At 44.5% G+C, this 144,179-nt stretch overlaps 3 protein-coding genes across 14 annotated transcripts in view; all 3 read left to right on the top strand.

The window, feature by feature from the left end:
- Positions 1-5,740: 5,740 nt before the first annotated feature.
- LOC147252552 (mitogen-activated protein kinase kinase kinase kinase 4-like) lies at positions 5,741-111,085 on the top strand. 8 transcript variants are annotated; one of them, XM_086220886.1, is made up of 32 exons: positions 5,741-6,063; positions 6,314-6,379; positions 52,035-52,091; positions 64,899-65,024; positions 68,036-68,146; positions 68,300-68,390; positions 70,799-70,929; positions 71,441-71,495; positions 74,027-74,105; positions 74,219-74,394; positions 74,583-74,655; positions 74,917-75,127; positions 78,499-78,660; positions 79,237-79,323; positions 80,895-81,179; positions 83,893-84,048; positions 88,895-89,179; positions 90,684-90,793; positions 92,618-92,778; positions 92,979-93,076; positions 93,722-93,900; positions 94,043-94,160; positions 95,517-95,972; positions 97,045-97,159; positions 99,367-99,534; positions 100,011-100,154; positions 102,875-103,009; positions 105,415-105,515; positions 105,805-105,954; positions 106,111-106,270; positions 106,774-106,913; positions 107,853-111,085. In XM_086220886.1, exons 1-32 carry the CDS (start codon positions 6,007-6,009, stop codon positions 107,934-107,936), a joined length of 4,527 nt encoding a protein of 1,508 aa, XP_086077012.1. In that variant the 5' UTR covers positions 5,741-6,006; the 3' UTR covers positions 107,937-111,085. The 8 variants fall into 8 exon arrangements, with proteins under 8 accessions (XP_086077012.1, XP_086077013.1, XP_086077017.1 ...); XM_086220887.1 differs by having other exon boundaries at positions 95,625-95,972; XM_086220891.1 differs by lacking the exon at positions 95,517-95,972 and having other exon boundaries at positions 5,742-6,063.
- A 2,268-nt stretch (positions 111,086-113,353) lies between these two features.
- LOC147252553 (interleukin-1 receptor type 2-like) lies at positions 113,354-121,701 on the top strand. The gene is made up of 10 exons (XM_086219350.1): positions 113,354-113,449; positions 114,344-114,438; positions 114,692-114,944; positions 115,066-115,237; positions 115,805-115,967; positions 116,834-116,926; positions 117,415-117,480; positions 119,697-119,832; positions 120,124-120,269; positions 120,937-121,701. Exons 2-10 carry the CDS (start codon positions 114,351-114,353, stop codon positions 121,080-121,082), a joined length of 1,263 nt encoding a protein of 420 aa, XP_086075476.1. The 5' UTR covers positions 113,354-113,449; positions 114,344-114,350; the 3' UTR covers positions 121,083-121,701.
- A 1,459-nt stretch (positions 121,702-123,160) lies between these two features.
- The window catches only part of LOC147252554 (interleukin-1 receptor-like 2), a 27,101-nt gene continuing 6,082 nt past the window's right edge, over positions 123,161-144,179 (top strand). The window contains exons 1-8 of one of the 5 annotated variants that reach the window (XM_086220898.1): positions 123,161-123,540; positions 131,409-131,486; positions 135,245-135,497; positions 135,785-135,977; positions 136,603-136,774; positions 137,071-137,133; positions 137,989-138,124; positions 138,866-139,011. In XM_086220898.1, the coding sequence (XP_086077024.1) occupies positions 131,411-131,486; positions 135,245-135,497; positions 135,785-135,977; positions 136,603-136,774; positions 137,071-137,133; positions 137,989-138,124; positions 138,866-139,011 (1,039 nt within the window). In that variant the 5' untranslated portion in view covers positions 123,161-123,540; positions 131,409-131,410. Of the gene's footprint in view, positions 123,541-124,636; positions 124,927-130,816; positions 131,326-131,408; positions 131,487-135,244; positions 135,498-135,784; positions 135,978-136,602; positions 136,775-137,070; positions 137,134-137,988; positions 138,125-138,865; positions 139,012-144,179 lie in introns of those variants that run through there. The other 4 variants (XM_086220894.1, XM_086220897.1, XM_086220895.1 and 1 more) reach the window with 4 other exon arrangements.

Here is a 144,179-nt window from a genome sequence, read left to right on the forward strand (position 1 = left end):
TTCTTTGATCTTCAATAATGCGACGAGTGAAATTCATTGATCTTCGATAATGCGATGAGTGAAATTCATTGATCTTCAATAATGTGACGAGTGAAATTCTCTGATCATCACTCAACCCATTGTCAGTCATTTTGCCCTCAGTTAGATCACTAAGATCCAAGTCAGGGATCTTGTAAGAGGGTTGCTGGACATGATGTCACATTACAAAAAGAAGGAGACGTCCCACCAAGCAAACTCAGGATCTGTCTTGTTTCTAGACACAGGTTTTATAAGTATATATCAGCATATTGTGCAGTGTATTCCCCACAGAGATATGAAAAGACAAGACAAGCAAAGATATCAAAAGCTGAATGAGATATCTACTGAAGATGAGGAGAGCGAGGGAAGCCTTCATTCTCCTGTAGACGCAAACAATTGCAATTCTTCACCGAAAGAGAATGAGACAGCAAAATGGGAATCACATTTGAGCAAATCAAGAAATTGCCGACCAAGGACAGACCTGACGGAAGAGTCTGATGTTGACTCGGACCTTTCCACTGATGTCTCTGGATTTGAAGATGTCACAGAATCTTCCACTTATTCTGAGGAGGTGAAGGGAAAAAATCTGTCTTCGTCAACTCTTACATTATGCAGTTCGGACAGCACAGAGGTGAGGACATCTGAGGTAGAGAGGGCAACAGGAGAGCTGGAGACAGACTGTTCAAGAGAATCTTCCAACACTGACAGTGTTCACAGTCTGTCATCAAGCATTTCCAGCCTTAATAATGCTCCCCTCTTCAAACAGAAACTGGACTTAATAGAAAACATGAAAGTTAACCCTGAAACCATGCTGAAGCTGCAGAATATGTTCCAAGAATATGAGCGCTCCATGCAAAAGGCCAAAAGTCATAACAATTCCCTTAAACACAAGGTGAACCAGCTGAAAGAGGAGAGGGCTGAACTGAAGAGCACTCGAAAGGAAGTTAACAAGCAGCAACAAAGAAAGCAGCAGGAGTTGGAATCTGATGTTCAAAACCTCCAACTTGAGCTGAAAGTGGAGCAAGAAAGAGTGCTTGATTCCACCATGAGGTACAAGGCCACCATGGATAAGCTGATGAGGACTGAAAAGCAGCAAGAGTTGGAGGTTCATGAGAGGCACAAGATGGAGTTCACCCTCAGATCCCTGCAGCTGGAGTTTAGACAACTGGCCAACAAAACGCAACAGCTCGAGTTCAGCCACAGTCAGACCCAGAAGCTGCTTGCTCAGGAGCGCGTCTTGCGGGAGGAAGTAGTCGCCGACCTTCAAAGGGAGCAGAACCAAGTGCAGGCGTTGCAGAGTGAGGCTAGTGAGAGGGAGGAGAAGCTGCTCCAGCAGAATTCCTCCTTACAGAAGCAGATTAGCAACCTTAAAACAGACCTTGAAGATTTACAGGTCAAAAGCAGTGCCAAGGAAAGAGGCCTCATGGATCAGAATGAGATCCTCAAGGGTGAACTGGAAGATGCTCACAGAGATCTCAGGATGAATTCTGATATCCTGAAACAAACTGTCTCAGACTGTCATGAAAAAATGACAGCCTTAAAGTCTGAGCTGAATGCTAAATTGGCAAAGGAACTGCAGGCTCATGAGACACTAGAAGCAGAGCTTGATTCTGTTCGCACTCGCCTGGCTGGTGCCACACAGGAAACTGAGCGTTGGGTGGCTGTTCACACAGAAGTAGAGAAAGCTCTGCTCCAGGAGAAGAAGAAACACCAAAGTCTTCAAGATAGATTCACTGAGGAAGCATCCAATCAGATGGTGGCTGCCAAGAGAATGTCCCAGAAGCTGGCAAAGGCAGAGGCACGAGCTAACAGCATGGAGAATGAGGTTGACCAGATGAAAATGCAGCTGACAGACAAGGACGAGCTGCTAAATGTCCTTCAGCGGGACAAGGACCAGCTTGCTGCACATGTTAAAGAGCTGGAAACCTCTCTGCAAGCTAGAGAGGAACTGGTCAGCCATCAAAAGGCCACAGAGAAGCAGTTTGCCCAAAGCCAGATTGCTGGTGTCAAGTTAACACAGCGTGTCGAAGAGCTTGAGAGAGAAAAGGAAGAACTGAACACTAAGATGGAAAAACTAACCAAGAAAGCTAAGAAAATACTGAGGCTGAAGAAGAATTCAGACCTCCTTCTGGATGAGGAGCAAAAGAGAACTGAAGAACTGCAAAAAGAAATAAACAGGCTTCAAACTATCGAGAAGCTATTGAAAAAGAAACTGCACATCCAGGACAAAGGTCACACAAAGCTGGAGAGGGACAACAGGAAACTGAAGGACCAACTGGCCTCCGTCCAGAGGCAAAACGATTATGAAACAGAGATGAATAGGAAGCAAATGGAAGAGATGATAGAATGGAAGAAGCAGGTGACACAGGATATGAGGGAAGCACAGGAAACTCACCGTCAGGAACTTCAACGTAAGCTGGAGCAAGTCAACATCTTCCTGCAGACCCAGCTGGCATTGCAAGAAGAGAAGAGCCAAATTAAAATGGCCAACCTGCAATCCCAGATGAAGCAGAGAATTCAGAAGCTGCAGCATGAACTGGAGCAGAGTCAAGTGGCACAAAAAAACATGCTGAAGCAAACAGACTTAATGTTCACAGAGCGAGAACAAAACTATCGCCAAAAGTGTACAGAAGACAGGAACTTTAGGGAGGACCTGAATTTCAAGTTAGAGAAGGCCAGCCATCAGCTTGTAGTTGCCAATTCCAAGTTTGGAAATAAGTACAGCACTCCGCTCATCACCGGAAGCTTTGCACATGGTGGATGTGCAGGACCATCCAACCTCATGTAGGGCTTTAAAAGTCAACATTAATGTGCAGCAGCTGACATCAGGATGTGATTTAAAGTGCTGTTGATGGTTGGGGGGCTGGAGCCTTTACCTGCTGTCACCGGATGGGGACAGAGGGAGGGGTACATCTGTTCTAGTGACATTTGCCATTTCAACCTGGGATGAGGCTTGTTATTGTTGGCTCAAATTGATTTGTTACCTCTGACAAATAAATGCGAAAGCACTACTTTCATTTGCTCTCTCTCTCTCTCTTCTCCATACGTTATTGCAAACCAAGGGTTGTTTAAAATAACTACAACTGACCACTGTCTTGATACTAGCTAACTTGTAACTGATGTCAGTCAATATTTGATATCCAAATATTCAACGTTGCTCATCAGAAAGGAAATTTATTTTTGCACTGTCACTGTTGCAAATTAGGATTGAGGGAAGTGAAGACGTTCAGCTGACTACTACTCAAAAATATCACTAAAATCAGAGACAGAATAAGAATACATGATTCAGAGAAAACTAGTGAATGGGACCTGAGAGGTTGTCCAAGAATGAGGTTCCTTATTGGTCATGTGACAAAATGAAATTATGCACCATCATAGCGACCAGAACTCCTCTTCCTCTTATCTAAGAGTTTTCTTTTGTTCTTGTCACTGTGTGAATCGCTAGAAATACAACTTCATCATTGTTATTTGCATATTTCTTATTTAATTTATTCCATTTGCTATGCCATTTCCATTCGGGTTGTGGAACGGGTCCTGACTGTGGTCTGCGCTTTTGTGCCAAACACAAGTTCAGAGTACCCATCATTTTTGGAGTCCTTGGGAAGGGTATTGGATGGTGCCCCGACTGGGGACTCCATTGTTCTACTGGAAGACTTCAACGCTCACGTTGACAGCGCGACCTGAAATGGCGTGATTGGAAGGAACGGCAGGCCTGACCTGAACCCGAGTGGTGTGCAGTTATTGGACTTCTGTTCAAGTTGCAGTTTGTCCATAACTAATACCATGTTCGAACATAAGGATGCCCACCGGTGCACGTGGCACCAGGACATCCTAGGTCGCAGTCTATGATCGATTTTATAGTCGTATCATTTGACCTGCAACTGCATGCACACTTGGGTGAAGAGAGGAGCTGAGCTGTCAACTGATCACCATCTGGTGGTGAGTTGGATCAGGTGGCAGGGGATGATGCTGCACAGACCTGGCAGGCCAAAACAAGTAGTGAGGGTTTGTTGGGAACGCCTGGCGGAAGAACCTGTCAGCATGATCTTTAACTCCCACATCCGGCAGAGCTTTGACCACGTTCCGGGGGCGGTAGGGGACATTGAGTCCGAATGTTCCACTCTGCCATTGTCGAGGCGGCTGTTGTGAGCTGTGGCCACAAGGCTGCTGTGGCCGGTCGTGGCAGTAATCCTTGAACCCGCTGGTGGACACCAGAGGTGAGGGGAGCCGTCAGGCTGAAGAAGGAGGCTTACGGGCCTGTAAGGCCTGTGGGTCTCCAGAGGCAGCCAACCGGCTGCACACTGCAGGCCAAACAGTGTGCTTGGCAATCACCACGGCAAAAAACAAGGAGTTCGGTGAGGCCATGGAGAATGGCCTTTGTCGGCTCTGAAAAGGTTCTAGCAAACCGTCCGTCGCCTCGGGGGGGAGGCAGCAACTTGCCCACACTTTTTACAGTGGGGATGAGAGGCTGCTGATGTCAACTGGGGAGATAATTGGGCGGTGGAAGGAATACTTTGAGGAACTCCTCAATCCCACCAACATGTAGTCCATGGAGGAGACAGAGTTTGGGGAGTGCTTGGGGGGGGGGGGGGGTCATCCGATCTCTGGGGCAGAAGTCACCGAGGCAGTTAAGCAACTCGGCGGTGGCAGAGCTCCGGGGTTGGATGAGATCCTCCCTGGGTATCTCAAGGCTCTGGATGTTTGGGGCTGTCTTGGTTGACATGTCTGTTCAACATTGCATGGACATCGTGTGTGGTGTCTTTGGAGTGGCAGACCGGGTTGGTGGTCTCCATCTCTCTCCTCTGGTCTTAGCTCCTGACATTATATTCATTTGTTCATTGATTGTCTTCCGCTTATTCCTCACTAGTAAGGGTCGCCGGGGGGGGGGGGGGGCTGGAGCCTATCCCAGCGTCTACGGGCGAGAGGCGGGGTTCACACTGGACAGGTCGCCAGTCCATCGCAGGGACAACACACAGAGATGAACAACCATTCACACTCACACTCATACCTACGTTCAATTCAGAGTGTCCAATCAGCCAAGTCCCCAATTGCATGTCTTTGGACGGTGGGAAGAAGCCGGAGTACCGGAGAGAACCCACGCAGGCACGGGGAGAACATGGAGACTCCACACAGAAAGATCCCGCGCTCCAGACTCAAACCCGGAACCTTCTTGCTGTGAGGCCACATTGCTGACCACTGCATCACCGTGCAGCCGACACTCTATTCATTTTTGTAAATTATATTGTTTCAGATTTCCTTACTCAAACTCCCAAACAATTTGCTCCAAATGCCTTTGTTGAAAGTGCATAAAGGCAAGGCTAGGCAAATGTATTTGTATCGCCCAATTCATACACAGGGCAATTCATAGTGCTTTACAGAGGTAAAGAGAAACTCAGTGTAGTGGTGAGGAAGCCCTGCAGTATAAATGCTGGTCCGAGGTGTGGGTATTATGACTAAACTACGGTGTTGCTCGCACTGTGCAATTAAAATAATAAAGTTCTCAAATTTTTAATTCAACTTAGCTTTTGGCAGTTTTGCTCAAAATTCTCAGCCTTTCAAATTTACTCTCAACCTGCAAAATAAACAAATTTTTCCTCTCATAATTTACGGGTGCCCCTTTTGGTGGTAGTTAAATCGTGTCCACGGCCCCCAATAGTCTCGGTCTGCCCCTGGTGGAGAGAGAGAGAGGGCGGAGAGTGAGGGGAGAGAGAGACGCAAGGAGGGCGGGGAGTGGGGCCGAGAGACCTACGGAAACAGCCGGAGAGAGAGAGGGATGTAGAGCAGGCAGGTCTCAGCAGTTGGTCGGTATGTTGCAGCGGCGGAGCTTCTCTGTCTGGGATTACAAAAGAGCTAGAAAGGCGCCTTGACTGTAAATACAACACCGGGATTAAGAAATACAACCGGCCAACGATGAGACACACAACATTCGCTTGAGGGACACTAAAAACACGCCGCTATTACGCTTATTTATCACCGTTTTTTACAAAAATGGCGAACGACTCTCCGGCCAAAAGTCTGGTGGATATTGACCTGGCATCCTTGCGGGTGAGTGTCTGTCACAGACGGTTGTCAGAGTGCTGTTTTATGTTTTCATGTTCAGAGAGAAAAGGCTGAGGATGTGGTGGAGATTTCGGTTGCTGACACGGTCCTGCGGTGGCTTTTCTTTGTCTAATATCCGCTGGCATGGGCCGGCGAACCGGGCGCTGTCGGCTGCTGCACCAAGCCTCCCTGCGAGGAATGAAGAGGGGAGCTTCATTAATCCGCATCTTTACATGTCGTTTGTTGTTGCACACAGGATCCTGCTGGGATCTTCGAGTTGGTGGAAGTGGTCGGAAATGGCACATATGGACAAGTCTATAAGGTTGGTTTGAGACACCATCTGTGTGTGTGCGTGTGTGCATGTGTGTGTGTGTGTGTGTGTGTTTGTTTAAACTCCAACCAGCAGAACAAACGGGCGGAAGCTGTCGCACAAACATGTATTTTTCGCTCTCCCGTGGTCTCAGGAGAGAAGAACATGTTTATTTTACCATGTCTACTCCCCTGCTTCACCGGGGACCAATGCGGTCTGGACTGGATAATCTCTCCGATAGTATGCTGGTCTGTCGCTGCTCCACATCCATATATCATTGTTCTTATTCTTATTCTCCATTATTATTTAATCCGAGCTATGCCACCAACTATTTCCGTACGGAGAGGTCCCTCCTTCTCATCCTCTCATCCACACCCCAGTTGAATATTCACTCCAGGCCCTCTCCTGCACAGTGGAGGTGCATGACAGGATTTACCACGCTGACTGACTGACTTGTGCGCCATTGGGTGGGCGGTGTTTCATTGCGCATTTGTGCACACTCCTGCCTAGCATGCCTTTTGCTGGAGTAGCTCTGTGCTGCATCAATGGAGCTAGGCTTGGTGGTCCTCCCAACACACAGCAGAAAATGGTGCTTGTGTTGCCCAGAGATCCACCTTCAGTGACCGAACTGAACACGACAACATCCTCCTGGGAGAATGAGAGAGGCGAGCGGGGTCGGAGCTCCTGGATGCTGAGCTGTATGAATAACACACAGCATTTGCCAATGGTGGAATGTGCATTTCCTTTTTGTCTGATGCTGACAGACCACACAGTTCATCACAGCTGCACAGTTTGCAGTATCACGTTTTGAAGAGATTGATGAAACTGCAGAATTTAAAAACAAATCCAGTTTTGCAAATGTTTTTTGCTCTCTTGAGGTGTTTTTTTTCTTTAAAATAGGGTAAATGCACAACATGGGAGATGGCAACCCCTCTCTCAGATAAGCTTTGACCTGCTGAATTGTTCCGTCAAACTCACGCGTCCCTCTGTTTGCGGTACCATTGCCGTGAGCTTGATTTGTAGTTAGGCTCCATTGTAGGAAATGTGTCATCTCCTTGGAAATATAACTACACTTTGCGCTGATGCAGACTGCAACGGCTGGGGCCGGTCCATCCATAATATCCTCCTACGCACCTCCACACCATTTCCTTCTCTTGTTAGAGCTCTTTTCTGTTCTTAGGGTTTCAGTAAATGAAACTGCTGTTCAGTGTTTATCCGCTCAACCCCTAAAACCATTTGCTCTATAGCTGCAACAGTTGAAGGTGCACGAAAGGGTACCAAGTGGAGTTTTGGCAGTGTAATTGCAGTGCAACCCGGCCAGATGTGCTAATGCTTGTTAATGACTTTGGTCATGTGATGAGGCTGCACCGTGGACCCAACGCACAACTATAAATCAGGCTGAACTTGAAAACCGGCGAGGAAATCATTTTGGGCTGTCTTGTCTTGTAATACCGTGCGTGAGGTGCCTTGAGAGGTGATAGTGAGTCATAACCAAGCACGTCATGTAGCCTTCACTCTCTAGGAACTATTTTGTCCACTAACAATGGCCGTCCTGTTGGCTCTAGTTCTGTTAGTTTTGTTTGCTTTCCTGCACGTAATGCGCTTGATTTGTTTACATTCTTTCAAATATTTTCACGTGTTCATTTAAATTATTGTTGTGGAGTGAGTTGCTGTCATTTTTTTGCACAAAAACCTTTAACATTTACTGCAGCTGAACATCTGCCACAGATGTTGACTTTGTTCCCTTTGACTTATTAATAATCTGTGTCAGTATCAGCCCTACCAAGGATACTAGTCTCACTAGTAGTACACTCTAACTAGTACACTTCTAACCTGTTTTCAGAAACAAGGCTCAATTCTTTTCACAATAACGTAAGCGTGGCAGGCACTGTTAGCTCATCGTCCTACATAGGTTTTCTGTGTATTTCAACGGAGAGTCTACTTTGAGACTTGGTCCTCCTCATGTATAGCAACATTCTCTTGCTATTGCTGATATGAGCATCCAAAGAAAGCAAACGCACAGGGAGAAACCCTCCAGGAAAATCAAATGTGTATGAGGAGCCATTTTGGGTCTTGAATTAGAGAAAGCGCTGTGAGGGCTAGAACACAACAGAATTGCTGCCTTGGAATGAGGGTCAGAGCTGTTGTGTCTGCCTGTGACACGGTAATTGGAATAAATCTTGAGAAGTTTGAATGTGTTGACACCTAAAACTGTTGGCATCGTCACTGTTGCGCGCTTCAGGGTTAACAGGGTTATTTTTACTTGCCCAAAAATGTTGACAGGGTCCCCGACCAATCTCGAGGTCTCCTGCTCTTACCCTGGGGTTTACGCAGGACACCGGGAGTATTCAATAATCCTGCAGCTGAGCGGGGTGTCATCTCAGATACTCATAGGATAGGTTTCATCACCACCCACCAGGTGGCGTTAACGATTACAGGAACCATCTCCTAATTTTCCCCCTCTACCTCTCAATAGGATGTGGACTCATGAGATGATGTTTTGATGTTCCAACAGCTCCACTTGCAATGCACACGTTGCGATTTCCCCGAAACACGTCAAAGCAAGAACCTGCGATTTCTCAGACTTGTTCAGAAGTACCCTGTTCAGAGTGCTGCAGGGTTGACATGTTTATATGCTAACCTGGATGTTAACCGTTCCACGGGTTCCTTCGAAGGCCAAAAATAAGTTGTGTGGCAAAGAAAAGTGTGACACTTCACTGATGCATGACTTAGAAGCGGCCACAGCTAGTTTTGTGCCTCTTCTGCTTTTGTCATGATGATGTTGTTTTTTTTTTTTGTGTCCCCAACAACCTCTGAAGTCGCGTTCAGCCACTTGTTAGCAGCCGCCGTTTTTAAAGGGTACATAAAAACCTTGAGAGTTCATGAGTGTGGTTTTTAACTGAGGCATTTTATAGGAGGGAACCAAACCTTAAAAATGTCACAAGCTTATGTCGGTCACAGACCTCCGTCCCAGTGACTTTGAGACAAGGGAACCAGATATTTAACACTGCTAACTTCTCTCTGGTTTTTGGGATGTAATCCTATTGGCACTCTTTCTCCCTCAAAAATGTCAGTTAAAGAGGGCCTACAGAGGTGATTCCTGTGCTGTGGGTTGCCCAGAAACAGCCTTATGGGCAAAGGGGCCGACTGAGAAATTTCTCTCAGTAGTTACAGAGCCAGAGCCATGCTCATATTCTTCCGTGCTGGCAGAAAACAATAGAACTTGAATTTTTGTGTGTGTGTGTTTTGTTGTTGCCGGAGAGGGCGGCGGCTGCTGTAAATGTTTCATTAAAGCGGGGACAAGTGTTGGTGGAAATACTGGGATGCTTTGGAACATAAATGAGGCTTGACATTTTGAGTTTAGCTCCTCAGGATTGGGTGAATCACAGTCGCGTGTGCCATGTGAGTGTGAGTGAGCTGCTTTTTTGGGTCTGCACCGCTTGGCACTTTGCCTCTCACCCAAAAGTGTGTGTGTGTGTGTGTGTGTGTGTGTGTGTGTGTGTGTGTGTGTGTGCATGCGCATGTACACTTGATCTTAAACACTTAGTCATTGATTGGACAAGCAAACAGTTAGCTTGCGTGTAACTGACTGAGGGTCTGTTGCAGCTGGGTTGACCGACAACAGATTTTGGGCTGGAAAAATAAAATGGAGGTGAAGTTATTGGAGAGAAGACATTGATCAAGCTTCAACCATTAACATCTCTGAATAAAAATATAATGTAGATGCAATAAAGCTGGATTAGGGCTCACAGCTTTTTTGTTGGCAATAATTAGAGGATGTAAATTTAATCACAGCTGAAGAAAGAGGCAGAAAATTTTAGACTCCAGGTTGAGGCCAAACTCTGCATGTGTGGTTGGGATTCCCCCCTCTCTTAGGATATGGTTTAACCCATTTATGACTATCTCAAATTTATACTCCACACACTTTCTACCATAGCTGTCATTATTTCAGCCACGGTGAGACCTGCGGCCTTCAGCTTCATCACAGATGAGCCAACAATCAAAGTGCGATGTCTCGTTGTAATACTTCAGGAGAACAGAGAAGGAGTTTGTTTGCGGCATGGAAAGCTTGTGAGGAAGTAGCCGAATGATGGCAGTCATCAGCACAAAGAGGAGAAGTTTGTGTTAAGGTCAGATTAGAAGCCCACAGCAGGCCTTCACACCCCCGTGAGCTGTCTCGTCAGTTTGGAATGAGGAATGTCGAGCACATCCTGCACGGCTGACATGGGACTGAAACCCACTGAAGATAAGGGCATTGTTACGATGCTGATCAGTTCAGATGACCTTTTAATTTACTTTTATCAGCATTCGTTTTATTTTAAACAATTATGGGGATGCCAGATAAATGTTTCCCCCCGCTGACCCCCAGGGTCCTCCTCTTTAGATCCAGAGCCACTTAGAAGCTGCTTCAGTGGTGTTCTTGATGGTCCTGGAGCGGAACGATTCTCCCGCCGTCTGATTCAATGCACTTCGCTTGCAGCGTTTGTGACTGTCGATGACCAGCTATTCATAGTTGGATCTCTTCCTCTCATGGGCCTCTTCCAGATGGCCCTCCCACAACTTGGTACTCTCTGAGACCAGCAGGATATCTTGCTTCACAGTGGTTCTCACCGTGTGCCAGGGGAATCTCAACTGTCCTTCACTGACTTGATGATGAGATTGATTATAATTGGCCAACCAACTGTCTAAAAGAATTAAAATACAGTAATGAGAAAAACAAGAAAAGCCTGAAATCCTCATCCTTGAGAAGGTGCGAGCAGCAGGATTTAGCATTTTTCCTCTAAAAAAAAATGGTACAATCCTGGTGGACACTGTTTTCCTGTCAATAAAACTTCAATAAATTGCAACTGTAACTGTGGCCTTGAATACACTTCATACAGCGTCTTTATACCAGACACACGTTCACGGTACACGTGGGTGTTTTCTTGTGAAAATCAGAAGAAACTTCAGTTTAGACGTCTGAACTCTGACACAAGAGTGGGAATCTCTACTTTTAAACTCCATGCTCTCTCACTGACGTTGACACACGATGTTTGCAATGCAAGTGCATCTCTCACTGCGATGCCCCGTGTTGTCGGTTTGAGTTCCACACAACACCTCTGTTTACTCATTCACTCTTGAGTGAGGTTTCTTTAGAACAGATCTCTGACACTGAAGATGAAGAACGTCAGCTGAGATGTTCTGTCTAAAGCAAATGTCAGGTCCGGTTCCAGTCATGTTAATGACACAGTTGACTTGGAACACACGCGTTGAGTGTCTTTTACAACAGGAAGCCAGAGAAAGGAAATTAATTGTAGGTGTGATATGATAAAGACTCTCACATTCGATCAACAGCCTGGCAGCCGTGTCTGCTGCACGCAGGAAGTGTGTTTTATCTCTTGTGGTGTTGCAAGAAGGATCGTTAGTGACTCAATTAAATAGACAGGAAGTCTTCTAAAAGTTTCAAATTACAATTGATAAGTGAGTTATGTGAATTAAAAAGTGAGAGAAAAAGCAAACGAATAAATATCGAATCATGAAGATGATGGCGGACAAATGAAGCGGAAACAACGAAAACCAGTTGGCGTCCTCCTGGCTGTCACAGAGAGATGCGTTATTTTGTGTTTCTGATGGAGAGAAGCTGGGTGTGGCTCTCAAGCACCAGCAGCTTGTCATCTTCATTGTCGTCGTCATCATCTTCTTCATTGTCGTCGTCATCATCTTCTTCATTGTCGTCGTCATCATCTTCTTCATCAGCAGCAGGCAGAGCGTTGCGCCGGCTCTGTCCCACTGAGAGTGTGTGCTGGGTGGGGGCGAGGGTTCTAGACAGCCCAGTTTTATGTTCTGATGATCGTAATCGGGCCAAGACTTGTGTAGAGCAAGAAAGCATAGAAAAAAGTGTGTGTGTATACATAGATAAAATGTAAATATGTATACACACATATGTTGACTATAAAATGGTGGATGAATCGATTGTAGTGCAAACCCTGCAAAAAGGGTTAAATATCATCCATTTGGTCTGATAACCCGAAATCTACGAGTGCTGCACAATTCAGTCACTTCAACACATTGAAGTTAGTAGTGGACCAATGTACTGTAAATCCATAGTATTCAAATTACAGGGTTTTATAAAACCGAGAAAAGCAGCAAGAATAAAACAATTTGTCGGCTGCTAATTAATCGTCCGCTCAGCTGATCAAATAATTGATGACTCAGCAAATCATTTTGTCTCTTTTATTTTCCATCTTGATGGCTGCAACGTAGGAATGCGCCATGAGAGTATAGATTTTAAAGTTATCGATCAAAGGCATCAACTACTTAATGTACAAGCTTATGAGAGCATTGGTTACTTTGAAGTTCCATTGTTCTCTTGGCCCAGTTCTTTGAGCAGCTATTTATAGACTAGCCTGCATTCTCTACAGCGGAGAAACTACAAAGCTGTCAGAGGCAATAGACTCATGCAAAGCTAGCTCACCAACCTTCCGGCTATTCAAACTGGAATGTTAGTGGAGACTGCCGTGACCTTTCCCAGCACAGGAAGTGAAGCACGGCAGTGACCGACAACAGCGGCGGTGGTACAGCGAGCTGCGTCTCCGCTGGGAACCTGCCTTTGTTGTCCAAACTTCTGTTATCTGCCGTGACCTTTCCAAAGTGCCGCTGCTGATAGCAGCAACAGGAACTTAACTATGTCACCAGTTACGATGGAGAAGTTGGGCTTCTTTATTCTCTGCTGTAATTTTCAGTGTTGATGAATAAGTGCTTCTCTTTTAGCCTCTACCGGTGCTGAATTCCTACCTGTTTTGGCTGTCTAACGACGTCATTTTTCTCGAGGCTGGGAGTGAGCGGCGCTGGACACCTTTCATCACTGTTGAGCTTGTTTAATGATTAGCAACACATGTCCCTGGATACATTTAGCATGAGGATTAATTGCTAGCAGTATAAATGCGCCATTTTACAGTGCTTATCTGGATAATACTGCAAGATAATTATTAATCCAGTTTACGGTATTAGTCCTGATGAGCTGTGTCTGAAAGGTTTCAGTTTGAGGCTGTAACATATCTGTAGCTTTGGCTGGTTGACAAAGGTACAATTTTAAAGAGAAAGCACTTATGTGAAACTGAAAATACTGCGACTACGGTGACACATTGAGAACGAACGTGTACACATGTTGGTGTAGGAGTTCTAATGAATGCAATTTAAATAACACACATTGGTGACATTCTTCGTACGGCTGTTGCCGTGTCTGCTAGCAGTGACCAGCTCTGCCTGCTAGCTACAGTTAAGCTAAAAATAAGACACAGAGACAGTATCTGGGTCATGTTGTGTGATGCTCGCTGCGGCCCGATGAAGTGGCGGCTGCTGCCGCTGCTGCTGGTGAGATCCACAGATGCATTCAGACAGAGGCAGCAGCCTTGTTTCCTGTTATTAGCATGTCTTTATATCAGGTGCCATCTAGAACCGTTTCTTGCTGCTGCTGCTGCTGCTGTTAGAACTGATCAGAGCAAAATGTGAATGTGACTTGAGTGCTGTTAAGAATCTTGTTACACAGAAAGAAATTTTCATTGGAAGGCAGCTGAAATGAGAAGAAATTAGCTTTTGGTGATTAATCATCAGAACAGATTCCAATTTATTTGAAGGCACTCAACTGATGGAGTAATAGACCTACTCATCATAAGGTTCTCCAAACGGGTTTGAACAAATTTGAATGTTGTCCATAACAATTTGAGCTTTTCAGTGGCATAGGGAATGATTGACCTCTTGAATAGAACGGCTGTGTGAACAGAGGGCACTCAGCCTTCTGATGGCGCCAGTGTGGCGAGAGGTTGATCTGGTAGTTGTACTGCATATCACAGTAACGTGTGAAGAAGGCTTACCGGTGTGAAATCTAGATACCGCCCAAACCACATCTTCATGAACTCTTAGGAGTGTCGACAAGTAATGTGTAAAAGTTGGTCTGGGGGATGATTTTAATTTAACCAGTTCTCATTCTCCTCATCCAATGTCACCTCTGATTGCATGATGTTATGGAGAAAGAAACAGAGTAAATAAAATTGGAACAAACCTACCTTTACTCTCTCCACACATGTAGAAGGGTCTCATTGAGAACAAACGTGGAGTTCTGCTGCGTTCTGTTTCTTAAGTAATGCCAGGATTAGCAACAGGGTGTTTTTGTGGTCATCTGTGGTTCGGGGTGTAAACAGACGCGTCTGTTCTCACAGGATTTGCTGACTTGCAGCGTCACAAACGGTGTGATTTTTGGTTTGGGCGATGTGGACGGCATCACGTATTGCGGTGTCGTATACCAACTGTCTCAATATCATGTCGCTGATGCAAGGGTGAATATCGGTTCTTTCAACAAAACAAAATTAACGCAGTTGAATTTTTTTGGATGAATCATCATCCCTCCTGAGGACGTACTGGCTAATATTAGAACATAACGGGCTACTAAGTTCAGAAAACAGCATTTCAGTGACACACTTGACTGTAACACAACCTGTAAAACCAGACAGACAACACTAACGCTGTCTCGCAGCACAACATTATCCAAAAATTCGAACAATATAGAGTCTAATATATTGCTACCTGTGTATTCCAGCCCCACATCGGGTCTGCGCAGGTCCTGGTAGAGGACAACCTTTTGGTTTTGCTCGCTGTAGTTCATACTTAGGGAGTGTGACTGAATGATGCTAACGTTAGCGGAATCTAAATGCCTGGGTCTTATTGACACTTTCAGCTGTATCAGGCAGCAGCACTGTTTACTGTGTGCTCAAAGTTCACAATAATAGCCTTTAGCTCACTCTGCTGTGAGAAGCTATTCTTCATCCTCTCATGCTACTCTGAGCCGATCCTCCACTTGGAATGCAAGGGTCAGGCAGCATCCATGACACCAGAAAGAAGAGAGGAGTATAATAAGAGGAGGGAGGGGACATTATTTTTGTTAGTATGGTGAGATGAAATCTGGAAGAGGTTGGTATAAGTAAAGATGGAAGCCAGCATGGGAGCTCTTTGTCAGCATGAGACAAGGAAGAAGTTATAAAGACAAGTGATTTTCTCATCTGGTGTCTGACAGCAACAACTTCCATGTGTTGAGGCAATGAACAATATTTTGTAGTGACCCTAAGTATCATTCTATTGTCTGATACTGGTGTTGACGTGTAGGCGGCTGTGGCTGATGAGGTTCAGCCGGCCTTTTCGAAATCGGAAGCCTCCTTGAGCAAGGCACTGTTGCATTCTGTGAAAATGCGAGTGAAGTCGTCGTGAACATCATTTGATGGAGTTTTTAAGGTGGTATACAAACTTGAGATGTCTAAGGTGAGCAACGTTTTATCAGAGATGTTTGTTCTTCCACCACACCCCCAAACAGTCGCTCGGATATACATCCATGCAGCGCCAGGTACCTGAAGTTCATTTCTTTTTTTACTGCCACTAACTTTGCTCACAATGTTTCTGTGACAGTTGAAATATGGCAAGATCGTTCATCCATGACAGATCGCAACATTCGTCTACCTGGAGGAGAAATACCCCGCACTGGGGTGTCAGAGTCACAGAATTTGACATACAATAAGCAACTAAATGGTAAGACAGAGTAACGACACTGGGATGGGTTTGTAACGCCAGCTGTTGGATTAAAAACATCAGTACTTGGTACCAGTCAATCGATACAGTGTCGCAAGTTCTGCAATATACTGCAATATCTACATTTTGACCCATCCGAATCAGTTTTTTTTCTAAGATGTTACAATATCTTATTTTTTGTTGTTGTTTTTTTAGCCATGATGATATAGCCATCCATGCTACCATGGCGTGTAATGTAACCTAGAGAGCAACCGTGTGTTTGCTCCCTTGTATTATAAAAACTCCCTATAATCAACAGAATAGGCCGGGAGACCTCATTGTATTTATTTAGCTGAGTCAGGGTTCGTGTTTGCAGACACACCAGCATGTGTATATTATATCTGGTGACCTCCTGGTCACACACATCTTCTTCACGTCTGCTGAGAACGACGATGGACTCCAGCCAGCATATATTAGAACCAGTTTTTGATGGAAGGAAACTCCCTCTTCCCTTATGAGCCATATCACTACTTTGGTCGCTGCTCAAATTGAATTTCATGTCCTGACCCTCCTCTTGAGGGATTTACTCTCTGCATCCTTTTTCTCTTTTTAATTTTGTCCTTTTTGCCTTCTTGTTCATCCTTCTTCGTCTTCCTTGTGTAGACACTCCTGACAGTCAAATATCAATCTTTTTGTGTGCCACTTTTATCATTTTTTTTTCCCTCTTTTGAAGTCAAATTTGACCTGTGATATTCCTGTTGATGCAGTGAGTAGAGCTTTGACATATCCACCTCCTAATCTTCTGAACCTGTTTGCCGTGGCCCAGATTGCTTGTCAGGGCTCCTATCATGAGCTTTGCTTGTTCTCTAATTGCGCATCTCTGAGATGTCATGTAGAGACTGAGGTTGTCTTGTATCTCTGCAGTTTATTAAGCTGGTAATGTCACTTGTTCTGGACATGCACTTGGTTGTGTTTGCCTAATTAAAATGTCTAAGAGCCAACCTAGCCAGCCAAATAAGAAGAACTGGAATCAGAAGAACTGGAATCAGAAGAACTGGAATAAGAATTACTGGAATAAGAATTACTGGAATCAGAATAACTGGAATAAGAATAACTGGAATCAGAAGAGCTGGAATAAGAAGAACTTGAATAAGAAGAACTGGAATCAGAAGAACTGGAATAAGAAGAACTGGCTGTGTTTTGTTACTCAAAGAAGTGTTCAGATCTGATGCCCTTTAACGCATCATAAGAGGCTGCATTGAAATTGTAAAACCTCATCATGCATCATGCTCCACTCACAAATGTTTAGCGTGCCTGGCCTGACTGGTAACCGTCCGGTCAGTGTCACGTGATTCAGATTCCTAACTGGTTGTTGGCGGTGCACTGCTTTACAATTCTACACTTTGATTTGGCAGATCCTCTTGTCCAAAGTGACGTACAACACTGGCAAGAATTTAGACTGGAGGGAAAGCCTAAGTCAGTACGACAAAGTGCTAAGATTGATTGGCTGCAGGTGCTGCCATCTAGTGGCAGAAGAAGGGCCAGGTTTTTCTTTCTTTCTTTCTTTCTTTCTTTCTTTCTTTCATTCATTCTTTCTTTCTTTCTTTCTTAATATAATTTAACCACAAATGACCACAACCAATAATTCAACATGAACAATATCTTTCAACATTGTCAGGGCTAAGTATTCACTAAGAGCTGGGTCTGAACCTTCTGACTCGTTCTGCCCTGAGGACAAAGAGGAGAGTACCAGCAGGTCTGCCTGTGCTGAACGGCCCATCAATTTGCACAGAGCAGCTTGAGCCAGACAGGAAATCTCCACATGAATGGCAGAGTATGTTTGGTCAAATTACAAAATAATACACCGTGTGCAGGCTCCCGAGGACAAAAGCCGAGCTGAAAAGGCCACAACATAAACACGAACTCCACATGCAGGTGATAGAAACTCATTGGTTAAGAGACAACGACCGAATCAACAGAATCTGAGCAAGTTAACAAAGCCAGTGAGCAGCTGGAGATCAGAGCTGTGTGGAGGACCGACATGATTGGCGTCAACGCCAGAACGTCGCAGCCATGCCCAGTGGAAATTCAAGGTCGAGTTCTCAATTCTTAAAACATCCATCCTTCCCTCAATTTTCTACGTCTTATCCTGTTAAGGGTGGTGGGGGGTGGAGCCTATCCCAGCAGCCTTCGGGTGAGAGGCCGGGTTCACCCTGGACGGGTCACCAGTCCATGGCAGGGCCAACACATAGAGACAGACAACCATTGGCTCTCCCAGTCACACCTACAGTCAATTTAGAGTCTGGATTAACCTGGTCCCCTCTTGATGTCTTTGGACTGTGGAGGAAGCTGGAGTACCAGAGAGAACCCAGCAGGAACAGGGAGAACATGCAGACTCACACAGAAAGACCCCGTGCTGCAGCAGGGGCTCGAACCTGGAACCTTCTTGCTGTGAGGGCGACAGTGGTGACCACTGCTCCACCGTGCCGCCTTTATAAAACATATAAGGCCAAAATATTCTGTGGGAGAGCCAAAATAAAACCTTCCCAAATTACAAACCTGATCAGACTCTTAAAACTCCATCACCCAGATGAGCCTGCCCAGTTTCTGGAAGGTAACAAGGGAAAGCGGCGAAGGCTAGTAGGCAGAGCTTGGAGCCAAGAACAAGCCTGCAGCCCCTCTGGGGAAACTGAGTAATATGTACCTTAATTATGAAAATAAAATTCGTCATTGAAGAAAAGTTTATTTTTTAAGTGTTAAAATCTGTCAAGTATAATTCTTAGGTAGAAAATCGTAATTGGCAAAACGGCGGGTCCCGCTAACAGGAAAAAAAAAAGAAACCAAAATCAGCCAAAGAAAAATGCAGTTGGGGCATCTCAAGTTTTGTCATCTCCACCGACAGTATAATTCCAGTGAATCACATTTCTGACGGGCTCAAGGCGGTTGGCCAATCACAGCAGAGCGGGGTCTTTGGAGGGCACCAACATGTTTCTGAAGTCTTAGCCTGTAGAGCTGTAACAAGGTGGCCTAATGTTGGTAAATACACCAAATGGAAAATATTAAAGTGGGAAAGGAGCATCATGTTGTATGTCTCCTTCAATAATTGATTAAAGGAAATTCCATCCCAGTATTCCCAGTGTTTTGCACATGTTTTATCAGTCACGTTTCCATAAGTTTTCCAGATGGAAAAGCGGAAGGAGAGTCCGGCTCAGTCTTTGTGAAGAGTGGAGCAGACAGAACAGATCATCTTTGTCAGTCACCAAAAGATGATCTGTCTTAATGTGAGGATGCAGGATAAATGCAGTTTGAAAAACGAGTCAGTCAGATCTTGCGTGTTCACGTCCTGTAAACAAAGAGCAACACGATCATGTGACGCGTTTGTGTTCCACCCGACGCCCGTAAACCCAGCGTTCCTGTTTCTTGTTATTCTGTTTTTGTCTCCAGTCTAATAAAAATACATTTCTGGCTCCTCTTGTCAGCGTTTTAATTTTGGTGATTAAAAGGAAACAGCCAAAATGGCTTAACAATGTTGTTATGTTGGGTTTTTTTTTTGTGTGTGTGGCCGTTTGTCATCTGGAGGCACTTGCGCTGAAAACCAGAAGACAGTCGGCGAATCAGAACTGAGCGGCAGCTGCACTCTGACATTATGAAGGAGGAACTATGTGGAACATTAGAGAAGTCCCTTCCCTCATTGACAGTATGTTCTTCTTCATCCAGATTAGAAATGCGACAATTGCATTTTCTTGGCCAATTTCGATTTCCAATTTTTAAAATTTTTTTTATGTGACTTGCAGATAACAATTTTTGCCAATTCTGATTTTCTTTCTAAGAATTACACCTGACAGAATATAAAAACATAAAAATCTACTTGGCTTCAATGGAAAATTTCATTTTCATAATTACAGGAAATAGTACTCTTAAGAGTTTCACTGGGTTAGTGGATATTTTCTAACTTTAACAATCCTAAAATTTACATGAATAGATAAATAAATGAAGCGCTCTTCCTACTGTAAGGTGGAACAAATAAATTCTTCTGAGAAAGAGTTGCTTTATATCGAGTGTCTGATTAGATTTGGGGGGGGGCTCCCCCACAGAATATTCTGATTAGATTTGCTGTTTGTTTGTGGCCTTACATGTTTTACAAACTGTGAGCTTTACATCCTCATTACTCGCTGTGGAGAAACTTCCACGTTTGACCCCAAACTTCTGTGCCACGCCCTGGTTGCGATGCTGATCACCTTGGTCCCTCGCACAGCTGCGATCTTCTGCTGCCCGCCGGCTTTGTTGACTTGTTGGGATTCTTCCGATTTGTTCGTGGTCAGTGCAATCCAGCTGGACCTTCTCCAGAAGTAGGAAAATAACGTACATGACAGTTAATGTTTTACTGTAATAACGGCGTCCAGCAGAAACACTGCGGCCAATGCTAAGAGCATTCAGCTAATCGATCGTTGGAACATGCCAGATTTCTGTGTTTTTAGGAGGGTTTCCTGCTCCACTTTGCCGTCTCTCTGTCCTCACTGATTCTCTGTAGTGCTCGCCTGCGTCTTTTGTTCATGGACCCTTCATTCTGTGGTCTGCAACCTGCGCCTGCCTGGTAAAATCCACTGGAATTCTCCCAGATTAAATCCAAGGTGGTGTCCTCGTGGGCGTTATGAGCCCAGTGGGAGGTGATGGGAGGGGAGGTGTTGGAGGGTCATGAGTGTAACTGCGAAATGATCAACCCAACAACATCACTCTCGAGGGTTAAATGGAGTATGTCTCACTGTGAATGTATATACAGTACATCTGGTTAGATGATTTGACCAAGGTGGCGACATCATCCATTTTCTGTGTCGTCATCAAGTCACAGGAACGCACGGTCATTAATTTGGCTGACGTGCAGTCGAGGCTCATCCTTTGCTTGAAGTGCAGAAAGCCAATTCTCAAAAAACTTCTCCAAAGTCTGGAGCCAGATATTTACAAGCCCTGTTTCCATTAACATGTGGTTGTGTGTGTGTGTGTGTGTGTGTGTGTGTGTGTGTGTGTGTGTGTGTGTGTGTGTGTGTGTGTTGGGGGGGGGGTGTTATTTAGTGGATGGAAACACATTTTCTTGTATTTTTGCTGATTTTCAGTAAATTTAGGTCAAATCTGTGCCACTCTTGGATGGAAACCTGACCGCTGTGGTGCAGTCACCGCTTTTGTTTGCTCTCTTTTTCTTCAGCTGGAAGGTTGAGAAGAATGTCTATCGTTCTGCTCTCTGATATGTCACCGTTATTCTTTATCTCCTCTACCTGGAAGCGTGTAAACAACCTGCTGTCAGTAACTAATGAGTTCCTTAAACAGGTTATCTGCCCATTGTTTTCCTAATCTGAAGACCAGAAAAATGATCACACTGATTACAAGATGACACCATTAACGAAACTAGAACAACAGAATGTTTCTCTGAGGGAGGTGTGATGACATCATCATGTGATTGGCAGATGTTGGTCCTTTTTTTCATGTCGTGGTATCGGCTCAATGAGGAAGCACGTTGTGCACACATTTTTCTTCAGTATACAAAATTGCAATAAAATACACAATTTTACACAGATAACATTAGAATTGGCAAATATCAACTTTCTTTCCCTTTTATTGTGTATATTTCTGATTATTCTAGTTTGTTGTTGCAGTTGTCCTAACCGTTCCAAACGTGAACCAAGTCGCTACAAGAAGGAGCATTAATTTGGGCGGTGTGGTAAAGCCTCCTTACGCTCTGGCCGGTTGTCCAGTTCTACCTTTGTCTTGTCTTGCAGGTTTTTGTTTGTGGGTTTTGGAGTAACTAGCATGACACCAGCTGATAAGAAGTGGACTAACTGGCCTGCCAGATAAGGGCGCTGTCAAGCTTCTCTCCCTATGGCTTATTAGAGCCCCCCCCCCAGAATCTCTGCGTCTGGTCCAGGCTCTTAATGACAGTTGCTGGCCTGTCTGAGCTTCTGTGGTGTAAATGGGTGTGTTTGTGTAGTGGCGGGCCGGCCGGCGGGTGGGTGCGGGGTATTACTGTATGGGTGGCCATCTGGAGAGGAAAACCAAAGCTGCTATTGGGTTGGGGGACCGTTTGTCCTGTTTGCAGGCTCAAAAGACATCTTGCAGAGTTGACAGCTGAAGTGAAGTAGAAGTTTATCTTTTAGTTCAAAGCAATGATGCCTAATTTTCTGCTGCAGATCTAAGGGGGTTTTGGTCGGTGACCAACTCACTTGTCTTTGTTTCTCAAAAAAGGAAAAATACTAATTTGCCTAATGGTTTTTATCAAAAGTGACTTGTGGAGTGACTGGTGACCTGTCCAGGGTGAACCCTGCCTCTCGCCCGAAGGCTGCTGGGATCGGTTCCACCCCTCATGACCCTGAACAGAAGAAGCGGTAGAAAATGGATGGATGGATGGAGTTGCGGAGTATGAAGTTCTCAATCTATGCAGGAGCATAAATGTCAACAACATCAGGTCAAATGTGACAGGGGCAGGACAGTTTCATCTCACAACCCACCAAGTCCACCAAACATAGAATTCTGACTCTGACAGACAAGTCGAGCTAGAATTGTTCTCAAGTTGTTACTTCTGCTGCGTGGCCACCAACGATGTGCTGTGATTGGTCCAGTGTTTGCCTGAGACTTGATCTTGTTGTGAAACCGTGAGCTTCGATGGTGCGGTCTGGCTTTCTGAGGCTGTCCTCCAGTTCCCAGGAGCACATTTATTTAGCTTTTAATTTTAAGACGCACATCGTTGTGAAATTCTGCTCCCACACTGATGTTCCAGTGGCAGTGTGGCTGAAAGCCTTTGCCCATACCAGTGGGGTTTTGTTGGGTTTCGAATTTCATGAGACAGACGTGAAGAAATCCTCCTTGTGAAGAGATGCACAACAGAACTGTTAGAAAATCTTCCGGCCCTCCATCATAGTATCATTGACTTGGTACAAATTTAGTCGTAGGAACAACCTTAAGCTGATTTCTTAACAGACAAACTTCAGGCTCACTAAATGTCATCTTGTTTGCTAATGAGCACACCAGGAGCAGTAAATGGGAGGTGGATCGGCGCACCCCTACTTTGATTAGACGTTCATTTTGTACCCACATTCTGTCGTCATCTTCCAGTTGGTTTTCCGGATGCATTTGAGAGTGAAATAGAGAAAAGCAGAGACTTAACTTGTGCTGTAGATGTGGGTCACAAGTGAATTGTGTATTTTGTTGATGCTGAGAGATGAATTTAGTGATTGGCATGTTGCACTGCAATTGATGGGCAACATTTATGTCATTTTAGCGTGTTGCAGTTCCATGTGGATTTAATGACATCATAGTGGAGTAACAAACTTTGAGAAGGTAGGGATGGGTGTGTCCTCCTTACTGAGGTCAGAGGTCAGCCAATGAAATAGTTTCTCCCTTAGAGGAATGTTTGGGGTAAAAGTTGAGTTTCTTATTCTTTCTTCCTTCCTTCCTAGCTTGTTCACTGTCTGGTATACTTCTTTCTTCAACACACACACACACACACACACACACACACACACACACACACACGCACACTTGTTGTCACAGAGATAATCAATCTTGTTTTTCTTTCATGGAGCCGTCTGTCCTAACCCTTTACACACACACACCACACACACACACAGTGAGGCAGCTGGCTAGGACGACTGACAGCCTCATTAGCTTTTGTTTTCATCTGCTTCAAAACACTGTGAGCCGGTCTGAGCTGTCACCTGACCATAAACCTCGCCACGTAATTGGATGGCAGTGATGAGCCTCAACCAGCTGACCAGACCCCGGGCCTCTCATTGGCTCAGAGTTTCTCAAAGCGCTTCTTCCTGTAGCCAGGCAGAGTCTGTGCAAACTCCCATGAGAATTGAAGGAAACACACACACACACACACACACACACACACACACACACACACACACACTGTAAAAGTAGTATTGTGTGCAAGAATCCTCTTCTTCTCCACTTGATGTTCAGCTGGACAACATCAACGGCTTTAATAAGCTCAGGAGGTTCTATGAGTGGTAAAAACCAGTACAGAACTGAAGGGAACATGTGATGGATCCTATAAACACGGCTGAAACCTCCCTGATGGTGACAGTGAGGCCGTCGTCGTGGCTCCGACATGTTTGTGTTTGCAGGGAGGAGGAAGCTGCTGAAGTTGGACTGTTTTAAGGAGGAGTTGGATGCTTTTTAATTGTTGTTGTTGTTTTTTAAATCGATGTCAGGTTTATTAATGTGCTCCCAGTGTAAAGATGGCCTCAGCCCATATTAAAACTGTATCAGAGGAAACTGCAAGCATTATAAGAAGCACATTTTCAAAGGCTGGTGAGCGATATCGGCCCCCAGCTTGACCCATCTTGACCTTCAACCCTACGTTTTCCCTCAAGGGCAATAAATCAACACACTTGCATTGAATTTAAATGCACTGTACGGACCGGTCACATTCCTCATGACCTAACAGCAGGTTCATGGTCCAGCTCAAGCTATGGGATGGAATTTAAATCAGTTTGTGGGTTGGCACCATTGTTCCGGTACCTGTCAGGATATCATGGCTGGTTATGAAACTTCTCAGCCTCTTGAGTCCCCTTGAAACTCAACAGCTTTTACAGGTCCGAATAGGAATCCCACAAACTCACCTCGCATGAAATGTGATGAGATGTGTCCCCAAGACGAAAGGCGGGACTTGAACCACAAAACACACTGTATTCGATTTTTATGGTCTCGTTATCATCCGTGAAAATACACACACAGACACACAGTATTGTGGCTGTTGGGCTGGTGGGTGCTTGTTGTGCTGCCCAGAGTACGTTGACAGCAGCTGGTACGCGGGTCAGCTTAAGGCCAGACCTGCAATTGATGCCCGCCTACCACTTTGCTTACAAGCCCCTCCCTTTGATCACAGCCTGTCCACCAGGTTGCCTTGGAGACGGGCTTGGACAATGTTTAGCAGGCTGACCACAGACTTTAGAAAGGAAAGGGATCTGGCAAAAAGGAGCTGCAGTGATGATGTGATGTTTTTGTGTGGATCTTTCCGTTTAGGAACATCCCTCCTTTTTTTTTCTTTATTTTGGAAAACTAGTCTTCATTTATTTCTTAGCAAATATGACATGAACCTTGGCAAAGGTCTGCGATCCTGGGGTGCATTTCAGGTTCTTGTTATTATTCATTTATGCCGTTTGTATTTACGCTCAAGTAGTCACAGGAGGTTCTTCTCTGGACATCACCTGGATTATAAAGCTAATAACATTATTTTTTCCCTGTCAGTTCGTCACCCTTGAAGCTGCAGGTGAGCTTTGTGCTTTAAAAAAAAGGAAGAAAAAAACAAACATTTCACGAGGCCGTGGTTAGTGAAAGAGCTGGCTTTGGCCCCTCACTGACACCACGTCAGGAACAAGTCAGAACATGTCCCTGCTGACTGCTGCACCTACTTGTGTGCGCTTCTGTGTGGCCTGCAGGTGTGTAGTCTGCGTTCTCCACGACACACTTATTCTAACCCTGCAGTACAAATGAAAGGGTGCCTTGCATCTCAGAGGACGACCTCTGTTGCTGTTTTACGATGTCCTGCATGACTGTCAACTATTTTATGAATCAAACGTGACTCGTTTGGGTGAGTAGTGAGTCAGTGGAGCGCGACGGAGCGGCTCTGTCAGGGTGTCTGAGCCCCTCACCCTGCAGGAGGCCGAGCCTGGACATCTGTGAAGGAAACTCATCCTTGTGGACACCAGCCAGGGCCCATGACCGTACGCTGTGGATGGTTGCAGCGTTGAACACCAGTGAACGAATAGCTTTGTCTTCCGGCTCATGCCAAGGCAGTTAGCGTCTCCTATTTCCTCTGACATTCTGGTAATGGAGTGACGCATAAATGAAACTTCCCTTTAAACCAGAAAGAAAGTTAGCCGTGTTTAACATCTGGTTCCCTCATCGTAAAGTGAACGGGTTTTTGGTTGAAAATGAAATCATCTACAGCAACGTTTGCTGTTCGTTGATGTGTAACAGTCTCAAACGATAATTTAAGATTAACGTTGTCTCTCTATGAACATAACTAAGCTGAATTCCCAACTTGAACAGAAAGATGAAGGGAGTGACTGGGTGGTGAATGGTAAAAAAAACCTTCTGAGATGTGACCGGCATTAGAATATCATCAGTGCGATGATTAAGTGTGATGTGTGTGTGTGTGTGTGTGTGTGTGTGTCTTTTGCTCACTGCCCTCTCAAAATAACTTTGACCTCCATTTCTTGCTTGTTGGGTTTCTCACACACAGCAATATTGCTCCCTTGGAATTTCTCAGGTTTCATCCTAAAATGTCTTCTACATTTTGTTATGTTTCATTTCAATTGTAAATGGCCTCCATCTCTGGAGATGTGCCTCTCCCCATCCGTCCCAGAAAAGACTTCTGGAATAAATGGAAAGGATTCTGCTGCCCTGCACTGGAACATCGTTGGCAATATTACAGTTTGGATGATAGAAATATGTACTCCAGCCATCCATCGTCATCTTCCGCTTATTCCTTACTAGTAAGGGTCACGGGGGGCTGGAGCCTATCCCAGCATCTACAGGCGAGAGGCGGGGTTCACCCTGGACAGGTCGCCAGTCCATTGCAGGGCCAACATACAGAGACGAACAACCATTCACACTCACATTCATACCTACGGTCAATTTAGAGTATCAATCAGCCTCGTCCCCAAATTGATGTCTTTGGACGGTGGGAGGAAGCCGGAGTACCAGAGAGAACCCAGCAGGAACGGGGAGAACATGGAGACTCCACACAGAAAGATCCCACGCCCGAGCCAGCACTCGAACCCGGAACCTTCTTGCTGTGAGGCCACAGTGCTGACCACTGCACCACCGTGCAGCCCCTGAAATATGTACTCATTTATTAAAATAAAGACACACATAAGCCCTTCCCTCATTGACTGTCCATGCATGTCACCAAAACTACAATAATGCAATGAACCCAAGTCAGTGTTGCTCTGTTTCTTAAGAAGAGGATGAGGCAGAAATGCATCTCAACATTCTCATGATGAAAACTTTTTTTTTCTCTCTTTTTTTATGGCTGCACTTCATGGTAATTTGGACCAAAAAAAATTATAGATGCGATATGTTTAGAATTCCTCTTGTCTCTTCTCAGACATGTATCTTGTAACAAATATCTTTACGACCTACTTTGTACATTCCGTTTTGTTTTAGTTGTTTTTGTGTCATATTTTTTAACACATTTTGAAACGGAGATCTGTACAAAAAAAAAAAGTGTTTCTATTGATAACAGGGAAAATACGTGTTTTTAGTGGACATTAAAGATTCTGTTAAGCTAGCTAAGCTAGCTATGGTTTAGCTTGGTGCCTCGGTCTATGTAGAGGTGAAAACTGCTGTTTGTTAGCCTACTGCACAGTAAGAGGACAGCTACTTATCTCGTAACTCCCTGATTTCCCTCCCAACCATGTAAACTGAGCGTCCATTCAGTTTGACTCCTGACTGGAGGGGAAGTAGAAGCTTCAAGGACGCCACCGTCGATCTTGGGCGGTGAGAAAAGGTCAGAGGTGAAGCAGGTGACCAAAGTAGGAGCCAGGCTTTTTTCCAGCCAAACAATGCTGTTCTCTTCTTGTCAGGAGAGAAGTTCCCCCTCCTCTGTGCCTCCTTGGTTTGTGGCAGTTCTATCATGAAGTGTGCCAGTGGTGGCGGACCTCTGTGGTGTGTGTGTGTGTGCGCGCGCACTTTGACCCACACAGGCTCAGCGTTGGGCACACACAATCGCAGTAAACAGATCAACACTCATTGATGATTGAAGAGCTACACTTCTGATATGTAGCTTCAATTGTGTTTGTGCAAAAAGGAGGATTTGAGCTTTCGAACTTAGTTTCTGAGGGCTGAAGGATACGGGGTGTGTTGTCAGGCCCTCAATGACAAACTTGTGATTTTTGGCTCTCCGTATGAACTCAAGTACAATGTGAGGATTGTGTGTTTTCAGTGAAACTCTGGCAGTCTGACAGCAGTGTACCAGGACATAATGAAAGACATGGATTAATCGAAGAAGATCCGTGGAAACAACACAAGGTCCTACGTTATGAAGGACTCTCCTACTGTCTCTTGTCCTCTATTAACCCCCCCTTCATCCACCTCTATCACCATGGGATTAAATCAAACAAACCCTGCCCCCCCCCACCTTGTGTGACTCCATGGCAACTTAGGGCGCGTTTCCACTGGCTCACTCCGGCCAGTTTCCACTGGCCCCAACACAGTAGTAATCGTGACCATTTTGGGCCCTGCTCTGCTGGGGTTCCAAGCGAGCCGAACGGGGATTAAAATGTGATGTAAACACATACAGTAGCAGGCGCTGATTGGGTAACTTACCTGCTTAGGTCGTCTACGTCGCATCCTCTTGGCCCCAGCAGAATACTGGTCCTCACTTGGTAAAGACTTTTATACTTTCTTGGGCGTTCTGTTATGCTGCTTGGGGCCTTGCCTGTCTGTCGTCCCTCACTTTTAGTTTAAGTAAAAACCACAGACCGAGAAACAGGCATCACACTGCCTCCATGTCATCCGTTGTTGTTGTTGTGCCAGGGAACTCTCGGCCGGTGAGTCCACCCATGCTGACGTGGTACCCAGTGCTAGTGGAAACACACCCGTACCGAGCTGTACCAAGCCGTCCCTACTCGACCCGAGCCAAAGTGAGCCAGTGGAAACGCGCCCTTAGAGGCAAGCTGGGATTCTTCAAATGTGGAAGTGCATCGGCGTGGACTTGGAAAGGTGTTGATGAGAGAGCAGTGCTGTGCTGTTTTCTCTCAGTCCCTTTGGGCGTAAAACTCTGTTTGTCACCGTTCACACAACAAACATCAGCTGCTGAACTCTCTCACCATCTGTGGTGAAAATAGGATATAATTTAGACATAATTCTCTCCTCCAGGTTAGAAGTGAATCACAAATTCTAACACTACCAACATGCAGTTTTTGTTTTTTGGGGATTCTTTGGAGTCAAAATTGGTGCAGAAAGTTTGGCAGTAGCCGACACGACCTGTAGCTCTCATTTACCACCTCGTCAGCGTCACTTGAGCATCAACGCTTCACCCTAGGTGATGCGTGCAGGACCTACGCATGTTTGCCCCCAGCACGGTCGAAAGAGGTGGGTTTCTGCACAGTACCGCTACACTGGCAAGGGCAGACGTGTGTTTCAGCCATAGTAGGCAGAATCTGGCAGATGGTGAATTACGTCCCCATATACAACAAGCAGGGCTGCAGCACGATGGGGGCGTGATAATGTTCTGTACTTGCTCTTGGACCAATAGCAAATCAGGGGGGGGCACAACCGTGCCAAGGTAACAAGACCAAGTGTTCCTGCTTTTTTAATTTAATGTGTAACAGAATTGTGGATGTTGGAATAAGAGGAACGGCCCCTGATCCTGCCGAGGTAGACCTGAACGTGGGCATTCATCCAGACTTTATTTTAAACTGCTCGGTCTGCTTCTTCAAGCAAGCTGGCTCTAAATGACTTTTTCTCCCCCAAAGATTTGAACTTTTGTGGGTGAGGTCATGTTTGAGCAGCGTGATTATCTTCACCACCAGCCAGCAGGTGGGGGACTTGATCGCTTAAGTGAAAATTGAATCTCATGGGCTGATGCAGCATGGGTGATGCAAGCTCACCTGAGTGGAAACATGAGGATGATTTCTCTGTGGCTCGACTGTCCGTCCCTCCGTTCTTCTCCTCGTCTGTTGAAGTCCCTGTCCGAGTCTCTCTGGCTAAATGAAGGCTGCCGTTCGTTTGGCGTAGGGTCGGTGCTGTCTGATTATCAGAAGTCTCCTGCTCTTTTGGCTGTGTTCACACTGAATTATTTCTCTTAATGTGGAATAAACAGAACAAGACAGCAGGTGCAGTTTCTCTGTTGGACAGTACAGAGCAGCAGGGCTGTCAGGACACAAACATGCATGCAAAGAGGAGCCGGCACGAGGATCGGTGTGACTTATGGAGTTTAGCTTGCTGGTCACCGTCTGAGGTTTCCCCCGTAACCACAGAGTTGTCCTTTGAACCTGATCTGGGATCTTTGGTCCTATACGTACTGAAATGGTATTTAATAACGTTTATGTATTTAAAAAAATGTTCTATTTGTGGTTGTAATTAGCTTAGCATCCTGCCTGTGAGAGCCAAAACGTCTCAAATACAGAGCTAATCATCCATAAGGGGATTGAACATGAGGCCAATATTTTGTGTTTTGTGTGTGTGTGTATGTGTATATATACATATGTGTTTACACGTGTGTGTATATATACGTATACGTGTGTGTATGTATATGTGTGTATATATATATATATATAAAAATAAATGTACACTGTATGTGTGTATGTATGTACGTATATGTATATTTACGTATACAGTATATGTGTGTATATATATATATATATTTTGTATATATATATATGTGTGTGTATAAATGATATTGGGGCTGAAACAATTCCTCCTAACTCGAGTAATTTGATTACTAAAAATCTTATTGGTGTTTTTATTACTAAATACAGACACGCAAACTCATGAGAGGGGAAAAAGGTGGTACTTTGGTGAACCGATCCCCTGTAGGACCCTGTTAGTACTTCAGTGGTAGTAGTAGTTAGTACTTTACTTTAGCATTTTATTCTTGTCCATTCAAGAGACTTGTCTTGTTTTCTCCTTGGTATGTACCGTTGCTCCTTAATTAAGCAAAATATATATATATATATATATATATATATATATATATATATATATATATATATATATATGAAAGCAAATGTCCTCCTGAGACTATACAGACAGCATTATTGATTGTTTTTGGCACCATGGTAAACATTCAATGTTTTAAAAGGATAAACTTGTCTTGAATGAATAGAGAATGATTAATAAAAACATTCAATTATGGAGTGTCTTTAGCCTCATCAAATCCAACCTAACCCTTTTCTTTATTTAATTCAATGTGGACTCTCAGATATGTGTGTCACTGTCCTGATGACCCTCTTGGTTTCAACATTTTGCTTCTGTTTTATTGAAAAGAAAAACTAGGAGAGGGGAGGTTTCCTAATCTTCTGGACTTCCATCTTCTCTCCTGTCAGTCGTCTCCTTGCAGCCATCTGCTGCAGCACCGTCTGGAGGACGGATGGATTTGACTTCTCTCTGGTCTCATCTTGTCATCAGATAGCATCGTTCCTTCTCCAGGAACAATATGGACCGTCATCCCAGACAAATCAGATGTGTGTGTGGACGTCATTGTTGTCAGAGTGGAGCTGGAAGACCTGCCTGCTCATGTTTACCCTTGCGCTTCTTTATCTTCTGGCTCTGCTCTGACGTTCTCCCTCCCTCCCTCCCTCACTGTAGGGTAAATCTGTCTATTTATAGTGTGCAGCAGCAGAGCTGAATTATGGGTCAGTATGTTGAGAGGGAGGAGGGCTGCTGCTGCTTCTGGGTGGTGCATCTCAACTCGCTTGGCTTCACGTCTTTAAAGATTAAAAAAAAACTGACCACGACGAGAAGGATGGCTTTCTTTTTCAGTAAAGTGGTCTTTGAAATTAAAATAAATACACTCACCGTTAGCTTAGCAAGGAGATGATGGAATTGTGTTTTGTTTTGGTCATTTGGACGAATTTCTTGTGTTCGTGACTGGAAGGCCAAACTGCCCGTCGCAGTGCCGGAAGAAGGAGGCAGATGAACCCACATCAGCGGGCGACTCTGTCACCTACACGGTCGTCATAACATGGCTCGTCACCAGAGAAGACAAGCGGTTGCACATGTATCAATCAGGAATAAAACTGGATGAATATATTTGATTTATTTACACGGTTATTTTATTAATTTACAGGAGAGAGGGTAACACATAGAATCATGCAGCTCGCAAGAGCTTAAAAGTACATTTGTTTCGTTCTACGACAGAACGGTACTTGACAGTTTTAAACACGCTGTAATCCAGACGCTCTCCAGCTGCTAACGATGCTGCAGAAGTTGTTGTTGTTGTGCTGACACAGGTCACATGATGATCATCGTACGTGTCCCTTTACTCTTCATAGTTTACTGGAAATTTCAAAATTTGCTATCAGTGAACACGCTAAATGTAGGCGCTATAACACAGATGGCCATGATATGACTTTATCGTGCTATATTACTTTGCAGTATAGTATTGATACTAACGGCTGGAATATTGATACAGTGTTGTAAAATAATATTGGACTTTATTGCTGTGTCAATCAACCAAAACTCAGAGGAGGATGGTTGCCTGGCGTCTTACAAACGCGGCTCTTTTTGGTGCGCTAGTAGTGCTTTTATTCTAGTTTGCCAGTCCTCCCTCCTCCAGCGCCCCAGGGGTGAGCCGGTGTTTGTGTGTTTACTGACTAAATTACTCTTCATTCCTCATAATCCCTCAGCTCATTGTGGGGATGCATTATTTTGCTTTAGGAGAGAGTTTTCAACCACAAAACCGAACTCTGCTTTCCCACAGCTTTGCTGGCGGTGTTGTAATTCCTCAAGCCTCAATGCAGCACTGCTCCAGTGTGATATGATTCACAACAGGGTGTCCTTGTCATCGTGGCAGGCGGAAGAATGAGTCCATTTACTGAAAACGGTTTCGGAAGGAATTGGACACTAATTTAAGATGGCTGGATTGTCTTTATCGAAGTGCCGTGTGCACCCTTATAACGGCAGCCATCATTGCCATGGCGACCCCTCTGGAAAGCTATAACAAGGTGGTCCTGCGTGCAGAAAACCCTCTTTGTGTTGGTTTGAAGCGAGCTCCAGTGCAGCCAGCGCTGCGCCCCACGTTTCCAAATTTCAAGGCTCATTCCAGACAGGCAGCTGTTTTTCGAGGAGCTGCCTAAACAAAACTCATAGCCTGAGTTTTCCTCGCTCTCCTCATGATTGTTCACCTGTCATTTTCAGCCTGAGGCTCACCGTGTTACAAGTTTCTCTGATACCTGTGCCGAGTATATAGAATTTGTTCAAGCATATTTTTAAGGTGTTATCAAATTAAGGTACTTAAACTAAGGATACAATTATATATTTTTTTCCTTTTGCGTGAAAATTTGAAATAACACAAGATGATCATCGACGAGAACCTTGACATTCAAACCCAGTGTTTATGAGGTGCTTCACAGTAGATTTCAAAATATGGAGGTACAAATTGTGTGTTGTGACATAACCCATTAATACAGCCCAGTCCGAAGTCGGAGAGCCTCCGAGGAGCTTTGTTTTTCACATTCAGTTTTTTCTGTTTTAAATCGGATGTGTGTTTACAGCCCTAATGCGATACCTTCGAGTTACCTACACTGGTTCCTGTTTTTCTGCCACTCTTGCCAACTCGACAGGCTCTCCTCCGACAGAGCCCCCCAGTGTCATCCTATCCTCTCTCTAAAATTCCCTCTTGCTGCCTCCCACCCACCTCACCGCTTTTCTTGTTGCAGCTGTGTGTTTTCACTGGCAGTTAAAACATCCCCGTCTTAATTAAGTGCACCTCACCCTTCTCTGTGCTGGTAAAAAAAGAGGTCTTTATTACAGCCTGCTGTGAATGTGAAACCTCCTTTAAACCTTCCTCCTCGCCATCGTAGGGCCCTATATTTACCATAGCCCCCCCCCCCCCCGCCCCAAAACCCCCTCATTACCCTCCCATGCCTTTTGAAGAGGTGACAGAAATGCCAGTGTAGAAAGTTCCAGTGGTTTGGATGTCGTCCTGCACTTCTGTCTGAAAATGGAGCAAGTATTTAGCATCTCAGCTTGAACCGCAGAGAAATCTGCGCTACTTAAAAACACAGCGGCGTCCCCCGTACCATCCGGTGACTTTGTCCGTGCGTCTGGCAGCCGCTTCCTGTCTGCAGGAAGGGAGATGAAGCTGAGCATGACTCGGATTCATCCTGTGGGGAAGCTGGAGAAGTGAACACGGTCCAGGCCTTAGCTTTAAATGACAGAGCAGGAAGAGAAGAGGATTCCTGGGCCCGTCTCAGAAAAGCTCTGGCACAGTTTTCAGCTCTTTGAAGATCTCCTCCCTCCTTTCGTCTGTCCTTCCGCTTGTGCGTTCAGAGCATTTTGTTTGTCTGCCAGTTCTTCCAGCGCACAAAATGCTGCAAACCCAACAATACCTATCAAAGGGGCCATCTCTCTTGGTGGCTACATTGATCCAGCGAAACAACCGTTCTGTTCTTGCACAACTCTCCTAGAAATCTCACATTTAATGTCATTCTGATGCGATTTTAAAACTCACATCAAATCAAACTGCGATTGATTCCCTTCCGTCATCTTACTGACACTGAATCATTGGATGCTGATTTGTTTTTTAAGGGTCACATGAGGAAAGGTTGGTGGAAACAGCTAGATTAAAAAAAAACAAAAAAACAACCAACCAAAAAAAAAACAAACCCAATCTCAATTTAACAAAAAAAAGTTCTACTTGCGTTTGGTGGTTTGGGGTAAAGAGTAAACTAGGGGTGTAACGATTAATCGAGGGATGTCACGATACCATAAATTCAGAAATCGGTGCTGTTACCAGTAAAATCACACAATTCTTGATACCAGTTTCAATACCACGGTTAAAAAAAAGAACTTTCCAAGATTCCATGTACATTCAATCTGGTTGAATCTGGGTGTTGGCCTCGCCAGGGCCCCTTAGGGGCCTCTGGCCGGATCTCAGGTAGGAGGGGTCCTGACCTGCCTGCTATCCTGGACTGGGGGTGTGATGTTCTGGTCCCCCACATTAGCTACAGTCAGCGACACACAGCATCCAAGACAAACCGTAGCACACACATACACACACATACATACACACGCGCATACACACATACACACACATGTGGTGCACAACTCATCCATAATCACACACTCAGACATTTATTTGAAAAATTATATTAAACCAAATGGTAAATCTGCACTGGAAAATCTGCAACCAATGTTTTTCCTTTTTTTCCCCTCTCTCTGTTGTTATTGTTTGTACTGTTTGTTTGTTTGTTTGTTTTTCTGCTATTGTTGTTGTTTTTGTGCCTCCCCCTTGTCTTCCCTATCCTGTCCCTGTTCTCTCTTCCTGTCCACTCCTGAGCCTCAGTCCGGTAGCTTTATCAATGAACCAATACCATTCCAAATAAAATTAAACATAAATAGCAATAGGAGGAGTTTATCAGATTCCTCCTTTGCAGAGTAAAACTGCTTCAGTACAACAAGGCACCAGGAACATGGATGCTGCTGCTGAACAGGACAGGTTAAAAAAAAAAGTGTTGAATCTGGTCGCCGCGAGATTTCAGAGGTCCATTGGCATCGCAAACAACGTTTTTGGAGGAGGGGCCATCCTGTTTTGACAAGATACTAGCAAGTCACATGCTGTCTTTCTCTGTCCTTCTAACCGAGGGTTTATTACTACGAGGTACTGCAAAAGTGCTAGGCTAACATTAAAACGACAGCATTAAGCTACGTGACAAAAGCCACTGTAAAAAGTGAAATACATTGAATAAATACACATGGCTCATGTAATAAGAACGTGTTTAAAGTCACAATGGAGGTATTCACAGTGTGATGGGTAGTGCAGATTCAAAAAAACTGTGCATCTGACCTTTGACCATTGTTAAAATCACATTCCTGCTGTCTCTGTATCACTGTTTCCTGTTTCCATGGTGATGCTACTGCTAAAGCTGCAAGTAGTCCGGGATGAAAGCATTAGTTCACTTCGCTTTCTGCTCTGATTGGAAGACAGTGTCCTGGTGTGTACGCTGGGGGGATCTGGGATGCTTGAGCCCCGTGTCTTTTCCTCGCTGTAGCTGTCTGTATCAAGTGCTGGAGGAGTGGCCATCTTGCATCAGTGGCTGGCAAAAGTAGGCCACTGGCCTCTTTCACAAAGCACTGACAAACAGGGCAGAGCAGACACACTGCTGATCCCAGCAGCGCACGCATGCCATCAAAACGAGCCGCGTCTGACATGGCCGACTGCACACACATGCTGCACTTCCACTCGCGACGTGCTTCCCTCCTCAGATGGAGCTGAGCAGCCTGGTGATGCACGATGAGCCGAGCTCTCCGCTACTTCTGCTGTTGATGGATTTCGTTTGGACTCGCCTCCTTTGTTTTAACCTGCTATTGATTCACATGGAACACAGCACAGACCTAATAATGTACAATCGTGTGTGTGTGTGTGTGTGTGTGTGTGTGTGTGTGTGTGATTTCAAGCAGACTCTGCTGTTATGATGCATTGTCAGAATAATCACATGACTAAATAGGTTGAGGAATGACTGAGTGTGAGCCTGGCATGGCAGGGTTAAAAAGGGTGCAGTGCTAATATTTGACTACCAGCTGGCTCTTATTGGTCCGATTGTCCTCTGGTGTGTGTCCGACCAGTCCCCCTTCAAACAAAAGCACTTACCTTTATCAAATGTTTGTTTTTGGACATTTCCATAAAGCATATTATCTCCAATCTCTGGTTTTTGCATTCCTCTTGATTTTCAAATCTAAACATAGACTTAAAAAGACCGAGGTGGCAGTGTGGATTGTGGCTTTGGGTCTTCACTTTTGAAAGACAATTGTTGCACCTTGATTTCCCCCTGTCCCTTTTGTCTGTACTCCTCGTCTCTTGAAGACAAAGATTGTACTCTTGAGGGTACGGAGTGAACTGCGGGTTACAGAGTTGTCTGTACTCCACATCTGTAATTTTTTTTTTTTTTTTTTAAGTACACACTGGCCACTGTAATTTTGAGTGTGTTCGGCATCGGGCTGAAGAGTGACAACTGCACTACTGGTGTTTCTGACTGTGTTTGGCAGGCTGGTCTTTGTCGCTCAAGGTTATCTCCTCACTGTTGACTTTGTCATATATGTTTTAATCCCTAAGAGGAAGAATATACCTTTGTCTTTCAGAGCATTTGTGGTATTTTACTAAATTACCAATCTCTAATAGGTGACAGTTGGGTGGTACAGTAATTTAGCTGGTAGCACTTCCCACTCACTTCATAGGGCAGAGGCTAAAAACTCAAGCTAACGAGCTAATTGAGTTTACACTAGCCTGACGCGGCCCTGCTCCAATTAAGCTCTGCATTGGTTTTCAGCTTGAATTTAAGCAGCTTGTGGCCCCCGTGGATTAGTCAGCCTTTCTTCCTCAGACTAAGATCGTTTCCTCTGTTTCACTTCTTATTTTCACTCTCATCATTTCCAGTGTGGAGAGTGTTTTAAAAATTAGGCTGGGAGCCCGTGGTGGTCAGGAGAGGATTAAAACCCCCAAACGACACTAAAGAAATTAACAGTCTTAGCTGCACAGAACTCCTGCAAGAGACGGCACAAATGCTGTGGCATCCAGCTGTGACTCCGTAGAGATTTAGGTTAGTTAGTTCTCTTCCTGAGTCATGATGAATCAGAGAGCCATCTGCCGTTCCTTATATTCTCATTCACCACATCATGTTGAAATTTAAAAATCCCTTCACAACCATGACAACGCTAGCAAAAGTGCCTCTCATAAAGCGCTGTTAATTCCGAGCGCCCCTTCGATGAACTTCTGCTCCTGTTCTAAAGCAAGAAGTAAACAGTCACATCCCCGTCTGATGTTGAATCGGTGGGTGGAGGTTTAGTTAAGTCAGGCAGGAGATAAGATGGTGTGTGGGAGTTGTGGGTCACTGAGGGAGCAGCAGCGGGCAGTGAGCCAACAAAGGGATAAAAACAGATGCTCTGCAGTTGACATTACCTGCGGCTAGCGCCTGAGCGTTTGAGATATAGGACGCCATCTTTCCTCTTCAACTTTTCCCCTCAACAAGCAGCTTTGAAATTAAATGAAATGGCACTGATGTTACCTATCGACCGACTGTTTTGAGGATAATTCATAGCATTTGCAGAGGAATGGAGCTTATTGATGACTACAACCCTCACGTAAATCTGCCACAGAACTATTAATAATCTGTATTGGTGCCAAGTGAGAGCTTTGCCATTCATCAATAACTGGAGAGACCCATAATGAGGCTGAAAAGCAGCGCTTTCTGCTTTCTGTTGAATGTTTCAAACTTGGGTGCGGTCAGGAATATGGTCTGTAGCGCTGTAACTGTACCCTACTGATGGTCGCGGTCACTGCAGCATGAAACTGAGGCTTGCCTGTAGTTTTTCAGAATGTTAGTGCAGAGCCGTGAGGGAAGCAGACTGGGTAGGATGTTCATGAAAGACGCAAAGAAGCCAGACTCTTACCTGGTTAGACAACCTTAACACGTCATCATCTTATCAAGATTCTTTTGTCAAGTTTGCAAGTTACTGGACACCACAGCAAAACAAATTTCCATACTTTTTTAAAGAATACATCCTCAGAAAACCACATTAAAAACTTCAAAACATGTAGGCCAAGTAACATGTTGTGTTGGGGCAGTTCTATACGGGGCAGCTAGTCCCCATATTGTAATCCTCTCTTAATTATCCATTACAGGTGGGGGTTTTTGTATTAAAATTGATTCTTGTAGGGTTTCCACCAGAGAACGTCCTAGCTCGCGCTCCTTGAATGTTGTGCATGAGCACAAAGACACATTCTAATCCTCAACAAACTACTGTCTTCATGTCACACACCCCCAGGTCACTGTATTGAGATTAGGGTTGCACGATTTCATAAAAAAAAAACTTTAATCCTGATTATTATGACTGATATTATAATTGCAGTGTGATTTGTGATATCTGAGGGAATGTTAAGCTTTACATCATTATTGTCAGTAAAAAAACAACAACAACCTATTCAAATGATCATTTGATTTTTGGGGAGGGTCGGTACGCCTGCAGAATGTGAAGTGTAGGCGGGAAACCACTGAAGATAGATGAGACTTGATTTGAAATGGTATTTTGATACAATTAGGCTTCAAACAAATATTGCACCTTCCTGCGTTTTGAAAATGGCAGAAGGTCCTATTGCCATGTGTGCGATTAATTTTGATTAAATGTGAAACCCTAGACGAGCTCAATTGTGAGCATCTGCAATGGAAACAAAAGTCTTTCGTTTGCTGCTTAAAATGCGCCAGCATCCTGTATTCTACCACTCGATATCGGCAAAGCCACCTGCTGCTGCTCAGCAGAACGACAAAAATGCTGCTTAAAGAAATCCGTTCACTGCCCCATTGCACTGCATCCTCAGATTCATTATTGCATAAACATGCCCATGTCCCTAGAAAGCGTAATTGACCCATGAGGACAGATAACTTCATTCTAGCGTCACGTCGTTCGTCGTAATTGAGCACCGGTACGTCCGTCAGTGGCACCAAACTTTGGCAACATTCAGGAATTGTTCAACCATTAAATGCACTGACGCTGCACTGGCGACTTCACCAACATCTCTATTTACTTCCTTTATGTTGAATTCAATTACCTTGTTAGCATTAGCTCCCTCCCTCCAAAACACGGCGCTATCGGTATATCTAGCCGTGTCTCCTCCAGCCTGCGAGCTGGCCTCGCTAACAGGATTTGTTTAATAGCGTACAACTCCCTGATTCATATCTCTGCAACCCCCTCTCAGCCAAGATCAACACTAATGAGCCTCTGAGAGCGAATAATGAGCTTCCAGCAGCCACTCGACTGCATCTTCTCTGGAGGGAGGACAGAGTGAGGAGGCAGAACAAATTCCATATCTCAGTAACAACGGGGGTAATGGCGTCCGACAGCGAGCTAATTCCTAATGTGTACTCAGCCACTTCATCTGGCCACTGTCCGCCGGGCTTTCGACCCGGAGCTGGTGAAGAAAGGAAGCAGTGGGAGGACAAAGATGGTCCACACTCCCCTCTCTTTTTTTAGTCTGGCGTTTGAAGCCTTTCTTTTTTTCTTTCTCCAAATGTAGAGCCTTGACATCTGGTTAACTTTGCTGAGATTATGTGAACACAAACTCCAAGCTAAGACGACGTTCTCAGACATCACGAGATAGTGGGTGATTCAACAGAAGCTGGGTGTCCATCAATTGATTGTTGATGTGCATTTTGAAGTATTGCTTTAGAGGAGGTGAATGAAAAGGGGAAAAAAATAGACATCCTCCCTAAATTTTCCCAAAAAGAAAGGTATTTGCCTTCTTTTTTTCAAAAGCGAGTCAATGTACAAGGTTATTCTTCAAAACGTTTTCCCTTACAGGCTGCTTGTCGTCCTCTGCTCCATAAAACACTGCCTATAATGCCATCTTCTGACAGGAGTGCTCATCCTATTGTAGCCAGGGAAACATTCAGTCTGATGCCTGAACTTCTAAACCAGATTTCTGTGTGAGGGTGAGGAGTCACTACTCCCTTGCCTCTCTGCACTCCAGCTAGGACCTTTTCTCCTGATAAACCAGAGTCGCCTTCATCTGCTCGTATTCCTGTCCCTCTTATTGTCACTCTACCTCCTCTCCTTCTTGAATGTCTTTCTGCCTGCCTTTGTCTCCAGTGTCTCGTTGTGTTTTCCCTGCTAATCCTCTCGGCTCAGAGGCCTGAGGTAGGAATGTCACGATGAAAGGAACAGTGAGAAGACGTCTGGTTGTCTCGTGTCTAGATGTCCTCCGACCGTAATGCTCAGGGAATGCTTTGGCTCCTTCTGTTGGCTTTGTTGCGTTGAACTTCACCGTAAGCCATGAAGCAGAACCGCAGCCTAAAGCTGTCTTCTTCACAAACACCAGTGTTTCAAGAGCTTCGCGTCATTTTCACTATGCAACATTACAAGGAGCTTTGAGTCAGACCTTTGAGTCTAATTTGGGCTTTATTTCAAAGGGGATCTCTTGGACTGTAACTTTATTTAAAAAGTATCTCACTCCTGTTTAGCATATGTTTCGTCTGTCTTTCGAGGGACTCAGCATTTTCCCCAGCTGCTGCTGCTAGCTTTGGAAAAGCCCTGATGTTGTGGTTTGTCGGTCTGGTCATGAGCAGTATCCACTTACCTGATGGTCAAGTCATCCTTGTGTGTCTAAAAATGGGGTGATAGCCCATTACGTTATGGAAAGTTGTGCGAGTGCCAAGAATGTCACCCCCTCACTACTACTAGATCTATTTATAGCAGCTCTGCAATGCTGCCTGTCGCACTTTCCATCTACCTGGCTCTTCTTTCTGTCACTGTCTCACTCACGCCGTCTTTGTTTGACTCTCTCACCTTTAAACACTTTTTGCACCTTGATCTAGAGAACTGGCTTAAATGCTTCATGCTGACTAAATTACGCCGCGATCACCAAGTACAGATTAGTAGGTGTGACATTTCAGTACTGGGGAGCTCATCTGGATGAGGGGGTAATTTTGAGAAATGAGAGAAGAAGAGAGCAACAGTCGGGGCCAGGATGAGCTGTAAACTGCCTGAAATCCAAATCCCCCACAGCAGCGGCTGGTAACACTGGCATGGCTACAACCAGCGCTGAAGCGGTTAATCCACCCATGAATGACTCCACTCTAAGCGAGACATGGGCAAATTCATCCATCCACAACATGTGAGAGTTACGAACCTTGTCGAAACATACTTTGGGTATCAAATCCCAAATTAGACACAATTCTGTGTAAAATCAGAAACTCTTGGTGATAAGTGGTTGTTAATGTCAAAATTACACTAAAAAATTGCAAATCGATCTCTCTGTTGGTGTCCGTTCTCCTTCTCTCTCTCTGTCTCTCTCTCCCTCAAAGTTGTTCCAGCTCTAAGCTGCTCTTGAGAAAAGCATCTGCTGCAGTGCAACCTAAAAGAATAGTGATCCCTGCATGTCCTTCCCCTTAAAATATTTAGATAATTACAATAAGTAGAATATTTTGCAGGTTTTTCACGGCACACCGTTCTTGGTTTTATGTACATAACATCCGATGAGATGTTGCGGTCACTGTTGTTGTGGTTATGTTTTCCTTTTTTTTTTTTTTTTAACACTCTGAGGCTAATAGAGAAATGAAACTCCGCCATGTTCTGTCTGTAAACACAAACTAGGACAATAAAACAGCTCTTCTTGTGTATTTGTCATTTGTTGCCGCTCTCAGTTCCTCAAAATGTTCATAATGTCTCTCTTTATTGAAAAATAAAAGGCCGCACCACCAGCCTGACTCAACGCTACGAGCTTTTCACGTTACTCTCTTATCAGACAGCAGCACATCAGCACGTAGCGCGTGTGTGGTTTGTCTGCATGGTGCCAAGTCTCACTGTGCAGTGAATGAGCTTATCTGTAGGAGCTGCCCAGAAGATTATGTGATAACTGTATCGTATTATACTGTGGTCAGTGCTCATTTTCTTTCATGGATCTCTGTGGTAGAGAAGCCCATTCCATTTCCACGAAGCTGTCCCACTCACAACCAATGAAACGCCTCCTCAGTTGACATGATGATGCACAATGGAAATTAGCATTAACTGCAGCTCTGGATTTATGCCACAAGTGTTGGAAAATGTGAAGTCCTGCATCGTGATACATGCTTGCATGGCAGTGGCGGGGTGTCCCCTACCATTAGGTACCAAAGCATTTCAGTGCCGTGCCTCAGTTTAGCTGTGCCAGCCTTATCGACCTGTCACACATGGCCCCGTGTTGGCCTACACAGGTAGCCAGTGTTCAAAGATATTTCAGCTGCTGTTCTCCGCCCCTGCCACGTTTGTGTGCTGCCGTCTTCAGAGTCCTCATCAACACGTGAAACAACAACTAACCCTGAGGTCGCTAGTATTAACAAGTATGGATATAGGAACACTGCTCTCAAAAAGAACAGGGTTTACACTCCATGCTGTCTATTTGCAAGGTCACGGTTACTGCATCCTGGGTTTAGCACCGGCCATCTTGATTGGCTTAGAGAAACATAAACAAGCCTGTAGCAAAGTGGTGGAGGGTTGTGCTTGGTGCAGCCCAATGGAAGGACATCTGGCAACGTGACACTACAGCTGAGCGGACAGCGACGGGGATGTGTTGTCTTCATGGCAAAGTTTTAACTGCGAAATACAAACATTGGGAGTGTCAATCTCAGAGCCCATCGGCATGAATGACATCGGGGAGGGAAACCTGAAGTTTCAGGGCTTGGGTTGCAGCCAGCTGCAGATTCTCCTGCTGACTTTTCCTCCATCTTAGCCCACTCTGCTTCCACACATTGAAACATTTGGTCACATAGTAATGTCCCCTGAGCGTCTGCAACAGAGGTGTGCTGATCATACGTCCAACTGAGAAGACTTTGGTAAATCCCAGCACCTTCATGAAAATTTGCGTCTTGGTTCTGTCTGAGTATATTTTGGAAATCTTTAAACATTGAAATGTTCCCTCCCCTGCTATGCTCATGTGTGTCGATCAGAATGTGCAACACCGTGAGGCGCAACCTGATCGAGAAGACTTGCAGGATTTTCTATTGTTGCACTTCTGTATTGCTGTTTCAGTTCCTTAAAAAGCTAGGCTGCTTGTGTGTGTGTGTGTGTGTGTGTGTGTGTGTGTGTGTGTGTGTGTGTGTGTGTGTGTGTGTGTTTACCAGAACTTGCACCTGGTCCCTTGTCTATGCCCCAAAGCCCAGAGGGGTTCAATAAAGAACGCCTTGTCCCAAAAAAATCCTGTACACACACACACACACACACACACACTCACACATGGCCAGGTGTTTGCGTTGGCGTTTGCTGCATGCTACACATAAACGATAGGTTAGGCTTGTTACAGATTATTAGGATGAAATAAATATTACCTGTTAAAAATGGCATATACCATATATGAATCAGAAAACCCGTGTGTGTGTGTGTGTGTGTGTGTGTGTGTGTGTGGTTCATCCAGGATGACTGCATTCCCCTGGCATTTCCTTGGGGGGAAGTCGTGCAGCTCCCTTCTTCCCTCGCTGTCGTCCTATCTTCTACACAAACACACACTCACTTGCACGTATTACCAAGTCCTGTTGTTTTCTTCCCCCACCTTCATAAACCCCTCTAGCTCTCAACCTCCTTCCTCTCCTTGCTCTCGGGCTCATCTTTGCTCATATTTTCCTTTATTCTCCAAACATTCCATGCTTTCTACCAAATCCAGGCCATTAAAAGACAAGTAGCTAAGTAGAGAACTGTTGCAGGTCAGTGGGGAACTGAAGGTGATGATATTCTGTAGTGGCTTTGTCGAAGCTAACTTGAAATAGCAGAACAGGACGATGTTGATGGGAACATAGAAACATGTCAATTTCCTACATTCTCCCCACATTTCCTGTCATCGCTTCACTGGGAACTGTCTCATTAAGCGTGAAGCCCACTGTAATAATAACCTCAAAACAAAAGGTGCTGTTGTCACTGTCGGCAAGATAATTTCCACCAAAGACACTGACCTCAGATCAGTCTTCACCTTCTGCTTCTGTTTTCTTCCCTTTGATGAGAGACCCAGATTGATCCCTTGCCCCCCTTCAAGCTGGAGGTCAAATGTCCCACCAGCTGAGGGACAATGGAGGGGGTTGGGTGTAGCTTTATGAACTCTAGGGGTCAGGTCCCAGTCATCCCAGTAAAGGACCTCATGAAGTGTCCGCTTCATTGATGGGTCCCAATTGCAAGGAGCCGTGTTCACTGCTTGAGAATGTCAATCATGGGGCTTATTCAGACTTCATGAATGCCACTGTAATTACCTGCTTTTGTTTTTTTCAAATTGTTGCAATTGCAAGTTGTCGATTAATTATCAGTATGTAAATTAATGGTCGCAAACTCACAATGTCAATTCATTACATTTTCATTTTGAAATTTGTGTGTGTGTCTGTGTGTTGGGGGGGGGGGGGTGGCAGAATCCCACTAGTTGAGCCAGTGGTCTGTGGGGACCGGCGGCCTGGGCAATGTTGGCAAACACTGGGGGATGGAGTAACTGGTGGACTGTGGGGAGGAAATGCGTGAGTCAGAAATACCCTGAAACAAAAGCAGAGTCTCTGAAGTAAAAAAGCCCTGAGTAAATAAATTCATCAGCCGCTACGCATGTGACCCTGCAGCTCAGAGCTCCCCTTCAGTCTGCTGACTGAGCGTTTGTTCTGTGCTTTGAATTCACTCCACAGCTTGGTTAAAGGAACACGCTAACTTTTTGAGGGACGTGCTCCGTCGTGTTTTAGCGCCTCTCTCTTCTCCTTGTGCATGATAGACCTCCAGACTCCCACCAGACAGCTGACCGCTAGTTAGCTTAGCTGCAGTCAATAACATGGGTGTGGCATGCTGTCCGAAATGTCAAAGGCATTCATAGAATAATACGACAAAGGCTGCGCTTAGAATTCACTGTAAACAAGCTGTTGAGAATGAGGAGTTGCTGTTGCTTTGTCAGGTACATCCGAACCAATAACCAGTCAGGATTCTTCCAGTGAACCTCCGTGTTTCGAGCTTTAAATACACAGCATGTATTTGGTTCTGTCTGAGGGAGGAGACACAAACTCAGCACCTCACTTGACTCCCAATAGTCAGACAGCAGTTGTGTGTGGACACAACTTCACCTTTGCATCCTCTCGAGCTCATTTCCTGGAAATTTGATCAAAATGTACATGTTCAGATTTGTGATCTGTTTAGATGGGAATCAGACTCCTTCTCACTGAAGTTTTTCAGGTTCACTTTAACTTTTTTTGATATAGCTTCACTGGGCAGATGATGGACTAAATGCTGTTTTCACTCAAAAAAGTTAAATTCGTATAAATGTTCTTGAAAGCAGACTAATCCATGAGCGTGGGGGGGGGGGGGGGGTTGATGGTCTTTTCAGATAAGGTGTAGATCAAAGCATTTTCCCCGCTAACACCAACGTCTTCAGAGGATGAAAAACATGAGCATGTGAGCTGAAAAGTCCCCTCACCTATGGGACCCTCGGGGCTTTTTCAGAATGAGGGAAACCGTGGTCCCACATGGAGACGCAGAGACCAAGGACTGTGGGGATCAATCATGGTGCCGGTCATGGGAGAGTTGGACGTCAGGATGATTACATCCCGTCATTTTCAGTAACTGAAAATGGTGACGCTGCAACACCATAGTCAGTATCACTTCAGTACACACAGTAGTAAGTATAATCGCTGCTGTAATGTTACAGCTGATTTACATCTCTCACCTGCACGCTTTGTAATGATATACAAGCACCTTAACATGAACCTCCAGGCTGCCAGGACCACAGTGACGGCTGAGCAGTCAGGTGCTTTGGACTGAGCCTCCAGGGGGAGAATTTTGCATGGAAGAGTTTTAGTAATCGAGTTACTCGAGGAATCTTTCAGCCCAAACTCGATGGTGAACCATTAAAACAAAGAAACATCTGTTTGCAGGCCTCGTACAGGTTACCCACTTGTCCACAGATGGTGACTTGTTCAACCAGAGTTTTATCACTGCTGTATTTGAATGATATTAAAGGCCTGAGATTATAAAATACCCAGTAATCACAGGGCAAAGGATGTAACGCTTCCATTTTTGTGTTGTGGTTTTTGTATTCTGGGTGGCACGGTGGTGCAGTGGGTTCTCTCTGGTACTCCAGCTCCCTCCCACAGTCTAAAGACATCAAGAGGGGACCAGGTTAATCCAGACTCTAAATTGACCGTAGGCGTGGCTGGGAGAGCCAATGGTTGTCTGTCTCTATGTGTTGGCCCTGCCATGGACTGGTGACCTGTGCAGGGTGAACCCCGCCTCTCTCCTGAAGGCTGCTGGGATAGGCTCCACCCCTGGTTTTTGTACTCTGTTCATAATCTTGGCACTCCTCAGAACTATCACATGACCTCTTGAAGGTTCCTAAACTTCATGTTTGCAACCACTGCTTCAAATAAGGTTTGTTTACCACGCATGGTAGTCCGAACACCAGCACTGCTGCCGTGTCCCCAGATCGCGGTCACTTACTCTGTGGGTTGAACCTAATCATAATTGAAAGGACAGATGTGCTAAACAATGAAATTAAAAACCAGTTTTAAAAGCCAGGCTTAAGTTCCTCCCCTGACAGCATGTGGCTTGTCTTTCTTTCATGTGTCCGTATTGGCTGTGTGTGTGTGTGTGTGTTTGTGTCTGAACAAAGAAACCAGAGACGATGATGATGTCACCGTTAAATCATTGTGTGTGTGTCGGTTGGTCGAGGGGATTTTTTTAATTATTACAGTCTAGCGTTCTGAGGTCACCTTTCTCACATGGAGTGGAGATGCGTGCACACACACACACGCACACACACACGCGCGCGCACACACACACACGCGCACACACACACACATTCTGTGTGCGCTAACCTGAACAGTTCATAATTCTGACAGCAAATTGTGTTTTGTTTCATTTAGAAATGACCTAAACGCAGGAAAACCAGCAAATGACCTCGTAGGTTCCTAAACCCCAAAGTGTGATGCGGCAAAACTGTAATTAGCCTGAAGCTTTCTGAATAAGTCAAACACAAAGTCAAAACTATCAGAACGCACACGCGCACACGCACGCGCACACACACACACACACACACACACACGTCTGTACAGACAGACTTGTTCAAGGACACTCTCAAACTAAACCTCAGGAAGGAAAGAAGTGTGTTTGTGTGTATGAAGCTGTTCATTCATCAGTGTCTTTCATGACGTCATGTCGGAGCAACAGCTCACCCCAGACTGATGTGAAGTGTGTGTGTGTGTGTGTGTGTGTGTTTGAGTGGCTTTTATTTATCACTGTGTGAAGCTCTACAATTTTTTTGGTGTGAGGGGACAGAAACACTACCAGCTAGAAAAAAGATTGTAATCGTGTGTGTGTGTGTGTGTGTGTGTGCATGCGCGTGTGTGTGCGTGCGCCTCCACAAAAGTGTACCTTCAGCTGAAACATAGTAACTTGCCTCCTCATACCTCCAGTGTTTAAAATGCTAATTCTCAAATAAAGTGTGTGCACTGATGTCACTTTGGGACTGAGTGGAAAAACCTGACGCAACATGACTGCCTTTAGGAGGGGAAACTATGAAACCAAACAATTTGATTCTGAAAACAGATTAAAGAACCGTTAGGGTCCACGGTCACTGATATGTAAAGGAAATATATTGAATGAGGGAAAAACTTCAACCTTACCTGAACCTTACTCAGTTATGGGGGGTACGTACATTCGTGCTGGAACATCTCACCCTCTGAGGGACACAGCCTCTGAGTCCATGAAATTTCACATGCGCAGACTCCAGTAGCAAATTGGAGAAGTGGCTAACTGCTACGATAGCAGTGTGTTGATTGTTGTTGAGGAGCAGCTGATATCTGAATAGAAAGTAACGTACTGCTCGGGTCACACCTTTGCCAAGGTTGTGACTGAAGTCAACTTGACCCAGACCCTCTTTGGACCTGCCGTTAAATTCTTAAGGTTTTTCTGCACTAGCTAGCAGGACTTGTGGGATGCACCAGTCTGCAGTGTGTTGCACAAGCATGTTACCTTCAAGCCGTTTGACATGCACATTCTATGACATTATGGTCAATGTGTGTGTGTGTGTGTGTGTGTGTGTGTGTGTGTGTGTGTGTGTGTACAGATTTGCTATACTAGTATAGGCTGTAAATACAATGATTAAAAACCAATATGAGGGGATGTTGTAGGTGTTGATTAGCAGAGAGGGAGAGTGAAATCTGGTCACTAGAGACGTGTGGAGAAGCATTTTGAAGCCTAGTTTACCCGAGTAAACCACCCAGGACTGATCTCAGTACCAGGCTGGACAAAGCATGGTCGTCTTACCCTCACACCCCCTAACCCTAACCCCAACCCTGACCCTGTCAAGCCTGCGACGCAGCCTGACGGATCCAATCACAAGTAAGCGAGCGCATCAGGAGTGTGATTGCACTGGCAGGTAGAAACTGAGTTTAAAGGAGGCCAGCATGTTAACTCCTGCTGTGGCTGAAATGAAGCACTGAACCAAATCATAAATAAGATCAGAATATTGATCATCTACAGTTTCATTGCTGCAGGGTCGGGTGGATTCATCCCAGCAACGGTGTTTCCTTTCATTTCCTGTCCGCGTGTTGACATTCAGTTATTTTCATTTGGTGAAGGTTTGATATTCCCTCCGACTCTTTTGAGGCCCACCCCCCCAAATTCTTTTAACCTTAACACTAACTTTGTCACATCACATTACATTGTGCCCCCCCACCCCCATCTGCTGTTGGAATGGACCTTTTTTGGGGGGGAGGGGGGTTTTGCCTTTCCTCTAAGATTCTCTGTGAGTGTCCCTTGTGATTCGTGCTCTCCCTTCCACACCGACATGTCCACTGTCCTTGTCTCTCTCTTCCTCTCTTCAAATAACTGCAGTTTAAAAATTTCACCAAATCATGCAGCACTTATGTACAATATTTACCTCGAAAGTAGAGTAGGAGGAAATAAAAAAGTTAAGTACCTTTAATTGTGTATTATACTGTAATCTAAATGTCCTTCAGTAGTTACTTTTGGCCGCTGCTCTTTACCAAACCACTGATGTTGTCCTATCAAGCTGTGACCAATCAGGGAAAGGCCAAAATAAACCAATAGTCAGCCGGCTGATGAATCAGTCTGACTCACCCCCCCCCCCCCCGTTCATTAAATATTCCTCTGATCTTAAATTCAAGTTTGATTCACTCTCATCCTGATGTAACAAAATAACTAAAATTCCTTCTAAAAATAGAAAGGCAGTGAGGCATCGAGAGTTGCAGCGCCCAGATGATTCCTTTCATCTCTGTCTGGGTGTTACATCAGACGTTTGTTTGTCATGTTGTTCATTCTCTCCGGTTTAGTTGTCGCCTCTTTTACCATCTCATGCTCTCACAGAAGTTCCCACAGTTCAGCACCAGCAGAGAATTGCCTCCTTGTCATCTTTGTGAGTTCAGCCTCGGGAGTTTCTGCCAAACATACATTCACACACGTCCCCTGTGGCTAAACTCACGTGGGCTAATCTGTCACCACTCAGCCTGTGGACTGCACTCTCTCAATCGGGACTGGGCCTGGAGCTCAGGTGTCACAGTCCTGTTTCACTCAAAGGAAACCCGATCATGTGGCTGTGCAGACACTCATGCACAGACATACGTTACATACATGATGCACACGGAGGATCGCACAGAGAAGGGCACACGCACACACACACACACACACGCACACACACACACACACAACCTTTCCCTGTGTCTTTTCTGTTGAAGTCGTTGCTCTTCAGTTTTCCTCCATCTGTAAAAACAACAAGAGCTTCAGCTTGAACCCTCTGAGGAAGCTCTTGTCTGGTGAAGCTGTTATGTGGAAGTCAACTTTCATTCGAGGGGTCTCTGGACTGCCGGTGTGTTCAGACCACATTCTGCCTCCTCTGCTTGCTAGAACTGAGCTTCCTAGAATGAACCCCACGACGGGGTTACAGGCTAGCAGCGTTAGCGTAGTTGTTTAGGTTCTCTGGTGTATTCTGGTTTTCTTTGGTCTGCTGGTTTGTCTCTCTGCTGGATTATTAAAAATAAAAATCTACCAGGCCACCTCTCAATGATGGAGGGATGTACTCGGGTGTAGCTCTGGTTTTGTTTTGTTTTGTTTACACTAGCCTTGGCAGTTGCTGGACCACATCCCAACAAACCAACTGAGGGACAAAGACTTTGTTTGTGTGGGACAATTTCTGTGTATTACCGATGCGGAGCGGAGGTATATAATCCCTCTGTACTTGCTGAGCCAAAGTGACAGAATTGACAGAGACGACAACAACACTGTGAAATTTCACAATGAGTTGCAAATAATGAGAGGTTCTCCTTTCTCTGGCTTCACCTGATTAGAAGCAGTGTTCCAGTCTTGTCGCTGTAGTTCCTCCTCTTTGTGTTGATTTTAATTATTCTTCCTTCATTTGCACAGTGTGTGACTTTGGGGTGTTTCTCAATTTTTCCTGCGACGCTACGGCAACAGAGACGGTTAACCTTCATTTGACAGCCTTCCCTCCTTTCTTCACATCCCCCCCCCCCTTCCCCCCTTTGGAAAAATGCCAGATTTCAGAAAATGGTCTGTCCTGCAGTGGTTTGACTTTAGACAAATGTGTCTCAGTGTGTAGGATGTGGGTGCAGTCCTGCAGACAGCAGGACACATGGTTACCTGCTCCACAGAGTCCTCTCCTCTTCTCTCTGTACTGATCCTGCAGCTTTAGCCCTCCACTTCAGGTTGAACACCTGAGTTCAGCCGAAGCTTATGTCATATCTCAGCAGTCCACGATGGTCTGTACAAGTGGAAAAGCTGAAGTTACCCCTCTTGCTTTTTTGTTCTTTTTTGTTTTGCCCCAGTAAATTGTGGTTTGTAGTGTTGTAGGTTTTCACTCACAGCCACATGAGCTGCACCTTGAGGGAGCACAAGTGCCCTCTGGTAAATCTTCTGCTTTGATCATATTTGTAAACTGACCTGTCTGAGTCAGCTTATTAGGGCTGAATGCAAACAAAAAACAAAAAAAAAGTTGAATGACAGACACGGCAATTTTTGCATTTCATTCTCATTAAAAAAATGTAAAAATAATAACAATGTGATTTCTGTTGCAGTGTTTACTGAACAAGTATGTTCTCCTGCATCTGGGGAGTCTCGGCAGCACCGCCGTGTTTCCTTAAATGACACCTTGCGACACCTGTCAGCTTCATCAACACTTTTCAGCTCCTGCCATTTTGATGCTGCACTCGGCTGTGTCATGATTAGAAAGGAGTCCAACAGAAATGCAGCTTTTTACGAACAGAAAGGGCACGAAATGAACTCAAGGACACACCATTTTCTAGAAAACCCTTTTCCGCTCAGGTTCTGTACTTGACACATGCGTGCAGCGGCTTTTACAGTTTTTTAAATTGCGAGTGAAATATCGGGAGGATATGAGAAATAGGTTTGTCCTGAGCCTGAAGTCAACGATGGCCTCTCGCACACATATTAGGTCACATTTGGTCATCAAGCTTACACTGACTATGATACACGGAATTGAAATTGATACTCATTGCAGCCTCCAGTTTAGTTCACATATTAAATCTTTTGGAAAACTTTCTGTCTGACTTTGAACCAGGGTTCAAGCTTCAGTTCCCATTCAAAAGGCTGTGCTCAGTCTCTCGATGACTTCTCGGGGTTTGGACCAACGCCCGTGAACATCCATGCTACGCTAGAGGCAAAGAGCTTGTTATGAATGTGTTTTTTGTTTTCACGACCCAACTGACCCACCCTGTGTGTTTACTCAGACTATGAAACTACCGTCTGGGAAGCCTTGTGTTGATTCAGGACAACAATGAGCGCAGCCATTTTCGTGCCTCTGTTGCTAATCAGCCACTTAAGCCTCATTCACCAAAACAAAACCAGACACTGAGGTAGTCAGCTGACGAGGATGCTGGGTACGTGCCATCCAAGTTCACCTTGTCCTCATCTTCTCTCTTTCTCGCTCTTTTATCTGCAGGGTCGACATGTCAAGACTGGACAACTGGCAGCCATTAAGGTCATGGATGTCACAGAGGTCGGTGAAGTCTGATCATTATTGATACTCTTTGTATTCTCATTCTTGGCAGTGTCTTAACCTTTGACCTCTACAGATTGTTATGACCCGTCTTCTCTACAATAATTAGTAGTACATGAAACAAACAATGTCCTTTTGATTTTAGAAGTGGCGTTTCCCCAGCTGCATTACAATATCATTTGTTTCTTGCTGTTGTAATATCGCTGCCTTCTTCAAAAAATTGCCGAAGTCATTTTTTGGACAATTTTTATTTTTATTTTTTGTAGCGAAAACAGCTCCTTATCATGTTTTCTCTCAAGTTTTTTGATTTCTTAAACACTTGGAAAAATGACAGGCAATTATTTTAAGAAGGCGACGATATGGGACGCATGAGGGGAGACTAAAGTCAAGTTCCCACTACTTTACTAATTTCTAAGGAGTCGCGTTCATATTGCACGACTTGCAGTCTCTTGATGTGTGACACTCCCTTCAGTCAGCAGGAGTCCCAACAAACCTGTGCGGTCCCCAAACTGATTTGTCACAGAAACGCACATGAGAAATGAGATGGGAATCGACCAAGATGCTAGACAGGATTCAAAAGGTTCCAAAAATAGATGTTCCTGAAAAGCTGGTGAGCTATCCAGGTGGCATGTGTGCTTTGATTTACAGAGCCAATGAACAAGACAAGAACGCGAGTAGAAGGATGGATTGAGGTCTTCCAAACGTGGTCACTAGTTAGCGCTCGTGTGCGGTAGAACAGATGCTTCCCAATTGTGAGTCGGGCCTCCCCAGGGGGGTTCCGGACAGATTTTAGGGGAGCCTCGGTGAATGGCGAGGATGACTAGTAGTTGTCAAAGGAGATCATGTAGAATAGCCTGAATTACATGCCTTTGGTAAAGATATTTTTAAGAGATACAGTAGTTTGTGCCAATTATACTTTCATCCTACTTTTCAAGTGTCAGGAACTGGCAAACTAACTCAGGACAGAGTGCTTTCATGTATTTGGTGACTCTGAAGTTATGTAAAACAGCAATATTTGGTTTGACCAAGTAGAAATACTAATATACACAACCAGAGACGATAAGTAAAGCAAGGAGGGGCTGTCTTATTTCCAGCTTGGTTATGGGACTCTAGAATAATGTTTCATCGATACAGCTCCTTCGCTGCACGTTAATGCCTGTACAGAAATAACAGTTCCCCTCATTGCAGACGAGCACTCTCACCATGTTGCACTCACCTGTCTGGATCAGCTCGCATCATTAATAGGCCCATGCACAGCACTTGGGTGCTGACTTGCAGGTGGTGATCTGGGCTTTTCATCAGCGAGCTCTAAAACCTGCCAGCGAGTGGAAAACCAGGTCTAAAAAAAAATCAGGTTTTAATTTGAACCCATGCTCCGTATCATTGCATCAGACATCCTAAACTGTTACTAAGTCCCGACTACATTCAGTATAACAGCAGCAAAACAGACTGTCTCTCTGCTGCTCTCCTCCTGGCTGTCTGCTCCCTAATGTCAATGTTTATTTTTTTCTAAATATAGTCAAAATTTCCAGGCTTTCAGGTTTGCGTTGAAGCTCAACAGATTTTCACTTTCCTGCAGGCGGTTCAGCCAGTAGTTGAACAGCTGAAGATGTCTGTACTTGTGCATCATCGGGAAATGAACCTGGCCCTCACTTCCCCCCTCAAAGGGCAGTGTGACAGTTAGGACTTGGTCAAATTGGATATAGGTTCCACTTAGGGTAAGAGCTGGATGGTCAAGGTTAGGGAGCGCATTGTCACCACAAAGTCCTCACAGAGATATTTGTGTGTGTGTGTGTGTTTTTGAGTCCATGGGTGCATGTTCAGCTCGCCAGCCTCTGTAAACTGGAGTGAGGAGCCAGAGGGCTGTTTGTGTAATTGCTGGCTGTGTTTGTCTGTGTGCAAACATGCAGACAAGCCTTAGAAAACTACGTCTGGGCTACAATGATGGGGATGATGTTGCTGAGTGCTCCCTTACTGCCTTTCATGTGACTCATCCACGAATGATTAACTGAATGAGACATCGAGGGAAAAATATTCACGAGCAGGCAGTTGAGGTCACTTGACCATTTCCTGTCCAGACACCCTACGGAGGAATGAATGTATCATCAAGACAGCCCGAGCAAACTCTTTAATCTGGGTCAGTCGCATCTGAGGAGGATCCTGCTGGACCCGCTGGTAACTAACAACAATACGGGAGCGTGGCTCGAGCATTTGGGAGCAAACTGTTGACACAATGAACATGCATGCGCCCTCTGTCTCTGAACTGCACCACTGGTGTTGCGCTGGCAAAGCTGCAAAAGGAGTTGGTTCTTAAGGGCGATGTTGGAGTGAGGTTGAAGCGAGATGTTTGTTTACGCTTGGCGCATAGATTGTTTATTTACTGATTGTTTATTAACTCTGTGCTCTCCCCTCCGCTCTCCTAAAAAAAAACAAAAAACCTCTGTGTGTTACTCTCACTCACATACTGTGTTTGTGCTCTGCCTCTTCGAGGTAAGGTGAAACGCCGAGATGCAGTCAAACAAACGTCTTGTTGCTTGGTGGAATAAAGTGTTGGAGTCTAAAAATGTCTGACGAGATGGTTTGAACACTAAAGGACTGCAGGTGTCGTCCTTCTTGTCTTTGTGAAAGCTCACAGCATCGTGCGCCAGCATATTTTGTGCTGGGTCAATTGGTCCTTCTTTGGCTGCATTTTATTTTAAGACCATCAAATATTTGCACCTCTGCTGTCTTTGGCCCTCCTCACACCCGTCGCGGTTACCATGTGGCTACAGTCTGACACAGCCCCAAGGAATGAATAACCAAATGTGTGTGTGTGTGTGTGTACGCGCGCGTGCGTGTCTGCGTGTGTGTCTGCGTGTGTGTCTGTGTGTGTGTGGGGGGACGACAACTTTGAGACTGCTTTTTTATAAAGACATGCTTTTCAATGTTCATATTGATTCCATACTCAGGCGGCACGGTGGTGCAGTGGTCAGCACTGTCGCCTCACAGCAAGAAGGTTCTGGGTTCAAGCCTCGGGATCTTTCTGTGTGAGTCTCCATGTTCTCCCTGTTCCTGCTGGGTTCTCTCCGGTACTCCAGCTTCCTCCACAGTCCAAAGACATCAAGAGGGACCAGGTTAATCCAGACTCTAAACTGACCGTAGGCATGGCTGGGAGAGCCAATGGTTGTCTGTCTCAATGTGTTGGCCCTGCCATGGACTGGTGACCTGTCCAGGGGGAAGGCTGCTGGGATAGGCTCCACCCCCCCGCGACCCTTAACAGGATAAGCGGAAGAAAATGGATGGATGGATGGATCCCATTCTCATAAATAATTAAAAATAAATAATTGACGTGTGTGTTCTGATGGCAGTATACTGGGTGTGGTGCGGCACAGAGGAACAGGCTGCAACTGTGCTGTCTTATGTTGAGCGACTGTGCAGTGCTAGTAAAGGTCACACAGGGGAGTCTTGGTAAGTTCCAATAAAGTATAAGTATAATCCAAGAGTCCAGAAATGAAGGAGATGACCTCATTCTCAGCTCACAATGTTGACTCAGATTTGATAAAGGTCATCTTTACTCCATCAAGCTAGGATGGGAACAATTAACATTTGCGAGAGATGTTTTTGTAGTCATAGAAATTGAAATATTGATTTGACTTCTATTTTTATCTTTTTCATTTGTTTATTTCAGGCAGGCAGATGTTCTCTGCTTCTGGCCAAAAAAAGTTGCATCTTCACCTGTACCTTTTTGATAAACGTCGTACTTTTCAAGCCTTCGCTTTTAATGAAATTCGGCCATGTTTGTGTGTCTGTGTGTGTCTGTGCGTGCGCGTGCAAATGAGCTCTGACCCACACGACACCCTCTTCTCTAATGACACTGTCAGGAGCGAGGAGTGGAGCATTATAGATTTTGTTTGTGGAGTTAAACAGCGGTGTTGAGGTGTGCTATATTTTTTAAAGACAAGATGTGATCCAAGGAGGTGATGTTTTAGTGGCATTTATCCTTTAGCTGGATTATGCAAAAACTAATGGACTAGTTTTCACCAAACTTGGTGGAGGGGTGAAGCATTGGCTGAGGAACAGGTCATTCAATTCTGGGGTAGATAAGTTTCAGCACCATCTGGTGGCGACTAAGGTTGGACATTGACCTGGCAGGGATTTGACCCTGTGATCCAGCTGGAGGTTACTGATGGGCAGCTGTGACCACACTGGTGAGCAGGTCTCTCCCTCTCGTCAATAAAAACAATGTCAAGACCGAAGACTGAGTATTTGTCAAACCATGTTACTGTGGTGACGTGGCCAGTTTTTCCACAGAAGAGGACAATACAACCTCTCAACTCCTCCGACCTTTTCCAAGCTTGGAAGTATGTGGAGGTGTGTGGAGGTATGTGGATGGAGGTATGTGGGGGGTGTATGGAGGTATGTGGGGGTGTATTTGGATGTGTGTGGAGATGTGTGGATGGAGGTATGTGGAGATGTGTGGATGGATGGATGTAGAGGTGTGTGGATGTGGATGGAGGTGTGTGGATGTGTGTGGAGGTATGTGGTTGGATGGATGTAGAGGTGTGTGGAGGTATGTTGATGTATGTTGAGGTGTGTGGATGGATGGATGTGGAGGTATGAAAGGTATATGGAGGTATGTCGAGGTGTGTGGATGTGTGTGAATCGATGGATGTGGATATGTGAATGGAGGTGTGTGTATGGAGGTGTATGTAGGTATGTGGAGTTATGTGGAGGTGTGTGGATGTATGTGGAGATGTGTGAATGGATGGATATGGAGGTGTGAATGGAGGTATGTGGATGTGGATGGAGGTATGTGGAGGTGTGTGGATGTGGATGGAGATATGTGGAGGTGGGTGGATGTGGATGGAGGTGGGTGGATGTGGATGGATGTGAATGGATGGATGTGGAGGTGTGTGAATGGATGGATGTGGAGGTGTGTGGATGGAGGTATGTGGAGGTGTGTGATAGGATGTATGTGGAGGTGTGTGGATGGAGGTATGTGGAGGTGTGTGGATGGAGGTATGTGGAGGTGTGTGGATGGAGGTATGTGGAGGTGTGAGGATGGAGGTGTGAGGATGGAGGTGTGAGGATGGAGGTGTGTTATCCAGTCCTGACTGTGTTACTAGTGACTTAAAGCTGAATGCTTCTGCTGCAACTCAACTTGTAAGCAGGTTTACTGTTGAAAGGAACTGCACTTCCCTCTGCTCTACGTGTGTGTGACACCTCTGGAAGGAATGGGATGACCTTTAATGACCCCATCATCAGGAACACCTGTGTGGTGATGATGGTCGTTCATCTTGATATCCTGCACCTGTGCCACCAAGTTTGATGGGGCACAAAGGAATGCTCATCGACAGAGGTATGAAGTCTTTTATGGCTCAAATCTCAGAGCGACCGGGACGAATCCTTGAGGTATTTGAACTGAAAGAGGACCTTCAGTTGAGACGTGGCTCCTGCTTCCCACCTCACACGCAGACCTGCATCAGCAAGACTCGTCAGCGTGGACTGAATTGTAACCAGACTTTCGTGTGTACTCTTTCACGCTTGCCTCCGTTGGTCCAGCCTAAACACGTAGGTGTGACAGCTCCCCTGGGCCATGGTAGGGACCAAATAACTGGACCAGGGTCCTGGAAAAAGTCAGGGAAGCCCGTTTCCAAGTCCACCATGGAGTGGTTGGTTTAAGGTGTGAAAGGAAACAGAGCCAAATTTAGGGAGTGAACCAAAAAAACACACACACGGATGACGAACATGCATCACATATTAAATGAGTCTGAAATCCATTTCCTGAACTTCTCTTCAGGTCTTATCAACACTCTGACCTTGAATCATGAGGAATTGTGTTGCATGTTACCATTTTCAGTTGCTTGCCATCCTCTTTACAGTTGTCACCTCCAGCAGCTCAGCTGAATGAGAGAGTACAAGAATAGGCGATGAATCATTCCTCATAGACAATCGGAAATAAAAGAAAGTGGAGAGAGAGAGAAATGTCACAGCAGCAGCACCAGCAGCAGCAGCAGCAGCTCTGTACTCTGCCTCCCCCGCTGCTGTTGCTGTAATGCAGCAGGATTCAATTGGAAATCCTCCAACTTCAGGGTCTTTTATCTCGTTCTTTCTGTTACCTCTGGGAGAGAATTGCTCTTCTCCCCATATTTCCTCGTTGGCTGTTCCTCTTTTGAATTTTTCTCATGAAACAAACCAGACGACTCGTCTCTTTCTCTCACCTCCCACTGCTCCCTGCTCATTCAGAGGTGTGAAAGTGAAAGGAGGGAAGGTGCTGAGGATGTGGAAGTGTTTGTTTCTCCCAGAGGGCTGAAGAAGAACGGTCCTGTCAAAGCAACTGGGTTATTTGGACGCTCACGTGTGTCTCCTCTCTTATCTGAAGCTGTCGTGTCAACACGGGCCTCGGCAGAGAACCAGTCCAGAGTGAAACTTCTTGACTTGACCAGCTGATATACTGCCAGTAAATATGAACGCAGATGATTTAAGTCTGCCTAGAGCTGAGAATGTAACAAAGTATATCATAAAACAGTCCTGGAGCAGAAACAGCACATTGCACCTTTGCAGAAGTGCAGCAGCGTTGCTGACTCAAGTCGCCTGTGAATGCAGTGAAGCAGCTCGGATCACTTCCATCCATGACCCGTCTTTGGATGACTTGCTTCTCTCTGGTTTGGCCTGTGATTTGTCTGTTTTCTGGGTTTTCTAAATTTTTGTTAATTAAGTTTTGGTGCTGAGGTCTCTTTTTGTGTGTGTGTGTGTGTGTGTGTGTGTGTGTGTGTGTGTGTTTCATGGGATTTTTTTTTAAAGAGATTATCCAACAATCGCGATACTCTCGCTTTTCAAGGACAAATGGATGGAAGACATTCGAGAGCCGATATTACCGAAGTTGACATCATCTCAATAAAAACAAGTTCGTGTAATACTTGCAACTAAACACATGTAAACATTGTGAACGTTAAAAATATTTTTCTTTATTATTTTCTGCGTTGTTTCCTGATCATAAATGACAGATGATGAGCGAGGATGAGGAGACTTCAGCAAAACTAGGCCGATGTAAATGTACCGCCCGTCAGACCACTAAGGACATATTTGAAAAATGAGCGATATCTGCCGATCCTGATGATATGGCGTGCATCCCTGACCATGTTCACACCTGCCATGAGCGTGTGTCTCGTAATCTGATGCACAGAGGTGAATGTACCAAAGACACTTGGAGATCTTTGGACCAGACCCTACTTTGATGGTGGTCTGGCCCACGTAGCCATGCTGATCCTGGGCTGCACATGGAATCACAAACCCATTCACAAAGCCCTTAAGAATAGCTTTGAAAATGAACATGTTTACTCTTACAGACAGTCTGGGGACCCTTAACCTGCATGTTGTTGGACAGTGGGAGGAAGCATCTGAAAGAAACCTATGTGGACACTGAGTAATAAAAGTGACTTAACAATAATTCAGATGTAGCTACTCCTGGTCATACTCGTCATCTTCCCTGCCACGTCATGACTGTAGTACCAAAGTACTATCCCCTCCCCTGGCGACCTCTATTGGCCTCTGCAGAAACCAAATCCTCCCTCCCACTTAGCGTCCGCTCTACATTAAGCTTCCATTTTGCGGCTGCCTGCTCGCCCTGGGTCCCAGCTATGTTAGCTTTGCTCATATTATGTGCTCTAGTACTCAAGCGTCAAGATGGCCGCCACCAAGTCTCCCCACCGTCTCATGCCCAGGAATGATAATGAGTAGCTTCATGATGGCTTGTTTTCAATGAGTAGCTGCAAGTAGTGCAAGGAAAGTGAGAGCGAGGGAGAGAGAATGGGGAGGAGGGGTTGACGCGAGGTGCCGTAATGGATGGATCCAGATCATGTGACTGTCGTTACACAGGATTCTAATGGAACATGACGTGCAAGGACGGGGAACCAGCAAGAGTCACACTGAAGGTGACAGACAGAAATGATGTCACCTGTAGACATAGACCTCTGTTACTGTTTGTCTCACACACATTGGTTCTGTGTGTGTGTGTGTGTGTGTGTGTGTGTGTGTGTGTGTGTGTGGTTCACTGTGGTCTCTGTTGAATCCAAGCCTAGTAAGGTAGAGCAGGAAACCGTCAGTCATCGAGCAACAAGTGGCGGCAGCGGAAGAGATGATTTGATCAATCACAGGACCGAATTAAATCAACTTATTTAATTGAGCAGAAGCCTGCTGTTAAGACTGCGGTTTCATAATGTTGCTAATCATTGTCCATAACATCCTAAACATCTGGGAGAGAAACCCCTCCATCTGCTGTATGCATTGGAGGTTCTTCTGCTATTCCTCCTCCCCCCCTGACTGAGTCAGTTGGGTAATCGTTAATCTATGATCCTGCTGTGTTCCTCCTCCTCCTGCCTCCTCTCAGCAACAGTAATTATTCTGGCATTGCTGCAAGTTTGTGGGCGATGGGATGTTCTTTTGACCGTAGAAGGCTGGCCCCTCTGTGTTGCATTTCTTCACCTCTGCTGGTGTCCTGGATGGTTTTGTGGTCTCTTTTATACTCCTTTTAAATGATCATGTAGGCATCTAACTAACTAGATGACTGGTTGACTGATAAGTCTCCCGTCTCACCTGCTGGGCTGCTGCTGCTGGTGAGGACGTTAACTGAAGGACACGCTCATCTGCAGCCTGGTTTCTTGGCTTGGTGACTGAATGTTTGGCTGACAGCCTGGCTGCATGACTGGCCGCCTGGTTATACGTCTGACCGCCCAGCTGCACAGTAACCAACTGGCTGCCTGACTGACTGACCTAATCTACTGTGTAGGTAGTGAGAACTCCTGCTGAACTCAGCAGATCTCAGAAAAATAAATGACAGGCAGCAGCAGTGGTTGTGCTGTCAGACGAAACCAGCTGGATTTTAAGCTGGAAGCCAATAGGAAATACTGACATTTCTTTTTAGAGGTAAGAAGTTGAGTCTTACCTTTGTCACAATAACATCTGAAAATGCAAATGATGGTCAGTGGTGGAATATAACCACAAAGTGTGTGTGTGTGTGTGTTTTTAACTGGGACCTTTGGCATAAAAAGATACCCTCCAAATGACCAGCATCTTCAAAGTTCTCTTCTTTAAAGCGCAAATTCCGTCCTCGTTGCGTAAATGTCAGGTTTACCGTCTCTGGTGTATTTCAGAGTTCGTTGAGCCGAGCTGCAGGTCGATACGCAGCACTTGACTGCTCTCTTTCATCCTGAAATGCGGGAGTTTGGCTGGATTGCCCTTTAACCTCTGGCTTGGCTCAGAAATGCCAGCAGGGAAGGTGGCTGCCCATCATATGTTGCTCCTGCAGCGCTAAAGCTTGATGAGATTTGGAGATTTAAAATTCTCCCTGCACCAACATATAAAACACTTGTTTAATCTGTTTTGCCAGCCACATGTATGGAGAGAAAGAAAGAGGAACATTTCTCCATCTGCAAGTCATTTATCGAGTGTGCACAGGCATGTGTTTGCAAGAGCAGAATTTGCTTTGAATTATTAAATGCAACTACATTTAATAAGAAACAGAAATTGTCTTCACCAGCATGAGCTGGAAGTGATGGGACATTTTGTTTGAGGTTCCCTTCTACTTTCAAAACAAAAGCTTGCACAGTGCAATCCATCGCCAGACGCTGAGAATGAAGAGCGGTTGGTCAGTTTGGGAGTCTGAGGTGATCGTATACATGATCGTATACACGATGGTATACACACTGTAACAAACAGCTGCATGTGTGTACCCGGTGTATCAAAGTTGAAAAAGTTATGTTTGAAGATTCTTTCTCAGAAAGTCATGCTTGAACTTATTTGAATAACAATGTTTGGACAGGCTTGATTAGTTTATGCTTTATTAGAGGACCCGGACCACTCAACAAGAGCCATAACCAGAACATCCACGGGAATATGTCTTCAATAAAAACACAAAATACAAAAAGAAACAAATGAACAAAAACCAGCAGCTGAGTTTTTTTATGCATCTTATTTATTTCACATTCAAATATTGTGTTTTCAGAAATAAAGTATCTCACTGTTTGAACATGACATAAGAACATTCGTTGACAGCCTTTGTTTTGAGGGACCTTTCTTCCATTCCGGCCTTAGGGATGTTTTAATTACAGTGTTCTATCTCGCCACTCCGCCTCTGTGTGCTTTTACACGCTGAAGTGTAACAGCAGCGTAAGATTCCTACCTGGACAGAGCTATGTAAAAGGGGCTTACCATTTCCCACCATCTCAAATCCTGCTGTTAACTTGGGTTTTTAGTCTTTGCGGTGCTCTTACTTCTGATTGGTCAAGAGCTAACCCTGGTGAGCTCCAGTGCTCAGAGCTCCTCTGCGTGTTTTTATGTGTCTGTTGTTGCTGGCAGTGTTGCTTGATTGTGACGACGTGGGGTGGGATAAAGACCAGTGGCAACTCTCTGTCATTTTCAATGAAAACAGCGCAGCGCTGCATCAAGTGTGAACGATCCAGCTGCTACAAATCTGCACTGTGAAATGTCTAAATGTCACAAGCTTTGCACTAAAAGCTCAACAGCTCCTCCGAGCCTCTCCTTTGAAGGGTATGTGAAGATGCAGCAGTTTGCTCGGGAGTCCGAGCCACCGCCACTCACAGCGCTCCTGCTTATCACACGGCCATATTAACAGTGAAAATGTCACGTCACGCCAGCCCCAGTCGGCAGGCCTCATCCAACACACTGGCTGGGCTGAAGCAAAGGGCTTGCAAATAAATGTCAGTGAGGCTCAGCGATGCCACAGTGATTGAGAAATAATCGCTTGATCTTGTTATGTGCATGTCTGAGTCTGCGCTCTAATATCCTGAGTGTGTGTGAGCCAGCGATAGCGGTTTATCACTGTGAGTTCAGGCTGCATCTGCATGCTTGTTCCCAGTGCTATCAGTTTATTGGACTGGTTTGGACAGCGTTCCCTGCTCGCCTCTCAGCGTGTCTTTCATAGATGAGCGGGTGAGAGGAGAATCACATCTGCAGTTGTTTCCCTGGTTATTGGGACCGTGACTCTGTCATTTTTACTGTTTTCTTGACATCATGCATTCGTTTTCTTCAAAGCACTGAACATGATATTGACCAAGTGCTGGCTCCTCTGTACAACAATTGAAGAAGTCTAAATACTTGACTCGCTCATCACCGCTCGCCACCCTTCAGTTGGAAGAAGACGGTGGCCGCCAAACTCTGACTGTGCTGCAACACAGAAGAAGATGGTGTTTAAAAGTTCAGGAGGACTAAATAGAGGCCAAACATCAAACCAAAATGAAAACCAGCAACTTAATTTAGTTCAATGATTTAAAGTTTATAATAAATAAATTAATCTACGAAATTCTGATATTTTGAGTCAAATATTTACAATGTACTCCACAGCATTTTAAAGGGAGAAAAGGTTACAGAACTGCCCGCCTCCCACCCGCACTGATCTACAGGAAGGGAATAGGTGATGATAGTCAGAACAGGGCCTGCACAATAAGCTATGAAAAGAAAACATTTAGAAAAAATAAAGGAAAGGACGCCAGACAACATCACGTCGGAGGAGAGAAAAGAAATTAAATACCAATGAGGAATATGTGAAGGTCAACAGGGAATGAGAACAGTAAAATGAATATGAGATAGACAAATCAAAGGATAACTTCGCATAAATGTGAGTCTGTAAAAGTCGGTGTGAAGAAGTGCTTCAAATGAGGTTGTTGATTTTACCTGCTTATCTTGGTCGGGGAGGTGAGTCTAGAGTCCAGGGACCCTCATGGGACAGGAACAGTCACCTTTAGATTTGAGCCTCAGTGTCGGAGGGACGAGAAGGGCCCCATCCCTGGATCTATAGAACCAGCAAACAAACATTAGTCGATAGATACATGGCTCAGGGCGGCGTGGCTCAGGGGTAGAGTGGCCGTCTAGCTACCAAAGGGTCGCTGGTTCGATCCTGGACCCTGATGACCATGTCGAAGCGTCCTTGAGCAAGATACTGAACCCATAATTGCTCCTGATGAGTAGGTTGGCGCCTTGCATGGCAGCCTCCACCACCAGTGTGTGAGTGTGTGTGTGAACGGGTGAATGAGACGACACTGTAAAGAGCTTTGAGTGCCGCGAAGGTAGAAAAGCGCTCTATAAAATTGAGTCCATTTACCATTTACCATTTTTTAAAAATAAACATCTAAGGGTTACATCAGTAGTGTAGAATTACAAATTCCTTGTATCAAATGATTTTTCACTCCAGTGCCGTCTGCCTGGTCATACATGATCTTTTCTGGTGGAACACAAGACGAAGCCTCCTTCAGCATCAATTTTCATCAAACGCACTTATTGGCTGCAATTGTAGTCATCAATCTGACATTTTGATGAATATGTGAGCAAAATGCAGATTAATCTTCCAACAACATCCACACATTTGGCTTTAGAGTAAACCTGAACATGGGACCTGCTCAGAGGTTTCTAGACTGTACAGTTCAACGAGATGGCAGCAGCTTCATGTTGCTGTCCAACCAGCGGATCGAAACCATAAATGTTCCAATTGATCCACACATGAGATTTTTGTGTATGGTTTTAATTTTGCAGTTTTACTGCTCAGCTCAGTGTAGCACAAAAACCTTGTTCCTTTCCTGAACACGCATACTGGACTTAAACCAAATACAGAAGAAACTGTGTCAGTTCATGTCAATGTGGCAAATACAGCAACAGTGATGTCAGCAGCTGTTTATCGGTCCGTCTTTCTCTACTAGTTTCCCTCTGTCCTCAGTGGCCAACTTGAACCAGCTTATTGTTACTTGGATTCATTAACAATAAAGAATCAATCGGGGTGTGGTCAGCGTTCACTGACGAGTCCATTTCTCTCAATAGGACGAAGAGGAGGAAATCAAGCTGGAGATCAACATGCTGAAGAAGTACTCCCACCATAGAAACATAGCCACCTACTACGGAGCCTTCATCAAGAAAAGTCCACCAGGCCACGACGACCAACTATGGGTGAGTTCATTGTATTCAGGCATTCATTTCTTCACGTTGATGTGGCTGTATACGTCTTCGTTGAGCCCACGGTCCATTCACGTGGCGGAGGAAACTCTAAAGAAAGATGATGCCTTGCTGTTGAGTTTAAACCAGTTGGTAAAAGTTTTGTAGACTGTTTAGAAAAAGGGTAGTTGCATCAAACAACTAGGTGGGTGATCGGATTAAGCATCCATCAGTCTGTCGATGCTATGGCAGCATTTACGCTAACTTATTGTTTCTTTTGTAAGAACGTTGGTTTTTCAATGTGGTCATAATTCAACTAGATGCTGATTGTTCCAAACCACTGTGGTCCAGCCACAATCGCCTGGCAAGATGGATTCTCTCATTATCTCTCACAAGAAGCCAGTTGTTTCGCAAAGTAATGAAAGTCCAGATTGTGGACGAAAGGTCAGTGGTAAATCGGCTTCATTTTCACATCCATGAAGCCGTTTCAATCAACCAATCATATTTTGTTTATCAGGCTTGAAATCAAAATCAGAATGTCTCAAAAGGCTTTACGATCTGTGCACAATATGACATCCTCTGTCCTCAGACCGTCGATCAGCACGAGGAGTAACTTGCTATAAAAGAACACTTTTAACAGAGGAGGAAATAGGCAGGAACTCCATGGAGACTCACAGAGGAGAGTCTTTATCCCTGGATGGACAGGCATGCATAGATACTGCAAATACAGACCAGATCACAAAGTCACAAAGGTATGCAGAGAGTCCCGCTGTCCGAAGTCACAAGCTGTTGACCAGACACACACCTCCGTCTCCTCCAGGACGGACCCTCAGCTGGTGTGGAAATTTAAAGGAAAATTGTCTATAAACTCTGTCCCGTGGACTGATTTTTGTGTGTAGATTCTAAAAAAAAGTGACGGAGGGGAGTTAAGTTTTCCCAAATGTACAACACATGAATAATTATTTATTCAGGAATCAAATGTCAGTCGTGACCACAGACAAGAGACCTATTAGATATTCACCCTCCTGAGCCTGAAGTCTGCAGTAGGAGTTGGTGTATGCTTCATACGCTTTCACAATCCCTCGCTCTGTACACAGCATTGTTTAGAAATGTGACGCGCAAAAGTAAATACCAACATACATGTTCAAGAGTACAGCCCTCCCTAGTTGTCGTGTAGGAAGAGAGAAGAGAATGAAAGCAGGCAGGACATGCAACAAAACAAATGATCAGAAATGAGAATCGGAGCAAAGGGGAGAGGGAGACTTATAGCTGCTCATTTCGGTGAAGGCAGGATGACCTTGTTTTATGAGCCTCCAGCCCTGCTGTTCTGGAGAAGTCTCACTCTCACTCTCACTCCATGACTCCGTCCTCCTGTGTTTGTTTTTACAGCTGCCTCCATGACCCCTCCACAGCCCACACTCTCACACCTCTCACTGTCAGACTGCTCTGTGCACGTGTCCCTTACATTGTCAGAGACTTAGGACTGATGTCACCTGCAACTATAGATCCAAGTTCCTTTGAAGTTTTTCCATTCCTATTATTACTAAATAGCTAAAACAAGGCTGGCCAAAGATTAAAACTATGTACTTTATATCTGCTGTATGTTCATGTTGGTAAAAAAGCAGAAACAAGAGGACATCAGTGCAATGGACTTGAGTACAAGGATGATATGGACTGCAGCATTGAGAGTCAGTGGGTAATTAATTATTCAAACTGGAGCGTAGTGGAGTAAACATGGAATTTTTACCAGAAAGTGTGAACTGATTAATATTGCAGGTGCAGTATGCGTTGGATGTCGCAGGGTCACTGTGCACTTGCCGTTCTTGACGCTGTGGACTGGTTTAAGTGTTGATTGAGGGTGACGACTTGCAGCTTTTTATGCATCCTCTTTGGCTTGCAGAGCCTTTAACAGAGGGGAGAAGTTGTAATTTGGAGGGAGTGTAGCGTCTCGAGCGGAGTTTTTTTGTTTTTGGACTTGTATGACTCCTACATGGAGGACAGCTCCACAGGTTGCAGTCCTGTCCATTTCAGGGTGATCCTGACCTGGTTGGTGGCCGGCCTGAACTGCAGAGTGGATTTATTGCAGTGTTGAACTGGATCCACAGATCCTGCAGCAGGTGGAATTTCTTGAACTGACACAGGAGGTTCTTCCTCTGCTGCACCTGTAGAATGATGGTGTCTTTGTCGGAAGCCCACTTTAGGTCCTCAGAGTTTGGGATTTCTAAAAAAAAAAAAATGAAGGTATCCACACCCAAGTGGATGGTAATATCATGATACCGAGGAGGCTGCGGATCGGAAACTGTGTTTTTGTGTTCGCAGTAGAGCTGCTAAAGTTTGAATTGCAAGTATAGAATCTCGAGGTGGCTTTTGGCCAAATTAGAATATAATATCCAGCTTATGGCTTTCATTATTGCATGAAAGGTTTGCATAATTAATCAAAATGTAGACCAAACTGCATCAAGGCCTACCACCTACTGCAATGATCAAATTGTGGGAAGGCACAATATTTGTCAGAGGCAAATTATTTGTGAAATTATATTGTGGTGCTGCAGGTGCGTTCTTCCTACAGGTCATCTTCTGCATGACTTTAGAAAACATCTTTGTTCTGATATTGACCCTCACAACCTCATTCTAAGAGATTTTGTCACAAATATAAGAATATGAATATATTAATAAGAATATATAAGGATAAAAAAAAAAATCCATATCTTTACTTTGAATTTTTTCTACAGTTTAGTGGAAACACCAGTTGGCCGAAGAGGGGGAATAAGATTTGCTCTGTGCTCATGAGAAGTTAGAGAATCCCCATTTTCACACGTGGAGGATCATTTTCATGACTTGGCCCCAAAAGAGGCTGAAATATCAAGTTGAAGAGCTGAAACATTTTTTTTCAGCAACTGTGCTGTTTGTTGAGTGTAGATGACAAAATTAATGTTGTCTCAGTTTATTAATGTCAAGCTATCACCTTTAGCATGTGGTATCTGACCGACAGAGTAATGAAGAATGTCTCCTCATCTCTCTTCCAGCTGGTGATGGAGTTTTGCGGAGCCGGTTCCATCACAGACTTGGTGAAGAACACCAAAGGGAACACGCTGAAGGAGGACTGGATCGCCTACATCTCCCGAGAGATCCTCAGGGTCAGGGGTGCTTTCACAGCCTTCTCATGGCAATTCAAATGTTCTGTGCTGTGGTGGAACATTTTGTTGTTGAAGAAGAGGCTTGAATTGTCTGTGACGATCATGTCGGACTGAGCTTTAAGTCAAGTTTTGTTTTTTCCTCTATCTTTACAGGGCTTAGCTCACCTGCATGCTCATCATGTCATCCATCGTGACATCAAAGGACAAAATGTGCTGCTGACTGAAAATGCAGAGGTCAAACTGGGTATGTGAGGTTTGGATGGCTTTGCCATCACCACATCTAGTGCCAAATAACCCCCCCCCCCCCCCCCCCCAAATTGGGGACCAGAAAATAGTAAAAAGGTAAAAAGCACTTTGACTCTGCGTGGGAAGTGCTATACTTTGTTTAGCAGTGAGAGGATTTCGAAACTTGAAGCATGGAAGGAACACTGTGAAACCCTGCTTCACAAGAAATTTGAGTGGAACGAACATGACCGTGTCATGGACACCCCAATTGAAGAGTGGCTTGTTAACACAGTCATGGCAGTGTATGAAAACTGCAAAAGCTCCACATGAACGGAACCATTGGAGAAGCTTTCAGTGTGAAGGTAGGGGTTCATCAGGGTTCTGTCCTAAGCCCCCTGCTTTTCATTGCCATCATGGAGGCACTATCCAGGGAATTCCAAATACATCTACCTTGGGAGCTGCTTGTCAGCATAGAGCAGCAGGAAATGTTTGTTGCCTGGAAATCAGGAATGGAAGACAAAGGCCTGAGAGTCGACACTCTGGAAAACTAAGGAGCTGATCTCCACCAGTAGCTCACGCCCAAAGACCAAGACTGGAAAATACCCCTGAGATGTCTGCAACGAGGGTGTAGGCAGAAATTCCATCCACTTTCCTGCCTACCAACACTGGATTCATGGATGCTGGAGCCAAATCAATGGCAAGCTCTTAAAAGCCTCAAATTTCATCTGCCCAAGGTGCTGAGGTCTCTCAGCACTGGATCCCAAACTACCAGAATGGGTCACCTTGGCTGATTGTGACATAGAAGTTGTAGGCAAGTTCTGCTTCCTAGTAGACATGCTAGATACCGGAGGAGGCGCAGAGACAAGCTCCATCACCAGAGTTCAGTGCGGCTGGGAAAAAGTTCATAGATCTTCTGCCATTCATGGACTCATGGGGAGTCTCCCTGGAAATGAAGGGTGAAATCTGCAGGACCTGCGTTAGACCTGGCATGCTACATGGCAGCAAAACCTGGCCTGTAAGGGAAGTAGAGAAGGACACACTCTGCCATTCAGAGATGTCAGTGGTGCATTGGATGTGCGGCCCCGGCTTCATGAAAGGGTTCCAACCACCATACTTAGGACCAAGCTTGGAGGCATCACATCCATCACTGCATTAGTGAGACGTGGGTGTAGCAACAAAGACAACTGGATGAGTGAGGCCTGCAGCTTAGAGGTAGCAAGCAAAGCTGATGCAAGCTGCCCAACACAAACCTGGGCTTCAGCTATGAAGGATGACCTCAAGACCCTAGGCATCAACAAGAACCTTGCACTCAACTGAGATTCGTGGAGAGTTGCCATTTCACTGAGTATGAACCATGTTACTTGGAACCTGACTATAAATGATGATGATGATAGTTAGCCACTTTCCTTGTTTTTGATTTTTCTCCATGAGAAAACGAATGCTACAAAGTTTTCAGACTCAACAGCTGATTCTGATGAAAGCAGCTCAGTTTAAAGTTTCCCTCTGCTAACCAGAATTGTGCTATCAAGTCATCATCCAGTCTGACCAGCTGGCTGGTTGGATTGACGGCTCACACCAACTTGAAGAGTTGAGCTGATCATCTCGTCTGCTGTAATTTTTCTGTCACTATTTTTGTCTCCGTGGTAGAGAGAATGATGACGCAGTTTTAATCCTTCATACAAAGAGTGAATATCACTGTATTTGACAGATACGTGGTTGATCATTCTGTCTGGAACCAGCTTTCCAATTGTCGATGATGAACATTTTTCCCAAACTGTAGCTTCAAGATAATCATGATATATATATATATATATATATATATATATATATATATATATATATATATATATATATATATATATATATATATATATATATGTATATGTATATGTATATATATATATATATATATATATATATATGTATATGTATATATATATATATATATGTATATGTATGTGTTACCTTGTTACAGCGACCACGGAGAGCACAGGATATAGAGCCCCTGTTCTTACTATGTCCCCATTTAACAGTTTCAGCCATGAGGATGTGAAGTCGCTTACAACACAGCAACAACTTAACCTGAGGCGTCATAACACGACTCAACTGTGTTTGTGTGTACTTGCACAGCTGCTTGGGCAAAAGTATGGACCTTTTATTTAGCTTAGGGGATAAACTATAAAAAACAATGTGCTCGTACAATGCCTGCTGGCTGCCCTCAGGTAGACTCTGAACTGTCCTTGATTTTATTCACTGGAAATTTTAAAAATCATAGCAACTTTGTTTGTGATCCACGTGTTGAACACTGTCAGTGAATTCACGCGGCAACACAAACAAAACTGTCTTTGGCTCTCAGGTTCTTTAAAGAGGAAGATTTGCTGTTGATGAGCAAGCAGTAATTGGTTGTGACTTTCTTTTGCTCCTCAGTGGACTTTGGTGTAAGCGCTCAGCTCGACCGAACAGTAGGTCGAAGAAACACCTTCATCGGGACGCCATATTGGATGGCTCCAGAGGTCATCGCTTGTGATGAGAACCCAGATGCTACCTATGACTACAGGGTATGGCTTTATGGATTGGCTGTAATTAGACTTTTCACTGTGAATGTTTGTGAATGGGAGAAAGTAGAACTGGAAGTGCTGAGGGCAGCAGAACTGAGCACTGCTGTATGAGAGAAACATGCTGTGTTTATAACAGATGGCACTGTTGTGATAGTTTTAAGGGATTTTTGAGAAAAGGGGAGAATTTTGGAAAATGACTGGACTTGCAGAAGCCACTTAAGGTCAGATAGGCTGAGATAGGAAAGAGCTATTCCTACCCTTGTCATGTGCTGCTTGTGTAACTCTGTCATGCGTCCTTATTTTTAGTTATAGCCCTGATTGTCTCTGTAATTAAACAGTGCTGTAATTTAACCACAACAATAATCATAATAATAATGATCCGGTTCAGTGGTGTATAAATCTTTGCTTGTGTGAGCTAAACATCTTTATTATCTGGTAGGATTTAAGCTTTTAAAAGCGATAACACGTGCCTCCATAAGATACTGAACTCATGTCGTCTCGTCTCCTTCAGAGTGACCTGTGGTCCTGTGGAATCACGGCCATCGAGATGGCGGAGGGAGCTCCTCGTAAGTACACATCACCAAGCTGAAGCTGGTTTTTATATGGCGTCTTTTGAGAATTCATTTAGATGTTAATTTTATCACCATCAGTAAATCAGTAGAATTACAGGCTTTTGTAGTGGTAAAACCCCTGTGAGGCTCCACATCTCCACCGCCCACTAAAGAGGGAGTAGCCACACAGCGCCCAACTCACGTGGAACCTGTTGGTCTCCACCGCTCAGCTTCCTTTTAAATTCAGCAGCAAGACTGAAGGCTAACACACATTAGCGCTGCACCGTGGTAGCTTGTCAGGTGACCCTAGCACAGAGCAAGTTTGGGGGTGCAGCCAATCCCTCCCCATCCCTTCGGAACAGCGATAGCAAGCTGAGAGTAAGGGCTACACGGGAAGCATAGAAGAAGAGCTGCTGCTACAGTAGCCCGCAATGTACCAAACTTCTTTGTTAGCTCCACGCCACTGGAGAATAGTTGTGTCATTTCATCAGGACAAGGAGCAAAGTGTCACAGAAAGGCGATGAAGGCTTGGTAGTTTAACTTGAGCGAGAAGAAAACAGACGGGAACAGGGGACGTGGGAATGCTCTGATTAAATATTTGTTCTAAATTTTAATATGCACAATCATTTATTTCTTTTGAATCCGTATTTTCAAACTGATACAATTACATTGTTTATATAAAGGAATACTTTAAAGTGTTTCAAATGGTGTTCGGACTCTTTAATGTTTTTGTGAATCCTGTTTTTAAATTTTAGATGTTTTTTGAAAGATTAATTGTGCATTATTTTTATGGTTTCCCCTAAGTGCCATTTGAAGCATCAAAGATGAAATTTTGTAGGATATTTATTTATTTATTTTTCATAGTATAGTTTATAAAAAAAAAAAAACACTGTCCCCTTTATGTGACACTTAAGGTCCCTCAAAAAAGGAAAAGGGTTTTTATTTTTTACGACATCTCCAAATAAGGGCAACGCTTCCACGAGGTGTTTTTTTATGACTTCAGAGAAGAAGGAAGTGAAAGATGTAAACAAATAACTATTGACTCAGTGTTTGTTCTCGAAAGGAAAGCTGAAAAGCTCTGTTTAAAATATCTAATTTGGCTCCATGCTGATATCGTCAGGTCGCGTGTTAAGATGTCATGTATGGAAGAAGAGAGAGCCGTATTTAAAATATGGTTCCGTTTATCATCAGACAGCCCTTTTCCAAGCCATCCTCCCATGGTCTTCAAACATCCACAGAGGCACCAGGATTTAGAGGGCGTATTGAATTATGAACAACGATTATAATGAGGGTCACTGGGGGAATGAAGAAACAGCATTTGAAAAACAGTTGAAAGAGGCAGCAGATATGGAGGAGGTCAAATTACCGCGTCAGGTCAGAAAAGCTCTCTGCCTCAGTCAATCCAACCTAAAGAAGTGAGGGTATTATTTTGTCGAGTTTGAGAAAGAAGTGTTCATGTTCATGTAAACACTGGGAGATGCTGGAAGAAGTGCAGAAAATTAGGCAAGAAGACAATCTTGATGGGACTGTCGTGCCTGCCCAACAGAGGCAGAGCAGAACACCTGATTACATCATGCTCAGAGGCTTCAAGTAGGGGGAGGAAGTTTTCACCGAAGACATTATGAAAGACGGCCAGCCAACAAAATCCAGTGGAAGTTAGGAATCTCTTCAGCAGACGAGTTGATGGTCCAGATACTTTCTTTTCATTATTTGGGAAGAGCTGGCACCTGAGGAGGAAGAACGTTCCAAAGTCTTCCTGTGCTGCAGAATGATTTCCTCCCCAACATGAAGCCTGCGTGGAACCGAGCTCTTGGGAAGGTTTGCTGAAAATATGTTGCCCTGAGACTAAATGTTATTTTCCATATTGAAAAATGAAAAAAAGGCTTCAATCTGCCACAGAGTAGAGGATCTTTGTCCTTTTTGGGGAGAGTAATAGTTGACCTGTTTAAGAAAGATTTAGGGTAGAGTCTCTGATCGTTTTCCTCTCAAGCCTCCAGAGAATATTCCAACGTGTAAAGTTCTGAATATTCGGCAGAAAATAACTAAACTGGATCAGTGGTAATTTTGTCTGGTGGAAATTTGAGTCTTGAAATCAATCTGGAGGCTTTGATTGATGGACCCGCCATGTCAAAACACTGTTGACACCTCAATAAGTGAAAGTAAGTCTGTCTTCAAGCAGCTTCAAGCATTTTAGGGCTGGTGCTCTAAAGTTCCTCTCATAACTCAGTCGCTCTGGTTTTCAGTTTTCTTTTGTTGCATATGGAAGAGTTGCTTTCCTTTGAAAGCCCCATCAACCACGCTGCAGAAGCTGCAGGAGGTGAACTCTATTCAAGAATGATGGTCGATTTACTAGAGAGAAATGTAAACCTCCAGAGGTCAGAAATGCCTAAATGGTTCATATGAGTATTTGAAGCTTTTGATGTGAGGGTTGTTCTTACCCCCCTGCCCCCCGTGGATCACAATATAGACCCATCTGGTTTTCTTGCTTGAATCTCAGCAAAAGCCTCTGATCTTGGTTTGTCTTCTCTGTTTTTGTTTTCCTTCAGCTCTCTGCGACATGCATCCAATGAGAGCTCTCTTCCTCATTCCCAGAAATCCTCCTCCTCGGCTCAAGTCCAAGAAATGGTTGGCTAAGTTTGAACCTTCTATTGATTCTCAGAGGAAGTGGCTCCCCCTGTAATTGACAGTGAATCTCATCTCCAGACTTTACTCCTCACTGTCCTGTGTTTATGTGGCAGGTCGAAGAAGTTCTTCAGCTTCATTGAAGGCTGCCTGGTGAAGAATTACACTCAGCGCCCCCCTACTGAGCAGCTCCTCAAACACCCCTTCATCCGGGACCAGCCCAACGAGAGGCAGGTCCGCATCCAGCTCAAAGACCACATTGACCGAACCAAGAAGAAGAGGGGAGAGAAGGGTGAGTAGCTAGATGTGGGTGTGGGTGTGGGTGTGAGTGTGGGTGTGTGTGTGTGGGTGTGAGTGTGGGTGTGTGTGTGTGTGCGTGGATGGGGGGACAAACATAAACTCATTGATCATATCTGTAGTAGCTCTATCAATAGCAGCTGAGTTATTTTACTGTGTGGCTGCATTCTGTTTCACCCTCAGATGAGACAGAGTATGAATACAGTGGGAGTGAAGAAGAGGAGGAGGAGGCATCCGAGCAAGAGGGAGAGCCAAGGTGAGTTTCCAAACATGTACCAGAAGTTGACCACTACTGAGTTCTAGCTTGGTCATCAAAACAAAACAAAACACTACTGAACCTACAACAAAAGGGAGACAAAGAAAAGGCAGAAAACTTTAAATGTTTGCATATCAAACGTGTCGTTTGCCAACTTACAGGCCGTGGCGATGTTTCCTGTAAATTAAATGGTTTGTATGTTTACAAGCGTCCTCTGAGCTAACGTGCCTCCTAACGCCTGTCCTCACGTGCTGTGCACAGCTCCATAGTCAACGTCCCGGGTGAGTCGACCTTGCGCCGCGACTTCATCCGGCTGCAGCAAGAAAACAAGGAGCGCTCAGAGGCGCTGCGGCGCCAGCAGCTCCTGCAGGAACAGCAGCTTCGTGAGCAGGAGGAGTACAAGCGCCAACTTCTGGCTGAGAGACAGAAGCGTATCGAGCAGCAGAAGGAGCAGAGGAGACGGCTGGAGGAGGTGAACACGCAGGCCTCATGACCTGCTCGTCACTCACCACATCATGAATGCGATGGCAGGCTCAGTCCTCAGCTGCTACTGTTACACACAATAGACACATCAGACTGATGATACAATCACTGATCAGGAGAGGCCACGCACACATCAAGTAGACGCAGTACTTGTCTTCTACATTTGCACTACGGTGATGCTGGCAGGATGCGGCCATACAGCCGCCTCTATAGTCACAGGAAGAGCGTATCTATTATTTAACTGACATTCCCCGATCTCTCCAAAGGCTCATATTGAAAGTTTGAAAAGGACTAAAAATACTTGTATTCATGAGATGTACCTGAGTTATTTATGAGGTAACCTACTGTACACACATCCTCAGCAGGGAGGAGAGGTTCTCCTCTGAGTCAGTGACATCATTGTTTTACAACACTGAAGCGCTTCTCACGCAGGGTAACTATACGGAGGATTCCTCAGTTTCGTGAGTGGCTGCTATGATGGAAGGAAATCTTTTTTTTTTTTTAAATACATGAAATCATCATGGAGGCCAGTTGTGCTGTGCATTGTGACAAGATAGAGAGAAGAGAGCTCTGCTAAACCCTGGTGGGAGTCACAGTAAAAAGAGCAGAAATAAAAGGCTTGGTAAATACAGGCAGCCATGAGAACACATCTTTACTCAGAAGACAGCAGCACAACTAGCGTGTCAGTGAAATCGCTCAGCCTTCTTTACAATAACGCACACACAGCCTGGGAGCGCATCAGGACAGTCACACAGAGCAGCTGAAACATACTTTTTTTTTTAGTTAAATTTCATAAAAAGACATCTGGATGATCAACCTATGAAGTCTTTTGTGAAACATTTGAGTACCGCTGTAATTTGAATAAATGATCACCCAGGCTTCAATCGTTTTTGAGCACATTTTGGACAAAAAACAAACACTATGAAGATCTCAACTAAGATGAATTCAAGGACGAACGTCCAATCTGAGTTGTTTTTTTTGACGCACACAAACACAGTGGGATTATGCAATGCATTTCATTCCTCAACTCCTCGATTTTACCACATATTTGCTTGTTTTTCCTTCAACAAAGCAGATAAATGTGAATTCCATTATTAAAGTAGAAAGGGCTGCAACATGGACGTGTGATGAACCGCTCTCAGCATTGCAAGCAGCACATGAATGCAACCTGCTAGTCCTGGCTAATATGATGTGACGTCATTGTTGCACACGGTCCTGGCTGTCCTCGTGGACTCCACGAGGTCTTTGACAGCAGCCACGTAGCTGAACGATCCTCTTTGGTCTCCAAGTTTATATCACAGATGTCCTGTAACATTAGCCTAGCACCTAGCCTAACGTGCACGCACGCTTAAAGCATCACCACATCTGGAAGCAGGTGACACGTTGCGATTGTCCGGCCGAAGCAAGAAAATTAACAACAAATGTTGTAATTGATGGTGATCTGTCACTGCATTGATACAGAATCTGCCACGTCAGCACGTCGTTGCGTCTTAGATGAATAATATCACACCACTCATCATGAGACACTCCGTGTGCACTGGAATTAAAACTGTTTTACCCATTGTGAGCTACCACCAGCTGGCACCCTGGAGAGGCTTTGTTGTAGAATAATCAGCTTCAACTCTGCTTTCCAGTTGAAGGATCAATTTACCTAAAAACAGACAAAACACAAACCTTGGTTTACTTTGTGTCTTACTTGCACAGGCCTTGAGATGCGTGTCACAAGACTTGAGGTACGCGTCCTAGTTTGTGTTTGTCGTCATCAAAGCTCTGAAAACTATATTGAAGAATTCAACAGTAGCAACATGTCCTTTCAGACTAGCAGCCCAATTACTCTGAATAATCCTCACCACCCACTGTCTTCCTCTCAGCAGAGGGGAGTGAACCTGGTTTAAGGTCAGAACAAGATTCTAGCTCTTCTCTGGTCGCAGCTTGGGGTTTGCCATGGTGCTGTGAGAAGGCTGGAGGATGCACTTTGTTTCACACGATCTCTGTATGACATTTTTACTTGATAATTTATATAATAGACTTCAAAATCAATTTTAGGAGGCAGTGGGGAAAAAAATGATACCCCTAGAGGATGTGTTTGAAATCTCTCTCTGTAATTACCCGTTATCTCTTTGAGTGCTGGTCCTTTTCTATTAGCGTCTCCGTGAGCTGGGCTGCATTTGCTTCTCACTTGTCTCAGTGGAGGAGGAAAAAAAGTTATAAAGAAATGATTACACGTTCAGACAGAAGTAGAATGAAGGAAGAGATGGAGACCTAAATCCATGCAAGAGGGACTCAGATCAGAAATGAAGGGAGGTGGACATGTAAAGGCCAAGTGTGTGGTTGGTTTCAACACATCTCAGCATGCTTTAGTAGACGCTGGGCAGATGTTCCTTCTCTCTCAGCTTAACCTGACCTCATGCATGTGCTTTCCTGTGCTGATAGTTTCCCTCCTGCACAATCATACATGCCCGGCATTCGCTGAGAATTCGTAAAACCCCGATGCCTCCTGGAGTTTTCGCTGCACCTTCCTGTGAAATGATGACGGACATAAATCAGTGTAATTTCGTCATCTGTCTGCTTATAGAGTCAAGTGTTAGGTAACTGCCAGTTAGACTTATGCCTTCCCTCTGATGAAATGATTACGTCTGAAGGCTGATGTGTCTTCTGCCCGAATGCTCCAAATGCCGGCCATTTATCTTCCTCCTCCTGTGTTTATTTATATTTTCTCCACTGGAACAAGACCGTACAGCTGCCACATATTACACTGGTGCCCTTTTTCCATCGCGCAACACAAACACGTGGCAACAATTTAGGAAGTGTGAGACTCAGAAAGCATCGTTTGGGTCGTTGCAGGGGCTTCAGAAACGCAGCCTCGTAATCAAGCCGCTTGGAAATCGTTGACAGTTCTAGGCTTTAAATCAAACTGATTATCGGTGTGTCCTCGATCAGCTGAAACTCAAATTTTCACTGTTTGACTAATTGATGATGGTATTTCCTCAAATAAAACCTGGTAGTAAACTGAGAAACTTTAGCAGATAAACACACTGTGGGAGTAAGAAAACTGTTCAACTGTGAAACATCAATGTTAGAAAAGGTAAATAAAAATGGTAAATAATGAAAAGGGATAACAAGCTTGATTGGAGATGGACACACCTTTTGTTAACGGGTTCTGATGCAGAAAACATTTCAGTCGCATAATGAAATAAAATCAACTCCCCATTGCGAGGACAATGCCGGGTTTTCCTCTGAGCTGAAGTGAACTTGAAACTGTGTAATATTTGAATTTGAGGGTGAAGAAATCTTGATTGTGACAGTAAACCTCTGCTAATTAGTAAGCGTCAATACGAGCTTCCTTCCTGTAACCTGCAGCAACAACGACGAGAACGCGAGATGAGGAGGCAGCAGGAGCGCGAGCAGCGCCGGCGTGAGCAGGAGGAGAAGAGGCGCATAGAGGAGATGGAACGACGCCGCAAAGAGGAGGAGGAGCGCAGGAGAGCCGAGGAGGAGAAGAGGAGGGCCGACAGGGAGCAGGTACCTGCGAGCAGACGTTTGCACAGTGGCTCTGATGGGCAAATCACATTTCAGACGACAGAAAGTCACAAACAACAGGTTTTGTTTTAAATCGACAGGAACCAAGTCAACTTTGCAAGAAAGTTTATTTCTATGGATGACATTTATACCTTTTTCTTGTTCAGTACATGTCAAAAATGAAGTGATAACCAAAATTTGGAGGTTTTTTTTAATCATATTTTAAAAATGATTTTTGATCTACTTGAAATACATCCTTCACATTATGATAATATCTTATTTGGTTTCTAAGACTCAAACACAGCTAACTTGCCACAGCTTTTCTCTAAAATGTTCCCAAATTTAGGCAGCGTTTAAAAATTCTGTTTGAGAAAATCTTTCATAAAAAAAACAAAAACAAAAACTTACGATCAGGAATGAACTTGTTTTTCTGATCGGCCTATTTTGAACAAAAACATTTGATGAATATTATGCAAAACCTGATCGGCTTTTTCTCATTGGATGTTTCCCTCTAGATTTTGAAAGTGACATGTTTATTCAAATGAAATTAACTGGGTCCTTGGTCTGTGTGATTGACAGGAGTACATCCGCCGTCAACTGGAGGAGGAGCAGAGGCACCTGGAGATCCTGCAGCAGCAGCTGCTGCATGAACAGGCCATGCTGCTGGTGAGTGCTTCTGTCCTGTTGAAATTCAGCATCACACGAACTTCATATTTTCTTTATGAATATTCTTCCCCTGTCCATGAATGGACTCATATATTTAACGTGTCCCTGCTCCGTTCTCGCTGCCTCTTTAAATCTTAATATTTCCATCCATCTGTCCCAAGTGGTTAAGGTTTTTCCACAACTCCTAGGTTGTTTTTTTTGGGTGTTTTTTTGGATGCAGGTACACATTATTCTTCCATTACACAAACCTTCCTCATTCTGTTTTCCTTCTTCGCCGAACTGAATCAAATGATTTGGATGCATTTCTGACTTTTGTAGATCCTGGGGGAGCCTTTAACAGCTGAGGTTAAAACGTAATAACCGTTCTCAGGTTCTTGCTGGGGAAGTCGGGATGTTTACTGGGCCTTTAGTGGTAGTGATGAAGTAGCCAGGAAACTAGTCATCCAGCAGGAAAAGAGGGCTTCCCTTGTTTTTCTTCCAGATGTCCCTGACGCTGAGTCAAACAGGAATGGGTCCGGTTATTTAAGGTGGTTTATATGATGTCAGGTTATGGAAGGATATGAACACTTATATGTTCACTTCCTGGCAGCACACTGCCACTTCTCCTGCTTCCAATACAGTCACCATTCATCACCGTTCTGATGTACCCACATGCACACTGCCAGTTCCTAAGCATTAAAACGCAGCAGTATTACTGCTTGTGATACTCACTGTAAAAATAACATGTTTTCCTGCAGCTCTTCTCAGAAAGTGGGTTATTTTTCATGGAGATTATGAGTGTGAGTTGTTGGAGGCTCGAAGGAACCTAATGGGGCACTGCTAGAATAGATATTTGGGGGTACCCCCCCTTTCTGGCTAATCCTACTCTATTTTAAACTACTAAATTGTACTTCAGTTGTACAGTAACAAAGCCAACATGATAGAAGACATTATAGGCTGGGTTGTAAACCTCATGGCAACCATCTGGCAAGTCTTTTTGTTAAATTGTTGAGTCCTCCTTTCATATGATACTTCACCCAAAATATGTAATTTGCCTTTCAGTGACTCCATTAAGTGTCTGGAGGTTCCAGCGACGACAGTGTCTGTTCGGGAATTCTCAGGGCCTTTGTCCAGTATAATCCAAGTCTTCTTTTTCTAGTCATATGCTCAATAGTCCACATGTGTGAATGAGTCCATCCGAATGAGCGAGCTGTACTGGCTCGTTCATGGTTGGAGAGGAACAGGACGGGTTCCAGCGCGTGTGGTTTTAGTTCGAATTAAAGTCTGTCTTATGTTTGAGCGCACGGCTGAATAAAGAGGACAACCCAAGATGACTTGTGAGAGAGTTTTTAAAGGTACACTTTTGGACCGTTTTGCTGTTGTTCTTCTCCATCAGCTTCAAGCTAAATGTAGGTGGTCAGTGTTTTCTGAAATCCGGATCCACCAAGTGTTGGTGAGGTCGCAACACCTTACAGTTAATATTTGAAAGGGAAATTACACTTCATGTTTTCAAGTAACACTACGAGCCACACTGTTGTGGTAAAAGTCATCATGTCCTTGGATGTGGTCAACTTATCCCTTGCTGTACTCAGGAGTATAAATGGCGGGAGCTGGAGGAGCAGCGCCAAGCCCAAAAGCTCCAGAGGCAGCTGCAGCAGGAGCAGGCCTACCTGTTGTCCCTCCAGCCCAATCAGAACCTGGACATAAGCAAACAGAACCTCCAGCCCAACAGGGTGAAGTCCTTGCTGAGCGCTGAACCAGAATCAGCAAAACAACACAACACTGATGTTGAGAAGACGAGTTCCAGGCAAAGCCCCAGTCTGGAGGAACCTGCAAAGGCCAAGCAGCCTTCCCCTGACTCTGAGCCAGTCAGAGAGGTGAACCTTCGCTGCTGCTGCCATCAAACTGACCGCTGTAGAACGCTTCCCTTGCTTGAGTGTCACTCACTCCTCTGCTCCAGGTGTGCTGTGTGTCCCTGGTGATGGCTAGCTGCTGGTGTGGGATCAGCTGACTCACTAGAAGCTATTAACATCTCTGTCTAAACTCACAGGTGTAATAATTCTACCGCTCCTCCAGGGATACTGGACCAGCAGCAGAACCTCCTGGATATTTAGGTTTAGAGGAGGATTGTACTCTCAATCCCTGAACACAAAAAAGTGGGACGTTTCACAGTTCAGGGTGAATGGAGACACAAACAATTGTTTGAGCTCCTATGGTGGGTGTAAATAGTTCACATATCGTCCCTCCATCCATTTTGTATACCGCTAATCTGTTAAGTGTCGGGGGGGGGGGTGCTAGAGCCTATCCCTGCTAACATTGTGCGAGAGGCTGAGTTCACCCTGGACGAGTCGCCAGTCCATCGCAGGGCCACTAGGAGCGATTAGGGGTTTCAGTATCTTCCTCAAGGATACCTCAACATGGTCACCAAGGGAAGTGAGGATCGAACCAGCGACCCTTTGGTTACTAGATGGGAACTCTACCTCTGAGCCACGCCGCCGCCAGTTCACAAAGCAACAGAGGCTGTTTGCACGTTTGATTTTCATGTTGCACAGTAAAGTTCGGCAAATTGAGTTAGGAAGTCGTTTTAGTCAAATCACTCCGAATTCATGCTTCTCTTTCTGTGGCTGCTGATGACGAAGGTCAGCTTCAACTTCAAAATAATCACTTAGCTCAGCTTAACCAAGGTATATTGTTGATTACTTACTTACAGTTGCAGCAACCGAGTTTTTAAAAGTTAGTCGGCAGAAAAAAAACCCCGTTGGTGTTATAATTTAGTTCAAACACATTTTTGTCCGGTCAATTAAGGCCAAGTAGATTCTCTCCACCAAGGAGTCGTGCCTCTTTTCTGATACTGGTAAATGTTGATTCGCAGGAAAGTCCAAAGAGATGCCCGGATACATTTTAATTTATTTGGGCTAATTACACCTGCTGTTGAAACTCTGATTTAGAAAGTGGAATTACCTCACTTATACAACAAAAATGTCTTGTCTCCTTCTGAGTTGTTTGGCTATCTGGCCTGATTTCTGCTTTACAGAACGTAAACTTGTGTAATCAGAGCATTCTCACCTCCTGCCTGAGGCACTTTGAAGGAAGAGCTGCTCACCTGAAGCTCTCCTCCCTCTCAGCGATGCCACTGCTTCTCCATATGTTGGCAGGGCCACTGTGCTCTTACCATCTGGTGTGTTATCCTGGATGCACGTCATTATTCGGTGAAGAGGGGGGTGCCATCAGAAATATGTCACTCAGTTGGCTCAACTGCCTGACTTGGACAGCTGAAACCGATACAGCAGCTCGGCTCCTCCTTTAATTAGCCTCGCCATTGTCTTAACCACCATAGTAGCAAGTTATTCTCCTGGAAGCCACCTCATTAGGCCTCAGTGTGACATCCCATCTTCCTCTTTGTCCTCCTGCTGTGCACCTGGTAGGAGTGGAAAGGAAGAGACACAACAAGCGGATCTAACAGCTTCTGGCCGACCAAACGCTGCACGCACACCTGCAATCAGGTGACCTGACGGGGCGCAAACAGAGCAAATTATTTGACACTGCTGTAAACACAGCAAACACACTGACTCATATGAATATGTTTTGGGTGTGTTCACTATAAGTTCACCTCCAAAGAAAGTCCAATCAAACTGGATAAACTGTAGGTTTGGTGACTATTATTCTATCAAAAAAAGGTCAAAATGAGATTTAGTGTCACCAAGGGATCGAGCCCGGGGCGAAATTCCATGACACACTCAATGCCTGCAAACAACTGTCACAACCAGTCACAATTATTACAGATTGATCGTAATAATGGTACAACAGCGCATATACATTTGTTGTGTATGTACACTAAACTTGAATAGTCCGTCGTCCCAATGGAGGCAAGTGGGAGTGAGGCGTCGCTCTCATGAGTAGCGCCGCCAAACTGATTGCTTGTGTTTGTCATGCTGGACTTATATTGTGGATCAAGTATTTCATGGTACAGTGGGAAAATCTCAATGGTTTTACATTGAGGGAAACTATGGCGATGCAGTCTAATTTACATAGTCCTTGTTAAATAAGAGCTTGTGTACCCTTTTATTCCAGAATGGCCTGATTGGAAATAATTTATAGATTATCACTCTATAATTTGATTAATTCCACATTGTCTTTTGTTCATGAGTTATAGTACAACTATTGGGAAGTGTAAATGGAATACCTCTATGAAAGTTCATTTTCATCAGTTTCATGATGTTTGGTGTGAACTGTGCTGGTGTCCCGGACCTCAGGGCGTGTCCTAACTGTACTTTCACCACATCAAAAATGCATGAGACAGTTTGTGGGATCATGGTTATCCTACCAGCAGGGATGTGGGAATATTGTGGCAGCAATAACACTCATGCATTTACAGAAGTGCTTTGCTGTTCCTGCTGGTGTGTTTGTGTCACAGGGAGACTTTCTGATGTGCACCGCAGCACAAATTCTCTGCTTTGCCTGGGGAAACTAACAAACCGTAGCACCTAATGGCGTCCTCTCCACGTACTCCTCTTAAGGCCTCACACTGACCTGTCCCGTACCCTCAATGCAACTGAGCGTCCTTCATTTGCACGTGTGTGTCCTCCTCAGGCTGACGAACGATACCGGAAGAACATCCAGGGTTCTCCTCAGTCTGCACAGAGCAAACCACAGCAGCCTCCGGTTCCTCCACGCTCAGAGTCTTCCTACCCTAATGGCAACTCATCTTCTGAGCCGCCAGCCATGCACCGGCCCGTAGAACCACAGGTAACTACCGAGACCTCGCAGTCCCCTCCCCCTTCTTTCAAATGACCCCTTCGTCTTTACTTTCATGGGTGGCATAATAAGTTGGTGTCGTGTGAGTTGTCTCTGCCACTAAATCAATTCTAGTGGTGGTTGTTTCTGTTGCTGTTCTTGCTTATTGGGTAGATTGAGGCCCTACGGCGCGCAGTAACATAAATCGAAGTTAGCGTTTTCCCATCTTGGATGAATGAACAGCACACGCACCGAGACTCCAGGTCTGCTCTTTTGATAACCTTTACACCAGACAGCTGATCCTGTGAGCCTCAGGGGTAAACATGCCTGATAAGCTCCTCAAAGAAAAAGTCAAGGCTTTTATGTCATGTGATGCCTGACTTCATGTTACTGTGCGTTTCTGACAAAATGCAGCCTCGCTGTTTTCTTAGTCACTGTTGGAAATGAGGGCGTAGCAAGAATAAGACTGTAATGTTTCTAAAGTTCATTCATGCAAACTTTGGTTTACACTCAGGTAACAGCGCTGCGTTGAGCATGCGGTGACTCTCCTGTTCCCCTTGTTTGCATAGTGTTCTTGTTTCATTTTGAGTTAACAACAGTCTGCTTATTCTGCTGTATGTTTTAAATTGCATGTAATCACATATTAATCACCTTTGCTTCTCTAGAGTCCCCAGTGGATTCCTGTTCAGGACGACTCTGGCTATGCTCACATTGATTAATACGCTGTTTTTCATCAGTTTAAAGGAAAATAATTTCCCCTCACGTCACAGTTTTCGAGCTTGCAAAGTAAGCTCAACTTTCCAATTCCTTGTCACCTACTGAAACCTATGAAATATTCAAAAGGTTAGCCTTTGAATTTCATGTGTCGTCTGTAACTTATCAGAAACAGTTCCTCGCTCTAAACCCATGGAAGAGCTCTGGTCTTGAGTTTTTATTTCTATCTAAAGACCTCCTTTTGTTGCGTCTCAGTAAAAACCTTTCCGCTTGGATGTTGAATGATAAGGAGACCTGTCCTTATCATAAATACTGACCCAACTGATAGTCTTTGTTTGTCCTTCTGCAACAGAGGGGTGGTCCAAGATAGAGGCACCAGAGCATCACGAAACTGCAGGTCTACCAACTAAAAACAGAGAAATCCTGTATATTGTAGAGTTTTTCTTATATTGATCGTTTTTCTCTTCATGAAACTGCACCTGATCAGACTTGCTATTGACAGTAATGCAGTCTTGACAAATTATTCTTCTGGATGATCAGAATTGAATGACTTTTTAACGAGTAACATTATGAAATGTTCGGCAGCTGCACTCAGGATCTTGTCACTTCTCCTCGATCAGGGGTCGGCAACCCGCGGCTCCGGAGCCGCATGTGGCTCTTACATCATTCTCCCTGTGGCTTTGGAAAGTAAATAATGAGTATTTGATTTAGATTTATTTCCTTTTAATTCGTCAGTTTTTTTGTAATGTAATTCTAGATTTGAAGATCTCGAAGATAGGGTGATCTCGTAGCATCAAAATAAAATCTCTCGTCGCACAAAGCACTCGTTACAATGGCGGATGTGTGACACCCGCCAGCACGCAATCTATTGAACTTCATGATCCCTGGTAGCCCAACCATGGATAAATCCAAGAGAAGAAAAGTTTCTAAAGAAATGTTTTTGTTGCATGTAGAAATAAAATTCCGTTTTCTCCGTAGCAGTTCACTGATTTCATAATGGTTAAAAAAAAAACGATATATGCAGTGTTGTCCTTATTTTAGATTCTGAAAAGGTTTTTGTGGCTCCCGATGTGTTCTTTTCGAAAGTAATCAGGTCCAAATGGCTCTTTGAGTGTTTAAGGTTGCCGACCCCTGTCCTGGATGAGTAGAGGCATAGATGCCAAACGTGAGGCGAGAGCAGTACATCAGCTGAAGACTTTGTCCAGACTGTGGCTGTACTGTCTGTCTCTGTGTGAGAAAGCTAGCCAGTCAGCTGGCTACTGGTGATGCTGGCTCTTCGGAGGTAGCAGGAGCACACAGCACCAGGCTGAACGATTCAGGGGGTGAAGGATTCATAACCATTGGTTCAGAGGGTTTTGTCACGCTTGTACTGACTTTACTTTATTCACTGCATGGTGGTCGAGGAAAGTCAAAATGTCAGTTTATGAGAAACTGAAGAAGTTTGAAAAAAGTTTTAATGTGCCAGTACAGCTCACCCCCCACTGGTTCTAAAGGTTGCTCGTGTGTGTCGCTTCGGTCCTAATCTTCCTGAGCATTCTCCCCTCTAGGTAAACATGCATGGCCGAGCTCAGTGGTGATGCTCTCACTGTGCTGCAGCTTCACCCTTTCAGGTTGCTTCTTCTGGAGTTTGGATTCTCACCATCTGCAACTTCTTTAGTCACCATCTAAATTTAGGGTTGGCATCAATTCCATTTTCAAATTGCTGTCATTGCTGGGCAAGTGACAAAATGGTCAAAAAAACTCTCTCCCATGGTTAACCTTTTGATTGACAGGATATTCTCTCCCTCGTCAAGGCAAGCTAAAGTACTCCCACTTAGTGTGTCCCGTTTGGCGCATGTGTTTATTCGTGTGAGCGTAAGAGTGTGTGTCTGGGGGTATGTATGTTGAGGGTGTGTGAGTCCCTGTAGCATCTGCTGTACCTCCTCGTAGGGTGCTGGTGAGTACAAACATCTGTAATTCATGGGCATCAAATTTTGCAGCATGGTGACTCAGACTGTGCTCTTCCCTGTGAGGATCTCATGAATACTCAACGTTCATTCATTCTGTTGAATAAGTCACACGGATCAAATTAGACTAAAATGATGCCGTGACATGGTGGAGTGGGGGTGGAGGGCATGATGTAATTCACTGGTGCATTATAAAATGGATTAGACAGTTTTTAGTAATCCTTAGTGACCAGGCTCAGATGTTTGATGGACTTGTTAGCCAGACATACTTGAGCCTGGTCAGACTCAAATGTGGATATGTTCATTATGAGGTTGTCTAATTGGCCGAATTAAATACCAAACATTCTGCAGTACTTTTATGGCCAAATAAGAAAGAGAGTGCAGTCATGTAACGTTCACCCCTAAAACCTGATCCTGTTGTACTGGACCCAATTCCTTGCCCACAGATTAAACTGCATTTTAAACATGCTTAACTATCATCATTTTAATACAGCATATATTTGATTTTGAAGTTCTTAAACTTGAATTAGAACAGTTAACATCTGGTTAAATGTTGTCAACAAGAAGTCTTGATTGAAGAGATGCTCACGGTCAGCAAAAAGGTTACAGAAAGATCGGCATCACGGTGGAAAGAAACCGAGGCAGGATGTAAACGCCAGTGTGATATGTTTTCTTGCCATAATTATGAATCTTTGTATGTAGTTCCACATGTATGTGTTTTTCCTACATGCATGTTTGCACACTCGCCTAGCGTCTTGCCTTCTTAATGTCTACCCCCCCCCCCCCTTCGGTGGGTGAAGTCCTCCTGAGTCCTAAAACTGGTAAGACTTCAGTTGTCTCACCCTAAATGAAGGGAGATGAATTTTAAGCCCGAGGGATAATAAGAGATAGAAATAGTAGGCCATTGAATGTAAACAGCTATGCAATGCTATGTTAAACAGATCTGTGCTAAAATATAACAGGTTCTCCCTGCACCCGTGCTGCACCCCTCTATCAGTTAAAAACTCATAAACTCATCCCGCGGGCAAAAGGAGAAGCATTCAGACGCAGGTGACAAACACAAACTCCTCGGCAGAAGTGCTTATCCAAATGAGGGTTGTTGTTTTTTTCTGAAAAATCAACTTCGCTACCTTTATTTCAAACCCTTCAATGCAACATTTAAGACACTGTGTTACTTGTAAACATCATCAATGTCGTAGCTGCTAGTATAGAGTTGCTGACATGTGAAGGTTTATGCTGGACTATTTCTGATGAGGTAAAAGTAGGTCATTTCCAACAACGGAATTGATGCTAAATTGCTAGATTATTCGAAGCAGGTAACTTTGAAAGTCAACAATGTTCGCCAGTATTTGGCTCAGGATCTGTTCAGCTCCACCTCCTTTCTGTCTCTTGTTTTTTTCTTGTCACTGTTTTGTGTCTTGTGTGATTTTCCCCACTGTGTCATACATTTTGTTGCTTGTGCTGCATCTTTTTCAACAAAAACGAGTGATCGAAGTTCTGACCGCAGGTGAGCATTTACAGTGCATCCAGGAGGCCTCGACCTCAGGGACAACGTGCCCTTACTGTTCTCCTTGGCTTCCATCGCACTTGTAAAAGCTCTGCTTCGATTTAGAGAAGTGACTTTGCCATGTGGCATTCAAGGATGTCACCTCAAAATGTCATCGTCAAAGCTTGGCCGTCAGTCGTATCTGGTTTAAACTCTGTGGAGTAGAACTCAGAACATACGGATCTCACAAATAAACCAGACTAAAAATTGGCGTCAATTGAGGAGAACTCCAACAACAACCACTCTATAGTCTCCCTCAGTCATGCACTCAGTTAAAAATATAAAAGTGAATGCACAACAGCCAACAGAAGTTTTTCTCTTATTTATGAGAACAAATATCAGCAGATGCAATGTATCAATGAAGTAAAAAAATAAAAATAAAACTTATTTGAAGCTGCAGAGAAATGTAAAAGTATTCTAAGACGATAATTTTTAAAAATATAGCAATTTATTGATGGAAAGACGAATGTTAGTTTTCTGAACAAGCCTCTGGAACAGAGTTACTCAAAGAACTCTTTTCGGCTTTCTTATGTTCCAAAACCCTAAAGACAGCCTGAAGATCTTGTTTGTGTCAGAGTGCACTGCTTGACCCCCCCCCCCCCAAATGTGTTTGTTTGTTTTGTTTTTTTCATTCTTTGTTATAATTTTGAAGGTCCGTTCCCATCTGGCTGCATTAAAAAGCAGCGGCAGCGTGGCCTCGTCTAACTCCTCTGTGACCCCCCCGCCCGCTGTGTGTCGGTCGCACTCCTTCAGCGAGCAGCCTCCTCCTAGCTTTGAAAATCTTCATCTTCGCAACAGCCAAGAACCTCACCACCACCCTCCATCTGCATCACCACCCTCCTCGTCATCATCTCCTGCACGCACTGACCCACAACCCCACCCCCAGCCTAGGCTGTCACCCCATGAGCCAGCCCCTCCAGCGGATGTCCCACCCAGGGTAAAGACCCTCCCTGTAGCTCAGTCGCAGATTAAGATTAACATTTTGATATCAAAAATAAAATCAGTTTTTTAGTGTCCTCATAGGTTTCCTGATGGAATCTATTTGGAACCTGCTCCTGACAAACTGAATATGAAAGAGGGTCTTAGCTTGGCGTTGTGTCACGTGTTAGTGTTAACCCTAATAATAAGACTCCCTATCAACAAGCACTGCAAAATTTCAGTATGAAACCTCATGGCCCAGCCATGGTTATTGAGACAGTGCAGAAAAAGTCTGCTGGGCACACCATGTTGCTTTCTCTTTCCTCACTTGTCTAATTTAGCCCTTTACTCTGGACAAAGGAAAAAAAAACTATAGGAGGAGGGAAAACTAAGCAAAGAATAATGGGAATCTGTATTTAGAAAGTATAGGGCGTTGGACGCTATTGAGAAGTACAGGAAAGACAGAGCTATTTAACACTACCCACAAAGTGGAAAGCGAGAAGTCAAAAGTGAAAAAGATCTAAATTCAGTCCTCAGAGTGAAAGCGAGTTGTTCTCCAGAAGGGGAAAGTCTGTTGTAAACATAACTGCTGCCAAGCTGAACCACAACCCCGTGTGAAAGCCTCCATGATCACCGGTTACAGCAGGACACATCACTCAAGGCTTGGACGAGAAACTAACGAGGAAAGGAGGACAGATCTTTGACGGCCACCTATGTTCTCAAATATTGTCAGGAACTCGTAGGTCTGAAGAAAGCAAATCATAATTTGATATGGGCTGCACTAACTGGGCTGGGTTCTGTTTTTGCATGGCTTTTTACTTATTGTGTTGTGCCCTGGATGCCTCCCTTTGTTCTGCTTTGGCTTCACTGAACTCCGTAAAGAGACTGTGGCTTTATAGTGTTGAAGTGGCGGACGGGGGAGTCGGTGTTTGGTGCGTTACTTACTTACTATCTGCAAGTTCAATTCTGTAAGCAGGTGAATATCATGTATGGAGTCAAATATCAGAAATCTCAAATGTGCCTTGTGGGGTTTTACAGCCTTAGACCTTCAACTGGGGCAAAATGGGGGAACCTCAGGAAGAGTGGGGTTCCCTCCTCCTGGACGGACACCTGCAGAGTGTACCATGCTTTCTAGTGATAAAACACACCAGCAGCCACTGGAAGCAATATGAAGTCTATCAATGACATCATAGATCTCTGGCACAATTTAAATAAATCTGATTTTCATGCTAGGTTAGGTATTTGAGCTGTAGGCAAGTGTGCTTTAGCCACATTTGCCCCGGTGTTTACATTTTTTCCATGCATCATCTTGTTGTATTAGCACGGTGGACAGTTTTCTGTGTTTAACTTAGCTTGGTGAAGAGTTAATCTGGGGATGTTGTGTCGCTTGTACAAAGATTTAAATGATGAGTTTTGAGACGTGTCAGGATGCAACATGTTTCATGTATGTTCCCGCTGTGCTGCCAATTACATTCATGCATACATGTGTATGTATGAACTGGTCACTGTTTTTATCATGAAAGGTTCCTGTCAGGACAACATCAAGGTCCCCCGTGTTGTCGAGGCGAGACTCGCCTCATCACCATGTCAACACCTCACACGCCAATCATGCTGGGCATCGTAATGCTGCCAGGTAACTGACGTCACTTCCTTCTTTTTTTTCCCTTAACTACTTTATGGTAGATATTGAAATAGGAGCGGCGGCGTGGCTTAGAGGTAGAGCAGCCGTCCTGCAACCGAAGGGTTGCTGGTTCGATCCTCACTTCCCCCCCGTGACCATGTCCAAGTATCCTTGAGCAAGATACTGAACCCCTAATTGCTCCTGTTGGCCCTGTGATGGACTGGTGACCCATCCAGGGTGAACCCCGCCTCTTGCCTAATGACAGCTGGGATAGGCTCCACCCCCCCTAGCAACCCTTAACAGGTAAGCTGTATAGAAAGTGGAGGGATGGATATAAATAGGAGACCACATACATGACATGAAATGTAAGTATAGAGCAGGGGAGTCAGACTGATCCAGCAAAAGCAACACCTGATCCAACAAACGAGCAGTGTGGACACATCTTGGCTGATTTAAGTTGAATCAGGTGTTGCTTTTGCTGGGTCGGAATGAGAACCTGCAGCCTCACGGCCCTCTACTGGACCAGCCTGACACTTCTGGTATAGAGGAACATTGCGAGACCCATAATAGCGCCCTGGTGTACTCCGCTTGTTATACAGGAGATTACATTACTGTCGATAAAATGAACAAACTTGAACAATACTTGATGTACTCTGGGGAATTGAGGGAACTGAATGTTCTACACACCTTATTCCTGTGCTTGGTAGTAACAGGAAGCATTTTTGGTCAAACTTTGATTCACTGACTGTTGCAAGACCGCCCAGTTGAACAGGAAACTGAGTAACATGCTCCTCTTTTTTTTTTGTTAAATGGCAAATGGAGAGAGCAGTCAGTTTTTTGGTGATCAGTATCACTGGTTCCAGCTATATGTTTTCTCAGATAAGATGATGGTTTCATAAATATCCTCTCTTAATTTGTAGACTCAGTCCAAGTTCCTGCAGCTATTTTCTGTCTATGGAAAATATTTGATCAGAACAGTAGCTGAATCCTACTCAGGTTTTGACACAAATGAGATCTAAAATAATGACAACTCGCCCAGGGGACAAACAATGTCAGTTTCTAAAAGAAGTTCCCTGGCAGCTTTCGGGAGACTCGTGATTACCGTGAGGTAGAGTGAAACCTGCCTGCTGTTTTCAGCTATAATTAAAAAGAAGTGGAAAAAGAACGACTTCCACATTCAAACACATGCAGCATCTTCACTGTCTGTGCTGCCGGAGTTCATGGAGTTGTGTGGGAGGGTTTATGTAAGAGTGCTAGTTGTCTAACCTTGTGATTCCTCTTTGAGTACGTGTGTGTGTTTGTATTTTCTCAGTTTTCTGTTCCAATCCACAAACCTTCTCATGAGGTTTGCATCTCCTCTCTCCCCCCTGACCCTGATATGTAGCATTTTTGTCTCTAGATACAATAATGTTCATTATAATCATCTGGTTTTAGGCTTATTTTTAAATGAAAGGAACTGAAAATAAGACTATACATGCTCTTTTTTTTTTATTAATTTAAAAAAGGGGGGGGTTCATGTAAAAAAAAAGGGAAAATTTAGTTGGAACATGAACAACTATAATTTCAGCTGTCTTTTTTTCTGATAACTACATAAACATGAGAATAAAACAACTCAAATTTAAGACAAGTGTCTGTGCTTATGCATTTTGTGCAGCTTTTATGGTTACTTGCCCTGAGCTGATTGAAATGAATGATTTGATTTTTTGACATAGTTCCTGTTCAAATTACATAAGCAAAAAATGAACAAGGCAGCTCTGCATCCTCACTACATAAAAGTTATCTTTAAAGCTTTTCTGTCACTGACTGTCTTGACTCCGGTGTCTATTGGCTCTGCAGTGCTGCGGAGCCTCGGCTGTTGTGGGAGCGAGTGGAAAAACTGGTTCCCAGACCAACCAGTAACAGTGGCAGTGGAGGCTCCAGTTCCTCCAGCAGCTCCAGTAACTCCAGCTCCCAGGCTGGTTCTAACTGTGGCTCTGGAGAGAGGTTCAGAGCTCGTTGTGAGTCCGCACACTCTCATACCAAAACTGTAGTTACAAACGTACAATAATTGGACAAAAAAAACCACCATCACCAAGATAACATTCAGTTGTACTCAAGTAATTATTTTACAAACACGCCCCTGGAGACTTTTTTTTTTTTTTAATGTATCAAAACCACAGTACTGATTCATCATCCCCCATTCCTCCACTTCCCCCAGCCTCCTCCAAATCAGAGGGCTCACCCCTCCAACGGCCAGAGAATACTGGAAAAAAACCAGAGGAGAGGAGGGACTTGGTCAGGCCGAACAGACCAGCGGTGAGAGTTGGACTAACTAAGGAGTAATGAGCTAGCTGGGTTAGATCTAGACCTACGTGTGTGTGTGTGTGTGTGTGTGTGTGTTTTGGCTGGATTGTTTTTTCCTCATGTATTTTAGTGCGTGATTTATAATCAGCTGCTTCCTCTAGAATGTGTCATGTGATATACCCTCCTTCCTCTGGACTGATGTGTTGGCGATGTTTGCTAACTTCGAATGAAGAGTTTTCTCCACTAATCACTTGCTCTCTCTCAACGGGTCCCTAAACTCATCTCTTCTCTTCTCTTTCTTCAAGAAAGAATTGACCTCTTTATGATTTTTCCATCTTTCCAGCGCTAATCACTTTCTCATTGATAGAATTAATCCACTAACCTTTACCTTCAGGCGCTCGATGAGCATCAGTTCTACTTCCTACGGCTCTCATCTCTGCCCTCGCCTCATCCTTTGGCTTGGCTGCTCTCATGCTGTCTTCCTCTGGCTGGCATATCTGAATGATAATAACCACTCTTCCTCTCAGACAGTTCTGTGTTTCCTGCTTTGCTTTTTTTTCAAAAAGACAATAATTGATAAAAACTTCAGATAACTTCACTGTTAATGAAAACCACCCAGGTGGAGAGATGTTTCACCTTTCACCTCTTGACCACTAGGACTTGACCGCTCTGGCCAAGGAGCTGCGTGCAGTGGACGACGTTCGCCCCCATAATAAGGTGACAGATTATTCGTCCTCCAGTGAGGACTCGGACACCACTGACGAAGATGATGATGAAGAGGTGGACCAGGAGGCCGGCGAGGAGTCGACCTCTGGCCCAGAGGACTCCAGAGCAGTGTATGTGCACAAGACTGTGACAATTATCATTTTTACAAATTGTACTTATAAACAGGGAATAGTTTAGGCTGCTAATTGAATTTTCATACTGTGTCCAAACCCAAATGTTTTTACCCTTCATATCGCTCCCTCCACTCTGCAGATCCTCCAGGCTGAGCAATGGGGAGACCGAGTCGATGAAAACCATGATTGTTCATGACGAGGGTGAGAGCGACGCTGGATCCACACCCTGCAAAGACAGCACGCTCATCGTCAGACAGGTACCGAGGCAAACCATCAAACGGCTTTTCTCTCCCATCCGTTGTTCTCTTTTCCATATACTTTCAGTTCTTTGTGTATTTTGTCCATTCATACTCCGTGTACTTCCCTTTTTTGCATGTTTTGATTGTTTCTGTTTTGAAATAATTAGAAGGCAGAGATGCACACAGAAAATCCAGTACCGTTTGATTGAAAATCTCATAAAAGGACAATTAATGTTTTGATATTTTCACGCTTCTCACAGGACAAGTCGAATTACATTTGAAAACCTTGAGGGATTCGATATATGAGATGTTGAACAATACTTAAGCAGCAAGCAACTCCCCTCAACTACTGTATCGTGCATTAATAACCACTAATTCTTCCTTAAACATCAGCTGACTGAGTTCAATATTGTATATAGTAACCAATGAGGAGTTCTTGTAATCTCACAGCTAAGGGCAGGGTTAAGTTCCCCACAGGACACATGTTCCCCGCTTTCCAGTAAGGGTCACACAGAGCTTTAATAAATGCTTAATAATTCTTAATTAATGTCTCTTCAGCACTCTTGTATACATCTTAGCATTAAGCAACCCTTATTACTGTACCCTTGTTGTAAAGTGTTGGGGTGTATTGGTGTTCTGGTCTGGCTCCTTCAAGCAGGCCGCTCCCTCTGATAAGAAAGTGGGAGATCGGTACAACATGAAACATTCAAAGGAAATCCTGGAACTCTCACTACCAAAACATATTGTGCTTGTTGAGGTCGCTGCTGTTTGCAGGAAAGCTATCAAGCTACTAATTACAGTACAGGTATCCAGCCGAGTAACTGTTAGGAACCTTTTCCTGGTGGGATGAGAAGATGGCTATGACAAGAGACGCGTGGACATGAGTCCTAAAAACCTGGAATTAAGTTCCCTCAACTCAGAGTCAGTGTTGACAGTCAAAATTAACATGAACATACAAAATAAAAGACATCCGTGAGGCCACACTCGTGAATTTGGAGGTGTTCGTGTTTTAAAAGGGGAGCTTTCTGATGAGTGGGTAGATATGACGTCATGCCGACAGCAGAGGCACCAAGTGAGTTGAGGTGACATTGAAGTTGTGCATCCTTTGTGTCGTTTGTTCATAGCTTTGTACTCGTTGTGATTTATGCTCCAAAATCATAACAATTGTGATGATTATCTTGAATATTTGTGTGCTCCAGAGGTTATTTCTGGCAATGAAGGCAAATCTAGTGTAAAAATCCTGTGAGTTTTTGCCTGAGGGAAGCTACAGTGACGCTAACTTCGTAGTAGACATGCGATCAGCGCTCCAACCACAGGATGAGTCTTTCTGAGTGTGACATTGCCTCCTAACAACAGTTTTGTTTCCGCCTGTAGACTAGCTACTGTAGCGTGCCCTTCACTGTAGCCAACACCTTCCCGTCCCCTGAACTCATCAGGAACACATCTAGACCCACAGTCGTGTACCCCTCTTTCTATTTCCAGAGTGCAGGTGATAACAAAAAGAGGCCAGGCCCGGGCCCTGGCCACGCCCCCCAGAGCCCCATTCTACTTGCAGGCTTCAACTCGAGCCCCGGGTCTGTGTCGAGTCCGGGTCTCATCCACCACACCCCCAACCCCCACCATCATCATCACCACCACCACCATCACCCCACACAGCACTCAGACAGGAACGGCTTTGTTGGCCGCATCCACCACCTCCCAGACCTGATCCAGCAGAGCCATCATTCCTCCCCTTCCTCCTCTGCATCCAACTCACCCTCCTCCTCCAGCCTCGTCAGCCCTTCCATGTCCCCCCTGAGCCCCCTGGACAAGCTCGGCATCCTCACAGAGGTATGTCCCCCTGCCCTGACATGGACATCCACATGAGGGTGCCATCATTTAATCTTGAACAGCAGGAGAAAAGAGAGGCTAAGGTGATCGTGGCCGACCAGAACTGGGGAACGCTTTTTTGTTTTAGATGTCAGCTGCACAACAACTGCAGGTTCACAGCTGCCCCCCCCCCCCCCTAAAAGTCATCATCTGGCAAGTTCATCATCATGAACAACAGAGTAGGTTTGCACATGCTGTTGTTGTTTCCACACTTTTGACTGCCCATGATGATGACGTCCATGTGCTGGATAGAGTTGGACGCCCTCTGCTGGTCATCACTGGCAGCTGCGAGTCATTGTTGCCTCTGAGTGGCTCCTCCTATCACCATGTCTTCATCTCTTGACTGACTCAAACTTGCTCCAGAGTTAGTGTTGTTGGTGGAGGGCTGCTTTTAACAGCTCCTCTATGTATTTCAGTATCGTTAATTTACTCATTCAGTAAACTTATCAGTTGATCATTCAATTAATCCTTGTACTGGATGAGCCGTAACTCAGGTTTCTGACGTAATGTTTCGAGGAAGTTAAAGAGAAGCTCCTCAGTGATTTTGTATTCAAGACCACAAGAAGCCTGTTAGTTCTAGTGTCCGCCGGGACCTTCGTGGTTTTACAAGCACTTTCCCAAACATCTAAATCTAATTTTATTCCTTGGGGCTGCCTATTTTCAGCAAACAACTCATATTCTCACATTCCCCAGACACTAGCTCATAATGAACAGGACAGTTTGAAGCACAATGGCAAGTACGTTTCCCATGAAAATACTTCTTTAAACTGTGGTTTTGTTCTCCTTTTTGTCCGTAGCATATGTTTTTATCCCCCACCATTGTGTTTTACTTTTTCTTGTGATGGAATGCCCGTTGTAGAGTACATGCATGCAGCACACACCTCAGTTTGCCTGCTCGTTTGACTGCATTGTCTTGTTTCTTATTTAAACATCCATTTTTATTAGGAAGCATCTCGTGTTCACGTGTTTGAGCTATCAAAAGTAAGCTCTCCTCTTCACTCAATAGTAATTCTTATTCTCTCTCTCCGTGTAGAGCCAGTCTAGTAATAACATGCAGAAACACAAGTCCTCCTCCTCCTTCACTCCATTCATCGACCCACGTCTCCTCCAAGTCTCTCCATCCACTGGCAGCGCCCTCAACAATGTCGGTAAGTCAGGTCACCAATCTGATGTCAGAGTGAAAGTTAGAAGTTGTACATACTGTCATGTGACTTTGCTTCTGGGCCCCCAGTGACCTTTTCACCAGAAGATAAGCAACTAGGAGAATTACAACATTTCTAAGTTCAGAAACTACACATCTTCCTGAAGCTACTTTGTATTTACCCCTCAGGAACTAGCAAGTTTTGTAACTCTGCGGTTAAAAAAAAAAAAAAGATGCAACCGATATGAAGCGCCAGAGTCGATCTACAATGGTTAAATATTTAGTTTTTATTTTGAGCAGGACTGCCCGAGTGATGTGGAAATGAAAGATTTTTTGAAAAGATATTTTTGTTGTCTCGGAATGTTATTTTGAAAAGAGTGCCACACTTGTTTTTTACGTGCTTTATTCTAGTTTAGTTTAGTTTAGTTTCTGAATGTGTGATGATAATAGCATCGCTTGATAACCAAGTAAGTGGACTCACGATACCGTTCCTCTGTTATATTACAGCGGCAATAATGTACATAGCAATTGAATTTTTTTTAAAAACGACGTCCATCTCATCGACTATAAACTGCATGTTTAAACACGTTGGCTGTGAAAAAAATGTGTTGAAGACTTTTATTTGGCGAGCAGCATTCTTCAGTATTATGATGGAAAATAATCAAAATGGCCAAGAATCTGTTGGAAGTCCGGTAACTCCAGAAGTACAGCTGAGACAGGGTGGATAATGTGGATGTGTCAGCAAAGAGAATCCACAATATAGATGACAACATCCACGATGGGACACGGCTACCAAACACATTGCTAACATGAAGGACTCTGTCACGGCTCCAGGGTTTGGCTTAGCTGCTCATACAGTGGTCCTCCAGTGGTCCTCCAGTGGTCCTCCAGTGGTCCACCAGTGGTCCAACGGTCTTCATGTTGCAGCTTGCTTGGAGCACCATTTGAACTGCATTTTTCATCCCGTCTCATAACTTTAACAAATAGCTTAATGGGAACTTCTGTTTCCCTTTTTGTGGTATTGTGTAAAATGTGTTTCTGATATATTTATGAATCATCCCTCTGAAGTAGTGCCCCCCCTTCTGTTAGTCCCTCCTCATATATCCTGCCCTCGCTGTTCTTCCTTCTATCTAGAGCTCATTATTGCAGCTCCCTACATGTTTTGTTATTAATGTTCCTGACCTCTTGAGCATTGTGGGTAATTAAGGCTCCATATTTTGACAAAGAGGAGCGCGTGGAGTTACAAAAATATAATTCTCTCTCTAACTCAGTGGAACTCACTTTTAAGTTAATAGAAAGGTTTTACGACACGAACAATGATTATGCCAAGTTATATGTTTCTGCTTTTGCTCACTATGGTTTGGATTTATCTATCAGCTTGTTGGAATGTAATCGTTGCAGTTCTTTAAGGTTTAGGACATTTAAAATGGTCAGTGACCAGTCAGCGGTGTTCCATAAAGCTGCACTCTGAAGTTGCTGTGACCAGTGAACAATTAGAGAGAGCGTCCATAGCAGTTTGGCTGTGAGGACTTTGCACCTCACAGAGGTCACGGAACTCACTGACTTCACTTAGCAAGCAGAGATTGCTGCTGTTCTCATCGTCCCTCTGAGGTTTGGCCGTCATCAAGGTCGGATCTTTCCAGCCTGAAGGCCTCTGCGATGCTGAGTCATTCCCTCACTGTGAGCAGCAGGAGCTGGGCCACTGACCCACGCCAGTAAACAGGATTGTTCAGTCCACACTTAATCACTGATTTGATCACTTTAGATTTTTGGATGGGGACCAGGTTAATCCAGACTCTAAATTGACCGTAGGCGTGGCTGGGAGAGCCAATGGTTGTCTGTCTCTATGTGTTGGCCCTGCCATGGACTGGTGACCTGTCCAGGGGGAAGGCTACTGGGATAGGCTCCACCCCCACCACCCTCAACAGGAGAAGAGGGGGAAGATGGAGGGATGGATGGATAGATTTTTGGATGCAGGATTCCAAATGGCTGTCAGGCAGGAAGAAGCGGTGATGTTCTCTCTGACACAGTTGCCATGAATTAATCTGAAGTCATGCCAAGAAACAGATGTCTCTATTGTGCCAGCTCCATCTCTACAATCTCATGCGATCTGCAGCGCTTCTGCCCTTTGGCAGAGAGATGATCTGGACCACATTCTATTAAGGCGTTTCTAAAATTTTGTTCTGTTTGCTGCCCTCCCCTTTGATTTTGTAGGCTACGGCAACGATGCCCGGCTGGCAGAGGCACTGAGAGCCGACCCATCCCGGAAGGGCTCGGTGGTCAACGTCAACCCAGTTAACACTCGCCCACAGAGTGACACGCCAGAGATCCGCAAATACAAGAAGAGATTCAACTCTGAGATCTTGTGTGCTGCACTCTGGGGTGAGGACAGCATTGACTTTACAAAGAGTCATTCCAGCCCATTCACAGCGCTGACTGAGACAAGTGGGCTGACATGTTAATCATGTTTTTAAATTTGTATTTATTCATTTCTATATCTAAGAAAAATACTTTGGGGGAAAAATGTAGCAGGGTTATGTTTCATAGCAGAATATTCAGTATCTGTCTAAAAAGTTTGTCTCTCTTCAAGTTTGTCTCTGTTTGAATTGAATGCACAAGAGTTCATGTCTCCTACGTGAGACAATGATGGCTTATCTGATCTCACTTCAGCTGGTTTTAGTTTTTTAGTTTAGCTGAGCTTGTATTTTTATAGTTATAACAGTCTTCACCACCAGGCAGTGACAGTGAGTCTTTCTTCACATGCCCTCTCACATTGTTTCTTCCTGGACTTGGTGTTGTTGAGTTCTTCTTTAATTTTGTGTGCGTGTGTGTGTGTGCGTGTGTGTGCGCACGCGCAGGGGTGAACCTGCTGGTGGGAACAGAGAGTGGTCTGATGCTGTTGGATCGAAGCGGCCAGGGGAAAGTTTATCCTCTGATCAACCGACGGCGGTTCCAGCAGATGGACGTCTTGGAGGGACTCAATGTCTTGGTCACTATATCAGGTACACACACACACACACACACAGTTGAAGGGGCATGCATAGACATTTTAGTTGTATCAGATTTAGAGAACCAAATTAGATGGTGAGATGCAGAACTGATCAGCAACATGGGCTAAAGTAAACATGAAACACAGTACAGAACGTTAGAACGGTTATAGTACGGTTTAAAAAAACGCACCAACGCATCGCGGCCCACTGCCTTCATCAGGGTGACAAAACAGCTAATGAATCTCAGGTGAAACTTATATTGGTGACTTCAGGAAGTGACATTACCGATAAAGAAAAAACAAAACTCCACATGAATGCTGACAATAATCAGAAAACAGCAACACTCAACAAAGTAACTTAAGCCACATGTGTAAAGACACCATGCATGTGTAGAACCAGGGAACGACCTGTTCTGCTGGTCAGCGGGGGAGTTGGAGCCACGGTGAGGAGCTCCCTCGACCAAAAGCCAGTTGGATTGTTTCATCGGATTTTGGATTGTTTTCAAAAATCTGGTCTGTTGTGAACAAACAATTTGAGATCTACGCGTTTCGTTTCCCTCAATAATCCCACGAATGAACATCCCCTTTATGATTTTAAAGCCTCATTTAAATTGTTAAAAAGTACAAAGCTATGCTGTGAACGAGCTTCACCAAGAATGCACCACAACGAGCTTCACTTGTCTTTGGTTTTTGGCATGACAGGGATCATCAATGTACAGTGGTAGGTGGTGACAAAAACCAGACAGATAATACAGTTTTGCCGGATGTCAATTTGATAGATGTCTGTCCGAAAGGAGCGTGGGTACCTCATCTTGTTAAAATCCCATGAGCCCACGTCTTCTATCTATCTATCTGGGCTTGCTCATATTTCAGGTGGGCAGGACAATGAAGCAAGGAGAGGGGCCAGGAAAGGAAGTGGGGATATGCAAACTGGGAAATGAGAAGAAGCCAGACACGCTGCTAGCTTCAGGGCCAACTGGCCAACTGCTTCAGTTTAAGGAGGATACAAGCAAAAGTTGCTTTCCCTTAACAGCAGCACGTCTCTGCAGTGTACAGTTTTGTATTTGGCGGGGGTGATCAGTGTTAGCCCAGACTAAAACAAGAAGTTCTGTGTGCTTGAGAAATGAAGATAATCCCCTTCACACACGTGCTTTATTTCACACAAACACACTCTCTAACGCTGCTGTAGCACGCCAGTGAAAACTCTCCCGTATTCATGATCACAATGTTGTGTTTTTATCTCAGCAAATCAACCAGCAGACCGTTTGCTACACCCACCACTGTCATTCTGTGGCTCGCTAATTTCCCGTTTATTAAGCGTCAGTAACACCAACACAGTAGAAAACATCACTTTTTACGACTTTTGTCTTTAACGTGTTCCATGACATCCCTACACACACCAACACACTGGCAGATTGGCAATTCGGTTTGTTTTTCCTGCTTGATATTTTTTTAGACACACTCAGACTGAAAGTACATCCACAGCCTAACTTCCTCTTTTCAGTCTATTTCTCTCTCTCTCTCTCTGTCTCTCTCTCTCTTTTTCCTACGCTCACTCACACAATCTTACACACACACACACACACACACAGATAGTGGAGTCACCAGTGTCACAACAGAAATTACGGATGTTGAGTAAATCACAGCTGAGTAAGACCACGTCACACGCGTGTACAATATGTAACACTGACAAATACTTAGGAGTGCCATGATGGAAGTCAGACAACGTTTGTCGGTTTCCTTCCATGTAACTCGATTGCTGCATTGACATGGAAAGATGAACGTCATGGAAAGATGCATCAATATAGTATGTGAAAGGTTGACCGTAAATAATGGCAGGAAACTCATGTCAAACAGTGACACACGTAAACCCTAGTGATCCGATTAGTCAAGTCAGGTTTATTTGTACGGCGCCAAACCCCAACCAAAGTTCCCTCCTGACTCTGTCCAAGTAGAGCAGGTCCAGCTCCTCCCTCCTTCAATGAACCTCCACCCAACAATTCTCCATCAGCAAGCACATCCTGCAACAGCAGCCACCAGAACCTTCCTTTACCAGGCAGGAAGGTGGAGCAGATCCAGGATCAGTGGGGACAGGTGTCTGCTTTCACCGGTTGGGGGGAAAGAGATCACTTGGAAACACTGTTAGCGCAGAAATTCTCAATGTCTGACAGCGTTGTTAGGTAGCTGTGGAGCAGCAGGACCAGTGTTGGCATGAAGTTATGGTTCTTGGGCACCTGATTATAACCAAGAGGCAAGAGAATGTGACAGTATGGAGGAAACCCCCTGCCTCCTAGATGTCTGTGTTCTTTTGCAGATCTTTTTGGCGTTCCGTTATTCATAGACAGACGACTGAACCGTCCACTGTTGCAAAAATGTGCAGACATACAGTATTGAGAAAAATAGGATCCGCCCTCCCATCACAGAGGGGAATCCAGCTGAATTCTGTCCTGTGTCCATGAGGTCCTGCACAGTTGAGAAGAATCTTTGCAGGGTTGATAGACAAACTTGCCGATGGGATCGTAAATGGAGATGGGGGGGGGGCATTTTTCTTTGTTCTCAACTTTTCAAGAAAACCTTGACATGTGCCCTGTTACTGATTGATATAAATCAGGGTTATTTGACACACACACACACACACACACACACACACACACACACACACACACCATAAAAGGGGATCTTGGGTGATGAGCACTACCCCTCCCTCACCTTCTGTTTCTTGATCGATCACAGGTAAGAAGAACAAGCTGCGTGTGTACTACCTGTCCTGGCTGAGGAACAAGATCCTCCACAACGACCCAGAGGTGGAGAAGAAGCAGGGCTGGACCACCGTAGGTGACCTGGAGGGCTGCGTCCACTACAAAGTTGGTAGGTAACATCTGGCTAAAGCGGAGTTTTGGCCATGCAAGGAAACTGTCCTGTCCATATTCAGGTTTCAGATGAGTAGAGGCAGTGTCTTGGCAGTCCTGCTGCACTAATCAAGTCTGCTGGTTGCAGGTTGACACTGCTGGCCACGTGTGGCTAACAAAAACAACATCAACTGTCAGAGGGTAAAGTTGGTTACTTGAGCGATTGCTGTTGTTTGTTAGCAAACATTAGCTTAGCTGTCCAGCTGAGAAGTGGCCCACTCAGAGCGACTTTTCAGCCTCTTTTGGTCTGTCGGCTTAGACCAGCCTAGAAATGCTGTCTTTCTGACAGTATTTGAGACGGACAGCCGAGTGAAGCCGCAGGTGTCTCAGACATTTCTCTGGTTATATCTGCTCAGGGATCCTTCAGGGTTCGTCAGCCTCCCCACTGCAGTGGACCTGTTAAATTTTAAAAAATATATATTATTTCATCACCATCTTTTTGTCAGGTAAATTTATACTTTCATTCTGCACCTTTCTACAAGTTCTGATGTATTCCTTAAAATTGTTGTCGCTTGACTTTTTAATGTAAGGATTAGAACACGAGCTGCGCTGACATTACAGTGACTGTAACCTAATGTGAGTATCCTTTTCAGCCTGAAGCAGACAGTTATATTGATTAAAATGGCTTTTTCCTTAGAAGATAATGGTATGTGCTTAGCTGGCCAAGTTTTCCATCAAAGTAAAGACTGTAGTTTACAAGATGCTTACTAGGCAGTCAGTTGCATTTGGTGCACCTCACTGATAGCCGATGGGAGAAAAGCCCATGGTTAAGTAATGACAGAACAAGGACGCCAGAGCTGGCATGAATAAAACTCAAAATGTCCCAGGTGATGGTTCTGCCGCTGAGTGAAGCCCCACACTTCCTGTTGGAAACTCCTCTCCAGCGGACTGTCAGCTTTCAGCAGCGTAATCCATTTCCTGTCGAGGAGTTTTATTGATGCTCTGCATTGATTTCTCGGCTCAAATCATCTGTGGAACCACAGCTGGCCGAGGCTGAACCAACACTTGTGGAAAGTACAGGACTTCTCAAAACCCCCGGGACCGAGTCTGTGTTGGTGAACAGCTCTCATCAGTGACTGTCACCCAGCGAAACATTTTCTCAGCAGAAGTTCTTCGGGGTAAAGTTGCTTCAGTTGAGACAGGCTGTCAGATGAGCAGTTTACATTCATGTTTATATTGTAACCTCCTCCCCTGAATGATGTTGGAAAGTTTTGTAATGTTGATGATGTCAAAGAGGAGAAATGGAAAGACCTTTTCAAACCTACATGATTTAAAGGTACTGTACGATTTTTAGGTGACTTGAATGTGCTTGTGCTTCATATTTCATACTCCTCATCAACAGGGTCAGCATGTGAACAGAAAGTTGAGATTTCACACTTGAAGTTGATGCGTTGGAAGGAGGGCAGGAAAATGGGCGAGCGCAAGATCACAAGGCTAAACAGTGATGGCTACACACCTGGCTAAGGGCATCTCTTAGACTGCAGGTCCTGTTGGGTGGTCCTGGTCTAGTTAGTACCATCAGATGTGGTCTAACAAAGGACTGTTGGTGAACCAGCGACTGGGTCATGAACGGCCAACACTCATTGATGTGCGTGGAGTGCAGAGGTCAGCCTGTTGCTGATGTGACTTTGACATGGACCACCCACCCAGACATTGTTCCTGACCAAGTAGACCCTTCGTGGAACAGTATTCCCTGATGGCAGTGGTCTCTTCCAGAGGGATGACGCATCCTGTTACTCTGCAAAAATGGTTCAGGACAGTTTGAGGGGCACGAAAACGAGTTTGAGGTGTTGACTTGGCCTCCAAATTCCTCGGACCTCGATCCAAGAGGGCAACTTTGAGATGTGCTGCACAAACAAGTCTGATCCTGGAGGCTCCACCTCACAACTTACAGACCTTAAAGGATCTGCTGCCAACGTGCTGGAGTCAGATACCACAGCACGCCTTCAGAGGTCTAGTGGGGTCCACTATTAGGCAGGTGGTCATGTCGTTGATGTGGCCGCAGTTAAAAAGAGATATTTCCTGACAATCCAAGGTAACGTTCAGAGTGTAAAGACTGGAGAAGGAGGAGCTCGGTTTAAATGGCAGTTTGGCAAATCAGCTTAATTTTTCATCAGAAAATGGAGGAACATCTCACGACATGAATCAGTCCAGATCAAAATCATTGTATAGCAGTTATTCTATGTTTTCACCATATTTCTGTCAGCTGCTCTGAGGGTTGCAGCAGCGAAGACAGCAAGTGAACATCAACTCTAGTGATGAAGGGGAGATCCGCAACTGTACTGTGGAACATTTGGCATGCAGCTGATTTTGGTTCTCCACCCTGCAACTGTGTAACGTTTCCCTCTGAACTTTGCTCCTCAGTCAAATATGAGAGGATCAAATTCTTGGTTCTGGCCTTGAAGAACTCGGTGGAGGTCTACGCCTGGGCCCCCAAGCCCTACCACAAGTTCATGGCTTTCAAGGTAAGTCGGCCACCTGTGCGGGTGTGGAGTCATCCTCTGCTGCTGCGTGCACTGTGGAACATTCCTGTGTGTGTTATCGTGAATGTGTGCTGATGCCAGACAGTAAAGATGATCAAGATAGCAGGCTTAGAAAACTGTTTTAGCTTTAAACTCTGCTGGATCAACATTGTTGGTCCCGGCTTTGGTTGATATGCAGCCAGCTGACACTCATCTCTGCTGGCTGAAGCAACACGAACATGAAACAGATCAGATCATGCACGTTCTTGCTTGTCTTGTCTTTGCACCTCAGTCCTTTGGTGACCTCGTGCACAAGCCCCTGCTGGTCGACCTGACTGTAGAGGAAGGTCAGAGGTTAAAGGTCATCTACGGCTCATGCTCTGGTTTCCATGCCGTTGATGTGGACTCTGGGGCCGTCTACGACATCTATCTGCCTACACACGTAAGAACAGACCTGCAGAATCGTAGCTGTTATGGCAAAAATTAAAATTGGATCATATGTCAGTGCCCTACAGGCATGGATGTTTAGTACCAACCGTTCAGCCTTGTGTGAGTCGTCGTCAGGACCGACTGATGGCGGTGTTGTGCATCCCTCCAGATTCAAACCAGTATCCAGTCCCACGCCATAATCATTCTGCCCAACACTGACGGCATCGAGCTGCTGGTGTGCTACGAGGACGAAGGCGTCTACGTCAACACCTACGGGCGCATCACCAAAGACGTGGTGCTGCAGTGGGGGGAGATGCCCACCTCAGTGGGTGAGTCACACGCACAGAAGCTACACAAACACACAACTTGAATCTTAGAAGTACACATTCCGACTTTGGGTTTGGCCAATTGTTGTTAATTGTTACAATTAAGATGGACATCATGCCTGCAGCTTTTTGTAGTGTGTTAATTTTTACACACCATTTATAAACCCCACGTATATTTCAGATTTGTCATTTTAGCCAAGGCAGAAACTCTGTTGTAACATGCATATCAGCTCCCATCAAATTCTTTGTGTGGATCACTGATGAGCCCTTCATTAATGAACGCACACCTATCGTATTTTGCCTACAGTCGGCCCTTGTGTCAGTCATTCAGGGAAACGACCACACGCTCACTCACTCACACGCATGCACGCACGCACGCACGCACGCACACACACACACACACACACACACACACACACACACACACACACACACACTTGAAAGCAAACCCTTGTAAATCAATCCCTGCAGTTGGCACATCAGTAAAGCTCCCTGCCTCTTCGCAGCCTACATCCGCTCCAACCAGATCATGGGTTGGGGGGAGAAGGCCATTGAGATCCGCTCCGTGGAGACGGGCCATCTGGACGGTGTCTTCATGCACAAGAGAGCCCAGAGACTCAAGTTCCTCTGTGAAAGAAATGACAAGGTGAGACGTGGGTGAAGCCGTTCACCTGCTACATCCACTTAGATTGGCACGCATGCAAATCTGAAGTCCTCCAGTTGCCAGATGAGGAAAACGGGTGAAGATTTTAGTGTGAAACCATCCACTTCATGGGAACGGGTGACTCCGCCTGTCCTGCAAAATGAACTAGGTTCTTTCATTAAAATGCTTACATCGACAAAAAAATGTCTCAGAACTGAGAGGTACATGGATGTTCTTCTGTCAGTAGGATTTGCTTTCTTTGTTTTTTTCCTCAGCATTTTTCCATTTTTGAGGAAGATGGAATGGAGTGATAATGCATGAAATTTGGTCCATGCATCGTCCAGGTGGCAGTTACTCAGGACCACAGGCTGGACCCAGGGGCTCCGTACCTGAGATCCTTCTGTAGCGTAGCTCAGTTAGCTTCACTAACACACTCGCGTGTCAGTTGGTGGTGGCCCAATTCTCATTACTCTTGATCTTATTTATGATATATCTGGTGTGTACGTGATGTCAGGATGCTGTCGATTTTAGATTTTGAGGGATTGTTGATATCTCGCAAAGTAAGGAAATGGTGAAACGATGAATTAAAATGAACGGGAAGTGGTTTGTCACTTGGCTGATAGCCTAAGCTTCCAATTGTACACACTACAGGCTGAGGGTTTACAGTATTGTTAAACAAGCTGTTCATGCCAGGTACGTGAGACCAAGTCAAACACCTTCCCAGAGGGTTTCTTCAAACGTTTCAGAGGAGCAGGAACAGAATATTGGTGTTTGATCAGCAGCACCATGTGTCTTATAGTTGCATGTGACGATCCCCAGCCAGCCTCTGGGTGCTGGATCAAGTTGAGCCTTGATAATGCAAATACAGCTGGAACGCATCAGACATGAGGAGCCCGGTGTGATCATTCCCAGCTCTAGAACCTCTGTCCGTTTCCTCCGCAGGTGTTCTTCGCCTCTGTTCGATCTGGAGGATCCAGCCAGGTCTACTTCATGACTCTGGGCCGAAGCAACCTGCTCAGCTGGTAGAGATCCACAAGCTGCCCTCTTCCTCCTCCTGCTCCTCCTCCTCCTCCTCCTCCTCCTCACCCTCCACCCTGCCCTTGTTAACACTGGATCTCAGAACCCTCTGTCAGAGTCCTGCCAGCACTCTGACAACCAAGAGTACAACCACCACCTGAACCCTTGGAATGGACGATGACAATAACTTCACCCTCGCTTTGGAGCTCTGAGCGCCAGGTCCGGTCCGTCGGTGATGCAGTGACAGCCGGGCCGGTCACTCTGTTGGCCCTCCAAATACCTAAAGTGTACAAAAAGAATCAATGATTAACTTAATATATGATGGAGGAAGAAATAGGTTTAATGTGAATTCAAGAAAAGGGGGTTAGCACACTTGGTTCCCCTCTTAGTTTTGTTGGTGCTCATCAGATTGCGCTGCATCACGTCTGTGCTGCGGGGGTTTGCTCAGTGAGACTGAGGTCTTCTTACTAGTCCTGCTACCACTGCTCCTAGTACTTCTACCTTCTGCAGGTCTGTCTCTGGCTAAAGACCCCCCTCCCCCACATCTGCCCTTCCTTAGGAGCGTTTCACAGAGCCGGTGGGGTCCGAGTCTGTTATATTAATACTACAGTAGTGTGTGTAAATGTACTTCTGTTGGTCCAATTACTGCTGATGGGTTGGTTCAAGGTTGAGACCACCTGCCAAGGATGGGACTTAAATAGAGGTTTTACTGTAGGTTCTGTTGGTGGGATTCAACGAGAAGGGGTGTGTGTGTGTGTGTGTGTGTGTGTGTGTGTGTGTGTGTGTGTGTGTGTGTGTGTGTGTGTGAGAGAGAGAGAGAGAGAAGAATTTCGTTTGGAAAGATGCTGTACAAAAAGAGGGCAATAGTATTGAAGAAGATGGATCTCAGAATAGTATTTTTGAATTATTGCTATTATTCCTTGAACATAAGTGTAACTATGTGGAGTTAAATGCGTCTTTTACCTTGTTTTGTAAGATTTATGCACATCCACCTGCGTGTCCACGGTTTGCTTGCTTTTACTCTGAACCTAAAGAAGTATGAGGTGTGTTTGTCTACAAAGAAAGTGATGTGGATGTGTCCCAAAAAAGAAAACCAGTAAATAAGTAGAAGCTGTCTATGTATAATAAAAGTCCATTTAATCTTCCAGATAGTGTCATGATTCCCCCACCAGTCACACCGGGTTGGGCGGACATCTCTCTGCTCCAAAAACTTGAACTGCTGTGAATAGTGAAGAATAGCATATAAATCAATAATGAAGCGGCAGGAGCAATTTCTGTGTGTGTGTGTGTGTGTGTGTGTGTGTGTGTGTGTGTGTGTGTGTGTGTGTGTGTGTGTGTGTGAGTGAGGAAGAGAGAGAGAAAGAGAGCGACAATGTCAACAATTTGACACAGACTTTAGTTGCAGAGGTTGAACGCATGGTCAGCAGAGTGGTTTCAGCAGAGCCGTTTACTAGAGGGCGTTTCTATCTGCCATGTTTTCTTTAGTATGAATGCAATGCACTAAGTATCGAGAATGTAGAAAGACGTATTACTGTGTGGTGGTCCAAGGCATGAGATGATGTTTTTGCTTTCTATCTTGTTACAAGTGATCAATCCTAGATGTTGAATTTGGAGTTGCGCTGTTTGAAAGCTGCCGTGGAGCCTCTGCGTCAGGTGTAGATATTGTCCGGGGCAGCTGAGGAGCGTTCTCTCTTGTTCTGCTAGTTCTTGCCCATCACATGAGGATGTGATACTCATGAATCAAACATCAGTGTCACCTGTTTCCTCACTCGGCTGTTCGGGAAGAAAGTTAAGACGATACCCGCTTTTTTGGGGGGAAGGAACCTTTTCATTCTGCTCCCCGTCCTACTACCTGCTCCAGTGGCGTCGTCTGTACATGTGAAAGACTGAGCAGCAAACTGCAGCATCTATCTCTTTTGAGAGCATCTGCCAAGCTGGATTTTCCTGTTTCCATAGCAACTGTGGCAGATGGCACATTGCTCGCCGATGAAAGGGACAAAGCAAAGTCTGATCTTAGCTCTGACTTCATGTCCAAACATGTCTGTCAGGTCAGAATCCTGCAATGTGTTTTTTCCGTCTGACGACAGCAATCAAACACACACGGGCAGAAGAGTTTTGACTCGTTTCCCTCCCCCTCCTCCAGACAAGCCGTTTGGACCCCGGTGCTGTGTTGTCTGAGTGTGTGTGCACTTGTATCTGGTGTGTGTGTGTGTGTGTGTGAGTGTCTCTGAATGCATCGAGGCCTTGATGCGATGCTGTATTGACTTCATTAAAAGAAATGTAATGTTCTTGGTAATCTTAATAAAAGATGGGATTTCAGGCGGCAGGTACATCCAGTGAGGAAAAGCAGTCGCTCACTGACTGAAAGGTCGTTCACATCAAGAAGTAGGAACCTGCTTAAAGACCCACAGAAACGGTCTCTGAAGAACAGCGTCGATTAAAGCAGAGTCATCACAAAGCTACCAACACCTCTTAAGTTTGATCCGCTGTCAGTGTCTCAGCCCGTCAAACGGTGTCGCAGCGATGTGGGTCTTGGTGTGGACGACCTTTGGCACTGGAGGGTTCCAAAGGGCAGAATTCGAACAACGTCAACTTATTGCTATGAGAACCACTACTTAGAACCCCCTTTTTATCACTTGAAGCATTGTGTATTCCTGAGTTTTAGAGCTAGTCGAGAAGCTTAATGATAGTTTCTTTTGTTTCTGTAAGTTGGTGTACACGTAAATATGCGACTGCGGTGGTTTAATATTCTTCTGCTCACCTTAGATGGAGAAAATGTTTACAGAGGCGATGTTTTGTTCCACTAATGTGCATCACAGTATTTCTGTTCAAGCATCTCTGTTCTTTGATTCTTTGTTTTTGCTTTTTGAGCCTGCTTATGATAGGTATTTCCAATTTTTTTTTGCCATTTCCCATTCATAAATAGCCTACTTAACAAAAGTAAAGGACAACTGTTCATTTCAGGTATTCACATAGAGCTGCTTCAACGTGGAAACATTGCGGTGACGTTCCCTGCAGGCTTGGACATGAGGCAATGTGTTTTTTTTCCTCTGCTGTTTCTGCCATGCTACTCTAACTTATGTCCTCTCTATGTATGACAGGAAGTCATGTATTTTACTGAAGGGTTTTTTTTTTTTCTTTGAATAAACTTTAAAAGTAATTTTAAAAAAAAAATTGCGTGTCTGCTTCTGTCGGTTCCCGAAACACATGTGCAAACATGTAGAAAAGAGACATGTTGTAACCGTGTTGACTAACGGCGACACTTGTGCGGCATCATTTTCAACACTTCAGCGGAGACCAGTTGACAAACCAAAGCGTGTGTGTGTTGTAAGTTTGGATTTGCAGTGTCTGTGCTGAGGTTTTTTGCTGTCTGAGGCCTCCTCACAGCTTTTTTTCAGAGGCATGACGACATGAGCGAGTTCAGGTAAGATTAGCGAGCGTTCACCAGCGACACAGCCTCAACTCACTTGGTTCATGTTTAAATGCATAAAACGCAGTAAGTCACGAAAGCTCAAGATGGAAAAAAAAAAAAGTTGTGGATGAGCAAAAGTGACTTCTTTAGTCTGAGGGACATCATCAGAAAAATGTACAATTATACTCCTTGTTCCCAGCATCCGTCCACTTCGTTCTTTGTTGGTGTCGTAGGGTGTTAGACATGAAATGGCCACTGATGGCGTTCAGGGAGTGAGCAACAGCAGCTCATCTCTTAGCACAAACACGTCGATATTTAAAAGGCTTCTCCTCTCCTCGTTTACCTCGTTTGTCTGTCAGGTTTGTGCGTCGTCCTCAACAGAAGTTAATGTTTGATGTTCAAGCAGTCGCAGAGGTCAGGGGTCGCTCTGCGTGCACTTGGATCACCTTCATCTAATTTCTTAGAGGTTATCTAGAAATGCACTTGGAGTCACCAGGAAATAGCTTTTAAAGATGTAAAACAAACCGTTAATGAATTAAGACCCCATCAACATAAGAATGATGGTTTCCAGGAATGCGACAGGTCTGGTGCGTGTGGTGTCTGATGGGAATTTCTCAGCTGATGCAAAGCTAAAATAGGAGCAGGAGATCACCCACGGCGACGGGATCTGGAGGAGGCACATATTCACTCTTCAGTTGCTGGTCTTTATCCTGGTTTGAGCCTATTATTAAAAACCAAAAACGTAAATCTTTGTCTGCATGAACATGAAGAAAACCACCGTCGTCTTCTTAAAATAATCGCTTAAGTCAGAAAAAGTGGAGACGAAAAAAGAGTTGATTTAAGCAAAAATAAAAACTCGAAAAAAGATTTAGGCAATGATTCTAGGACAGTTAGGGTGTCTGTATGTAATGATGTAGAAGGAGAGAGAGACGGATAGATGGACAGATACAGACGCCAGCTCTGCTTATGGGCTCCATGCTTCTGATTCCTTTATCAATGCTTCATTCATCCTGGACTTGTTTCCAGCTGTGGGACCACAGACTCAGCTCAGACAACCAGATGTTGGAGGCTCACAACAAATCCTACAGATTCTCCAGCTGTTCTACTTTTTGATTCCAGACCCTGGACCCGACCTTTCATGTTCACTATGCTCTGACAATAAAGTCCACTTGACCCGACAGTTTACGTGACAGTTCTCCTCATCATACTTGTTTTTGCTCATCATCAAGATCCAAAGACTTCACAAAATATGGCCAAATAAATTGAATTTGAGGCGGCCCGGTGGAGCAGTGGTCCTCCCTGTGGCCCCATCAAGAAGGTTGTGGGTGGAGCCCCGGCTGCAGCACGGGGTCTTTCTGTGTGAGTCTGCATGTTCTCCCTGTTCCTGCTGGGTTCTCTCTGGTACTCCAGCTTCCTCCCACAGTCCAAAAACATCAAGAGGGACCAGGTTAATCCAGACTCTAAATTGACCGTAGGCGTGGCTGGGCGAGCCAATGGTTGTCTGTCTCTATGTGTTGGCCCTGCCATGGACTGGTGACCTGTCCAGGGGGAAGGCTGCTGGGATAGGCTCCACCCCCACCACCCTGAACAGGAGGAGAGGGAGAAAATGGATGGATGGATGGCACACACACACATATGCATATATATATGTGTGTGTGTGTGTATATCTATATACACAGTACTGCCTGGTTCCTTGTGACAAGGGTAGGTTTGGTTGATGATGCAATGAGAGGTTGATGATGATGTCAGAGGATTATTATTTTTTTAAAGAATGGACATGAAGGAAATCTCCCTGTGTGGTCACAACTCCCAATATGTGTAGGAATGAAGTGTGTTTTTACTGTGGATGTGTTTTCAGCCAGCATGAGGGGTGAGCTGTACAGAACACAGGGTTACATTGAGAAACCTGAGAAATTTCCATCTCACGGTGGTGGTAGTGTGTGTGTGTGTGTGTGTGTGTGTGTGTGTGGGGGGGGGGGGGGGGGGGGTCAAAAACCTTAAATAAAATGCTAAGAGGAAACGGACCACACACTGCAACAATCCTCACTGTGGGCAAGCCTGTCTCTCTACGCAGTCAGTCGTCCAAGGAGGCCACACTCACCTGATCTCTGTGAGTACACTGTCCTGCTTTGTGTGTGTGTGTGTGTGTGTGTGTGTGTTAGAAAATGGTCAGCTGATCCCTTTAAATATGGATAAGGAAGCAGAAGCAGAAGTGAAATTCAGCGAGTCTCCACACGCTTGCTGGAATTTATCACACTGCTGCGTAAACACTGGCGTAAAGGAAAAAGTGGAAAAAATCAAAGAGTGTGACCAAAAAATGATGTGGGACCTGATTTTAGTGCAGATTAAATCCTATTGATATCGAGATGAACTGATATTTTAGATGAGATCATCTCAGGTCTCCATCAATGAAAGGGAGTCTTGATCAGAGGAACATCAGGCAGCAACCCTGATGTGATGTCATCAACACCTTTGGACCTGTCGAGTCGCCAGCAGGTTTAGGGTTCATGCATTCCAACCAGTGAGGCTGACCCTCTCCAACTGGAGGGCTTCAAACTTGAAAAATGTGTCTTCACACAGCAAAAAAAAGAAAAAAGGCCAGTTTATTCATATTAGATTCGCCAACATACTTCTTAATGTTTTATTTTCAATAAATAGTGCTGACTCGTAATATGAGTACATTTTAACCATCTAAAGTGACTCATGTGTTACTGGTGGTAACCCTTGTGGTTAATTGCGCGCATGCGTGTGTGAGTGTGTGTGTTCTGATGACGATTCGAGGTGTCATAAGATTTACAGCCTACTTAAGTGTCTCATTTGGAGAGGAAGGATGTCAAACCCTCGGCTGCTTGACAAACGCCGTCTTCAGCAGCTGTGGTGCGCGTTCCCGTCCAGCTCGGTGCTGAGGGCAGACCTCTGATGGAGGCTGAGAGCAGCTGAGCACCCCTGTACTTGCAGCAGTTGTTGGGTGGATCGTTGATTTCAGATTTGTGTGTTCTGGCAGAGTCGTGATGGTTTACTTGGTGCTGGTGGCTGCTGCAGCCATCCTCCAGCACGTTCATGGAAGACCTCCCCCACTTCCTCCTCTGCCCATGAAAGGTGAGCATGCATCATCCACCACAACTCCAGACATCTGACCAAGACAGAAAGCAGTACATTCTGGCTTCAGATCTGAATCAGTGGATGGGATGAGGTGCAGTTTACTCGTCTGACTGACAGATTTATTTATCTGTTGTTATTTCTCATTGGGCTGTTGCTGTTTTGTTTTTTTTGTACCAGACAACATTTCCTGAACACATCTGTGAAATAATGTGTCGCTTCATCCAGAATTGTTCGTTGTTTCCTCCTCCAGACGGCTGCTACTGGGTATCCCAAGAGGTCGAGCTCTTTAGAATGGAGGGAGAGGCCATCGTTGTCTCTTTCCCCATTTTCCAATCTGTCCTCAAAAAACGCAGCATTGCATCTGCATCAGCGAAGTACATCATCACCAGGGGCAACAATACTACAGCCCACGAGGATGAGGGGCATGTCCAGCGTCAGGACAGGGCTTTGTGGCTCCTCCCAGGTCACACCTCAGACTCTGGGCAATACACTTGCACATACAGGTGCTTGCGTCCTTCAGCCCTCACCTCTTTTTGCAGAAATGTCCAAGTATCCTTCAAACGGCTTTGCTGCACCTTCCCACTTCCTCCCTCTGTGTATCATCTTCCTATTTGTGTCCTTTAGAAATGAAACCTACTGCATCACAGGGAGAATCAGGCTGTATGTGTACAACTCAACGTCTGTGGACATGAAGAATCTCTTGTCTCAAGTCAACGCCACGGTGGGCGAGAACGTGCCACTGATGTGTCCCCCCAGTGACTTCAGCCACGTTCAGACACGGATCAAGTGGAACCCGGTGAGACTGAGACGCTCTCACGTGACTTTTTTATTAATAGGCAATCTGAATGTTGTATTTTTTTAAACAGAGGTACGAGACTCATCGACATTTATCTGCAAACCATTTCTAATGATTTAGTTTGTATTTCATTTATTTCCTTTTGATTTAAGAATACAGATTTTACAACAACAACAAAAATCCAAACTTCTGGTATTTTCCAACCGCGTCAGACCAGCAACTGCTTCTAATTTACCCAGTATGTCACTTGTTTAGTTTAGTTGATTTCATTCATTGGCAACAGAAAAGAAGGCAAGATAATATCAATACAAAAGTCTCCCAAATCCTGAATGGAGGGAAAGAGAAAGATGACATCTTACTTCTCTGCCCCATCAGCAGCACGGGTCAAGTGTTGACCACCAGAGGTCAGCTGAAGTCATAGTTTCACAGAAAACTCATCATATTTCTTGCTGAACTCACTGAGTATACCTCAGATGGATTGCACCACAAACTCCCGCCGTATTTGTCATGTATGGAGGCATCTGGGGCACCAGCTGGATTAGAACTCAGTGCTTTGCTTCCCAACAGCAGCCCAGGCTGGCTGCCCTCCAGCTGGGAGCGCTGGGCAGCAGTCAGCTTCTGATTCCTGCCGTGAAGCTGTCCGACGCAGGTTTCTACTCCTGCCAGCTCAGAGTGCTCATCAACAACCAGGAGTACAACATCACCAGGGTCTATCATCTCATCGTGAGAGGTGGGTGATGAGTGGAAGTTATTCCACTGATGTACGTCCCTCCTGTCCTCCCACATCTGCTCCTACAAACATGTTTGATGAAAAATGTTTTCAAGACGAAAAAAAAACAAGTTATGGAGACTGGGCAAAAAAAAAAGTTGAAAAAAAAAACATAGTGAGTTCTCATAGTGTACATCAGAAGAATGAGAAGTGTCAGGCAGGCCTCCCCTGGGGGTCCAGGCAGATCAAGGGGAGTCTCAGTGAATGGAGGTGCTGGACCTCATGTAGAGCAGCGTTTGAGAGTCAGAATCTACTGAGTCAGGACAGACAGTTTGCATGTGTTTGATGACTCTGAAATGTTAAATAGCAGCATCAGGCTCGCGAGGCTAGCGAGGCGACCGTCTAAGTCAGGGGTGTCAAGCTGGTCCAGTAGAGGGCCGTGAGGCTGCAGGGTCTCACTCCAAGCCAGCAAAAGCAACACCTGATCCAACAAACGAGCAGTGTGGACACAGCTTGGCTGATTTAAGTTGATTCAGGTGTTGCTTTTGCTGGGTTGGAATGAGAACCTGCAGCCTCACGACCCTCTACTGGACCAGCCTGACACCCCTGGTCTATGGGATCAAATGAAGGTCAAGGTTTTGCTGAGAACTCCTGCTGATCCCCAGCTGGTTTGACAACGCCATTAATTTACCCTCTTACAATATTGACCACAGCTGCTGGTGAACCCTGCCCTCTGCTGTTCTAATGGGGGCATTGCAGATGTGCCAAGACTCAAAAATGAATCAGTGCAATTCAAAATATATATTTTCTAGATAATGACTGTAGCCTTTTAAAGATGTGTTGGACATGATAAGTTTTGAACGTTATTCATGTTTATGATCTGCCAGACCCAGAGTCACACCCAGACCAGACCACTGCAACCACAGTGCCAGACTCCGCCGCGACCTCTGACCCCGGCAGCAGCACCAGCACTGTTGACAGTGAGTCGGACTCAACGTGCTCTCATTGAACAGCACAATGCGTTAGCATTCACCTTGCTCTGACTAAGAGATTCGTAATTTTGACACAATAACAAGACAAATGAGCAGAGATGAGATGGACGCAAAAGTGTTCAGTTGTGTCAGGACTGGCCAGAGCCACCGTCACCGCAGCTCAGTCTCACTGAATCCTTCTACCGCTCATTGGATTCAGTATCTAATCGTTCATACAAGGGACGGTGGAATATCACGGTTAAACCCTGCATGTGATGGTGACAAACTGTTGCCAGTACTGTTTTACAGTGCCACAGACAGCGAGGCTTTGTTTGCACTTGCATCTCTTAGTGTTTGTGGTCATTAAAGTCATTAAATATCCGGGCAGATCTGATAAACACAGTTGATTGTCTACAACGAGATTTATTGAAGTTTCTATTGTGAATCCATTTCTTAATGTTTGCTTCTATTGGTTTTTGTTTTTCTTGACCTCTCAGCTCCAGCGCTTCAGCCTCCTCTGATCATCTCACCACTCAATGGGACAGTTTTTGAGAGTTCACACGGTGAGTGACGACATGATGATTCCTGCTGAACTGACACGGATGAGACAGACGTGTTGATGAATCAAAGATTTAGATGAGACAGACGTGTTGATGAATCAAAGATTTAGATGAGACAAACGTTAATGAATCAAAGATTTAGATGAGACAAACGTTGATGAATCAAAGATTTAGATGAGACAAACGTTAATGAATCAAAGATTTAGATGAGACAAACGTTAATGAATCAAAGATTTAGATGAGACAAACGTTGATGAAACAAAGATTTAGATGAGACAAACGTGTTGATGACTCAAAGATTTAGATGAGACAAACGTTGATGAATCAAAGATTTAGATGAGACAAACGTTGATGAATCAAAGATTTAGATGAGACAAACGTGTTGATGAATCAAAGATTTAGATGAGACAAACGTTCATGAATCAAAGATTTAGATGAGACAAACGTTCATGAATCAAAGATTTAGATGAGACAAACGTTGATGAATCAAATATTTAGATGAGACAAACGTTCATGAATCAAATATTTAGATGAGACAAACGTTAATGAATCAAATATTTAGATGAGACAAACGTTCATGAATCAAAGATTTAGATGAGACAAACGTGTTGATGACTCAAAGATTTAGATGAGACAAACGTTGATGAATCAAATATTTAGATGAGACAAACGTTCATGAATCAAAGATTTAGATGAGACAAACGTGTTGATGACTCAAAGATTTAGATGAGACAAACGTGTTGATGACTCAAAGATTTAGATGAGACAAACGTGTTGATGACTCAAAGATTTAGATGAGACAAACGTGTTGATGAAACAAAGATTTAGATGAGACAAACGTGTTGATGAAACAAAGATTTAGATGAGACAAACGTTAATGAATCAAAGATTTAGATGAGACAAACGTTCATGAATCAAAGATTTAGATGAGACAAACGTTCATGAATCAAAGATTTAGATGAGACAAACGTGTTGATGAATCAAAGATTTAGATGAGACAAACGTTCATGAATCAAAGATTTAGATGAGACAAACGTTCATGAATCAAAGATTTAGATGAGACAAACGTGTTGATGAATCAAAGATTTAGATGAGACAAACGTTGATGAATCAAAGATTTAGATGAGACAAACGTTAATGAATCAAAGATTTAGAGGAGACAAACGTGTTGATGAATCAAAGATTTAGATGAGACAAACGTGTTGATGAATCAAAGATTTAGATGAGACAAACGTTCATGAATCAAAGATTTAGATGAGACAAACATGTTGATGAATCAAAGATTTAGATGAGACAAACGTTCATGAATCAAAGATTTAGATGAGACAAACGTGTTGATGAATCAAAGATTTAGATGAGACAAACGTGTTGATGAATCAAAGATTTAGAGGAGACAAACGTGTTGATGAATCAAAGATTTAGATGAGACAAACGTGTTGATGAATCAAAGATTTAGAGGAGACAAACGTGTTGATGAATCAAAGATTTAGATGAGACAAACGTGTTGATGAATCAAAGATTTAGATGAGACAAACGTGTTGATGAATCAAAGATTTAGATGAGACAAACGTTCATGAATCAAAGATTTAGATGAGACAAACATGTTGATGACTCAAAGATTTAGATGAGACAAACGTGTTGATGAATCAAAGATTTAGAGGAGACAAACGTGTTGATGAATCAAAGATTTAGATGAGACAAACGTGTTGATGAATCAAAGATTTAGATGAGACAAACGTGTTGATGAATCAAAGATTTAGATGAGACAAACGTGTTGATGAATCAAAGATTTAGATGAGACAAACGTTCATGAATCAAAGATTTAGATGAGACAAACATGTTGATGACTCAAAGATTTAGATGAGACAAACGTGTTGATGAATCAAAGATTTAGGTGAGACAAACATGTTGATGACTCAAAGATTTAGATGAGACAAACGTGTTGATGAATCAAAGATTTAGATGAGACAAACGTTAATGAATCAAAGATTTAGATGAGACAAACATGTTGATGAATCAAAGATTTAGATGAGACAAACGTGTTGATGAATCAAAGATTTAGGTGAGACAAACGTTAATGAATCAAAGATTTAGATGAGACAAACGTTCATGAATCAAAGATTTAGATGAGACAAACGTTCATGAATCAAAGATTTAGATGAGACAAACACGTTGATGACTCAAAGATTTAATGTCTCTGTGTCTATGATCATGTTTAGGTTCGGGACTGGAGCTGTTCTGCCAGGTGCTTACTGGATGTGACGTGGCAGACTCCACTGGTGTCTCGTGGTTGGTTGGCAGTCAGCCGGTAGAGTCATCCTACCTCGGTGGACGAGCTTTGCAGGGTGGAAGGAGGTGAGAAGTTCCCTCTCAGCACAGAAACCTACAGCAAAACCCAGTTTTTAGTGAAATGAGAATGTGATTCAATGTGTCAAACTTTTGAACTCAACATGTGGGGTCCAATAAAAGGACAGGAGATACTTTCCTGCTAGGAAAATGCACTTTAGTGCCACCAGGTGGCAGAGAAAGACAAGCGCTTCACTTTGAATTAGACTGATGATGTCAAGGACTATACTTCAGTTACTCGAGACTCGCAGAGACTGACTGGATCTGAGAGTGTGTTGATGTCTGTCTCAATGTTGCCAGGGTAACCAGGATGCCTGATGGCTGCCAGATTGAGCTGAGGCTGATTGTCGCATCGTTGACGGAAGAAGACACAAAGACGGTGCTGAAATGTGTCACTGAGAACCGAGGAGGGAGACAGGAGGTTGTCCTACAGCTTCAGTTAGAAGGTGTGTGTGTGTGTGTGTGTGTGTGTGTGTGTGAGAGAGAGAGAGAGTAAAATACTAACCAGCATTATGCACCTGTCAATTAAACCATGTAATCAGTAATTACTGAGATCTGGGAACAAACATTAAATCAATGTCGCCTGAAATTATTGAGATATTTTCACGTTTGGCAGAACTATGAGATAAAAGTAGCGATACATCACTTTTTTGCGTACAATTGTTGTAAAATTCCCATTTTGGCATCACACATTGCAACAGCAACAAACAAAATTAGCAGATGTTTGGGTGCATTTTGGTTTGAAAGACAAATCAGGAAAGAATGACTTTAATAAAAGAAGTTTGGACGCATTTTCATTCTGCAATCAAGCATTCAGCAAACACGTCCAACGATAGTTTCGACTCAATCTGTCCATCAAATTATCCATGTACCATGATGTACATATTGGCAGACCACCCATGCAGTTGGACACAGTTTGCATTTTCCCTTCTCTCTTAAGTAGATTATTCAAAGCACTGCAATATCTCGTGCTCAGATGATTTTGTGAACTATGTATGGTGGAGTAAGTAAACCCACCCTAATGTTCTTAGAGAGCAGTGGTGAATCCCAGCAGATCCACGTTCTCCCTGTGCAATTAGCCCATGTGTTTGAACTCTGCTCATGTCTCCCCAGACTCCACCTTCACATGGCTGGCGGTCGCGGCTGTGGGCGTGTCCTGTTTCCTCACCGTAGCCTTGGTCTTCCTCTACGTGCTCTTCAAACCTAAAAAGAAAAGGAACATGGATTACGTCCTGGCCCGACAGAATAGCACCTTCTAGGACTTCCAGTGTTCACGTCGACTCCAGGGAAAAAAATCTTCGTGTGTGTGTGTGTGTGTGTGTGTGTGTGTGTGTGTGTTGATTACGGCAGCGCTAGTTGTCCTGCAGAGGCATCACCGCTGTAGATTTCCCACGAGTGGTTGTCATTCACGGTAGCACTCCGGCCATCTGTGTCCACGACTCGGCTGCTCCCATTCAACTGCATTTACTTGGTTCGTTCACGCAGTTGCGTGTTTCCTGTCACACGTCTAACTTTCTCTTGAGTGACAAAAATCACATCAAGTGTTACATTGTTCAAGAATATCAAAACTGCTGATAAATAAGATTGTTTTTTTTGTTTTTTTTACAGCTTTGTTTTATTTAACTTCAGTGTTTTATATTTAACACATCTCTTTTGGACCATCGGCTTTTGTCGTTGTGGATTTTGAGGTGTTTTTTCCTGCTACATTCATGTTGACATGTGATTAAACCATTTCATCCTCTTTTAAATGATGCAGAACTGTCATCACAGGACCTTTGACTCCATCATTTCAGTGTGTGGTTATATTTGGTAACCTATTTTTTTAAAAAGTGATCAAATTAAAAGTCCTCTGAAGAGCCCAGTTTGTGTTCTGTTATTGTTTGCTTGCTACAAAACACAGGGACCAAAAACAACAAATAAAACTGTTGATTTGTAGTTTCAGTATTTAGTGACACAAGTTAACCTGAAAGCTTATCGCTGTGTCCTGCTGCTGCTAAATAATTAAGCTTCAGATCCAGGATCTTTTATTTGAGCTTGCAATATTTCAACAAAAAGGAAAACAGCTGGAGCACACAGACACTTGCAGCATTCAAGGGTGCTAAGAGACCAGCGTGTCCCCACACACAGACACTTGCAGCATTCAAGGGTGCTAAGAGACCAGCGTGTCCCCACACACAGACACTTGCAGCATTCAAGGGTGCTAAGAGACCAGCGTGTCCCCACACACAGACACTTGCAGCATTCAAGGGTGCTAAGAGACCAGCGTGTCCCCACACACAGACACTTGCAGCATTCAAGGGTGCTAAGAGACCAGCGTGTCCCCACACACAGACACTTGCAGCATTCAAGGGTGCTAAGAGACCAGCGTGTCCCCACACACAGACACTTGCAGCATTCAAGGGTGCTAACAGACCAGTGTGTCCCCACACACAGACACTTGCAGCATTCAAGGGTGCTAACAGACCAGCGTGTCCCCACACACAGACACTTGCAGCATTCAAGGGTGCTAAGAGACCAGCGTGTCCCCACACACAGACACTTGCAGCATTCAAGGGTGCTAAGAGACCAGCGTGTCCCCACACACAGACACTTGCAGCATTCAAGGGTGCTAAGAGACCAGCGTGTCCCCACACACAGACACTTGCAGCATTCAAGGGTGCTAAGAGACCAGCGTGTCCCCACACACAGACACTTGCAGCATTCAAGGGTGCTAAGAGACCAGCGTGTCCCCACACACAGACACTTGCAGCATTCAAGGGTGCTAAGAGACCAGCGTGTCCCCACACACAGACACTTGCAGCATTCAAGGGTGCTAAGAGACAAGCGTGTCCCCACACACAGACATGAGACAGCTCATCGCCACGAGAGGGAGGAGAGATTTTTTTCTATGCCCAAGAAACTACAAGGATGCTCAGGCCGTTGCGTTGTCCATGTTTCTGTTCAGATGTGTGAGTCTGTTTATGAAGTCACTCATAACATCTCCCTCCACTGAAGTTCACCAGCATCTGTCTGTTCATGTTTGGGGTCTCCTGCACACAAACAAACGCATTTTCAGAAGAAGAACAACAAAAAACTCTTGGACTTTTCTGTTCTGGCTTTGTGATCTGAAACCTCCTCCACCTTTCATATAAAATAGTTTCATTATTCATTAGCAAACACGTGATTCAACTTATTTAAAAAGTAGTTATCTTATCAGATTGCAAGGATTCCACAGCGCAGCTTCCCAATAGATCTCCTTCAGAAGTGAGAGTTCTGAGTGGCTCTCATGTCATTCCTCTATGTGGCCGCTAGATGTCTCACTCCCCGGTGATTTCTCATGGAGTGAAGTCCTAAACCAGAGGAGCCGGACGCCCATTCCAGCAGCTGGAGTTTACAACATTGATCTTTCCCAGGTTGCACGGAGCCTGTTGAGAGTGTATGTTTGTGTTCACTTGATCACGTTAAAGTCAAACAGAGCTGTTCAGGCCGGCAGAACCGACGCTGTCTTCCCAGCTGTTGCTCAAGACGTTGGGACACGTTCCGGCTTTCAAAAGATCCCTGTGAAGGAAGTTGCAACATCAGCTGAAGTCTACACAGAACAGGAAGCCAGAGCTCAGCTGGACCGCGATGAGCCTGGGCTTTCTTTTCCTTCTGAGAGCAGGACCATGTTTTTGCAACATTTTCGTGTGACCTGACGTGGCTGCTGCCAAGACGAAGGACGAGAATATCATTAGAGGGGTGAGTGAACGAAGAGCTGGGGTGAGGTGACCGCCCTGTATGATCACAGTCCCTGACATCACAGTTGTTGCCTGTCAAGCCCCCTGTCAGCGTCCTGCTATTCATCCATGTCCTCTAAGTCCGACATCTCTCTGGTATTTCTATTATGGGTTTTTTTCTGCTATCAGGACACTTTATCAGGACATTCCATATCAAGTTGAACGTTATTTAATACAAATGACCCACAATACCCCCCCCCCCCCCATGAGAGTTCAGCTTGTTCTGCATCTGACAGAGGAGACCTCCTGTTTGAAGGCTGTAGTTTGTGGTGCTGCTCTGCCTGTCTACCCTGCACCAGCAGGACTGACATGGACGAACAACAGATGTCATGATGCAGGTGCCAGGGAAACCATCAAAGTGTGTACACATGCAATCCCAGTGCTCAAGGCGTTTGGAATCTGAAGGCTGCAGAGCCATCCGCATGATTACCTCAAAAATATGGAATGCAAATATGGATGGTGTAAAATTGGAAGAAAAAAATATGAATGTCATTGTGGTGGTCACTGCAAAGAAACAGTGAAGGGACAGGCTGAAACTCCTCGGACAAACAGAAACTGGGGATTTGGTGACAAATAAAGCTGACTTGACTGAACCTGTAAAAATCAACCAAGAGGACAGAGGCGCAGAACACATCAGAGGGGCGCCGGCATCGTTGAACAACCCCTCGATAGAAACTAACTGCAAAGAATATCTGATGAAATAGCACAGCACGTAACAACAGCCGGTGCACCTTGTTTGCTCTTATCTGAATCACAGCTCCCATGAGCACAACTGCCAATCACAAGCCTTTCAATGCACAGCTTCCTTTTGTGTCCCTGTGGGTTCCGAGCAGCCAAGGGGTTTACTGAATGCCTCCACGCGAGCACACGGCCCTGTTGCATGCAGAGAGGCAGACAGAGCCTCCGCTGTGCTAATTTGCATCGTGTTTGTGCAGTCCATTTACGAGTGACTTGTGTTGATGGGAGTCGTGTGCAAACTCCAACAGCTTCAGCTCTTCCAAGATGGATCACAAATTGAAGAGAACTATTATACAACTGATGTTCTGCTAGCAGCCGCTTGGTCTCAGCCAGGGAAAGCTTCTAGCTAAGGTTTGGGAAGGTTTCCGATGGTCAAAGAGCAAAGGATCTCAAAACCCTGTGCAACCCAAACACGCTCCGCCTTCCCTTTGTCTTTGCTATTGGTGTGTTGGTCCCGTGGAGGAGGGACAAAGCTGGTGAGTCATTGGCCGGGCTGCATGGGTGGGAATTCACCCTCCAGGCGTGGGTCACAGGTGAGGTTTCCTCTGCTGGCCCTGCTGTGTTGTTGGATCTTCCCTTGTCTGTTTGCTGCCTCTGTGTCACTTTCCAGGTGAGTCATTTTGTCCTGCTGAATTTCTCTCATCTGAAGACAGTTGCTACATTTACTTCCCAACCAAGTCTTCAGTCTCACATTTGTGTTTGCATTTTCCTTTGCTAATTATCTGGAAATTCTATTAAAATTAGAAGGGCAGTTGGCATCAATCTGGCAGTTATTTTCTTGGTGAACTGATGATTCCGTGAAATCTCAAGACATTTTGAAAAATGCCAGTGCCGTTTTGAAATTGATTCCTGAGTCCATCCAACAAAAGCAATGAGCAGTGCTGAACTGGCAGGTTGTCCGTCAATCAACTAATGAATGACTTTACTGTTGTAAATATAAACCTGAGTGTCTGAATTCCTGCAAGGTTTTAATTTTTCTAAACTGGTTGATCATTTTTCCAAATTCCCAACTTGACATCCTGCTGTCTAGGAGGGCTGCCTCCTGCTGCTCCACCCTGCAAATCCTAAGTGAATTTCTTGTTAAACAAAAAAAGCATGACGAACGCTCCCAGGAGTGGAAACCTACCTTTGTCATGTTGTTTGGAGGCTCATTTGAAAGTCGTCCTGTACCCTCGCAGTCGTCGTCGCCGTCACCTGCTGATTGACGGAGTCGGAGAGGCTCTGATGGATTCTCTCACGTTGCCATGACAACGCAAACAACAAATATCTTTGCAAAGATATAAGCACCAACATTATCATTCAAAGAGGGCAGTGATTGACTCCAGGGGAGGATATTTACAACTTAATATCTGATGGTTCCCTCGGCTCTTCCTTCCTAGGAGGGCTGACACTTGTCATCTATATCAGATCCATCACTGTATTATTAACCTCTGCCTCCAGTCTTAAGTTTAAAAGATATTTTCTCATGAAGTTAAAAATAAGCGGCTGGAGAGGCCGATTGTGAGAATCAGATGTTTTATGTGTCCTCTCTGCAAAGATAAGGATTCCCTGATCTCAACAGGAGTCCTGTAAAAGTTCAGTGAGTCCTTGTTTGCCTCTCAAGAGCTGTGCAGCGAGATCTGGGTTTCAATTCTGCCCTCATTTAGGATCACATCCTCTTCTCCTTTCAAAAAGCACACGCTGTGATGAACTCAGCACTTTCTAGAGGTGTGAATATTAACAGTCTTCATGAGCCTCAGTCGTCAGTGCATTTGAAGGAACTGAGAAGAGTTCAAAAGTAACTGATCAGATGTTTTTGATTTGAACAATTGTGGATTTTGTTTTACTTGATTGTGGGCTTTTAAAAAGGTTTTTGAATTCAAACAAACTTTCACATTCACAATGTTTACATGTAAACATTGTAAAATCATCAAAAATAACCTTGTTTTTATACCGATGATGTTATCAGTAAATGTGGCCTGCTGGTAAAATTAGTCATGAAACATAAGCACATCAGATATCAGCAAAAAACCAACAAAAACAAAACAAAACCATCATGCATGCCTCCTTTTAACTCAGGCAACAACGAAGGCTACATAAACAGCTAAGCTAACATGAGCATTACATTCAACCAAGTTCAGGCTACCAGCCTGACTGCTGACATTTGACCTTGTATTACTTTCCCTGCAGGGATTGAGGTTACTTTTTACATGTAGCATTGTGCTACACAGCACACTACCTCAGAGAGGTCTGCACAAATGTTTGCACAGATTTATGGGTATGATGCAGTTGAGTGAACCTTAAATGGATGCTGCCGTGAAACCCCGACCTAGAGAGGGCAGTTCGAATGCTTCTCAGGAAGTATAAAACCTTTTCAAAATAAAAGTCCTCCATGCTGTGTTGTCATATTAGCCGCCCTAAAGAGACAGGAACGAACACTATGTTGTTGACATGCTCTTATCTGAGTTGTACATGTCCATGTTGTCACAACCTTGGATCTGTCATCACTACGTTTTGAAACTGCTGTTCCACAAACAGATGGACAAAGTTCGCACGACTGAGCAGATGAGCTGGCCAGACCATCCATCTCGTACATCCATCTGCTCAACCTACGGCAAACACTGAAGTGGACACGCATTCCTGTTTGTCCTTTTGTTGTTTGGAAAATGAACATTGAGTGTATTTGTTCAGTTATTTCCCAAGAGGTGCTGCCTCACTTCTTCCTTGCAAGTTTACAACACATCGTTCAACACACATTCTAATGGCTTGATGGTGGAACCCTCTCAGATTTTATAAGTATGGAAATTTTTTTTGCAGCTTTGACGAGTGAATAACTGCTACCAACCACTGTATTTGTTCATCAGTTTCCTGGTCGTAGAATGAATGCTATTGTGCATTAATATTTTCTCTAAGATGTCTCACCAAGGGAGGAAGCTCATATTTAGTCATCAGCTCCTCTCAGGGACACACCAGGGGCTTTGGATCTTACTAGCTCATCATCAATTGTTGATAGAGATCGTATGACCCAGCTCAACCTGGTTAGGAATCATATGACATCAATACATAGTAGGGCTGAAAAACGAAATCAGAATTTGATCAAAAATTGCAGTACAGCGGAGTACACGACTGCCCAAAGGGGGCGCCGGTTAGTTGGTAAACGTAAAACGAGTAAAACATCTCCAATAATAATAGAAATAATTAAAAAAAATAATATTTGCATTCTATCATATATTTTCATTTTTTGTGCCCATAATTTGATGAGGCAGCAGAGTGACACTGTGCAGGACATGACTTTTTGTGAAATGAGACAAATGAGTGCAGCAGCACCAGGGACAGACAGAGATATTTGCTTTTGACCTGTGGCCCACAGCTGACCTTCAGTTTGGGCCCCCCAAGAGAATATTTTTGGAACCCCTGGTCCATCCATCCATTTTCCATATTGTTTATTCATTAAGGGTCGCGGGGTGGGGGGTGCTGGAGCCTATCCCAGCTGACACTGGGGGAGAGGTGAGGTTCACCCTGAATGTGTGCCCAGTCTGTCGCAGGGCCATCAGGAGCTATTAGGGGCTCAGTGTCTTGCTCAAGGGTAACCAGGGGAAGTGAGGATCGCACCAGTGACCCTTGGTTGCTAGATGACAATTCTACATCTGAGCCATGCCGCCACCCCAAGTAAACCCAAGTTACAATATTCTGTCATGAGGTTCAATACTTAAGACTAAATGTGTGTCCAAATATCCTTCCAAGGTTGTGCGCTCCAGGTATATCTCAGTCTGCCAATTCTACTCTGCAAGAAGATGTGTTTATAGTTTCAGTATCCTTTATCGGTTAAAATGCTAATGATAAAAGATCTTGTGAATACTGCAAATGCAATACCAGTCAATATAATTCACCTGTCCTTAAGGATGTTACTGTAAATGCTTCCTGCTGCCGGTGTTTTTGTGCCTAAATAAGATTTTAAATGATAAACTTCATTATTTTTCCTCTCTCTATTTTTCTTCCTGAAACTGAAATGTGTCATACTTTCAGAACTGGCAGTGAATCACCAGAATTGCTTTATTCATGATTATCAGAGATGATAGACACCATCTCTCCTTCCAGTCTTTGCAGTTTGCCCTCCCTGAAGCATTCTAATGGATGGGATGGAAACTGACAATGGCAGACAAATGACCTGGAGGATAATGGTTGAGTTGGGCAGACACTTCTATTTGCTGGAATCAAAGCCCTTATTGCAGGACATGGCCAGCATAGATTAGAGGCTGCAAGTCATAATTGAAATAATTAGGATAATAATTCATTTTATTTAGTGTCACCTTTTATGACACTCAAGGTAACCTTACAAAGCAAAAATACATCAATAAAGTGCATACAATAATACATTTCAATACATGCAAACAATAAGAATAAATATAAGCAATTAAAGAGAGCAGGCGAGGTGGAACAGATGTGTTTTGAGCCTGGATTGAAAAAGGATGTGTTTCTGTGTTACGGAGGTCAGTGGGGGAGTGAATTCCAGAGTCAGTGGGCAGAGTAACAGAAAGTTTTGATGAAAACGAGGATAGAATCTCAGATAAGCAGTCAGGAAGGGAAAGCAGTGGGAAGGTGGAAATGTGTTTGCCAGAGAGGTAGAACTGGGTGTCATCTACGTAACAGTGGAGATGGATTTTGTATTTATGGAAGATATTGCTGAGGGGGAGACGATGGGTGATGAAGAGTAGGGGACCCTGGATGGAGCTTTGGGGCACACCTGTGACAACAGAGGACAGATGAGATCTGAATGATTTCAGTTGGACGAACTGAGTGTGGCCGAAGAGGTACTGTAGGATTCAAAGCAGTTCAAGGGAGTGCGAGTGATGCTGATGGAGAGAAGTCTGTTGAAGAGGGACAGTGACCTGGAGTCAGCTGCCATGACGAGGTCATTGGTTATTTTTAAGAGTTCAGTTTCTGTGCTATGGAGGGGACAGGAGCCAGAAAGGAACTGTTCATAAAGGTTGTTATGGGTAAGATACTGATGAAGTTGGGTAGCGACTGTTTTTTCCAGTATTTTGGAAATGAAGGGAATGAATGGGAGTGATGGAAGCAGTCTTGAATGATGTGGTGAGAGTACCAGTGGTGAGGGAAGAATGGATGATGGAGGAGAGGAGGGGGACCAGGGAAGGGAGGCAAGCTTTCACCAGGACTGTGGGGAGAGGACCCAGTTGACAGGTGGATAGTTTGGAGTTACGGATGAGTTCAGAGATTTTGGGGGTGGTCTGGATTCAAAAACTGGAACATGGGTGTGGAGGTGTCTGAAGCACTGAAGTAGTGCATGAGGAGGAGTGTGGGCCAAGGTGGGAATGGATCTTTTGCATTTTCCCAATGAAAGGTCATAAAGGGGTAGTAGAAGGTATTTGAATGCAGATGGGGTGGTGGTAAGGCTTCTGGGGGACAGTTGATGTTGTTGAGGAGTGTAAACATGACTTATTGTGAGTGAATAATGGCAGAGTTGCAGTTAGACTTAGTTTGTGTGATGGAGTCCTTGCCGTGCAGCCTATGATATCTGCATGTCGAAGTGAACAGTTAAACCTGTTTTATTGTAGATTCCTTTAAATTACTGCCCCTTGGCTTTCATAAGCTGGAGCTCAGGTGGAAACCAAGGGGCAGAGCAGGAGAAAGAAGCAGTCTGGGTTTTTACAAGGGAATTTAGTGTGTTATGGAATCCATTGTTGTAGTGTGAAACCAGTTCATGAGGATTAGATAGGTTGTGATGAGCCAAGAGGGAGTGAATACTGTGGGAAAGAGAATCATGGTTAATGTTCTTTATTGTTATGGAATGAGCTGGAACATTGGAGCTTTGTAGTGGAGACAGTGAGATTCACAGTGAATGAAATGAAAAAGCGGTCAGTCCCAGTAAGTTTGTGAGATGTACAGTCAGAAGGGGTGACACCAGAACAAGTGACTACATCAAGAATATGGCCTTTAGAGTGGGTGGAGAAGTTGATTCGTTGCTAAAGTCCAAAATCCTCGAGCCAGGATGTGAACTCGCTGGTGAGAACCTGTATATTGAAATCACCTGAGTATGATATTTGATGAGAGAGTGTACAGGTGGGGAAGAAAATCAGCAAAATCATTTAAAAAGTGAGTGAGTTTCAGAGTGAGTGTGAGCAGAGCACACACCTCCAGGCCAACAGTAGCAAAGGGAAGCAGTGGCAGACATTTCTCTGGATTGAGTCATTTCCACCACCCCCCCCCCCCCCACACACACACACACACACAAACACACATACACATACACTTCTGTGAGGAGCTGGGTTAGGACTTGTCCCAGAGAAGAATCTCATGCTGTCTAACAGCAGCCTTAACCCTAATCCTAACCCTGTGGAGTGAGTCCGTCCTTGCCGTTATATCCCCTATTCATCTTAGGCTTCTGTTGAAATAATAATAACAAAAAAAAAATCTCTAATTTCTATGAAAGAGTGTTGTTTTAGACCTACTCTACTGTAAAGTGTCATGAAATATCTTTGGTGTGATTTGGTGCTATACTATGTCATTGATGTTAGTGGCTGGTGTTGCAGGAAGAGCTGAGGCCACATCCTGTAACTGCTCAGGGGGACCACAGAATAACCTGATAAAACTGCTAAGAGAATCAAAAATACAGACCATCAGTGAGAACAAGCAACATTCAACCGTGACCTCACAGTAGTTCATGTCTTCCCAGATATCTATCAAAATGAAAAACAACAGGAGTTTGTTGAAAGCTCGAGTGAAACAACTGAAGTCAACTAAGGCTGAGCTCTGGGGTCCCGCCAGCTCAGAGGCTACAGCAGTCACACGCAGAGGAAGATTCATCAGAACAACGATGACGAATACTAGGCTTTGTTCCAGAACATTACACAGTATTTTGTCAGACATTTTAGTACAAATAACTCCATCCTGAAACATACTGGAACATTTGTCATATTAGTGGGGGGACAAAGAGAGAGATTGGGAGAATCAGAGGAAGAAACAAACATTCTATCAAGAAAACTGACTTTGTTGTATACAGTGGCTTTTAGTATGTAGTTTCTGCAGTATCATGTTCTCTTTTGCCTCTTGTGTATGATGACGTCTAACTGATGTTTTATGTGTGTTTCTCAGCCATGGGACTGAGTTCCAAACTGGGGGTCTGCCTGTTTTTCCTTGGACTACGTGAAATCTGTGGAGGGTCATTACAGGGTGAGTAAAGTCTGTGTCTCTCTCCAAACACACACACACACACACACACACACACACACACACACACACACACACACACACACACACACACTAGTATTCTGCAGCTCTCAAGTATAAATGGGTTAGTAAAACTGGAACAGCTTGTCAGAAACTACAACCTCAGCCAGCTGAATTCGAACTTAAATAGTTTCTTCATGAATGTTGGAGCTGTTGTTCTGGATCACAGCATTTTGTGCCAATAGTGGGCAGTGAGCGTATGTATTGCCATACTTTATTGACCTCTTGTGGTTACTGGTGTTACTGCAATAAATTGAATCAGTATTTTCCACTATTTCTATTTCACTATTTACTGGAGGTCACACCTGGTAAATAAACTCATTTTTAGATTCTGCCTTTCTAACTTAGTGGTTCTGAAAGCGCTTTACTATGGCATGTTGTTCACCAATTCTTAAACACATACACTGATGGTGGAGGCCTCCATGCAAGATATCAAACTACTCATCAGGAGCAATTAACGGGCTCATTACAGGAGGAAATCCTTCGAGATGGGTTTTACTGGACACGTCCAAAACAGGGGTACAAGGTTCGCTGTGAGATGAGGTTGAGTCAGCTCCCCCAGAACATCTGTGTCTAACCCCTCGTAAACAGTCATACTAGTCATGTCAGGCACTACCAGTAAACCAGTAACACTGTGTTACAACATCCTGCACAGATGGGACCTTCACGTAGTCTAAACACAGCTATGCATCAGGATAACACAGGTTTTGTAAACGTCAGCTTTACTATCAGAAAGTGTTCGAACAACAAAGTAACAGTTATGAAAGACTTATGAAAGGCACCACAGGTTCACTCCCAGACCCAGGTCAAGTCCCTGGGGTCAGACCAGATTTTACCCTTACAGATTAATTATGTAGCTGAGGTACAAGTAAGTTTGAGGAGAGGATACCAGATAAAAGACCTTACAAATTGTATTTGGACAAATATTTCTCAACAATTTAGGCACCTGGACTCACCTCTTGTCAGTGAATACATTTCGGCTCTCATCTAAGAAGCTTCTTCAGGTCTAAATTTCTGGTGGGAAGTATCAGGTATATAACCACCCAGGGGGGTGGTGGCAAAAACAAGTGGTCATAAGGCCAAAACAATTGGCTTGTTAGGTGGTCATGTGAGTTGTTGGCCTCAGTTTGGGTCATTACCTCTCCCAGCCCTCTTGGGGGGGGGGGGGGGGGGGGGTCGTTTGGGGTCACCTTAGTTAAGGCATGAAAGGCTTCTTTCACCACTCTTTCAAACCATCTGTACTCTCTGGCTAGAATGCGCACCTTGTGATCTTCAAAGGAGTGCCCCATCTCCTTGAGGTGGAGGTGGACTGCTGAGTCCTGGCCTGTGGTTGTGGCTTTCCTGTGTTGCACCATGCATTTGTGCAATTGTTGTTTTGTCTCCCCTATTTACAGGTGAGAGCACTTCTCGTTATATACCTGATACTTCCCACCAGAAATTTAGAACTGAAGAAGCTTCTTGGATGAGAGGCAAAACGTCTTCACTTACAAGACATGAGTCCAGTTGCATAAATTGATTATTTTTGAGAAGTACGATGACCTGGATGACTGAGAATATATATACAAATACATTGGACAAATATTGTATTTGGATGACTGGACAATACTACGATACTCATCAGCCTTATGCCCCTCTGGGCTCATTCACACCTGGTATTCACACGGTCCCTGAGTGATCTGATGACATTTGGACAGCTCTGTTCATGTGTTCACACATTGCAAATCTGACTACTTACGAGACCAAGTCAGCACAGACACATTTTGGATTACAAGAAGAAGAAGCAGAGCTATACACAAACAAAAGTCAAGGAATTTTACTGCATTGAGACGCAGCCAAAGTGATAACAGAGGCTTAGCACCACTAACTAGGTGTAGTAATGCTGCAGTGAACCATTGAGGCCACCTTGCTCTCTGTCTGTAACTTTAAACGTACCTCGTCTACACCATTGTAGATGATGAGAAAGCCTGTTCAACATTGTCGCTCTTGTCCTCATCCTGCATGGGGGCCGATTTAGATGCTCTTTCTTCCTCGCCATCCATTTAATGCAGATAAGAGAAGCAAACAACGTGATCACAACACTGCTGTTCAAGCAAAATAATATCACTCCATTTATTGACACCCACCCACGCCTTGCTGAATTCATACCGAGCCCAAGTTTTTGCCTCAGCAACCGCTATGGCCACACACTGCTTGGCCTGCTGGTACTGGTCGGCTGCCTCTGACAACCTACAAACCAGCCATGCCTTGTAAGCCTCCTTCTTCAGCCTGATGATTCCCCTCACCTCTGGTGTACACCAGCGGGTTCGGAGATTACCGCTGCAGCTGGCTCCAGCAGCCTTATGGCCACAGCTCACGACAGCTGCCTCGACAATGGCAGAGCGGAACATGGTCCATTTGGACTCAATGTTCCCCACTGCCCCCGGGATGCGGTCAAAGCTCTGCTGGAGGCGGTACTTGAAGATCATCCTGACAGGTTCTTCTGCCAGGCATGACCAGCAAACACTCACTACTTGTTTGGATCTACCAGGTCTGCGTTATGTCATCCCCTGCCACCTGATCCAACTCATCTCCAGATGGTGATCAGTTGACAGCTCAGTTCCTCTCTTCACCCAAGTGTCCAGAACATACGGTAGCAGGATAGGTGATAAGACTATAAAATGGATCATAGACCTACGACCTAGGATGTCCTGTTGCCACGTGCACCGATGGGCATCCTTATGCTCAAACATGGTGTTAGTTATGGACAAACTCTGAACTGCTGTTCGGCACATAAGCACAGACAACAGTCAGGACCCATTCCCAGACCCAAAGGCACAGGGAGCAACTCTTTCGTCCACTGGGGTAAACCCCAAGGTACAGGCAGAGAGTCTGGGAGCTATCAAAAAGCCCACCCCAGCTCTCTGCCTCTCACCCAGAACAACTCCAGCAAAGGAGAGAGTCCAAATCCTTGAGAGGGGTTGGACTCAGTTCCAGAACTGGAACTATATGTTGAGGTGAAGCTGACAATATGTAGCTGGTAACGCTCAACCTCCATCACCAGCTCCCGCTCCTTCCCTGCCAGAGAGGTGACATTCCATGGCCCAAAAGCCAGCCTCCATGTTGGGGGATCAGACAGCCAAGGCCCCCGCCTTGGTCTGCTGCCCAAACCACAATGGACCGGACCCCTCGGGTTCCTCCTGTGGGTGGTGGGTCCACGGGGGGACGAGTCCATGAAACCATTTCTGGCTGGGCCCAGCTGGACCCCATGGGCTAAGGCCCGACCACCAGGCACTCGCCAATGAGCCCCTACCCCGGGCCTGGCTGGGTACACAAACTCATTTTTGCTTCGATGAAGGGTCTTTGTTTGGCCATTCGCCGAGGACCAGTCTGCCTTGGATGACCCTACCAAGGACGAAATGCCCGGACAACATAGCTCCTTGGGTCCTTAGGGCACTCAAACTCCTCCACCATGATAAGGTGATGGTTCAAGGAGGAGGCTTGAGCAACTCTGAAACCTGAATCTTCTTTCTCCTGTATAGTTTCCTCTCAGTCACTGAATATTTAGAGGAACATAATGATTATACCCAAAATTAAAGCTCTATACAAATAGAATGTTCTAAACAGTTATTTCTCATTGTAAAATCCAATATTTTATGGTTTGTTAAGAGCTCTATCAATGTGCATAAATAAATGACCAATTCTTGTATTGTTTTTCGTTGCAGAGAACTGTACCAACTACAAGGTCCAGTTTGGGAGGGTTTTCACTGTTCCTGGGGATGTGGCGATGCTAAATAGCACCCTGTTGTCTCCAGAGGTCTTTAACTTCACCTCTGTCCCTTACAACATCAGCTGGTACAACTCAAACACATCCAGAGAGCTCAGCAACCAGACTGGTCGAATCCTGGTGCAAGGGATGACCCTGTGGTTCCTAAATGTGACCTTAGAAGATGAAGGGGAGTATGTCACCATCCTGAGGTACGACAGTTCTCCAGAGACAACATTCAAACACTGAATAGAAACCATGCCCTTTGAGAATCACTCACATTCTTTGCAAAACACATCTAGAGCATTTAGGGTTTAAGGGTTTGAAAATACTTGTTTATTGGCAGAGTTATCAAAACCATATGACTGCTCGCAAAGTGAGAACACAAAGCTAATTTTTACATAGAAACAAAATGAAATTCACCTCAAACATTTTCACATGATAAAGTGCATAAATCAAAGCTGCTCTCGCCAACAATTTTCTCCTTCATGTTTGACAGAACTCCCTCTAAGTGCTACAGGCAGGTGACTAAGATGATGGTGGAGCAGCCAGCAGCTGGAGAGTGTGGGAGGCCGCAGAAAGCTGGTCAGATACTTACAAGTGGGGTGGTTGACATTTTGTCCTGTCCGCTGAAAGACTACATGACCAAACTTGAAAGCTACAACATCACGTCCTCCATCAAGTGGTACAGGGTGAGTCGTGACAGTGTTTATACCACATGGTCAGTAGTTGTGTCTGTCTCACTCCAGGGGAGCCCGATCCTCAGAAACCTCCATATCAGCAAAGTGAAGCTTCCAGTCATTCTATGAGACACCAGGCGCACTCAAGTTGTGGGAACAGAAAATGTGGTCTATTTAAAATTGTCAAGTGACATGATAACAAGTGTGTCGTCCAGTTGCTCTGTGACGTGTGATATCTTCCTGTGTGACTATTTGAGTCTCACAGATGTACATCACTTTTCTGCTGATCTTGTTTGAAAATGACAGCAGTTTTCAATAATGTCTGAAATGAAACGTTTTATTGTGATACATTTCAGATTTATTGCCCACACCTACTAGTAAGCACTCATATTAGGTGAGATGCTGTATTTGGCATTTTGAAAATGTTGCCAACTTCTTTTAGCTTTTCAGGTCTGTGGTTTTCTGCTCAGCATGATAGATGTCACCACTCCAACTTGTATTTTACTCTGTTCTTGGTCTGTATTTTTACTCCCAACAACATTGTCAGTTGGTCTAGTCCTGATTTGCATGATTAGATTTGCAATCTCACTGCCAAAATAAAAAGCCAGATTTACTTTTTATTCCTTGCATCTTCCAGGATTGTGACCTCATTGAAGATGGGTCGGACAGGTACGCCTACTGGGATAAGTTCAAACTTAAGGTGGATAAGGTGAAGCCTGACAACAGCGGCTTCTACACCTGCACGCTTACCTTCACCCTGGGTGGCATCACAGGATCTGTGTCAGAAACCATTGATGCATGGGTCAAAGGTGAGAAAAGAGATGAGCAGAAAGAGCGACTTGATGTTTCTTATGTTCTCTGTGGAACACAGTACAGTGTTTAAAGAGCTTTACTTTCCTGCAAGCAACCTCTTCTGAGCATTGGGCCAAATGCATGTGCCTAACAAGAGATGGGAATGACTTAACAAAAGAAGAAAAAGTAATAACTTTTTCTGCAGCTTTCCGAAATGGCACTGATGAGAACAGCATTTCCTCCTCAGTGACTGTGCACCATGCAGTATTTTCATTTATGCACATCTGCCTGATCCTGCTGCTCTGCTTTTCAGAGGAGCATTCTGGTGTTCCACAAGTGCACAAACCAGCCAATCAAATCATCAAGGCACAGATAGGTAAGCTATCGAGAAACATATTCACACAAAGGTTTTGCAGTTGTTGCAATTAACATATGCTTGTTGACAGTAGCCTATCTGGAAGTGCGCATTCAAGTTCATAGAATATTTTGCAACACTAAATGTGGTATCAAACGTTCATGTCACTATAATCAAATCTGAGAAAGTAGAAAATAGAAAAAGCTTTTGGGTTCTAAATTGGCTTTTACTCTCACTGAACCTGGTGTGTTTCTGAGGCATGGATCCTGTGTATTCAACTGTTTTTCTGTTGCTTTGATCATAAGAACATCAGTTCACCCCTGGCACAGGTGAAATGTCCTTCCTCGTGTCTGCGCTTGCTGAAATTCCAAAGAGAGGAAGACATTTTAGAACAATGTAGATAGGGATTTTTCATTGGCGCGTTGCAGCAAGACACACCAAACTCCCTCGAGATCCTTCTCAGTGAGTTTTTAAAAAAATTCCAGACATTTTTGACAAAGCTTAAGCGACTGATGAACCCGATGAATACGGACCCGTGCTTTTGCAGAAGACGTGATGTTCAGCTGAGCGGGAAGTATTCAAGTGTGGTCTGAGACATATTTCCAACAAACATGGCCAAAAATATGTGGCCACACGCAGCGCTGGCCACCTCTGAATGTGGTTTCAAATGATACCCAATGTGCACATTAATGTCATATATAAACACGGCTGTAAAATACCAAATAATTTATTTTTGGTCTGAATGTTCCAAGGCTCTTTGCTGTCCCATATCTTATTTTAAGATACAGCATAAAGAAAGCATTTTACAAGTTAAAATTCTATTGTAACATAAATAATTTTGCCAACTGAAATGTATGTTCCTTTTGTATGAATTAGGGTCCAATTTCAGAAAGGAGTGCCTGGTTTTTGTGCCATGTGTCGGGAAAACAATGGTTGACATTTTCTGGGTTGCAAGAGATGACCTCATCATGAGTACAAACCCATCTGACCACATCTACACAACAGAAATGAAGTGAGCGCACTCACCTCCCTCCTATTTGTTTTGTTCTACACACTGTTTTATGTTAATTCAAATCAAAATCAAATCCATAATATAATTTAACTTTCAATCCATGTATGTTTAATTTGGGTCACAATGAAAATTTAATTGTAACCATGCTGAGGTACAAGAGATGAATTCAGTTTGCATTTTGACTTTAACCTGCTTTATGTGTGACCTTGGACAAAGTTAATATGAAAGTGAAAAAGCTGTGTGGACAATATTCAAATGAAAGGTCAAAAATTAAAATATACTCACTGAATTAATTTGAAAATGTCAATGCAAACAGCATTTGCCTGACATGTTTCAAACTATTAACCCGCATCAAACAAGACAATATTAAGATGAAATGAGCTAAAGTGCCCTTTTAGTTTAATGCATATAGAAATTTAATGCCATCCTGCCCTCTGAGTCATGAGCCTAAACTAAATTATGTTATGGATTTTCATTTTATTTCCAATTAAGCTCATCGTGAGCAATATGATGTTTTTTTATGAGTGGGCAGGAGAACTCCAGAAACAAGACATGTTTGCATCTACTTGCTACCACATTCAGTCGTCACAGAGTTTGACCATCATATCACTGGAGTCAGTTTTCTGCCCACCAGATTCATGTGTTTCACTGTAACTCAGCCTTTTTATCGTTTACAAAAAAGTGGGGCCCTTTGATGTAATAACTTTGAAACAACAACAACATCATTTTTGTCCTTAACAGTAAGACTCGAGATGTTCAAGGTGTGTGGCTCAAGCGGCTGTTGGTGATTCGTGACTTGAGTGCAGAAGATTTTCACATCAACTATACTTGTCGAGCGTTCAGTGACCGGGGCGTTCCTGCTGCTTACTTCACTCTACTGCCAGCAGGTAAGACGCAGAATAAACCGCCCTAACGGGAACATGTCTGTCTTACTTCAGAGGTGAAGGTCTGGTCTTTTTAAGGAGGTTGTCCATATTTTCGGCCTCTGTGTTATGGACCTGATGAATTTATCTCTGACAAGCGGCTGTGTTCCAGATGCTTTAAAACATGCTGTGGTCCAGCCACTCATCAAAAAGCAAAACCTTGACCAAACAGTTTTATCTAATTTTAGACCCATTTCCAAGCTTCCTTTCCTTTATTCTGAGTTCTTAGACTTTCTGTCTAACTTGGCATTGAACTCAGACAAAGTCATTGTCGTGGGTGACTTTAACATCCATGTGGACGTCAATGATGATTCTCTGGCCACTGCGTTTAAGTCGCTTCTTGATTCTGTTGGCTTATGTCAGAGGGTAAACAAACCCACTCACACCTTTAATCACATCCTTGATTTAGTGCTCACTTATGGAATAGAAGCTGACCTCATCACAGTTCTTGCTCAGAACCCTTGTCTGATCACTCCTTAATTACATTTGAATTTACTTTAACAAATTATATCCTACCTGGGAAAAAGTCCCGCTTCAGTAGAAGTCTATCTGACACTGCTGTTTCTAGATTTAAGGAGCTTATTCCAGCAGAACTTGCTGCCACACCTTGTAGTGATATAATGGGCAGTTATGCTGATTTCACCCCCCCGCAGGTAGACTATCTTGTGGACAGCACTGCAGCAGCACTCCTTGGGACACTTGATGCCGTAACTCCCCTGAAAAAGAAGGTTATTGTCGTGGAAATTTTTATGCTCACTGCTGGTGAATGAGGAAATACAGACCTCTGCTGGCCGACAAGTTTTATTTTCTTTGCAAAGAAAAGGTCAGATCAACACATGAGCGGTTCGGTGAAGAAAAGACATTGAGTATGGGGGGACATGAACATTTATACTTGAGGAACACCCCCAGGTGAGTTTCACATCCTTTGTCTGCTGCGGGGGTCACCACCTCCAGTCTTCTTCACACCATTACGTCTGCAATAGTGTTGATACCGACCCCCGGATGTGTCTCACACCTGGAGTAAACAGTGGGAATTTACATTTATTGTAAAGACAAAGGGACTTGGTAGCTGGGTGAAACTGTGATTGGCATGAAAATGTAATTACAAGGTCTTGGTTTTTGCATTTTTAACACATACACAGAGGCTTGATATATTTAAAAGCATGAGTTGAGGTATTTTAAGTGTTCGATCACAAGGAAAATGAAATTACAATTACAGTTATCAACCAAAAAAGAATAGTTCCCTGGTACAGCCCAGAGCTGCGTGCCTTAAAACAGAAGACCAGACAATTGCAAAGGAAGACACATTCCAGCCAGCATAAGGAAGTCCGCCAAGCCTGGAAGGAGAGTTTATTAATATATAAAAAAAGAACTCCGTAATGCCAGAAGCACTTACTACTCGTCCCTAATAGAAAAGAATAAGAACAACCCCAGGTTCCTCTTCAACACCGTGGGCAGGCTCACCAAGAACCATAGTGCTGTTGAGCCATGCATCCCCCAACTCTCAGCAGTAACGACTTCCTTTCTTTCTTTACTGAAAAGATTGTGAATATTAGAACGAAGATTGCCAGTAATGGAGGACAGACTACAGTCCCCATAGAAGCACCTCCCAGACTTGGTGCATACTTGGACAGCTTCTCCCCCATCGACCTGTCAGAATTAACTTCTGCAGTCGGTTCCTCCAAGTCAGCCACTTGTCTGCTGGATCCCATCCCAACAAGCCTCCTTAAGGATGCCTTCCCTCTAGTCAACACGTCCATATTAAATCAAATTAATCTTTCCTTAGTCACAGGTTATGAGCCACAGGCCTTTAAGGTGGCTGTCGTCAACCCTTTACTTAAAAAAACCTTCTCTTCACCCAGATGTGTTAGCCAACTATAGGCCAATATCCAACCTCCCCTACATCTCCAAGATCCATGAGAAGGTTGTCCTGGAGCAGCTACATGAACATCTGCACAGCAACGAGCTCTTTGAAGCCTTCCAGTCTGGATTCAGGGAACACCATAGCACTGAAACAGCACTGGTCAGAGTCTCTAATGATCTTCTTATAGCTTCAGACAGAGGTCTTGTCTCTGTGCTTGTCCTTTTGGACCTCAGTGCTGCATTTGACACCATCGACCACAGCATCCTACTTCAGAGACGAGACCATGAAATTGGGATTAAAGGAACTGCCCTAAAATGGTTTAAGATAGGTTTCAGTTTGTTCATGTTAATAATGACTATTCAGAGTACAGCAGAGTTACATATGGTGTACCACAGGGTTCAGTTTTAGGACCGATTCTCTTCACTCTTTACATGCTGCCATTAGGTGACATAATACGGAAGCACGCAATCAACTTCCACTGTTATGCGGACAACACACAACTTTACTTGTCGATGGAGCCAGACGACATAAGCCAGTTTACTAATCTGCAAGACTGCCTGAAAGACATTAAATCCTGGATGTCTTCTAACTTCTTAATGCTAAATTCAGATAAAACTGAGGTCATCGTGTTTAGACCTAAACACCTCAGGGACACCTCTCTAATCGGATCACTACTCTAGATGGCATCACCTTGACCCTAAGTACAACTGCAAGGAACCTTGGGGTCATTTTTGACCAGGACCTTTCCTTCAGCTCCCACATAAAGCATGTGACTAGGACCGCCTTCTTCCATCTGCGAAGTATCGCGAAGATTAGGAACATCCTTTCCCAGAGTGATGCTGAGAAACTGGTGCATGCATTTATCACTTCTAGGCTGGACCACTGCAACTCTCTCTTGTCAGGATGTCCTAAATACTCTCTAAAGAATCTCCAGCTGGTCCAGAACGCTGCAGCGAGGGTTTTGATGGGAGTTAAGAAGAGAGAACACATCTCTCCCACTTTAGCTTCTCTCCACTGGCTTCCTGTAGGATCTAGAGTTGACTTCAGAATCCCTCTGCTGACTTATAAGGCTCTCAATGATAAAGCTCCATCCTATTTGAAAGAGCTCATTAGTCCCTACTGTCCCACCAGAGCACTCCGCTCCCAGAATGCAGGTCTTTTAGTGATTCCCAGTATCTCTACAAACAGACTGGGAGGTAGAGCCTTTAGTTACCGGGCTCCTCTACTGTGGAACCAGCTCTCTCCATGGGTCAGAGAGGCAGACACTTAACTACGTTTAAGTCCAGGCTTAAGACTTTCCTTTATGACAGAGCCTTCAGTTAGGACTGGTTCAGGTAGCTCTGAACCATTGATAGCTATGCTGCTACAGGCTTAGACTGCTGGGGGACACATCAGGTTACATGGAGCCCTTCTCTCCTCTCCTCTCCTCTCTTTTCCTCTCCCCCTCTCCTCCTCTCTCCTCCTCTCCTCCCCGCACATTTTTGGAACTGTCATTACCATTACTTGTTGCACTTTGTAGTTTGGCCTCTGTGTCTCGCAGTCTCTCTGTGTTTCCACAGATCCACCAGAGCTCCAACCGCCGCCTGCATTGCCCCCCCGCCCCCCCCTTTTATTCCCTACTATTACACCGGCCTGCGCTCCCCTTCCATGAACCAGTCTGCCATCCAGTCCCCCATCAAGCTGGCTTGCTCTCCCTGCCTGCCCTTCCAGAAGCTTCCTTCTTCAACTGTTATTAACATTTCCATGTTTCCCACATTCTGCATTGTAAACTGTTTTCTTGTCTGTAACAACATCTACTGCACGTCTGTCCCTCCTGGTGAGGGATCCTCCTCTGTTGCTCACCCTGAGGTTTCTCAGATTTTTCCCTGTTCAAAGGGTTTCTATGGAGTTTCTCCTCGGTCGATGTGAGGGTCTGAGGGCAGAGGATGTTGTTATGATGCTATGTGAAGCCCTTTGAGACAAACTGTTGGTGAAAACGGGCTATACAAATAAAATTGCCTTGCCTTGCCTTGCCTTTCTAAGGTCTTGGAGAAGGTGGTATATGAACAGGTTCAGTCATTCATTTTTCAAAATCGTATTTCAGAGAAGTTCCAGTCTGGGTTTAAGTCATGCCACAGCACAGAAGCAGCACTCTTAAAAAATTTTAATGACCTTTTTTTGACAGCTGACTTTGGTAACTCTGCTGTCCTGGTTCTTTTAGACCTGACAGCTGCTTTCAATACAGTGGATCATAAAATTCTTCTGTCTCGTTTAAACACCTGTGTGGGCATTAGAGGTACTGTTTTGAAGTGGTTTCGGTCCTACCTCTCAGAACCGTAGCTTCTCTGTCCACCTGGGCCAGCATCCCTCGGCCATTTACCCTCTACGTCATGGAGTGCCCCAAGGTTCTGTTTTGGGCCCCCTCCTTTTCTCAGTATATCTGCTGCCTTTGGGATCCATATTTAGAAGGTGTAACATCTTGTTTCATTCATTCATCACAGCCTCTGTCCAAGCCCTACTTGACTGCCTGAGAGATATTCAAACTCTGATGGAAGTAAACTTTCTGTCTTTGAACAAAACCAAAACAGAAATCATTTTATTTGGATCACAAAATCTGCTTGATGGATGTGACAATGCCATTGGCTCCCTCAATTCTTACTGTCATCCTTTTGCAAGGAACCTTGGTGTGATTTTAGAGAATATTTTTAGGTTTGACAAGCAGATATCCTCCATTGTCCAGACAAGCTTCTTCCAACTAAGGCTGTTGGCAAAAGCAAAGGCGTATCTCCCAAGAACTGTTTTTGAGAAATTAATTCACACCTTCATTACATCACGTTTAGATTACTGCAATTCACTGTTTGTTGGCCTTGACCAGAAAGCACTGCACCACTTGCAGGTTGTTCTGAATGCGGTTGCCTGCTTGCTGACTGGAAAGAAAAAACACGAGCACATTACTCCTGTCCTTGCATCTTTGTACTGGCTGCCTTTTAATTTTAGGATTCAGTTTAAAATTCTCTTAATTGCTTTTAAATGTATAAATGGTCTAGCACCACCTTATTTATCAGAGCTCTTACAGCTGCACATCACTGCCAGGGCACTTGGGTCATCAAGCCAGCTGCTCCTGGCAGTACCCAGGTCCAGACTCTCCATTCGTGGAGACTGAGCCTTCTCAGTCGCGGCTCCTAAGCTGTGGATCAGCCTACCTCTCCAAGTTAGAGCTGCACAGTCCGTGGAACATTTTACAACACTTCTAAAAACTCATCTTTTCTCCTTGGCGTTCGCTCCCTGC

The sequence above is a fragment of the Aulostomus chinensis genome, chromosome 12 (genome assembly GCF_037954235.1).
Source record: "Aulostomus chinensis isolate RoL2024-O1b breed Wild chromosome 12, RoL_Achi_v1.0, whole genome shotgun sequence".
NCBI classification, from domain to species: domain Eukaryota; kingdom Metazoa; phylum Chordata; class Actinopteri; order Syngnathiformes; family Aulostomidae; genus Aulostomus; species Aulostomus chinensis.

Excerpts from the sequence above, each read along its gene's own strand:
- LOC147252553 (XM_086219350.1), top strand. The coding sequence starts at position 114,351 with ATGGTTTACTTGGTGCTGGTGGCTGCTGCAGCCATCCTCCAGCACGTT. Across the intron at positions 116,927-117,414 it reads CAGCACCAGCACTGTTGACA|CTCCAGCGCTTCAGCCTCCT; the intron begins GTGAGTCGGACT and ends TTGACCTCTCAG. Across the intron at positions 117,481-119,696 it reads AGTTTTTGAGAGTTCACACG|GTTCGGGACTGGAGCTGTTC; the intron begins GTGAGTGACGAC and ends GATCATGTTTAG.
- LOC147252552 (XM_086220886.1), top strand. The coding sequence starts at position 6,007 with ATGGCGAACGACTCTCCGGCCAAAAGTCTGGTGGATATTGACCTGGCA. Across the intron at positions 74,106-74,218 it reads CGGCTCAAGTCCAAGAAATG|GTCGAAGAAGTTCTTCAGCT; the intron begins GTTGGCTAAGTT and ends TTTATGTGGCAG. Across the intron at positions 93,901-94,042 it reads CCAGAGGACTCCAGAGCAGT|ATCCTCCAGGCTGAGCAATG; the intron begins GTATGTGCACAA and ends TCCACTCTGCAG.